At 51.6% G+C, this 144,179-nt stretch overlaps 3 protein-coding genes and 1 long non-coding RNA gene across 6 annotated transcripts; 1 reads left to right on the top strand and 3 right to left on the bottom strand.

Moving 5' to 3' along the window:
- Positions 1 to 24,806: 24,806 nt before the first annotated feature.
- TMEM127 (transmembrane protein 127) lies at positions 24,807 to 49,607 on the bottom strand. Of its 2 annotated transcripts, none has more exons than XM_076057552.1 (5): positions 47,277 to 49,607; positions 40,753 to 41,088; positions 37,251 to 37,421; positions 34,131 to 34,225; positions 24,807 to 25,996 (listed from the first exon to the last, which is right to left on the bottom strand). In XM_076057552.1, exons 2-5 carry the CDS (start codon positions 41,021 to 41,023, stop codon positions 25,760 to 25,762), a joined length of 774 nt encoding a protein of 257 aa, XP_075913667.1. In that variant the 5' UTR covers positions 41,024 to 41,088; positions 47,277 to 49,607; the 3' UTR covers positions 24,807 to 25,759. The 2 variants fall into 2 exon arrangements, with proteins under 2 accessions (XP_075913667.1, XP_032800849.2); XM_032944958.2 differs by having other exon boundaries at positions 47,281 to 48,061.
- A 127-nt stretch (positions 49,608 to 49,734) lies between these two features.
- TMEM165 (transmembrane protein 165) lies at positions 49,735 to 85,353 on the bottom strand. Its single transcript, XM_032944952.2, has 6 exons — positions 84,540 to 85,353; positions 75,532 to 75,865; positions 70,658 to 70,833; positions 68,818 to 69,051; positions 64,841 to 64,946; positions 49,735 to 52,722 (listed from the first exon to the last, which is right to left on the bottom strand). The coding sequence occupies exons 1-6, from the start codon at positions 84,651 to 84,653 to the stop codon at positions 52,646 to 52,648; spliced, it is 1,041 nt and encodes a 346-aa protein (XP_032800843.1). The 5' UTR covers positions 84,654 to 85,353; the 3' UTR covers positions 49,735 to 52,645.
- Positions 85,354 to 88,764: 3,411 nt separating this feature from the next.
- On the bottom strand, positions 88,765 to 101,275 carry SNRNP27 (small nuclear ribonucleoprotein U4/U6.U5 subunit 27). 2 transcript variants are annotated; one of them, XM_076057553.1, is made up of 7 exons: positions 101,002 to 101,275; positions 99,411 to 99,567; positions 96,674 to 96,780; positions 94,407 to 94,489; positions 91,559 to 91,623; positions 90,704 to 90,795; positions 88,765 to 89,066 (listed from the first exon to the last, which is right to left on the bottom strand). In XM_076057553.1, the coding sequence occupies exons 1-6, from the start codon at positions 101,039 to 101,041 to the stop codon at positions 90,741 to 90,743; spliced, it is 507 nt and encodes a 168-aa protein (XP_075913668.1). In that variant the 5' UTR covers positions 101,042 to 101,275; the 3' UTR covers positions 88,765 to 89,066; positions 90,704 to 90,740. The 2 variants fall into 2 exon arrangements, with proteins under 2 accessions (XP_075913668.1, XP_032800844.1); XM_032944953.2 differs by having other exon boundaries at positions 88,765 to 89,024; positions 101,002 to 101,274.
- Positions 101,276 to 114,992: 13,717 nt separating this feature from the next.
- On the top strand, positions 114,993 to 141,985 carry LOC116937843 (uncharacterized). Its single transcript, XR_004402063.2, has 6 exons — positions 114,993 to 115,219; positions 121,467 to 121,573; positions 135,638 to 135,763; positions 138,373 to 138,407; positions 139,812 to 139,847; positions 141,247 to 141,985. It is a non-coding gene; the product is annotated as an uncharacterized LOC116937843 (long non-coding RNA).
- The last annotated feature ends 2,194 nt before the right edge of the window (positions 141,986 to 144,179 follow it).

Here is a 144,179-nt window from a genome sequence, read left to right as displayed (position 1 = left end):
CACTCTATCGTACTACACTATATAGTATTATGTAGTACTACACTATAGTAGTACTACATAGTACTATATAGTGGGTGAGTGAGTGGGTACTACACTATATAGTACTATATAGTATTACACTATATAGTACTATATATTTACACTATATAGTACTACGCTGACTGCTGTGCCAGGCTAGGTGCACCACCACCTGTGCACCTCGACTGTGCCAATTTGCTGCGTTTTATATGCCCGGCGCTCCGCTCGTTGTTGTGAGCGTCGCTCCTCTGCCCTCCGCTGTTGTTTGACGGTGGCTGCCTCCAACTGCCCAGCAGCGGCAACGTCCTTGACGAGCCTCCTCCACAGAGGCCGATCTTGACACTCACTCACCCACTCACTCACCCACTCACTCACCCACTCATTCACCCACTCACTCACCCACCCACTCACTCACCCACTCACTCACCCACCCACTCACTCACCCACTCACTCACCCACCCACTCACTCACTGACCCACTCACTCACTCACCCACCCACTCACTCATTCACCCACTCACTCACCCACTCACTCACCCACTCACCTACTCACCCATCCACTCACTCATCCACTCACTCACCCACTCACTCACCCACCCACTCACTCACCCACCCACTCACCCACCCACTCACCCACTCAGTCATCCACTCACCCACTCACTCACTCACCCACTCACTCACTCACCCATCCACTCACTCATCCACTCACCCACCCACTCACTCATTCACTCACTCACTCACCCACTCACTAACCCACCCACTCACTCACCCACTCACTCACCCACTCACTCACTCAATCACCCACTCACCCACCCACCCACCCACTCACCCACTCACTCACCCACTCACTCACCCACTCACTCACTCACCCACTCACTCACTCACCCACTCACTCATTCACCCACCCACCCACTCACTCACCCACTCACCCACCCACTCACTCACTCACCCACTCACTCACTCACTCACCCACTCACTCACTCACCCACTCACTCACTCACCCACTCACTCACCCACTCACCCACCCACCCACTCACTCACCCACTCACCCACCCACTTACCCACTCACTCACCCACTCACTCACTCACCCACTCACTCACCCACCCACTCACTCACCCACTCACTCAATCATTCACTCACCCACTCACCCAGTCACTCATTCACCCACTCACTCAACCATTCATTCACCCACTCACTCAGTCACCCACTCATTCACCCACTCACTCATCCACTCATTCACCCACTCACTCAATCATTCACTAACCCACTCACTCACCCAGTCACTCACCCACTCACTCACCCACCCACTCACTCACCCACTCATTCACCCACTCACTCAATCACTCACTCACTCACCCACTCACTCACCCACTCACCCACTCATTCATCTGCAGTGTTTTCAAAAATTATTCACACCGACACGCTGTAACAAGTCACCTGCTGACACTTTATTCACCTATTCTTGAACCAGTTGTAGGCACTCCTATAACTATCTGTACAGTCAATTATGTCTAACTCCTCCCCACACGTATCTACTTGGCACCTCGCGTATCCTGCACTCAGCAGCTTCGCACGCAGCGACTCCACACTCAGCGTCTTCACACACAGCGTCTCCACACACAGCGTCTTCACACACAGCAACTCCACACTCAGCGTCTCCACACACGGCGTCTCCACACTCAGCGTCTGCACACACAGCGACTCCACACTCAGCGTCTCCACACTCAGCGTCTTCACACTCAGCGTCTTCACACTCAGCGACTCCACACACAGCGTCTTCACACACAGTGTCTACACACACAGCGTCTCCACACTCAGCAACTCCACACTCAGTGTCTTCACACTCAGTGTCTACACACTCAGCGTCTTCACACTCAGTGTCTACACACTCAGCGTCTCCACACACAGTGTCTACACACTCAGCGTCTTCACACTCAGCGTCTTCACACTCAGCATCTTCACACTCAGCGTCTTCACACTCAGCGTCTTCACACTCAGCGTCTTCACACACAGCATCTACACACTCAGCGTCTACACACTCAGCGTCTACACACTCACTGTCTTCACACTCAGCGTCTACACACACAGCGTCTTCACACACAGCGTCTCCACACTCAGCGACTCCACACTCAGCGTCTTCACACACAGTGTCTTCACACTCAGCGACTCCACACTCAGCGACTCCACACTCAGCGTCTTCACACTCAGCGACTCCACACTCAGCGTCTTCACACTCAGCGTCTTCACACTCAGCGTCTTCACACTCAGTGTCTTCACACTCAGCGTCTTCACACACAGCGTCTGCACACTCAGTGTCTTCACACTCAACGTCTCCACACTCAGCGTCTACACACTCAGCGTCTGCACACTCAACGTCTCCACACTCAGCGTCTTCACACTCAGCGTCTTCAAACTCAGAGTCTTCACACTCAACGTCTTCACACTCAGCGTCTTCACACTCAGTGTCTTCACACTCAGTATCTTCACACTCAGCGTCTTCAAACTCAGAGTCTTCACACTCAACGTCTTCACACTCAGCGTCTTCACACTCAGTGTCTTCACACTCAGTGTCTTCACACTCAGCGTCTGCACACTCAACGTGTCCACACTCAGCGTCTTCACACTCAGCGTCTTCAAACTCAGCGTCTTCACACTCAACGTCTTCACACTCAGCGTCTTCACACTCAGTGTCTTCACACTCAGTGTCTTCACACACAGCGTCTTCACACTCAACGTGTCCACACTCAGCGTCTTCACACACAGCGTCTTCAAACTCAGCGTCTTCACACTCAGCGTCTCCACACACAGCGTCTACACACTCAGCGTCTCCACACTCAGCGTCTTCACACTCAGCGTCTTCACACTCAGCGTCTACACACTCAGTGACTCCACACTCAGCGTCTACACACTCAGCGTCTTCACACTCAGTGTCTTCACACTCAGCGTATTCACACACAGCGTCTCCACACTCAGCGTCTACACACTCAGCATCTTCACACTCAGCGTCTCCACACTCAGCGTCTACACACACAGCGTCTCCACACTCAGCGTCTACACACTCAACGTCTTCACACTCAGTGTCTCCACACTCAGCGTCTACACACACAGCGTCTACACACTCAGCGACTCCACACTCAGCGACTCCACACTCAGCGTCTCCACACTCAGCGTCTACACACTCAGCGTCTTCACACTCAGTGTCTACACACTCAGTGTCTTCACACTCAGTGTCTACACACACAGCGTCTCCACACTCAGCGTCTACACACACAGCGTCTCCACACTCAGTGTCTTCACACACAGCGTCTTCACACTCAGCGTCTTCACACTCAACGTCTTCACACTCAGCGTCTTCACACTCAGTGTCTTCACACACAGCGTCTTCACACTCAACGTCTCCACACTCAGCGTCTTCACACTCAGCGTCTTCACACACAGCGTCTTCACACTCAGCGTCTTCACACTCAACGTCTACACACTCAGCGTCTTCACACTCAACGTCTCCACACTCAGCGTCTACACACTCAGCGTCTTCAAACTCAGCGTCTACACACTCAGCGTCTCCACACTCAGCGTCTACACACTCAGCGTCTTCACACTCAACGTCTACACACTCAGCGTCTTCACACTCAGCGTCTTCAAACTCAGCGTCTACACACTCAGCGTCTCCACACTCAGCGTCTACACACTCAACGTCTTCACACTCAGTGTCTCTACACTCAGCGTCTCCACACTCAGCGTCTACACACTCAGCGTCTTCACACTCAGTGTCTACACACACAGCGTCTCCACACACAGCGTCTCCACACACAGCGTCTTCACACTCAGCGTCTTCACACTCAGCGTCTTCACACTCAGCGTCTCCACACTCAGCGTCTTCACACTCAGCGTCTTCACACTCAGCGTCTTCACACACAGCGTCTACACATTCAGCGTCTCCACACTCAGCGTCTTCACACACAGCGTCTTCACACTCAGCGTCTCCACACTCAGCGTCTTCACACTCAACGTCTCCACACTCAGCGTCTACACACTCAACGTCTTCACACTCAGCGTCTCCACACTCAGCGTCTTCACACTCAGCGTCTCCATACTCAGCGTCTCCACACTCAACGTCTACACACACAGCGTCTCCACACTCAGTGTCTTCACACTCAGCGTCTTCACACTCAGCGTCTACACACACAGCGTCTTCACACACAGCGTCTCCACACACAGCGTCTCCACACTCAGTGTCTTCACACTCAGTGTCTTCACACTCAGTGTCTACACACACAGCGTCTCCACACTCAGTGTCTTCACACTCAGTGTCTACACACTCAGTGTCTACACACTCAGTGTCTTCACACTCAGTGTCTACACACACAGCGTCTCCACACTCAGCGTCTACACACACAGCGTCTCCACACACAGCGACTACACACACAGCGTCTCCACACTCAGCGTCTTCACACACAGCGACTACACACACAGCGTCTCCACACTCAGTGTCTTCACACTCAGCGTCTCCACACACAGCGTCTCCACACTCAGCGTCTTCACACACAGCGACTACACACACAGCGTCTTCACACTCAGCGTCTTCACACACAGCGTCTTCACACACAGCGACTACACACACAGCGTCTTCACACTCAGCGTCTTCACACACAGAGACTACACACACAGCGTCTACACACTCAGCATCTCCACACACAGCGTCTCCACACTCAGCGTCTCCACACTCAGCGACTTCACACTCAGCGTCTTCACACACAGCGTCTTCACACTCAACGTCTACACACTCAGCATCTCCACACACAGCGTCTCCACACTCAGCGTCTCCACACTCAGCGTCTACACACTCAGCGTCTCCACACTCAGCGTCTCCACACACAGCGTCTTCACACTCAACGTCTCCACACTCAGCGTTTTCACACTCAGCGTCTTCACACTCAGCGTCTCCACACTCAGCGTCTTCACACTCAGCGTCTTCACACTCAGCGTCTTCACACTCAGCGTCTCCACACTCAGCGTCTTCACACTCAGCGTCTCCACACTCAGTGTCTCCACACTCAGCGTCTCCACACTCAGCGTCTTCACACTCAGCGTCTCCACACTCAGCGTCTCCACACTCAGTGTCTTCACACTCAGCGTCTCCACACTCAGCGTCTCCACACTCAGTGTCTCCACACTCAGCGTCTCCACACTCAGCGTCTACACACTCAGCGTCTACACACTCAGCGTCTCCACACACAGCGTCTTCACACACAGCGTCTTCACATACAGCGTCTACACACACAGCGTCTTCACACTCAGCGTCTACACACACAGCGTCTTCACACTCAGCGTCTTCACACTCAGCGTCTTTACACTCAGCGTCTTCACACACAGCGTCTTCACACACAGCGTCTTCACACTCAGCGTCTTCACACTCAGTGTCTTCTCACTCAGCGTCTCCACACTCAGTGTCTTCTCACTCAGCGTCTTCACATACAGCGTCTTCACACTCAGTGTCTTCACACTCAGCGTCTTCACACTCAGTGTCTTCTCACACAGCGTCTTCACACTCAGCGTCTTCACACTCAGCGTCTCCACACTCAGCGTCTTCACACTCAGCGTCTACACACTCAACGTCTTCACACTCAGCGTCTACACACTCAGCGTCTCCACACTCAGCGTCTTCACACTCAGCGTCTTCACACTCAGCGTTTTCACACTCAGCGTGTTCACACTCAGCGTCTACACACTCAGCGACTCCACACTCAGCGTCTACACACTCAGCGTCTTCACACTCAGCGTCTCCACACACAGCGTCTCCACACTCAGCGTCTTCACACACAGCGTCTTCACACACAGCGTCTTCACACTCAGCGTCTACACACTCAGCGTCTTCACACACAGCGTCTCCGCACTCAGCGTCTTCACACTCAGTGTCTTCACACACAGTGTCTTCACACACAGTGTCTTCACACTCAGCGTCTACACACTCAGCGTCTTCACACACAGCGTCTCCGCACTCAGCGTCTTCACACTCAGTGTCTTCACACACAGTGTCTTCACACACAGCGTCTTCACACACAGCGTCTCCGCACTCAGCGTCTTCACACTCAGTGTCTTCACACTCAGTGTCTTCACACACAGTGTCTTCACACACAGTGTCTTCACACACAGCGTCTTCACACACAGTGTCTTCACACTCAGTGTCTTCACACTCAGTGTCTCCACACTCAGCGTCTCCACACTCAGCGTCTTCACACACAGCTTCTTCACACTCAGCGTCTTCACACACAGCGTCTCCACACACAGCGTCTTCACACACAGCGTCTTTACACACAGCGTCTTCACACACGGCGTCTTCACACTCAGTGTCTTCACACTCAGCGTCTCCACACACAGCGTCTCCACACACAGCGTCTGCACACACAGCGTCTCCACACACAGCATCTCCACACACAGCGTCTTCACACACAGCGTCTTCACACTCACTCAGCGTCTACACACTCAGCGTCTTCACACTCAGCGTCTTCACACTCAGCAACTCCACACTCAGCGTCTCCACACTCAGCGTCTCCACACACGGCGTCTTCACACTCACTCAGCGTCTTCACACACAGCGTCTTCACACACAGCGTCTTCACACACAGTGTCTTCACACTCAGTGTCTTCACACACAGTGTCTTCACACACAGCGTCTTCACACACAGCGTCTCCGCACTCAGCGTCTTCACACTCAGTGTCTTCACACTCAGTGTCTTCACACACAGTGTCTTCACACACAGTGTCTTCACACACAGCGTCTTCACACACAGTGTCTTCACACTCAGTGTCTTCACACTCAGTGTCTCCACACTCAGCGTCTCCACACTCAGCGTCTTCACACACAGCTTCTTCACACTCAGCGTCTTCACACACAGCGTCTCCACACACAGCGTCTTCACACACAGCGTCTTCACACACAGCGTCTTTACACACAGCGTCTTCACACACGGCGTCTTCACACTCAGTGTCTTCACACTCAGCGTCTCCACACACAGCGTCTCCACACACAGCGTCTGCACACACAGCGTCTCCACACACAGCATCTCCACACACAGCGTCTTCACACACAGCGTCTTCACACTCACTCAGCGTCTACACACTCAGCGTCTTCACACTCAGCGTCTTCACACTCAGCAACTCCACACTCAGCGTCTCCACACTCAGCGTCTCCACACACGGCGTCTTCACACTCACTCAGCGTCTTCACACACAGCGTCTTCACACACAGCGTCTTCACACACAGTGTCTTCACACACAGCGTCTCCACACTCAGCGTCTCCACACTCAGCGTCTTCACACTCAGCGTCTCCACACTCAGCGTCTCCACACTCAGCGTCTTCACACTCAGCGTCTACACACTCAGCGTCTCCACACTCAGCGTCTCCACACTCAGCGTCTCCACACTCAGCGTCTCCACACTCAGCGTCTCCACACTCAGCGTCTTCACACTCAGCGTCTCCACACTCAGCGTCTTCACACTCAGCGTCTCCACACACAGCGTCTTCACACTCAACGTCTACACACTCAGCGTCTTCACACTCAGCGTCTTCAAACTCAGCGTCTACACACTCAGCGTCTCCACACTCAGCGTCTACACAATCAACGTCTTCACACAGCGTCTCCGCACTCAGCGTCTTCACACTCAGTGTCTTCACACACAGTGTCTTCACACACAGTGTCTTCACACTCAGCGTCTACACACTCAGCGTCTTCACACACAGCGTCTCCGCACTCAGCGTCTTCACACTCAGTGTCTTCACACACAGTGTCTTCACACACAGCGTCTTCACACACAGCGTCTCCGCACTCAGCGTCTTCACACTCAGCGTCTCCACACTCAGCGTCTCCACACACAGCGTCTTCACACACAGCGTCTTTACACACAGCGTCTTCACACACGGCGTCTTCACACTCAGTGTCTTCACACTCAGCGTCTCCACACACAGCGTCTCCACACACAGCGTCTGCACACACAGCGTCTCCACACACAGCATCTCCACACACAGCGTCTTCACACACAGCGTCTTCACACTCACTCAGCGTCTACACACTCAGCGTCTTCACACTCAGCGTCTTCACACTCAGCAACTCCACACTCAGCGTCTCCACACTCAGCGTCTCCACACACGGCGTCTTCACACTCACTCAGCGTCTTCACACACAGCGTCTTCACACACAGCGTCTTCACACACAGTGTCTTCACACACAGCGTCTCCACACTCAGCGTCTCCACACTCAGCGTCTTCACACTCAGCGTCTACACACTCAGCGTCTCCACACTCAGCGTCTCCACACTCAGCGTCTCCACACTCAGCGTCTTCACACTCAGCGTCTACACACTCAGCGTCTCCACACTCAGCGTCTCCACACTCAGCGTCTCCACACTCAGCGTCTCCACACTCAGCGTCTTCACACTCAGCGTCTCCACACTCAGCGTCTTCACACTCAGCGTCTCCACACACAGCGTCTTCACACTCAACGTCTACACACTCAGCGTCTTCACACTCAGCGTCTTCAAACTCAGCGTCTACACACTCAGCGTCTCCACACTCAGCGTCTACACACTCAGCGTCTTCACACTCAGTGTCTACACACACAGCGTCTCCACACACAGCGTCTCCACACACAGCGTCTTCACACTCAGCGTCTTCACACTCAGCGTCTTCACACTCAGCGTCTCCACACTCAGCGTCTTCACACTCAGCGTCTTCACACTCAGCGTCTTCACACACAGCGTCTACACATTCAGCGTCTCCACACTCAGCGTCTTCACACACAGCGTCTTCACACTCAGCGTCTCCACACTCAGCGTCTTCACACTCAACGTCTCCACACTCAGCGTCTACACACTCAACGTCTTCACACTCAGCGTCTCCACACTCAGCGTCTTCACACTCAGCGTCTCCATACTCAGCGTCTCCACACTCAACGTCTACACACACAGCGTCTCCACACTCAGTGTCTTCACACTCAGCGTCTTCACACTCAGCGTCTACACACACAGCGTCTTCACACACAGCGTCTCCACACACAGCGTCTCCACACTCAGTGTCTTCACACTCAGTGTCTTCACACTCAGTGTCTACACACACAGCGTCTCCACACTCAGTGTCTTCACACTCAGTGTCTACACACTCAGTGTCTACACACTCAGTGTCTTCACACTCAGTGTCTACACACACAGCGTCTCCACACTCAGCGTCTACACACACAGCGTCTCCACACACAGCGACTACACACACAGCGTCTCCACACTCAGCGTCTTCACACTCAGCGTCTTCACACACAGCGTCTCCGCACTCAGCGTCTTCACACTCAGTGTCTTCACACACAGTGTCTTCACACACAGCGTCTTCACACACAGCGTCTCCGCACTCAGCGTCTTCACACTCAGCGTCTCCACACTCAGCGTCTCCACACACAGCGTCTTCACACACAGCGTCTTTACACACAGCGTCTTCACACACGGCGTCTTCACACTCAGTGTCTTCACACTCAGCGTCTCCACACACAGCGTCTCCACACACAGCGTCTGCACACACAGCGTCTCCACACACAGCATCTCCACACACAGCGTCTTCACACACAGCGTCTTCACACTCACTCAGCGTCTACACACTCAGCGTCTTCACACTCAGCGTCTTCACACTCAGCAACTCCACACTCAGCGTCTCCACACTCAGCGTCTCCACACACGGCGTCTTCACACTCACTCAGCGTCTTCACACACAGCGTCTTCACACACAGCGTCTTCACACACAGTGTCTTCACACACAGCGTCTCCACACTCAGCGTCTCCACACTCAGCGTCTTCACACTCAGCGTCTACACACTCAGCGTCTCCACACTCAGCGTCTCCACACTCAGCGTCTCCACACTCAGCGTCTTCACACTCAGCGTCTACACACTCAGCGTCTCCACACTCAGCGTCTCCACACTCAGCGTCTCCACACTCAGCGTCTCCACACTCAGCGTCTTCACACTCAGCGTCTCCACACTCAGCGTCTTCACACTCAGCGTCTCCACACACAGCGTCTTCACACTCAACGTCTACACACTCAGCGTCTTCACACTCAGCGTCTTCAAACTCAGCGTCTACACACTCAGCGTCTCCACACTCAGCGTCTACACACTCAGCGTCTTCACACTCAGTGTCTACACACACAGCGTCTCCACACACAGCGTCTCCACACACAGCGTCTTCACACTCAGCGTCTTCACACTCAGCGTCTTCACACTCAGCGTCTCCACACTCAGCGTCTTCACACTCAGCGTCTTCACACTCAGCGTCTTCACACACAGCGTCTACACATTCAGCGTCTCCACACTCAGCGTCTTCACACACAGCGTCTTCACACTCAGCGTCTCCACACTCAGCGTCTTCACACTCAACGTCTCCACACTCAGCGTCTACACACTCAACGTCTTCACACTCAGCGTCTCCACACTCAGCGTCTTCACACTCAGCGTCTCCATACTCAGCGTCTCCACACTCAACGTCTACACACACAGCGTCTCCACACTCAGTGTCTTCACACTCAGCGTCTTCACACTCAGCGTCTACACACACAGCGTCTTCACACACAGCGTCTCCACACACAGCGTCTCCACACTCAGTGTCTTCACACTCAGTGTCTTCACACTCAGTGTCTACACACACAGCGTCTCCACACTCAGTGTCTTCACACTCAGTGTCTACACACTCAGTGTCTACACACTCAGTGTCTTCACACTCAGTGTCTACACACACAGCGTCTCCACACTCAGCGTCTACACACACAGCGTCTCCACACACAGCGACTACACACACAGCGTCTCCACACTCAGCGTCTTCACACACAGCGACTACACACACAGCGTCTCCACACTCAGTGTCTTCACACTCAGTGTCTACACACACAGCGTCTCCACACTCAGCGTCTACACACACAGCGTCTCCACACACAGCGACTACACACACAGCGTCTCCACACTCAGCGTCTTCACACACAGCGACTACACACACAGCGTCTCCACACACAGCGTCTCCACACTCAGCGTCTTCACACACAGCGACTACACACACAGCGTCTTCACACTCAGTGTCTACACACTCAGTGTCTACACACTCAGTGTCTTCACACTCAGTGTCTACACACACAGCGTCTCCACACTCAGCGTCTACACACACAGCGTCTCCACACACAGCGACTACACACACAGCGTCTCCACACTCAGCGTCTTCACACACAGCGACTACACACACAGCGTCTCCACACACAGCGTCTCCACACTCAGCGTCTTCACACACAGCGACTACACACACAGCGTCTTCACACTCAGCGTCTTCACACACAGCGTCTTCACACACAGCGACTACACACACAGCGTCTTCACACTCAGCGTCTTCACACACAGAGACTACACACACAGCGTCTACACACTCAGCATCTCCACACACAGCGTCTCCACACTCAGCGTCTCCACACTCAGCGACTTCACACTCAGCGTCTTCACACACAGCGTCTTCACACTCAACGTCTACACACTCAGCATCTCCACACACAGCGTCTCCACACTCAGCGTCTCCACACTCAGCGTCTACACACTCAGCGTCTCCACACTCAGCGTCTCCACACACAGCGTCTTCACACTCAACGTCTCCACACTCAGCGTCTTCACACTCAGCGTCTTCACACTCAGCGTCTCCACACTCAGCGTCTTCACGCTCAGCGTCTTCACACTCAGCGTCTTCACACTCAGCGTCTCCACACTCAGCGTCTTCACACTCAGTGTCTCCACACTCAGTGTCTCCACACTCAGCGTCTCCACACTCAGCGTCTTCACACTCAGCGTCTCCACACTCAGCGTCTCCACACTCAGTGTCTTCACACTCAGCGTCTCCACACTCAGCGTCTCCACACTCAGTGTCTCCACACTCAGCGTCTCCACACTCAGCGTCTACACACTCAGCGTCTACACACTCAGCGTCTCCACACACAGCGTCTTCACACACAGCGTCTTCACATACAGCGTCTACACACACAGCGTCTTCACACTCAGCGTCTTCACACTCAGCGTCTTCACACTCAGCGTCTTCACACACAGCGTCTTCACACACAGCGTCTTCACACTCAGCGTCTTCACACTCAGTGTCTTCTCACTCAGCGTCTCCACACTCAGTGTCTTCTCACTCAGCGTCTTCACATACAGCGTCTTCACACACAGCGTCTTCACACTCAGCGTCTTCACACACAGAGACTACACACACAGCGTCTACACACTCAGCATCTCCACACACAGCGTCTCCACACTCAGCGTCTCCACACTCAGCGACTTCACACTCAGCGTCTTCACACACAGCGTCTTCACACTCAACGTCTACACACTCAGCATCTCCACACACAGCGTCTCCACACTCAGCGTCTCCACACTCAGCGTCTACACACTCAGCGTCTCCACACTCAGCGTCTCCACACACAGCGTCTTCACACTCAACGTCTCCACACTCAGCGTCTTCACACTCAGCGTCTTCACACTCAGCGTCTCCACACTCAGCGTCTTCACGCTCAGCGTCTTCACACTCAGCGTCTTCACACTCAGCGTCTCCACACTCAGCGTCTTCACACTCAGCATCTCCACACTCAGTGTCTCCACACTCAGCGTCTCCACACTCAGCGTCTTCACACTCAGCGTCTCCACACTCAGCGTCTCCACACTCAGTGTCTTCACACTCAGCGTCTCCACACTCAGCGTCTCCACACTCAGTGTCTCCACACTCAGCGTCTCCACACTCAGCGTCTACACACTCAGCGTCTACACACTCAGCGTCTCCACACACAGCGTCTTCACACACAGCGTCTTCACATACAGCGTCTACACACACAGCGTCTTCACACTCAGCGTCTTCACACTCAGCGTCTTCACACTCAGCGTCTTCACACACAGCGTCTTCACACACAGCGTCTTCACACTCAGCGTCTTCACACTCAGTGTCTTCTCACTCAGCGTCTCCACACTCAGTGTCTTCTCACTCAGCGTCTTCACATACAGCGTCTTCACACTCAGTGTCTTCACACTCAGCGTCTTCACACTCAGTGTCTTCTCACACAGCGTCTTCACACTCAGCGTCTTCACACTCAGCGTCTCCACACTCAGCGTCTTCACACTCAGCGTCTACACACTCAACGTCTTCACACTCAGCGTCTCCACACTCAGTGTCTTCTCACTCAGCGTCTTCACATACAGCGTCTTCACACACAGCGTCTTCACACTCAGCGTCTTCACACACAGAGACTACACACACAGCGTCTACACACTCAGCATCTCCACACACAGCGTCTCCACACTCAGCGTCTCCACACTCAGCGACTTCACACTCAGCGTCTTCACACACAGCGTCTTCACACTCAACGTCTACACACTCAGCATCTCCACACACAGCGTCTCCACACTCAGCGTCTCCACACTCAGCGTCTACACACTCAGCGTCTCCACACTCAGCGTCTCCACACACAGCGTCTTCACACTCAACGTCTCCACACTCAGCGTCTTCACACTCAGCGTCTTCACACTCAGCGTCTCCACACTCAGCGTCTTCACGCTCAGCGTCTTCACACTCAGCGTCTTCACACTCAGCGTCTCCACACTCAGCGTCTTCACACTCAGCGTCTCCACACTCAGTGTCTCCACACTCAGCGTCTCCACACTCAGCGTCTTCACACTCAGCGTCTCCACACTCAGCGTCTCCACACTCAGTGTCTTCACACTCAGCGTCTCCACACTCAGCGTCTCCACACTCAGTGTCTCCACACTCAGCGTCTCCACACTCAGCGTCTACACACTCAGCGTCTACACACTCAGCGTCTCCACACACAGCGTCTTCACACACAGCGTCTTCACATACAGCGTCTACACACACAGCGTCTTCACACTCAGCGTCTTCACACTCAGCGTCTTCACACTCAGCGTCTTCACACACAGCGTCTTCACACACAGCGTCTTCACACTCAGCGTCTTCACACTCAGTGTCTTCTCACTCAGCGTCTCCACACTCAGTGTCTTCTCACTCAGCGTCTTCACATACAGCGTCTTCACACTCAGTGTCTTCACACTCAGCGTCTTCACACTCAGTGTCTTCTCACACAGCGTCTTCACACTCAGCGTCTTCACACTCAGCGTCTCCACACTCAGCGTCTTCACACTTAGCGTCTACACACTCAACGTCTTCACACTCAGCGTCTACACACTCAGCGTCTCCACACTCAGCGTCTTCACACTCAGCGTCTTCACACTCAGCGTCTTCACACTCAGCGTCTTCACACTCAGCGTCTACACACTCAGCGACTCCACACTCAGCGTCTACACACTCAGCGTCTTCACACTCAGCGTCTCCACACACAGCGTCTCCACACTCAGCGTCTTCACACACAGCGTCTTCACACACAGCGTCTTCACACTCAGCGTCTTCACACTCAGCGAGTCCACACTCAGCGTCTCCACACACAGCGTCTTCACACTCAGCGACTCTGCACACACAGCGTCTTCACACTCAGCGTCTTCACACTCAGCGTCTACACACTCAGCGTCTTCACACACAGCGTCTCCGCACTCAGCGTCTTCACACTCAGTGTCTTCACACACAGTGTCTTCACACACAGCGTCTTCACACTCAGCGTCTCCATACTCAGCGTCTTCACACTCAGCGTCTCCACACTCAGCATCTTCTCACTCAGCGTCTCCACACTCAGCGTCTCCACACACGGCGTCTTCACAAACTTTGTCTACATACTCAGCGTCTCCAAACACAGCGTCTTCACACTCAGCATCTTCTCACTCAGTGTCTACATACTCAGCGTTTTCACACTCAGCGTCTCCACACACGGCGTCTTCACACACAGTGTCTACATACTCAGCGTCTTCACACTCAGCGTCTTCACACTCAGCGTCTCCACACTCAGCGTCTTCACACTCAGCGTCTTCTCACTCAGCGTCTCCACACTCAGCGTCTCCACACACGGCGTCTTCACACACAGTGTCTACATACTCAGCGTCTCCACACACAGCGTCTTCACACACAGTGTCTAAATACTCAGCGTCTACACACTCAGCGTCTTCACACTCAGCGTCTTCACACACAGTGTCTACACACTCAGCGTCTCCACACACAGCGTCTCCTCACTCAGTGTCTTCACACACAGTGTCTACATACTCAGCGTCTTCACACTCAGCATCTTCACACTCAGCGACTCCACACTCAGCATCTTCACACTCAGCATCTTCACACTCAGCGTCTTCACACTCAGCGTCTTCACACACAGCGTCTTCACACTCAGTGTCTTCACACACAGCGTCTCCACACTCAGCGTCTCCACACTCAGCGTCTTCACACTCAGCGTCTCCACACACAGCGTCTTCACACACAGCGTCTCCACACACAGCGTCTTCACACACAGCGTCTCCACACTCAGCGTCTCCACACTCAGCGACTCCACACACAGCGTCTTCACACTCAGCGTCTTCACACACAGCGTCTTCACACTCAGTGTCTTCACACTCAGTGTTTCCACACTCAGCGTCTACACACACGTCTTCATACTCAGCGTCTTCACACACAGCGTCTCAACACTCAGCGTCTCCGCTCTCAGCGTCTCCACACTCAGCGTCTTCACACTCAGCGTCTCCGCTCTCAGCGTCTTCACACACAGCGTCTCCACACTCAGCGTCTCCACACTCAACGTCTTCACACTCAGTGTCTTCACACTCAGTGTCTCCACACTCAGCGTCTACACACACAACGTCTTCACACTCACTCAGTGTCTTCACACTCAGCGTCTCCACACTCAGCGTCTTCACACTCAGTGTCTCCACACTCAGCGTCTCCACACTCAGCGTCTTCACACTCAGCGTCTACACACACAGCGTCTCCACACTCAGCGTCTACACACACAGCGTCTCCACACTCAGTGTCTTCACACTCAGCGTCTCCACACACAGCGTATTCACACTCAGCGTCTCCACACTCAGCGTCTCCACACTCAGCGTCTCCACACTTAGCGTCTTCACACTCAGTGTCTCCACACTCAGCGTCTCCACACTCAGCGTCTTCACACTCAACGTCTCCACGCACAGCGTCTTCACACTCAGCGTCTCCACACACACAGCGTCTTCACACTCAGTGTCTTCACACTCAGTGTCTCCACACTCAGCGTCTACACACACAACGTCTTCACACTCACTCAGTGTCTTCACACTCAGCGTCTCCACACTCAGCGTCTTCACACTCAGTGTCTCCACACTCAGCGTCTCCACACTCAGCGTCTTCACACTCAGCGTCTACACACACAGCGTCTCCACACTCAGCGTCTACACACACAGCGTCTCCACACTCAGTGTCTTCACACTCAGCGTCTCCACACACAGCGTCTTCACACTCAGCGTCTCCACACTCAGCGTCTCCACACTCAGCGTCTCCACACTTAGCGTCTTCACACTCAGTGTCTCCACACTCAGCGTCTCCACACTCAGCGTCTTCACACTCAACGTCTCCACGCACAGCGTCTTCACACTCAGCGTCTCCACACACACAGCGTCTTCACACTCAGCGACTCCACACTCAGCGACTCCACACTCAGCGTCTCCACCCTCAGCGTCTCCACACACAGCGTCTTCTCACTCAGCGTCTTCACACACAGCGTCTCCACACACAGCGTCTTCACACACAGCGTCTTCACACTCACACAGTGTCTTCACACTCAGCGTCTTCACACACAGCGTCTTCACACTCAGCGTCTTCACACTCAGCGTCTACACACACAGCGTCTTCACACTCAGCGTCTTCACACACAGTGTCTTCACACACAGTCTTCACACTCGGCGTCTCCACACTCAGCGTCTCCACACTCAGCGTCTTCACACTCAGCGTCTTCACACTCAGCGTCTCCACACTCAGCGTCTTTGCACACAGAAACTTTGCATCTCCACCGCTGCCCTCACCTACGCTCCCTCAGACTCACTCACCCGTCTGTCCCAGGCGGGGGGTTCAGCCAACACCCGCCCGGCGACGGCGTGATGGTTGAGGTCCCGTTGACGGCCGGAGCGGCAGCGGCGAGACGTCTTCACGCTTGGCTCCCGGCAACAACAACCCTCGTTCACAGACACCCCCCGCTTATATCACCTTGCTCATCCCGAGTCCTCACGTGTTTCAATTTAAGCTGCCGCCAGGCCGGCGCCAGTTGTCCCATTGATCTCTTATCATCCCCCCCCCCCCATCTCCCATCTCCTAGGCGCCAGCCTCTGGTCACAGCGTGGCACGTGTTCGACCTCGGTTGTACCCGCTTCTGCCCTTGCTACTGTCGGTTTGTCGGTGCAAACCTCATGTTGCAACGCGCACACACCTGTTTGCCCTCCGCTGTACCCGCTTAACTGTGCGCACTGCATATTTCTCTCTTCTACACAGCCACTCGTTCACCCACTAAATCAACCACTCATTACCCACTCGCTCATCCACTCATTCGTCCTGTCGGCCAGGGTGGCGTTTGTGCACAGACTGCCCTATATGACATCGTAACAACAGCCTGGACCACTGGAAGGGTTTCGCAGGATTGGAAGGATGCCCTGGTGGTCCCCCTCTTTAAGAAGGGGGGCCGCACAGACTGTAACAACTACAGGGGCATCTCACTCCTCAGTGTGCCGGGAAAGGTCCTGGCAAGGATTATTCAACATCGCCTTTCCAGGCACGCTGATGAGAGGCTTGCGGAGCCCCAATGCGGTTTCAGGAAAGGGCGGTCCTGCACAGATGCCATATTTTCCGTTCGTCTGCTACAGCAGAGGTGTAGGGGATTCCAATAGGACCTACATCTCTGCTTTATTGACCTGGTCAAGGCATATGATACCATCAGTAGGCCTGCGCTCTGGGTTGTTCATCGTGCTTTCGGAGTCTATCTGTTCACGATCTTCATGATGGTGGGCAGGCCCAGGTAAAACGTGGCCAGGAGTCAAAGCCATTCCCTGTTTACCTTAAAGTGTGACAAGGATGTCCTCTGGCTCCCACATTGTTTCACATATTTTTTGACCACGTAATTCGTGATGCCTTCTATGGGTGTACTGGAGGAATCTCCATCTGGTACAGATACAATGGGAGGCTGATCGATGCCCGGGTGCGGTTAAGGGATGACTTCCGATTGGTCAACCATGTTATGTATGCCGATGATCTGATGATTGCTGCTAACTCAGAGGAGTTGGGGGCGCTGCTGCTGAGCCTAAGGCTTGCGACTAAGAGGTGGGGCCTTACAATCAGTCCCACCAAAACTAAGCACCTGCCTGGGTATTTTGTGCCATCAAACACTCCAACCCGTCAACTCCCCATTGGTGATGGGGCAGTTGTAGAGAGAGTGGAGAGTTTCCCATACCTGGGCAGTGTGCTCATGACCAACAGAGGTCTCACTCCGAATCAGTCTAGCGGCATTATCTTTTCATCGGTTGCATAGCACTGTGTGGAAGCTACCTGGTCTGTCGCCACGGTCATGCCCTCCCTTCTCTACGCTTGTGAAACGTGGACCCCTCTAATGGAACATCTTCGCTGGTTAGGAAAAATCGGGCTGGCCTGCCTACGATCCATCCTGGGTTTAACCAGGCTGGATTGTGTGAGCTCACAAATCCTTGAAAGATCTGGACAAAGTTCCATCGGTGAGCTCCTCCGGCAGGCAAGGCTGTGTTGGCTGGGCCAGGTAGCCCGCATGCCCAGCCACCACATGCCTAAACAGCTTTTGTTCGGCCGGATAGAGGGGGCTAAACCGGTGCAGCACGGGCTAGAGAAGAGATGGAGTGATGTGGTACAGGAGGACGTGGAGCTGAGTGGACTTGCCGATGACTGGTACCAGCAGTGTCAAGATCGGCCTCTGTGGCTCGTGAAGGACTCTGCTACTGGGCAGTTGGAGGCAGTCGCCCTCCAACAACAACGGAGGGCAGAGGAGCGATGCTCACAACAACGAGCGGAGCGCCTGGTGGCTAAAACACAGCAGGTTGGCACAGTAGGGGGCACAGGTGGTGTATCAGCCAGTCATCTCAGTCAGTCGACCCGTGGCACCTGCTGGGTCTGTCCCGTGACCTCCTGCCGAAGGGCGTTCGACACTTCACGTGGCCTCAACGTGCACACAGCCCTGTTGCTGTTGTTGGAGAGTCATCCTGTTTTTGGGGGCGACTTTGCAAGGCATGCACATCAGCTCGGTGACAACAAGAAGGAAATGAAGGAGGCTGCTCAACCTTCTCTGCCAGAGGCTCCATTGTCTTTTAATTACCAATCAAACAAACCAACCAACCAACCAACACGCACGCTGTTGTTATCATCTCGTGGAGAAGGGGAAAAACGGAGAGTGTACGAACAAAGACAACGATTGGCCGTGCTGTTAGGAGAGCACCTATGAAGGCCGGCACTGTGGCCACACGAGGGGGTGGGTGGTCAGCACCACGCCCGGCCACCTTTGTCTCCCCAGTGGCGATGTTCACTACACACGGCACCAGGTACTGATTGTGGCTGAGTCGACCTAGGGGAGGCCCAGGACCGGCTCGGGTAATCGTCAACGGTGTTGGTGGCCGTGAGCGGGGTCGCCGGGTTCGTTGCGCAGTGTAGCGCTAACCACTGCACTACCGCTCCCCAAGTATACACACACACCCACGCACACACACACGTATACACATGTAAACACACGTACACACATGTAAACACATGTACAACAACAACCGCCATTCGCCACTAAGTGGCGGTGACGTCACCACGACGCTTGTGCCAGGCCATGTGCACCTTGAGGCCATGTGAAGTGTCGAATACCCGCTCGCAGGAGGTCACGGGGCAGACCCAGGTGCCACGGGTCGACCGACATGAGATGACTGAGATGACTGGCTGATGCACCACCTGTGCCCCCTACTGTGCCAACCTGCCGTGCCCTAGCCATCCGGCACTCCGCTCGTTGTTGTGAGCGTCGCTCCTCCGCCCTCCGTTGTTGTTGGAGGGCGACTACCTCCAACTGCCCAGTAGCGTCCTTCACGAGCCTCCTCCACAGAGGCCGATCTTGACACCGCTGGTACCAGTCATCGGCAAGTCCATTCAGCTCCACGTCCTCCTGTACCACATCACTCCATCTCCTCTGTAGCCCGTGCCGCGCCCGTTTAGCCCCCTCGAACCGGCCGAACAAAAGCTGTTTCGGCATGCGGTGGCTGGGCATGCGGGCTACATGACCCAGCCATCGCAGCCTTGCCCACCGGAGGAGCTCACCGATGGGACCTTGCCCAGGTCTTTCAAGGATCTATGAGCTCCTCACACAATCCAGCCTGGTTAAACCCAGGATGGATCATAGGCAGGCCAGCCTAAATGTTTCTAACCGGCGAAGGTGTTCCATTAGGGGGGTCCACGTTTCGCAAGCGTAGAGAAGGGAGGGAATAACCGTGGCCGAGAAGACCTGAGGCTTAGTGCGGAGCGACAGACCAGGTAGCTTCCACACAGCGTTACACAACCGATGAAAAGATATTGCCGCTCGACTGATTCGGAGTGAGACCTCTGCTGTTAAACTGGAGCCGTTCATAAGCACACTGCCCAGGTATGGGAAACTCTCCACTCTCTGCACAACTGCACCATCACCGATTGGGAGTTGTGGGGGTGGAGTGTCCGATGGTACAAAATACCCAGGCAGGTACTTAGTTTTGGTGGGGCTGATGGTAAGGCCCCACCGCTTAGTGGCACGCTCCAGTCTCAGCAGCAGCGTCTCCAACTCCTCCTGGCATCGATCAGCCTCCCATTATATCTGTAACATATGGAGATTCCCCCGGTACAGCTATTGAAGGCTTCACGAACTACGTGGTCAAAATAGATGTTAAATAATGTGGGAGCCAGAGGACATCCCTTTCGCACACCAAGGTGTACAGGGAATGGCTCGGACTCTCGGCCACGTAGTTTTACCCGGGCCCGCTCACCATCATGAAGGTCCTTAATGATAGTGAGCAGAGGGTCAGGTACTCCAAAAGCATGAAGAACAACCCAGAGCCCAGGCCTACTGATGGTATCATAGGCCTTGACCAGGTCAATAAAGCAGAGATGTAGGTCTTGCTGGAATTTCCTACACCTCTGCTGTAGCAGACGGACAGAAAATATGGCATCTGTGCAGGACCGCCCTTTCCTGAAACCGCACTGGGGCTCCGCAAGCCTCTCTACAGCGTGCCTGGCAAGGCGATGTTGAATAATCCTTGCCAGGACCTTTCCCGGCACACTGAGGAGTGAGATGTCCCTGTAGTTACAGTCTGTGCGGTCCCCCTTCTTAAAGAGGGGGACCACCAGGGCATCCTTCCAATCCTGCGGAACCCGTCCAGTGGTCCAGACTGTTGTTATGATGTCATATAGGGCAGTCTGTGCACAAACGCCACCCTCCCCCAGCATTTCGCTTGGGAGATCATCTCTGCCCGCTGCCTTTCCTGGTCTCAGACTCCGGATCGCCTTCAGTACTTCCTCAACAGATGGCACCTCAGCCAGCCACTCACAGGGGGTGACTTCTTCCAATATTTGAGGCACCGCAGCCTCAGCAGAGTCATCCTCACTTTGTGCCACGATGTTTTCATGGTTGAGGGATTTTCCCTCCCCCAGGACCTCACAGAAATGCTCAGCAAATCTGCAAACCTGTTCCTGGGGGTCGGAGATTGGATCACCGTTTTTTCCCCTAATGATGGTAATAGGTGTGGTGCTGAAGGTTACTTTTTTGATGGAGTTAAATAGAGATTTGTGATCGTGGGCCACTGAGGCAGACTCCATCTCCTCAGCAACTCGCAACCACCACCCATCCTTGCAGCGCCTCACGGCTCTCCGAACCTCTGAGCGAAGGCTGCGGTAAGCCTCCTCATTCTCTGACGTGGGATTCTGTAGCCGATGACAGTGGGCCTGTCGCTTTTTCTCAACCATCCTGAACACCTCCTCTGTCAACCAGGGTCTCTGGGGAGGTCTGGACCACGTACCCAAAGCAGCCATTGCAGCTGCATGAGTCACAATCCTAAACCTCGCCCATTTACCCTTAACATCAGGAGGAGTGGGGGACGATGCCAACCCCAGCCGCAGGTGATGATGAAATTCTCGCTTGCAACTTTCATCAGATAACTGAGACCAGGCCACTTTAGGTTGGAATGGGGTCCTGGGTGTACACCCACCACCGGAGTGGAAGAATAGAAGGTGCATCTTACAGATGACTAGTCGATGGTCAGAGGGCAGATCAGCTCCACGGAAGGTCCTGGTGTCAAGGAAATGGGCTCGCATCCGCTGGTCCGTCACTATGTAGTCCAGCAGATGTTCTTGCTTGGACCCGGCATTCATCCATGAAATTGTGTGAATGCGCCGATGCCGGAACAGCGTGTTGGTAATTACAAGCCCATGGGCTGCACAAAAATCTAGCAGCCTCCTACCGTTGTTATTGAGCTGATCTGGCCCATGCCCTCCAATCACTCCAGACCAGGTGCCAGCCTCATGACCAACTCGGGCATTGAAGTCACCAAACATGAGGTGCCACTTCAGCCAGCACCTGTGACAGGAGGTCAAAGAAGGCATCTGACTCATCGGCTTTGCCTGCATCCCTCCACGGATGTTCGTCTTCGGTGGGGGCTTAAGTAACCACGACCACCACTCCTCGCCTCCGGTTGATGGGAAGGCGAGCCCCAAAGTAGCCTGGGGCTTACAGCTTCCCACACCTCACCGCCACGCTCCCACGCCCCCTTCATTCTTTTGTTCAAAAGAAGAGCCACACCCTGTTGTTTGGCAGTCTGCTGCCCCGAGTAGAGGACTGTCCACCCCTCATGGTGGCAGGAGCCAGAACCGGTCCACTGGACCTCCTGCATGCCACAGAGATCCAGGCGGTACCGGTCCAGCTCCCGACAGAGGAGTGGCAGCCTCTCCTCCGCAGTGAGCGTTTGAACATTCCACGTGGCCATCCGTAGTGGCTTTTCGTTGTTTCTGGAAACACACACGTACACACACATGTACACACACACACGTACACACACACGTACACACACACATAGTGAGGGAATAAAGTATTTGATCCCCTGCTGATTTTGTACATTTGCCCACTGACAAAGAAATGATCAGTCTATAATTTTAATGGTAGGTTTATTTGAACAGTGAGAGACAGAATAACAACAAAAAAATCCAGAAAAACGCATGTCAAAAATGTTATCAATTGATTTGCATTTTAATGAGGGAAATAAGTATTTGACCCCCTCTCAATCAGAAAGATTTCTGGCTCCCAGGTGTCTTTTATACAGGTAACGAGCTGAGATTAGGAGCACACTCTTAAAGGGAGTGCTCCTATTCTCAGCTTGTTACCTGTATAAAAGACACCTGTCCACAGAAGCAATCAATCAATCAGATTCCAAACTCTCCACCATGGCCAAGACCAAAGAGCTCTCCAAGGATGTCAGAGACAAGATTGTAGACCTACACAAGGCTGGAATGGGCTACAAGACCATTGCCAAGCAGCTTGGTGAGAAGGTGACAACAGTTGGTGCGATTATTCGCAAATGGAAGAAACACAAAAGAACTGTCAATCTCCCTCGGCCTGGGGCTCCATGCAAGATCTCACCTCGTGGAGTTGCAATGATCATGAGAACGGTAAGGAATCAGCCCAGAACTACACGGGAGGATCTTGTCAATGATCTCAAGGCAGCTGGGACCATAGTCACCAAGAAAACAATTGGTAACACACTACGCTGTGAAGGACTGAAATCCTGCAGCGCCCGCAAGGTACCCCTGCTCAAGAAAGCACATATACATGCCCGTCTGAAGTTTGCCAATGAACATCTGAATGATTCAGAGGACAACTGGGTGAAAGTGTTGTGGTCAGATGAGACCAAAATGTAGCTCTTTGGCATCAACTCAACTCGCAGTGTTTGGAGGAGGAATGCTGCCTATGACCCCAAGAACACCATCCCCACCGTCAAACATGGAGGTGGAAACATTATGCTTTGGGGGTGTTTTTCTGCTAAGGGGACAGGACAACTTCACCGCATCAAACGGACGATGGACGTGCCATGTACCGTCAAATCTTGGGTGAGAACCTCCTTCCCACAGCAAGGGCATTGAAAATGGGTCGTGGATGGGTATTCCAGCATGACAATGACCCAAAACACACGGCCAAGGCAACAAAGGAGTGGCTCAAGAAGAAGCACATTAAGGTCCTGGAGTGGCCTAGCCAGTCTCCAGACCTTAATCCCATGGAAAATCTGTGGAGGGAGCTGAAGGTTCGAGTTGCCAAATGTCAGCCTCGAAACCTTAATGACTTGGAGAAGATCTGCAAAGAGGAGTGGGACAAAATCCCTCTTGAGATGTGTGCAAACCTGGTGGCCAACTACAAGAAACGTCTGACCTCTGTGATTGCCAACAAGGGTTTTGCCACCAAGTACTAAGTCATGTTTTGCAGAGGGGTCAAATACTTATTTCCCTCATTAAAATTAAAATAAATTTATAACATTTTTGACATGCGTTTTTCTGGATTGTTTTGTTGTTATTCTGTCTCTCACTGTTCAAATAAACCTACCATTAAAATTATAGACTGATCATTTCTTAGTCAGTGGGCAAACGTACAAGATCAGAAGGGGATCAAATACTTTTTTTCACTCACTGTACACACACACACGTACACACACGTACACACACATGTACACACGTACACACATGTACACACACACACGTACACACACATGTACACACACACACACACGTGCCGTGGTGTGTGTGTTAACAATGCAGCGTAAAAAAAGGACTGAAGAGAAACGCAAACATATATTTAAAATGAAGCACAGCTAATGGGGGAGGGAGGAGAGGATGTCTACAGCCTACGGACATCCTCCGTGTCTCCCTGTGTGTCTCCGTGTGTCTCCGTGTGTCTCCGTGTGTCTCTCTGTGTCTCCGTGTCTCTCTGTGTGTCTCTGTGTGTCTCGTGTCTCTCCGTGTGTCTCCGTGTCTCTCTGTGTGTCTCTGTGTCTCTCTGTGTGTCTCTGTGTGTCTCCGTTTGTCTCCGTGTCTCTCTCTGTGTCTCCGTGTTTCTGTGTCTGTGTGTGTGAGGGTCTCCCTGTGTGTCTCTCTCCGTGTGTCTCTCTCTGTGTCTCCGTGTGTCTTTGTCTCTGTGTGTGTGAGTGTCTCTCTCCATGTGTCTCTCTCTGTGTCTCTCTCTGTGTCTCTCTCCGTGTGTCTCTCTCCGTGTGTCTCTCTCCGTGTGTCTCTCTCCGTGTCTCTCTCCGTGTGTCTCTGTGTCTCTCTCCGTGTGTCTCTCTCTGTGTCTCTCTCCGTGTATCTCTCTCTGTGTCTCTCTCCGTGTGTCTCTCTCCATGTGTCTCTCTCTGTGTCTCTCTCCGTGTGTCTCTCTCTGTGTCTCTCTCTGTGTCTCTCTCCGTGTGTCTCTCTGTGTCTCTCTCCGTGTGTCTCTCTCTGTGTCTCTCTCCGTGTGTTTCTCTCTGTGTCTCTCTCTGTGTCTCTCTCCGTGTGTCTCTCTGTGTCTCTCTCCGTGTGTCTCTCTCTGTGTCTCTCTCCGTGCGTCTCTCTCCGTGCGTCTCTCTCCGTGCGTCTCTCTCCGTGCGTCTCTCTCCGTGCGTCTCTCTCCGTGCGTCTCTCTCCGTGCGTCTCTCTCCGTGCGTCTCTCTCCGTGCGTCTCTCTCTCCGTGCGTCTCTCTCTCCGTGCGTCTCTCTCTCCGTGCGTCTCTCTCCGTGCGTCTCTCCACTAGGGGCTGTAGGCGGGTGGCGGTGGCCTGGTCACCGTGAGCCCGGCCACTCCGTCTCCCGCCGGCCCCGTCAGGAAGTCCGTGGGCTGTGCTTCCTCCATGTGCTGCAGCAGCTGCAGCGCCTGCTCCTCCTCGGGGCTGGGGTACGAACGGAGGAGGTTGACGGCCGTGGCCACGATCGACGCGGCGCCGGCGCCGGCCAGGAGGTAGAAGCTAATGTCGAACCTCACCCACACCTAAACAGACACGCGGGGAGATAAGACACAGAGACATAGAGAGACACAGAGACAATAGATATAGACACGGAGACAGAGAGAGAGGGAGAGAGAGGCAGGATGCAGAAGCTCACGTCAAACAACAACAACAACCGCCATTCGCCACGACGCTTGTGCCAGGCTATGTGCACCCTGAGGCCACGTAAGAGTGTCGAACGCCCGCTGGCAGGAGGTCACGGGGCAGACCCAGGTGCCACGGGTCGACTGACTGAGATGACTGGCTGATGCACCACCTGTGCCCCCTACAGTGCCAACCTGCTGTGCTTTAGCCACCCGGCGCTCCGCTCATTGTTGTGAGCGTCGCTCCTCCGCCCTCCGTTGTTATTGGAGGGCGACTACCTCCAACTGCCCAGTAGCAGCGTCCTTCACGAGCCTCGTCCACAGAGGCCGATCTTGACAACGCTGGTACCAGTCATCGGCAAGTCCACTCAGCTCCACGTCCTCCTGTGTCACATCACTCCATCTCTTCTCTAGCCCGTGCCGTGCCCGTTTAGCCCCCTCTATCCGGCCGAACAAAAGCTGTTTGGGCATGCGGTGGCTGGGCATGCGGGCTACGTGACCCAGCCAACGCAGCCTTGCCTGCCGGAGGAGCTCACCAATGGGATTTTTTCAGATCTATCAAGGATTTGTGAGCTCCTCACACAATCCAGCCTGGTTAAACCCAGGATGGATGCTAGGCAGGCCAGCCTAAATGTTTCTAACCGACGAAGATGTTCCATTAGGGGGGTCCACGTTTCGCAAGCGTAGAGAATGGAGGGAATGACCGTGGCCGAGAAGACCTGAAGCTTAGTGCGGAGCGACAGACCAGGTAGCTTCCACACAGCGTTACGCAACTGATGAAAATATAATGCTGCTCGACTGATTTGGAGTGAGACCTCTGCTGTCAAACCGAGCCGGTCATAAACATACTGCCCAGGTATGAGAATTCTCCACTCTCTCCAAAACTGCCCCATCACCAATTGGGAATTGTGGGGGTGGAGTGTCCGATGGTACAAAATACCCAGGCAGGTGCTTAGTTTTGGTGGGGCTGATGGTAAATCCCCACCTCTTAGTGGCAAGCTCCAGGTTCAGCAGCAGCGCCTCCAATCCTCCTCTGAGTGAGCAGCAATTCCCAGATCATCGGCATACGTAACATGGTTGAGCAATAGGGAGCCATCCCTTGACCACACCCGGGCATCGATCAGCCTCCCATTGTATCTGTACCAGATGGAAATTCCTCCGGTACAGCTATTGAAGGCATCACGAACTACATGCTCGAAATAGATGTTAAATAACGTGGGAGCCAGAGGACATCCTTGTCGCACCCCAAGGTGAACAGGGAATGGCTCCGACTCCCGGCCACATAGTATTACCTGGGCCTGCTCACCATCATGAAGGTCCTTAATGATTGTGAGCAGAGGGTCAGGGACTCTGAAAGCACGAAGAACAACCCAGAGCCCAGGCCTACTGATGGTATCATAGACCTTGACCAGGTCAATAAAGCAGAGGTGTAGGTCTTATTGGAATTCTCTGCTATAGCAGACGGACAGAAAATATGGCATCTGTGCAGGACCGCCCTTTCCTGAAACCACATTGCGGCTCCGCAAGCCTCTCCTCAGCGTGCCTGGCAAGGCGATGTTGAATAATCCTTGCCAGGACCTTTCCCGGCACACTGAGGAGTGAGATGCCGCTGTAGTAGTTACAGTCTGTGCGGTCCCCCTTCTTAAAAAGGGGGACCACCAGGGCATCCTTCCAATCCCGCGGAACTCGTCCAGTGGTCCAGACTGCTGTTATTATGTCATGTAGGGCAGTCTGTGCACAAACGCCACCCTCCCTCAGCATTTCACTTGGGAGATCATCTCTACCCGGTGCCTTTCATGGTCTCAGACTCCGGATCGCCTTTAGTACTTCCTCAATAGATGGCACCTCAGTCAGCCACTCACAGGGTGTGACTTCTTCCAATATTTGAGGCACCGCAGCCTCAGCTGGGTCATCCCCACTTTGCCCCAGGCTGAGGGATTTCCCCTCCCCTAGGACTTCAAAGAAATGCTCAGCAAATCTGCAAACCTGTTCCTGCAAGTTACTTTTTCATGGAATTAAAGAGCGATTTGTGATTGCGGGCCACTGAGGCAGATTCCATCTCCTCAGCAACCCGCGACCACCACCCATCCTTGCAGCGCCTCACGGCTCTCCGAACCTCCGAGCGAAGGCTGCGGTAAGCCTCCTCATTCTCTGACGTGGGATGCTGTAGACGATGAGAGTGGACCTGTCGCTTTTTCTCATCCTCCTCTGTCAGCCAAGGTCTCTGAGGAGGTCTGGACCATGTGTATAAAGCAACAATTGCAGCTGCATGAGCCACAGTCCTAAACCTCGCCCATTTCCCCTCGACATCAGGAGGAGTGGGGGATGATGCCAACCCCAGCCGCAAGCGATGATTACATTCTCACTTTCAACTTTCATCAGCTAGCTAAGGCCAGGCCACTATGGGTTTTAATGGGGTCCTGGGTGTGCACCCATCACCGGAGTGGACAAATGGCAGGTGCATCTTACAGATGACTAGTCGATGGTCAGTGTGCTCCTGGTGTCAAGGACATGGTCCCGCATCCGCTGTTCCGTCACTATGTAGTCCAGCAGATGTTCTTGCTTGGACCCAGCATGCATCCATGATCTTGTGTCGATGCGCCGATGCCGGAACAGCGTGTTGGTAATTACAAGCCCATGGGCTGCACAAAAATCAAGCAGCCTTCTACCGTTGTTATTGAGCTCATCTGGCCCATGCCTTCCAATCACCCCAGACCAGGTGCCAGCATCATGACCAACTCGGGCATTGAAGTCACCCAACAAGATGACTCTATCCCGAGGGGCCACTTTAGCCAGCACCAGTGACAGGAAGTCATAGAAGGCATCTGACTCATCGGCCTTGCCTGCATCCCTCCACGGATGTTCATCTTCAGTGGGGGCATAAGTAACCACGACCACCATTCCTCGCCTCTTGTTGATAGGAAGGCGAGCCCAAAGTAGCCTGGGGCTTACAGCTTCCCACACCTCAACGCCACGCTCCCACGTCCCCTTCATTCTTTTGTTCAGAAGAAGAGCCACACCCTGTTGTTTGGCAGTCTCGAGTAGAGGACTGTCCACCCCTCATGGTGGCAGGAGCCAGAGCCGGTCAACCGGATCTCCTGAACACCACAGAGATCCAGGCGGTACCGATCCAGCTCCCGACAGAGGAGTGGCAGCCTCTCCTCCGTAGTGAGCGTTCAAAAAATCCTATGTGGCCACCCGCAGTTTGTTTTTGCTGTTTCTGGAGGAGCCCCGAGGGTAAAGATTCAATCTCCTGGCTCCGCCAATTGGGGTTTGGCCAGGAGACGTCACGGACGCCTGTCCCCCCCGGGCCTTCGGCATAAGCTTAAACAGATTTTTATTTTGTGGTTTTGTGGTACTGGACTTGAAGGTGGAGGGGTAACCGGCCCCTTGTAACCGGCCAGAGCCCCCTCTGGCCGCTGTGGTGGCTGCAAACGCCACGAGGGGAATGGCCAACTGAAATTTCCACAACCCCCATGGCACTGCTGCTCACCACAGTGTTACCGTCTGGCACCAACGGGGAGAGAGACACGGGGAGAGAGACACGGGGAGAGAGACACGGGGAGAGGGACACGGGGAGATACAGGGAGAGAGACACGGGGAGAGAGAGACACGAGGAGAGAAACACGGGGAGAGAGACACGGGGAGAGAGACACGGGGAGAGAGACGGGGAGAGAAACACGGGGAGATACAGGGAGAGAGACACGGGGAGAGAGAGACACGAGGAGAGAGACACGGGGAGAGACACGGGGAGAGAGAGACACGGGGAGAGGGACACGGGGAGAGAGACACGGGGAGAGAGACACGGGGAGATACAGGGAGAGAGACACGGGGAGAGAGAGACACGAGGAGAGAAACACGGGGAAAGAAACACGGGGAGAGAGACACGGGGAGAGAGACACGGATAGAGAGACACAGGGAGAGAGACACAGGGAGAGAGAGACACGGGGAGAGAGACACGGATAGAGAGACACGGGGAGATACGGGGAGAGAGACACTGGGGGAGAGACACGGGGAGAGAGACACGGGGAGAGAGACACAGGGAGAGAGACACGGGGAGAGAGACACAGGGAGAGAGACACGGGGAGAGACACGGGGAGAGAGACACAGGGAGAGAGACACAGGGAGAGAGACACGGGGAGAGAGACGGGGAGAGAGACACGGGGAGGGACACGGGGAGAGAGACACGGGGAGAGAGACACGGGGAGAGAGACGGGGAGAGAGACACGGGGAGAGAGACACGGGGAGAGAGACACGGGGAGAGAGACACGGGGAGAGAGACATGGGGAGAGACACGGTGAGAGACACGGGGAGAGAGACACGGGGAGAGAGACATGGTGAGAGACACGGGGAGAGAGACACGGGGAGAGAGACACGGGGAGAGAGACACGGGGAGAGAGACAGGGAGACACGGGAAGAGAGACACGGGGAGACACGGGGAGAGAGACACGGGGAGAGAGACACGGGGAGAGACACGGTGAGAGACACGGGGAGAGAGAGACACGGGGAGAGAAACACGGGGAGAGAGACACGGGGAGAGAGACAGGGAGAGAGACACGGGGAGAGAGACGGGGAGAGAGACACGGGGAGAGAGACACGGGGAGAGAGACACGGGGAGATACAGGGAGAGAGACACGGGGAGAGAGAGACACGAGGAGAGAGACACGGGGAGAGAGACACGGGGAGAGAGACACGGATAGAGAGACACAGGGAGATACAGGGAGAGAGACACGGGGAGAGAGAGACACGAGGAGAGAGACACGGGGAGAGAGACACGGGGAGAGAGACACGGGGAGAGAGACACAGATAGAGAGACACAGGGAGAGAGACACGGGGAGAGAGAGACAGGGGAAGAGGGACACGGGGAGAGAGACACGGGGAAAGAGACACGGGGATAGAGACACGGGGAGAGAGACGGGGAGAGAGACACGGGGAGAGAGACACGGGGAGAGAGACACGGGGAGAGAGACACGGGGAGAGAGACATGGGGAGAGACACGGTGAGAGACACGGGGAGAGAGACACGGGGAGAGAGACATGGTGAGAGACACGGGGAGAGAGACACGGGGAGAGAGACACGGGGAGAGAGACACGGGGAGAGAGACAGGGAGACACGGGAAGAGAGACACGGGGAGACACGGGGAGAGAGACACGGGGAGAGAGACACGGGGAGAGACACGGTGAGAGACACGGGGAGAGAGAGACACGGGGAGAGAAACACGGGGAGAGAGACACGGGGAGAGAGACAGGGAGAGAGACACGGGGAGAGAGACGGGGAGAGAGACACGGGGAGAGAGACACGGGGAGAGAGACACGGGGAGATACAGGGAGAGAGACACGGGGAGAGAGAGACACGAGGAGAGAGACACGGGGAGAGAGACACGGGGAGAGAGACATGGATAGAGAGACACAGGGAGATACAGGGAGAGAGACACGGGGAGAGAGAGACACGAGGAGAGAGACACGGGGAGAGAGACACGGGGAGAGAGACACGGGGAGAGAGACACAGATAGAGAGACACAGGGAGAGAGACACGGGGAGAGAGAGACAGGGGAAGAGGGACACGGGGAGAGAGACACGGGGAAAGAGACACGGGGATAGAGACACGGGGAGAGAGAGACACGGGGAGAGAGACACGGATAGAGAGACACGGGGAGATACGGGGAGAGAGACACGGGGGGAGAGACACGGGGAGAGAGACACGGGGAGAGAGACACGGGGAGAGAGACACGGGGAGAGAGACACGGGGAGAGAGACACGGGGAGAGGGACACGGGGAGAGAGAAACGGATAGAGAGACACGGGGAGAGAGAGACACGGGGAGAGAGAGACATGGGGAGAGAGAGACACGGGAAGAGGGACACGGGGAGAGAGACACGGGGAGAGAGACACGGGGAGAGAGAGACGGGGAGAGACACACGGGGAGAGACACGGGGAGAGACACGGGGAGAGAGACACGGGGAGAGAGACACGGGGAGAGAGACACGGATAGAGAGACACGGGGAGAGAGACACGGGGAGAGAGACACGGTGAGAGAGACACGGGGAGAGAGACACGGGGAGACAGACACGGAGAGAGAGAGACGGGGAGAGGGACACGGGGAGAGGGACAGGGAGAGAGGCACGGGGAGAGAGACATGGGGAGAGAGGGACACGGGGAGACACGGGAAGAGAGACACGGGGAGAGAGACACGGGGAGAGAGACACAGGGAGAGACACGGAGAGAGACACGGAGAGAGAGATACGGCGAGAGAGACACGGGGAGAGAGACACGGGGAGAGAGACACGGGGAGAGCGACACGGGGAGAGAGACACGGAGAGAGAGATGGGGAGAGGGACACGGGGAGAGGGACACGGAGAGAGGCACGGGGAGAGTGACATGGCGAGAGAGAGACACAGGGAAAGAGAGAGACACGGGGAGAGAGAGACACGGGGAGAGACACGGGGAGAGGGACACGGGGAGAGGGACACGGGGAGAGAGATGTGGGGAGAGAGACACGGGGAGAGAGAGACACGGCGAGAGAGAGACACGGGGAGAGAGACACGGGGAGAGAGACACGGGGAGAGGGACACGGGGAGAGAGACACGGATAGAGAGACACGGGGAGAGAGAGACACGGGGAGAGAGAGACACGGGGAGAGAGAGACATGGGGAGAGAGAGACACGGGAAGAGGGACACGGGGAGAGAGACACGGGGAGAGAGACACGGGGAGAGAGACACGGGGAGAGAGACACGGGGAGAGAGACACGGGGAGAGACACACGGGGAGAGACACACGGGGAGAGACACGGGGAGAGACACGGGGAGAGGAACACGGGTAGAGAGACACGGGGAGAGAGAGACGGGGAGAGAGAGACGGGGAGAGAGACACGGGGAGAGAGACACGGGGAGAGAGACACGGGGAGAGAGACACGGGGAGAGGGACACGGGGAGAGGGACACGGGGAGAGGGACACGGGGAGAGAGACACAGGGAGAGAGACACGGGGAGAGAGACACGAAGAGAGAGACACGGGGAGAGAGACACGGGGAGAGAGAGACACGGGGAGAGAGACACGGGGAGAGAGACACGGGGAGAGAGACACGGGGAGAGAGACACGGGGAGAGAGACACGGGGAGAGAGACACGGGGAGAGGGACACGGTGAGAGAGACACGGGGAGAGACACGGGGAGAGAGACGGGGAGAGAGAGACATGGGGTGAGAGACACGGGGAGAGAGACACGAGGAGAGAGATGTGGGGAGAGAGACACGGGGAGAGAGACACGGGGAGAGACACGGGGGAGGGACACGGGGAGAGAGACACGGGGAGAGAGACACGGGGAGAGGGACACAGAGAGAGAGAGACACGGGGAGAGACACGGGGAGAGAGACGGGGAGAGAGAGACACGGGGAGAGGGACATGGGGAGAGAGACACGGGGAGAGGGACATGGGGAGAGAGACACGGGTAGAGAGACACGGCGAGAGAGAGACACAGGGAAAGAGAGAGACACAGGGAAAGAGAGAGACACGGGGAGAGAGAGACACGGGGAGAGGAACACGGGGAGAGAGACGCGGGGAGAGGGACACGTGGAGAGCCACAGGGAGAGAGACACGGGGAGAGAGACACGGGGAGAGAGACGCGGGGAGAGGGACACGGGGAGAGACACAGGGAGAGAGACATGGGGAGAGAGACATGGGGAGAGAGACACGGAGAGAGAGAGAGAGACAGGTAGAGAGACACGGAGAGAGAGAGACGGGGAGAGAGAGACGGGGAGAGAGACACGGGGAGAGAGACACGGGTAGAGAGACACGGGGAGAGGGACACGGGGAGAGAGACACGGGTAGAGAGACACGGGGAGAGGGACACGGGGAGAGAGACACGGGGGGAGGGACACGGGGAGAGAGACACGGGGAGAGGGACAGGGGTCGATGGTGATGATGGTAGAGATGGCGGTGGTGATGGTGGTGGTTTAGATAGTGATGGTAGAGATGCTAGTGATGCTGGTGATGTTGTTGATGTTGTTGTTGATGTTGTTGTTGATGTTGTTGATGTTGTCACCTGGCTCCCGTGGTGGAGTTTGTGGCTGAGCTGGAGGTCAAAGAGCAACTCGGAGGCCCAGTAGGAGAAGCCCACAGCAGTGGCACAGTGAAGCACTGTGCCACACACACAGAGAGACACACACAGTGACACACACACACACAGTGAGACACACAGTGAGACACAGACAGTGAGACACACACAGTGAGACACACACAGTGAGACACACACACACAGAGACACACACAGTGACACACACACACACACAGTGAGACACACACTGTGCCACACACACAGAGAGACACACACAGTGACACACACACACAGTGAGACACACACACAGTGAGACACACACACACAGTGACACACACACACACAGTGAGACACACAGTGAGACACAGACAGTGAGACACACACAGTGAGACACACACAGTGAGACACACACACACACAGAGACACACACAGTGACACACACACAAACACAGTGAGACACACACAGTGAGACACACACAGTGAGACACACACAGTGACACACACACACAGTGACACACACACAGTGAGACACACACAGTGAGACACACACAGTGACACACACACAGTGAGACACACACAGTGAGACACAGTGACACACACACACACAGTGAGACACACACAGTGAGAGACACACACAGTGACACACACACAGTGAGACACACACACAGTGAGACACACAGTGAGACACACACAGTGAGAGACACACACAGTGACACACACACACACAGTGAGACACACACACAGTGAGACACACACACAGTGACACACACACACAGTGAGACACACACAGTGACACACACACAGTGAGACACACACAGTGAGACACAGTGACACACACACAGTGAGACACACACAGTGAGAGACACACAGTGAGACACAAACAGTGAGACACACACAGTGAGACACACACAGTGATACACACACAGTGAGACACACACAGTGAGACACACAGTGAGACACACACACACAGTGATACACACACAGTGAGACACACAAACACAGTGAGACACAAACAGTGAGACACACACAGTGAGACACACACAGTGATACACACACAGTGAGACACAAACAGTGAGACACACACACACACAGTGATACACACACAGTGAGACACACACACACAGTGAGACACAAACAGTGAGACACACACACACAGTGAGACACACACAGTGATACACACGCGGTGTGGCCGTGGTGAGGGTGACGGTGGTGAGGGTGGCGGTGGTGAGCGTGGCGATGGTGAGGGTAGTGGTGGTGATGGTAGTGGTGACGATGGTAGTGGTGGTGAGGGTGGCGGTGGTGAGCGTGGCGTTGATGATGGTAGTGGTGGTGAGCGTGGCGGTGATCATGGTAGTGGTGATGATGGTAGTGGTGGTGAGCGTGGCGGTGATGATGGTAGTGGTGATGATGGTAGTGGTGGTAAGCGTGGCGGTGCGTGATGGTAGTGGTGGTGAGGGTGGCGGTGGTGAGCGTGGCGTTGATGATGGTAGTGGTGGTGAGCGTGGCGGTGGTGATGGCAGTGGTGGTGAGGGTGGCGGTGCGTGATGGTAGTGGTGGTGAGGGTGGCGTTGATGATGGTAGTGGTGGTGATGATGGTAGTGGTGGTGATGATGGTAGTGGTGGTGATGATGGTAGTGGTGGTGAGCTTGGCGGTGATGATGGTAGTGGTGATGATGGTAGTGGTGGTGATGGTAGTGGCGGTGGTGATGGTGGCGGTGGTGAGGGTAGTGGTGGTGAGGGTGGCGGTGGTGAGCGTGGCGGTGCGTGATGGTAGTGGTGATGATGGTAGTGGTGGTGACCGTGGCGGTGGTGATGGTAGTGGTGGTGAGGGTGGCGGTGGTGAGCGTGGCGGTGGTGATGGTAGTGGTGGTGAGGGTGGCGGTGGTGATGGTAGTGGTGGTGATGATGGTAGTGGTGGTGATGATGGTAGTGGTGGTGATGATGGTAGTGGTGGTGATGATGGTAGTGGTGGTGATGATGGTAGTGGTGGTGATGATGGTAGTGGTGGTGATGATGGTAGTGGTGGTGATGATGGTAGTGGTGGTGAGCGTGGCGGTGATGATGGTAGTGGTGATGATGGTAGTGGTGGTGAGCGTGGCGGTGATGATGGTAGTGGTGATGATGGTAGTGGTGGTGAGCGTGGCGGTGGTGATGGTAGTGGTGGTGAGGGTGGCGGTGGTGATGGTAGTGGTGGTGAGGGTGGCAGTGGTGATGGTAGTGGTGGTGAGGGTGGCGGTGCGTGATGGTAGTGGTGGTGATGGTAGTGGTGGTGAGCGTGGCGGTGGTGATGGTAGTGGTGGTGAGGGTGGCGGTGGTGAGCGTGGCGGTGGTGATGGTAGTGGTGGTGAGGGTGGCGGTGGTGATGGTAGTGGTGGTGATGATGGTAGTGGTGGTGATGATGGTAGTGGTGGTGATGATGGTAGTGGTGGTGATGATGGTAGTGGTGGTGAGCGTGGCGGTGATGATGGTAGTGGTGATGATGGTAGTGGTGGTGAGCGTGGCGGTGATGATGGTAGTGGTGATGATGGTAGTGGTGGTGAGCGTGGCGGTGGTGATGGTAGTGGTGGTGAGGGTGGCGGTGGTGATGGTAGTGGTGGTGATGATGGTAGTGGTGGTGATGATGGTAGTGGTGGTGATGATGGTAGTGGTGGTGATGATGGTAGTGGTGGTGAGCGTGGCGGTGATGATGGTAGTGGTGATGATGGTAGTGGTGGTGAGCGTGGCGGTGATGATGGTAGTGGTGATGATGGTAGTGGTGGTGAGCGTGGCGGTGGTGATGGTAGTGGTGGTGAGGGTGGCGGTGGTGATGGTAGTGGTGGTGAGGGTGGCAGTGGTGATGGTAGTGGTGGTGAGGGTGGCGGTGCGTGATGGTAGTGGTGGTGACCGTGGCGGTGATGATGGTAGTGGTGATGAGGGTGGCGGTGATGATGGTAGTGGTGGTGAGGGTGGCGGTGCGTGATGGTAGTGGTGGTGAGGGTGGCGGTGCGTGATGGTAGTGGTGGTGACCGTGGCGGTGGTGATGGTAGTGGTGGTGAGGGTGGCGGTGATGATGGTAGTGGTGATGATGGTAGTGGTGGTGAGGGTGGCGGTGGTGAGCGGTCTCCTCACCGGTGAGGATGTGCAGGAAGGCGTATCTGCGCGTGAGTCGGAGCGCCGGCTGCGTCGATCCCAGCACGTCCAGGAGGAACGCGCCCAGACTGCAGGCGACGCCCAGCAGCAGGAAGGCGGCGACCACCCTCAGCAGCAGGGAGATCTGAGGACTCAGACACGCGGAGAGCGCTGCGCAGACAGAGACACGGGGGGCGGGAGAGAGACGCAGAGAGACACCGTCACAACCACCACCCACTTCTCACCACCACCACGCTCACCCCTACCACACTGACCCCTACCACACTGACCCCTACCACACTCACCACTACCACACTCACCCCTACCACACTGACCCCTACTACACTCACCCCTACCACGCTCACCACTACCACGCTCACCACTACCACGCTCAGCACTACCACGCTCACCCCTACCATGCTCACCCCTACCACACTCACCCCTACCACACTCACCACTACCACACTCAACCCTACCACACTCACCCCTAATACACTCACCCCTACCACACTCACCCCTACCACACTCACCACTACCACACTCACCACTACCACACTCACCCCTAATACACTCACCACTACCACACTCACCCCTAATACACTCACCCCTACCACACTCACCCCTAATACACTCACCCCTACCACACTCACCCCTAATACACTCACCCCTACCACACTCACCCCTACCACACTCACCACTACCACACTCACCACTACCACACTCACCCCTAATACACTCACCACTACCACACTCACCCCTAATACACTCACCCCTACCACACTCACCCCTAATACACTCACCCCTACCACACTCACCCCTAATACACTCACCCCTACCCCACTCACCCCTACCACACTCACCCCTACCACACTCACCCCTACCACACTCACCCCTACCACACTCACCCCTACCACACTCACCACTACCACACTCACCACTACCACACTCACCCCTAATACACTCACCACTACCACACTCACCCCTAATACACTCACCCCTACCACACTCACCCCTAATACACTCACCCCTACCACACTCACCCCTAATACACTCACCCCTACCACACTCACCCCTACCACACTCACCACTACCACACTCACCACTACCACACTCACCCCTAATACACTCACCACTACCACACTCACCCCTAATACACTCACCCCTACCACACTCACCCCTAATACACTCACCCCTACCACACTCACCCCTAATACACTCACCCCTACCCCACTCACCCCTACCACACTCACCCCTACCACACTCACCCCTACCACACTCACCACTACCACACTCACCCCTACCACACTCACCACTACCACACTCACCCCTACCACACTCACCCCTACCACACTCACCCCTACCACACTCACCACTACTACACTCACCACTACTACACTCACCACTACTACACTCACCCCTACTACACTCACCCCTACCACACTCACCCCTACCACACTCACCACTACTACACTCACCACTACTACACTCACCACTACTACACTCACCCCTACTACACTCACCCCTACCACACTCACCACTACCACGCTCACCCCTACCCCACTCACCCCTACCACACTCACCCCTACCACACTCACCCCTACCACACTCACCACTACCACACTCACCCCTACCACACTCACCACTACCACACTCACCCCTACCACACTCACCACTACCACACTCACCCCTACCACACTCACCACTACTACACTCACCACTACTACACTCACCACTACTACACTCACCCCTACTACACTCACCCCTACCACACTCACCCCTACCACGCTCACCCCTACCACACTCACCCCTACCACACTCACCCCTACTACACTCACCCCTACCACACTCACCCCTACCACACTCACCCCTACCACACTCACCCCTACCACACTCACCCCTACCACACTCACCACTACCACACTCACCCCTACCATGCTCACCCCTACCACGCTCACCCCTATCACACTCACCCCTACCACACTCACCACTACCACACTCACCCCTACCACGCTCACCCCTACCACGCTCACCACTACCACGCTCACCCCTACCACGCTCACCCCTACCACGCTCACCACTACCACACTCACCACTAATACATTCACCTCTACCACACTCACCCCTACCACGCTCACCACTACCACACTCACCACTACCACGCTCACCCCTACCACGCTCACCCCTACCACGCTCACCCCTATCACACTCACCCCTACCACAGTCACCCCTACCACAGTCACCCCTACCACGCTCACCCCTACCACACTCACCCCTACCAAACTCACCCCTACCACACTGACCCCTACCACACTCACCCCTACCACGCTCACCCCTACCACACTCACCCCTACTACACTCACCACTACTACACCCACCCCTACCACGCTCACCCCTACCACACTCACCCCTACCACGCTCACCCCTACCACGCTCACCACTACCATGCTCACCCCTACCACACTCACCCCTACCACACTCACCTCTACCACACTCACCCCTACCATGCTCACCCCTATCACACTCACCCCTACTACACTCACCCCTACCACACTCACCACTACCACACTCACCCCTAATACACTCACCCCTATCACACTCACCCCTACTACACTCACCCCTATCACACTCACCCCTACTACACTCACCCCTACCACACTCACCCCTACTACACTCACCCCTACCACACTCACCACTACCACACTCACCCCTACCACACTCAACCCTACCACACTCACCACTACCACACTCACCACTACCACGCTCACCCCTAATACACTCACCCTTACCACGCTCACCACTACCACGCTCACCCCTACCACACTCACCCCTACCACGCTCACCCCTACCACACTCACCCTTACCACGCTCACCACTACCACACTCACTCCTACCACACTCACCCCTACCACGCTCACCCCTACCACACTCACCCTTACCACACTCACCACTACCACACTCACCACTACCACACTCACTCCTACCACACTCACCACTACCACGCTCACCCCTACCACACTCACCCCTACCACACTCACCACTACCACACTCACCACTACCACACTCACCACTACCACACTCACCCCCACACTCACCACCACCACCACTGCACTCGCCACCACACTCACCCCACTCCTCACCACCCCCACCCCCACCACCACCACACTCACCATCACACTCACCCCTACACTCCTCACCACCACCACCACCACCCTCACCACCACACTCACCCCCACACTCCTCACCACCACCACCCCCACCACCACCACCACCACCACACTCACCACCACACTCACCATCACACTCACCCCTACACTCCTCACCACCACCACCACACTCACCATCACACTCACCCCTACACTCCTCACCACCACCACCACCACACTCACCATCACACTCACCCCTACACTCCTCACCACCACCACCACACTCACCACCACACTCACCCCTACACTCCTCACCACCACCCCCACCACTCCTCACCACCACCCCCACCACTCCTCACCACTGTCCACGTGTCCCAGCGCGTCCGTGAGCCCCAGCGAGGCCCTGGGGCAGGCTCCTCCGTGGAGCCGCAGCCAGGCGGGCTCAGCGAGCGCCGTGCTGAGCGTCACCACGCTCAGCGCCCCCAGCACGGCAGAGGCGGCGCTCCTCTCGGACCGCCGCGGGATCCGCAACCTCCTCGTGCGCGGGCAGGAGGAGCGGTGGGACAGCGGTGGGGGCGGCGGCGGCGTGGCGGTGGCGGTCCCGCCAGGGTGGGGCAGTAGCCCGGGCATCGTGGCGAAGGGGTTAGGGTGGTGGTGGTGGTGGTGGCGGTTGTTGTTGTTGTTGTGTTGTCTGTCTGTGGGGGAGATGCACAGAGAGAGATACACAGAGAGATAGACAGAGATACACACAGAGAGATACACAGAGAGAGATACACACAGAGAGATATACACAGAGAAATACACAGAGAGAGATACACAGAGAGAGATACACAGAGAGAGATACACAGAGAGAGACACACACAGAGAGATACACAGAGACACACAGAGAGAGATACAGAGAGAGATACACAGAGAGAGACACAGAGAGAGATACACAGAGAGAGACACACACAGAGAGAGACACAGAGAGAGAGAGACACAGAGAGAGATACACAGAGAGAGATACACAGAGAGAGACACACAGAGAGAGACACAGATATACACACAGAGAGAGAGACAGAGAGATACACAGAGACACACAGAGAGAGATACGCAGAGAGAGATACACAGAGAGAGACACAGAGAGAGACACACAGAGAGAGATACGCAGAGAGACACACAGAGAGAGATACACAGAGAGATACACAGAGAGAGACACAGAGAGACACAGAGAGAGAGACACAGAGAGAGACACAGAGAGACACAGAGAGACACAGAGACACACAGAGAGAGATACGCAGAGAGAGATACACAGAGAGAGACACAGAGAGAGACACACAGAGAGAGACACAGATATACACACAGAGACACACAGAGAGAGATACACAGAGACACACAGAGAGAGATACGCAGAGAGAGATACACAGAGAGAGACACAGAGAGATACACAGAGAGAGACACAGAGAAATACACAGAGAGAGACACAGAGAGAGACACAGAGAGATACACAGAGAGAGACAGAGAGAGACACAGAGAGACACAGATATACACACAGAGAGAGACACAGAGAGAGAGAGATACAGAGACACACAGAGAGAGATACGCAGAGAGAGATACACAGAGACACACAGAGAGAGATACACAGAGAGATACACAGAGAGATATACAACAGGAAGCAGCAGTTCTAAAGACATCAGTCATCTACTATACACTACACTACTATACACTACACTACTGTACACTACACTACTGTACACTATACACTACTTTACACTACACTACTATACACTACTGTACACTACACTCCTGTACACTACACTACTGTACACTATACACTACTATACACTACACTACTATACACTACTGTACACTACACTACTGTACACTATACACTACTATACATAGTTTTCATAGTTCCATTTATTGTTGGTATAGCCCTGTGCGCCATTTGGCTCTTGAATCGGGTGCAACCGCAACAAACAAAAAAATGAACAAGAAAACATCTTAAAGTGACTTTGTGTTGACTGTGCAAACAGAAAATCCAGGAAAAAACATCAAAATATTCCTGAAGTAGCACCGTGCACCAACGCTATGTGCAAAAATCCCAGTGGAATGCAAGTCAAACAACAACAAGAAGAAAACTTAGATTAAGGCCATCAGTCTAACTCTGTACTACAATAAACAAAAACATGGCCAAACCAAAAAACTTTTAGAAATCACCAAAATAAAGCCATAAATGCAATGTAACAGTGATCATAGGAACTGTCACCGAATTTTTAACAATAAACGTCATAAATAACATGTAACACCAAACCCTAGAGCCACAGCTGGCTGCATGAGTCACTCCACAAACAACAGGAGCATCAGTCGGAGTATCACATTTTTCAATGCACCTTTAAGATCAGCACACTAAATCAAAATACAGATAATACTTTGCAGCGGTCATCCGGAGCGAAACATTTTATTTTATTTTAGGCCACTGAATAGCAGTGGCAGCTGGGGGTGTACAACTCCTCTAGAGCAGTTTTGAGTGAAGATCTCATAGGTAGTGATTCCAGTTGCAGTTTATTGGCAATAGCATTCCAGACTCTGGGGGCATCCATAGCAAAGGCCCTTCCTCCGGTTTTTGTACGGCAATAGGGAATGTGAAGCTGGTAAATGAGCGATGACCTGAGGTCAAATTTGTTCTTTGAAACAGAGAGGAGATCCAGCAGGTAGTCTGTGGATTTTTTTGTAAGTACATCGTGAATAAATAAGATCTGGTGTAAAAGCCGTCGAACATTAAGAGATGTTAAGTTTGACCCAATGTAGAGATCACAGTGGTGAGTCCTATATGGGCAGTTCAATGCAAATCTTAAGGCCGAGTGATAGATGGAATCAAGCTTCTTCAGTACAGTACTTGGGGCTGATTTATACACGATATCACAGTAATCAAGTAGAGGCAGTATGGTAGCTTTTATTCCAAATGGAACATAGGGGGGAAGCAGTGCTTGTGTCGATACAGAAAACCAATTTTTATTTTTGTCTTTTTACCAATATAATCAATGTGATCTTCAAAATTCAGTTTTGAATCCAGGATGACCCCAAGATACTTATAGAACTTGACTTGCTCTATTTGATCATTATTTAAGGAATGTAATTTGGGAAAAAAGAACTTCCTGCTTTAGTCCCAGTGAGAAGCATAGCACCTTGGTTTTGGAGGTATTTATGACTAGTTTAAGAGCAACTAGTTGATGTTGTAGTTTGTTGAAATCACCCTGGAGCTTAGCAATCACGTCATCCGGAGAGTGGCCAGCAGTAATCAGTATCGTGTCATCTGCAAAAAGATTTACCCTGGAATGATCCAGGTCAGTGCCCAAGTCATTGATATAAAGAGAGAACAAGAGGGGGCCGAGGATGGAACCCTGTGGAACCCCTTTTGTTATCTTAACACTGTTTGACCTCCAAACATCTGTGAATAAAGTTTGGGTGCGAGAAAAGAGGAAATTTTTTTAACCATTTTACTGCATTTTTGGAAAAACCGAGGCAACTTAGTTTACCAAGCAGGGTGTTGTGGTCTACTGTATCAAAGCTTTGGACAGGTCAAGAAAAAGACAGGCAGAGTACTGCTTATTATCAAGGCTACTGTAAATTTGATTCAGAGAGTCTAATGCAGCAGATGTGGTGCTGTATTTTTTTTGGAACCCAGATTGTTTTAGATGTAGTAGATTGTTGGTGGAAAGGAAACTGCTAATTTGGTAGTTCAATAATTTTTCAAAAATTTTCATCAATGGGGGCAAAATTGAGATAGGTCGGTAGTTATTGGGATCATCTTTAGGGCCCCCTTTGTGAAGTGGACGGACATAGGAATGTTTCCATTCTAGAGGAACTGATGCTTCTTTGATGGACAGGTTGAAAATATGGGCTATAGGTTTGTATATTAGGTGACCAACAGTTAGTAAAGCAAAGACGGGAAAACTATCTGCTCCGGTAGAGGAGGACCCTTTGAGGTAGGAGAGCTGTTTCAGAACATTACTTTCGTAGATTAGCTGGAAACTAAATTCGTTTAATGTTTGGACAGGGGTGTAGGAATTTGCATGAGCAGGGGTGACTTCCCAATACATTATCAAAAAGATTACCAGCTTCAGAAAAATGAAGGTTGAAATTGTCAACTATATTTTTGGGATCTGAAAAATATTCCCCATTTCGGTTTAGCTCAACGGGCAGATTGTCTGTTTTGAATGCCTTTTTGATACATTTGATTGTTTCCCAAAAAATCCTGGCATTTCCATGTGATTCCAGGAGAGTGGAGGAAAAGTAGGCATTTTTTGCATGCCGTATTTTTTTGACGCATCTATTCCTTAAAATCCTGTACTCTAGCCAGTCATTTACCAAATTACTTTTCTGAGCACATGCCCAAGCCTTGTCCCTAGTTTTCATGAGCTTTGTAATCAAAGGATCATACCATGGTGGGCGGTTGCCTTTCGTTTTACATCTAACCAACGGAGCATGTTTGTTAAGAATTTGGAGAAACGTGTACCTGAAAGTCTCCCAAGCCGTAGTCAGGTTGGGAATATCACAGACCTTGTCAATATCCGAGTGAAGCACATCATTAGTAAATGCCTGAGTGCTGAAGTGCCTCAAAGAGTGCTTCTCAACCAATATAGAGAGGGCTTTGGGTCTGTCTGATGATCTCACCCCATAAATGAAGAAGTGATCACTAAGGTTATTTCCCAGAACACCAGTCAGTGCGAAATTGTGAGGGGCATTTGTCAATAGGACGTCGAGCAGAGTTGACTGTCCCGGATTTTTTAGGTTGGGTCTTGTGGGGACATTTATTAATTGAAACAGATTAAATTCATCTGTAAAATTTGTGGCCACGGCCGGCGGGTTTAGCCAATTCCAATTTAGATCACCCACTAAAACTATTTCACCTTTTGGGAGGCCCTCAAAAAGCTCTCTCAGTGCAAGATGCAGCTTCAACATCCTTCCCACTAGGCGGTCTATAGCAGCACACTACCAATATCTGTTGATTATTTGGGAGAGTTATTCTGAGAGCTAAACCTTCAAAGCAACATTTTTTAAACAAGAAGTGAGCTGGTGAACATGCAATAGTATTACGAACATAGATGGCAATTCCACCTCCTTTAGATCCTCGGTCAAGCCGAAAAAGGTTGCAGTTGTCAATCGTAATCTGCAAGTCATTGACGGCAGGAGTGAGAAATGTTTCTGTTAGGCAAAAAATGTTCGGGTCAAGATTTGCCACTTCTAGTTTTAGTTAACTTAATTTAGTCACGAGCCCTCTGATGTTGACATGTAGAACACCAACACCTTTCCTGCCAGAAAAATCTACAGAATTATACGAGTTCTTTTCATTTGGGCCAGGATGAAGCTCAATACCACCCAGAAATAAGAAAAGTAGAATTAATAGTTTGCACAAGTATTTTCTGTGAAAGGATGAAGAGCGGCGAACCTTGGACGAATAGCAGCAGCTCGCAGATGGCGTTATTTTTAAGAGCAGAATGAAGTTTGGTAGGAGTGCTGGTGAAGTAATGGGACAAAGATAGGGTTTAAAAGGATACAATGATGGAGTGTAGAAGTGTCTACGAGCCGTTTCATTTGCAGGTGGAGTGGCAAATCGAGCAACAAGTATGGACGCAAAGTAACGAGGGTAGCTGTTTGTCGAGTTGGGTATGGCACCTAGATATGGCCGGGAGGCACAGCAGTAGGATACACAGCAGGAGAAATGCCATCTCTAAAATATCCGGGGTAAACACAGATTAACACACAAGCGGAAAAGAAAAAATATCTATACTTGTAGCTGCTGCTGTAGAAGTTGCTGTAGCAGCTGCTGTAGCTGGATCCGTTGCTGCGACTGTAACTGTTTCTGCTACACTACAATACACTACACTACTATACACTACACTACTATACACTACACTACTATACACTACACTACTATACACTACATTACTGTACACTACACTACTATACACTACACTATAGACTACACGAGTATACACTACACTACTATACACTACACTATACACTACTAGTAGTGAAGTGTACTAGTGATGGTACTAGTGATGGTAGTGATATTAGTGGTGGTAGTGATGGTAGTGATGGTACTAGTGATGGTAGTGATGGTACTAGTGATGGTAGTGATGGTATTGGTGGTACTAGTGATGGTAGTGGTGGTTGTGGTAGTGGGTGGTTGTTGTGGTGGGTGGTGGTGGAAGTGGGTGGTTGTTGTGGTGGGTGGTGGTAGTGGGTGGTTGTTGTTGTGGTAGTGGGTGGTTGTGGTAGTGGGTGGTTGTTGTTGTGGGTAGTGGGTGGTTGTTGTTGTGGTGGATGTGGTAGTGGGTGGTTGTTGTGGTGGGTGGTGGTAGTGGGTGGTTGTTGTGGTGGGTGGTGGTAGTGGGTGGTTGTTGTTGTGGTGGTTGTGGTAGTGGGTGGTTGTGGTAGTGGGTGGTTGTTGTTGTGGGTAGTGGGTGGTTGTTGTTGTGGTGGATGTGGTAGTGGGTGGTTGTTGTGGTGGGTGGTGGTAGTGGGTGGTTGTTGTGGTGGGTGGTGGTAGTGGGTGGTTGTTGTTGTGGTGGTTGTGGTAGTGGGTGGTTGTGGTAGTGGGTGGTTGTTGTTGTGGGTGGTGGTAGTGGGTGGTTGTTGTTGTGGATGTGGTAGGTTGTGGTAGTGGGTGGTTGTTGTGGTGGGTGGTAGTGGGTGGTTGTTGTGGTGGGTGGTGATGGTAGTGGGTTGTGGTAGTGGGTGGTTGTTGTTGTGGTGGATGTGGTAGTGGGTGGTTGTGGTAGTGGGTGGTTGTTGTGGTTGTTGTGGTGGGTTGTGGTAGTGCGTGGTTGTTGTGGTGGTTGTTGTAGTGGTTGTTGTGGTTGTTGTGGTAGTGGGTTGTTGTTGTGGTGGTGGGTACCTACTGTGGATCTTCTTTCGCACGAGTTTGTCAATCCATAGAAGATTTAAAACAACAAATCTTGGTTGTTGTTGTTGTTGGGTACGAAGAGGAGGTTGTTGTTGATGTGGTGGCTGAGGTGGTGGCGGTGGTTGTGGCTGTAGCTGTGACTGTAGTAGCTGTTGTTGTGGCTGTAGTTGTGGCTGTAGCTGTGGTTGTGGCTGTTGTTGTGGCTGTAGCTGTGGTTGTAGCTGTGGTTGTGGTTGTAGCTGTTGTGGCTGTGGTTGTGACTGTAGTTGTTGTGGCTGTTGTTGTTGTGGCTGTAGCTGTTGTGGCTGTAGTTGTGGCTGTGGTTGTAGCTGTAGTTGTTGTGGCTGTGGTTGTAGTTGTGGCTGTAGCTGTAGTAGTTGTTGTTGTGGCTGTAGTTGTTGTGGCTGTGGTTGTAGTTGTGGCTGTAGCTGTGGTTGTAGGTGTAGTTGTGGCTGTAGCTGTGGTTGTAGCTGTGGTTGTAGCTGTAGTTGTTGTGGCTGTGGTTGTAGTTGTGGCTGTGGTTGTAGCTGTAGTAGTTGTTGTTGTGGCTGTAGTTGTAGTTGTGGCTGTAGTTGTAGTTGTGGCTGTAGTTGTAGCTGTTGTTGTTTTTCTTGACAGATCTCCACCACCTCGACCGCTCGCTCCGATTTCCGCCTTGGCGATGACGCCGCTGTGGAGGGGCCGCGGCGATTTGACGGCGACGCCGCTGGGGGCGGAAGGAAATCAACCACGAGGGGGGGGGCGTCAAATCGCCGCGGTGCCTCCCTCTCTGTGTGCACCCTGAGGCTGCTGGGGTCAGTGCCAGGCTAGGTGCACCTTGAGGCTACTGGTGCCAGGCTAGGTGCACCTTGAGGTGACTGGAGTACAGTGCCAGGCTAGGTGCACCTTGAGGTGACTGGAGTACAGTGCCAGGCTAGGTGCACCTTGAGGTGACTGGGGTCAGTGCCAGGCTAGGTGCACTTTGAGGTGACTGGTGCCAGGCTAGGTGCACCCTGAGGTGACTGGGGACAGTGCCAGGCTAGGTGCACCTCGAGGTGACTGGTGCCAGGCTAGGTGCACCTTGAGGCTACCAGTGCCAGGCTAGGTGCACCTTGAGGTGACTGGTGCCAGGCTAGGTGCACCTTGAGTCTACTGGTGCCAGGCTAGGTGCACTTTGAGGTGACTGGTGCCAGGCTAGGTGTACTTTGAGGTGACTGGTGCCAGGCTAGGTGCACCTTGAGGTGACTGGTGCCAGGCTAGGTGCACCTTGAGGCTACCAGTGCCAGGCTAGGTGCACCCTGAGGCTACTGGGGACAGTGCCAGGCTAGGTGCACCTTGAGGTGACTGGTGCCAGGCTAGGTGCACCCTGAGGTGACTGGGGTCAGTGCCAGGCTAGGTGCACCTTGAGGCTACTGGTGCCAGGCTAGGTGCACCTTGAGGTGACTGGTGCCAGGCTAGGTGCACCTTGAGGCTACCGGTGCCAGGCTAGGTGCACCCTGAGGTGACTGGTGCCAGGCTAGGTGCACCTTGAGGCTACCAGTGCCAGGCTAGGTGCACCCTGAGGCTACTGGGGACAGTGCCAGGCTAGGTGCACCCTGAGGTGACTGGTGCCAGGCTAGGTGCACCTTGAGGCTACTGGTGCCAGGCTAGGTGCACCTTGAGGCTACTGGTGCCAGGCTAGGTGCACCTTGAGGTGACTGGTGCCAGGCTAGGTGCACCCTGAGGCTACTGGGGACAGTGCCAGGCTAGGTGCACATTGAGGCTACTGGTGCCAGGCTAGGTGTACCTTGAGGTGACTGGAGTACAGTGCCAGGCTAGGTGCACCTTGAGGCTACTGGTGCCAGGCTAGGTGCACCTTGAGTCTACCGGTGCCAGGCTAGGTGCACCCTGAGGCTACTGGGGTCAGTGCCAGGCTAGGTGCACCCTGAGGTGACTGGTGCCAGGCTAGGTGCACCTTGAGGCTACTGGGGACAGTGCCAGGCTAGGTGCACCTCGAGGTGACTGGTGCCAGGCTAGGTGCACCTTGAGGTGACTGGTTCCAGGCTAGGTGCACTTTGAGGCTACTGGTGCCAGGCTAGGTGCACCTTGAGGTGACTGGTGCCAGGCTAGGTGCACCTTGAGGCTACTGGTGCCAGGCTAGGTGCACCTTGAGGCTACTGGGGGTCAGTGCCAGGCTAGGTGCACCTTGAGGCTACTGGGGTCAATGCCAGGCTAGGTGCACCCTGAGGTGACTGGTGCCAGGCTAGGTGCACCTTGAGGCTACTGGGGGTCAGTGCCAGGCTAGGTGCACCTTGAGGTTACTGGTGCCAGGCTAGGTGCACCTTGAGGCTACTGGGGTCAGTGCCAGGCTAGGTGCACCCTGAGGCTACTGGTGCCAGGCTAGGTGCACCTTGAGGCTACTGGGGACAGTGCCAGGCTAGGTGCACCCTGAGGCTACTGGGGACAGTGACTGATTGAACATACGAGATGATTTCCAAGCACAGCACAAAGCCAATTTTTTTATTTTTAATTTACACGCGTGGTGGTAAGGGTGGTGGTGGTGGTGATGATGGTGAGGGTGGTGATGATGGTGTTCAATTCCCTACACCTCAGCTACAGCAGGGGGATTCCAACAAGACCTACATCTCTGCTTTATTGACCTGGCCAAGGCCTATGACACCATTAGTAGGCCTGGGCTCTGGGTTGTTCTTCGTGCTCTCAGAGTCCCTGACCCTCTGCTCACGACCATTAAGGACCTTCACGATGGTAAAATTACGTGGCCGGGAGTCGGTGCCATTCCCTGTTCACCTTGGGGTGCGACAGGGATGTCCTCTGGCTCCCACATTATTTAACATCTATTTCGACCATGTAGTTCGTGAAGCCTTCAATTGCTGTACCGGAGGAATTTCAATCTGGTACAGATACAATGGGAGGCTGATCGATGCCCGGGTGCGGTCAAGGGATGGCTCCCTATTGGTCAACCACGTTATGTATGCCGATGACTTGGTAATAGCTGCTCATTCAGAGGAGGAGTTGGAGACGCTGCTGCCGAGACTGGAGCGTGCCACTAAGAGGTGGGGCCTTACTTTCAGCCCCACCAAAACTAAGCACCTGCCTGGCTATTTTAGTACCATCGGACACTCCACCCCCACAACTCCCAATCGGTGATGGGGCAGTTGTGGAGAGAGTGGAGAGTTTCCCATACCTGGGCAGTGTGCTTATGACCGGCTCCAGTTTAACAGCAGAGGTCTAACTCCGAATCAGTCGAGCGGCAATATCTTTTCATCGGTTGCGTAACGCTGTGTGGAAGCTACCTGGTCTGTCGCTCCGCACTTAGCTTCAGGTCTTCTCGGCCACGGTCATTCCCTCCCTTCTCTACGCTTGCGAAACGTGGACCCTTCTAATGGAACATCTGCGCCGGTTAGAAACATTCAGGCTGAATTACAATCCATCCTGGGTTTAACAGGACTGGATTGTGCGAGATCTTCACAAATCCTCAAAATATCTGGACACATTCCCACTCGTGAGCTTCTCCGGCAGGCAAGACTGCATTGGCTGGGCCATGTAGCCCTAAACAGCTTTTGTTTGGCCCCATAGAGGGGGCTAAATAGGCAGGGCACGGGCTAGAGAAGAGATGGAGTGATGTGGTACTGGAGGACGTGGAGCTGAGTGGACTTGCCGATGACTGGTACCAGCGGTGTCAAGATCGACCTCTGTGGAGGAGGCTCGTGAAGGACGCTGCTACTGGGCAGTTGGAGGCAGTCGCCCTCCAACAACAACGGAGGGCGGAGGAGCGACGCTCACAACAACGAGCGGAGCGCCGGGCGGCTAAAACGCAGCAAGTTGGCACAGTAGGGGGCACAGGTGGTGGTGGATTTGCCAGTCATCTCACTCGGCCAACCCATGGCACCTGCTGGTTCTGTCCCGTGACCTCCTCATGCACCTAGCCTGGCACAGCAGTTAACCCATGGCACCTGCTGGGTCTGTCCCGTGACCTCCTCCTTATGCACCTAGCCTGGCACAGCAGTCAACCCATGGCACCTGCTGGGTCTGTCCCGTGACCTCCTCCTGCACCTAGCCTGTTACAGCAGTACAACCCATGGCACCTGCTGGGTCTGTCCCGTGACCTCGTCCTCATGCACCTAGCCTGGCACAGCAGTACAACCCATGGCACCTGCTGGGTCTGTCCCGTGACCTCGTCCTCATGCACCTAGCCTGGCACAGCAGTACAACCCATGGCACCTGCTGGGTCTGTCCCGTGACCTTCTGTCAGCAGCGAGGCTTCGACACTTCACGTGGCCTCAAAGTGCACCTAACCTGGCACAGACGCCGTGGAGACGTCACCGCCACTTAGTGGTGGTGAGTTTGGTGGTGGTGAGGATGGTTGAGGGTGGTGACTGCCCTCACCCTGAGCACCAGAGAATGCGCGGAACACACTCCAACCCTGAACAACCACCACCACCACTACTACCATAACCACCACCACTACCATAACCACCATTATAACCACTACCAAAACCACCACCACCACCACCACTACCATAATCACCACCACTACCATAACCACCACCACCACTACTACCATAACCACCACCATCACCACTACGACCATCACTACCACCACCACTACCATAACCACCACCACTACCATAACCACCACTACCATAACCACCACTACCATAACCACCACAACCATAACCACCACCACCATAACCACAACCATCACCATCACCACAACCATCACCACCACCACCACCACTACCATAACCACCACCACCACCACTACCATAACCACCACTACCATAATCACCACCACCACTACCATAACCACCATCACCACAACCACTACCACCAACACCACAACCACCACAACCACGATCACCACAATCAACACAACCACCACCACCACTACAACCATCATCACTTCCACCACCATAACCACAACCACCACCAACATCACCAACAACCACCAGCACCACAACCACCACCACGATAACCACCATCATCACCATCATCACCACAGAGTCTGAGCCACCCCTAGGTCGACTCAGACAGAAATGAAAACCGACCATGTCACCGTAACGTTAGCTAACAAAACATTTAAATAATTGAAGATCGTGATGGGAGTGGTGGTGGTCAGTGAGTGAGTGGATAGGTTGGTAAGCGAGTGGATGGGTGAGCGGGTGAGTGAGCGAGCGGTGGGTGAGCGAGTGAGCGGGTGAGTGAATTAGTGGCTGAGTGGGTCAGCGAGTGAGCGGGTGAGCGAGCGGATGAGTGAATGAGCGGCTGAGTGAGTGGGTGAGCGAGTGAGTGGGTGAGCGAGTGAGCGGGTGAGCGAGTGAGCGGGTGAGCGAGCGGTGGGTGAGCGAGGGGTGAGCGTTGCAAGGAGCCCGGTGCAGGGCTCAGGAGGCGGTCTCCGGGCTGATGAAGAGGGAGGAGACAGCGAAGAGGAGGAAGACCACGCCCCCTACCAGCGTCACTGCGCGGAGAGACACGCGGAGAGACACGGAGGTCACGCGGTGGTCACGCGGAAACAGAGAGTCATGGAGACATGGAGACACGGAGACACAGCCATCGTGAACACACACATAGAGACATGGACACATGGAGACATGGAGACACGGAGACAGCCATTGTGAACACACACACAGAGACACGGCCATTGTGAACACACACACACAGAGACATGGAGACACGGCCATCGTGAACACACACAGACATGGACACACACACACATAGAGACATGGACACATGGAGGCATGGAGACACGGAGACACAGCCATTGTGAACACACACACAGAGACACAGAGACACGGCCATTGTGAACACACGCACACAGAGACATGGAGACACGGCCATCGTGAACACACACAGACATGGACATACACACATAGAGACATGTACACATGGAGACATTGAGACACAGCCATTGTGAACACACACACACAGAGACTTGGATGCATGGAGACACAGCCATCGTGAACACACACAGACATGGATACACACACACGTAGAGACATGGAGACATGGAGACACGGCCACTGTGAACACACACACACAGAGACATGGACACACAGAGACATGGACACACAGAGACACGGCCATCGTGAACACACACACACAGAGACATGGACACACATAGACACGGCCATCGTGAACACACACACACACACAGAGACATGGACACGCACAGACACGGCCATCGTGCACACACACAGACATGGACACACGGAGACATGGACACACATAGACACGCCCATCGTGAACACACACACACAGAGACATGGACACACAGAGACACAGCCATCGTGAACACACACACACAGAGACATGGACACACAGAGACACAGCCATCGTGAACACACACACAGAGACATGGACACACAGAGACACAGCCATCGTGAACACACACACAGAGACATGGACACACAGAGACACGACCATCGTGAACACACACACACAGAGACATGGACACACAGAGACACGACCATCGTGAACACACACGGAGACATGGAGACATGGACACGCACAGACACAGCCATCGTGCACACACACACACACAGACATGGACACACAGAGACACGGTCATCGTGAACACACACACACAGACATGGACACACACAGAGACATGGACACACATAGACACGCCCATCGTGAACACACACACACACATTGAGACATGGACACATGGAGACATGGACACACATAGACACGGTCATTGTCAACACACACGGAGACATGGAGACACGGCCATCGTGCACACACACACACAGAGACATGGACACACATAGACATGGTCATCGTGAACACACACAAACAGAGACATGGAGACATGGACACACATAGACACGGTCATTGTCAACACACACACACAGACATGGACACACACACACACACAGACATGGACACACAGAGACACAGCCATCGTGAACACACACACAGACATGGACACATAGAGACACGGTCATCGTGAACACACACACACAGAGACATGGACACACATAGACACAGCCATCGTGAACACACACACACAGAGACATGGACACATAGAGACACGGCCATCGTGCACACACACACAGACATGGACACACACACAGAGACATGGACACACATAGACACGGCCATCGTGAACACACACACATAGACACATGGACACACATAGACACGGCCATCGCGAACACACACACACAGACATGGACACACACACAGAGACATGGACACACATAGACACGGCCATCGTGAACACACACACATAGAGACATGGACACACATAGACACGGTCATCGTGAACACACACACACAGAGACATGGACACACAGAGACACGACCATCGTGAACACACACACACAGAGACATGGACACACATAGACACGGCCATCGTGAACACACACACACAGACATGGACACACACACACAGAGACATGGACACACATAGACACGGCCATCGTGAACACACACAGACATGGACACACACACAGAGACATAGACACACATAGACACGGCCATCGTGAACACACACACAGAGACATGGACACACAGAGACACGCCCATCGTGAACACACACACACAGACATGGACACACACACATAGAGACATGGACACACGGAGACACGGCCATCGTGAACACACACACATAGAGACATGGACACACAGAGACACGGCCATCGTGAACACACACACAGAGACAAGGACACTTGGAGACATGGACACGCACAGACACACAGACATGGACACACACACACAGACATGGACACACATAGACACAGCCATCGTGAACACACACACATAGAGACATGGACACACAGAGACACGACCATCGTGAACACACACACAGACATGGACACACACACACAGAGACATGGACACACATAGACACGGCCATCGTGAACACACACAGACATGGACACACACACAGAGACATGGACACACATAGACATGGTCATCGTGAACACACACACAGACATGGACACACACACACACACAGACATGGACACACATAGACACGCCCATCGTGAACACACAGAGACATGGACACACATAGACATGGTCATCGTGAACACACACACACACAGACATGGACACACATAGACATGGTCATCGTGAACACACACACACAGACATGGACACACACACAGAGACATGGACACACATAGACACGGCCATCGTGAACACACACAGACATGGACACACACACACAGACATGGACACACATAGACACGGCCATCGTGAACACACACAGACATGGACACACACACACACAGACATGGACACACATAGACACGCCCATCGTGAACACACACACACAGAGACATGGACACATGGAGACACGGCCATCGTGAACACACACACACAGACATGGACACACACACACAGAGACATGGAGACATGGACACACATAGACACGGTCATTGTCAACACACACACACACAGACATGGACACACACACAGAGACATGGACACACATAGACATGGTCATCGTGAACACACACACACAGAGACATGGACACACATAGACACGCCCATCGTGAACACACACAGACATGGACACACAGAGACACGGTCATCGTGAACACACACACATAGACATGGACACACACACAGAGACATGGACACATATAAACACGGCCATTGTGAACACACACACAGAGACATGGACACACACACACAGAGACATGGACACACAGAGACATAGACACGTACAGACACGGCCATCGTGAACACACACACACAGAGACATGGACACACAGAGACACGGTCATCGTGAACACACACACAGAGACATGGACACACAGAGACATAGACACACATAGACACGGCCATCGTGAACACACACACAGAGACATGGACACACAGAGACACGCCCATCGTGAACACACACACACAGACATGGACACACACACACAGAGACATGGACACACGGAGACACGGCCATCGTGAACACACACACATAGAGACATGGACACACAGAGACACGGCCATCGTGAACACACACACAGAGACAAGGACACTTGGAGACATGGACACGCACAGACACACAGACATGGACACACACAAACAGACATGGACACACATAGACACAGCCATCGTGAACACACACACATAGAGACATGGACACACAGAGACACGACCATCGTGAACACACACACACAGACATGGACACACACACACAGAGACATGGACACGTACAGACACGGCCATCGTGAACACACACACATAGAGACATGGACACACATAGACACGGCCATCGTGAACACACACACACAGACATGGACACACACACACAGAGACATGGACACACATAGACACGGCCATCGTGAACACACACAGACATGGACACACACACAGAGACATGGACACACATAGACACGGTCATCGTGAACACACACAGACATGGACACACACACAGAGACATGGACACACATAGACATGGTCATCGTGAACACACACACAGACATGGACACACACACACAGACATGGACACACATAGACACGCCCATCGTGAACACACAGAGACATGGACACACATAGACATGGTCATCGTGAACACACACACACACAGACATGGACACACATAGACATGGTCATCGTGAACACACACACACAGACATGGACACACACACACAGAGACATGGACACACATAGACACGGCCATCGTGAACACACACAGACATGGACACACACACACAGACATGGACACACATAGACACGGCCATCGTGAACACACACAGACATGGACACACACACACACACAGACATGGACACACATAGACACGCCCATCGTGAACACACACACACACAGAGACATGGACACATGGAGACACGGCCATCGTGAACACACACACACAGACATGGACACACACACACAGAGACATGGAGACATGGACACACATAGACACGGTCATTGTCAACACACACACACACAGACATGGACACACACACAGAGACATGGACACACAGAGACACAGCCATCGTGAACACACACACATAGAGACATGGACACACATAGACATGGTCATCGTGAACACACACACACAGAGACATGGACACACATAGACACGCCCATCGTGAACACACACAGACATGGACACACAGAGACACGGTCATCGTGAACACACACACATAGACATGGACACACACACAGAGACATGGACACATATAAACACGGCCATTGTGAACACACACACAGAGACATGGACACACACACACAGAGACATGGACACACACACACAGAGACATGGACACACAGAGACATAGACACGTACAGACACGGCCATCGTGAACACACACACACAGAGACATGGACACACAGAGACACGGTCATCGTGAACACACACACAGAGACATGGACACACAGAGACATAGACACACATAGACACGGCCATCGTGAACACACACACAGAGACATGGACACACAGAGACACGCCCATCGTGAACACACACACACAGACATGGACACACACACATAGAGACATGGACACACGGAGACACGGCCATCGTGAACACACACACATAGAGACATGGACACACAGAGACACGGCCATCGTGAACACACACACAGAGACAAGGACACTTGGAGACATGGACACGCACAGACACACAGACATGGACACACACACACAGACATGGACACACATAGACACAGCCATCGTGAACACACACACATAGAGACATGGACACACAGAGACACGACCATCGTGAACACACACACAGACATGGACACACACACACAGAGACATGGACACACATAGACACGGCCATCGTGAACACACACAGACATGGACACACACACAGAGACATGGACACACATAGACATGGTCATCGTGAACACACACACAGACATGGACACACACACACACAGACATGGACACACATAGACACGCCCATCGTGAACACACAGAGACATGGACACACATAGACATGGTCATCGTGAACACACACACACACAGACATGGACACACAGAGACACGGTCATCGTGAACACACACACACAGACATGGACACACATAGACACAGCCATCGTGAACACACACACACACACAGACATGGACACACACACACACAGAGACATGGACACACATAGACACGGCCATTGTGAACACACACAGACATGGACACACAGAGACATGGACACACATAGACACGGTCATCGTGAACACACACAGACATGGACACATGGAGACATGGACACACATAGACACGGCCATCGTGAACACACACACACAGACAGACATGGACACACAGAGACACGGTCATCGTGAACACACACACAGACATGGATACACACACACACAGACATGGACACACAGAGACACGGTCATCGTGAACACACACACACACACAGACATGGACACACAGAGACACGGTCATCGTGAAGGACACATGGAGACATGGACACACATAGACACGGTCATCGTGAACACACACACAGAGACATGGACACACAGAGACACGACCATCGTGAACACACACACACACACACAGAGACACGGACACACATAGACACGGTAATTGTCAACACACACACACAGAGACATGGACACACAGAGACACGACCATCGTGAACACACACACAGAGACAGAGACATGGACACACAGAGACACGGCCATCGTGCACACACACACATGGACACAGAAACGTGTGTGTCTGTGTGTGCTTGTCTGTGTGTGTTTGTCTGTGCGTGTGTGTGTCTGTGTGTGTGTCTCTGTGTGTGTGTGTGTGTGTCTGTGTGTGTGTGTCTCTGTGTGTGTGTATCTCTGTGTGTGTGTCTGTGTGTGTCTCTGTGTGTGTGTCTGTGTGTGTGTGTGTGTCTGTGTGTGTCTGTGTGTGTCTCTGTGTGTGTCTGTGTGTGTGTGTCTGTGTGTGTGTGTCTGTGTGTGTCTCTGTGTGTGTGTATCTGTGTGTGTGTATCTGTGTGTCTCTGTGTGTGTGTCTCTGTGTGTGTGTCTCTGTGTGTGTGTGTCTGTGTGTGTGTGTCTGTGTGTCTCTGTGTGTGTGTCTGCGTGTGTGTCTCTGTGTGTGTCCTCGCGGTGCCGGACGGGCAACTCTGTCGTGGACAGTTCTGTGGGGGGAGGGCGAATTCCGATTGGTTCCTCCCCTCATAGCGTCTGTGACCACCACAGGGGCTAAACGGGGGCTCTGGACGGGTGCGAGGGGCTGGTGACCCCTCCACCTTCAAAAAATTACCACGAAACTATGACTTAAACTTAAATATGTAACAAATAAGCTTGTGCAGGAGGCCACGGGGGGACAGGCGTCTATGACGTCTCCAGGCCAAACCCCAATTGGCAGAGCCAGGAGATTGAATCTCAACCCTCGGGGCTCCTCCAGAAACAACGAAAAGCCATTATGGATGGCCACGTGGAATGTTCGAACGCTCACTGCGGAGCAGAGGCTGCCACTCCTCTGTCGGGAGCTGGACCGGTATCGCCTGGATCTCTGTGGCATTCAGGAGGTCCGGTGGACCGGTTCTGGCTCCTGCCACCATGAGGGGTGGACAATTCTCTACTCGGGGCAGGAGACTGCCAAAAAACAGGGTGTGGCTCTTCTTTTGAACAAAAGAATGAAGGGGGCGTGGGAGCGTGGCGGTGAGGTGTGGGAAGCTGTAAGCCCCAGGCTACTTTGGGCTCGCCTTCCCATCAATCGAGGACGAGGATTGGTGGTCGGGGTTACTTATGCCCCCACCGAAGACGAACATCCGTGGAGTGATGCAGGCAAAGCCGATGAGTCAGATGCCTTCTATGACCTCCTGTCACAGGTGCTGGCTAAAGTGGCCCCTCGGGATAGAGTCATCTTGTTGGGTGACTTCAATGCCCGAGTTGGTAATGATGCTGGCACCTGGCCTGGAGTGATTGGAGGGCATGGGCCGGATCAGCTTAATAACAACGGTAGGAGGCTGCTAGATTTTTGTGCAGCCCATGGACTTGTAATTACCAACATGCTGTTCTGGCATCGGCACATCCACACAACATCATGGATGCATGCCGGGTCCAAGAAAGAACATCTGCTGGACTACATAGTGACGGACCAGCGGAGCTGATCTGCCCTCTGACCATCGACTTGTCATCTGTAAGATGCGCCGCCCATTCTTCCGCTCCGGTGGTGGGTGTACACCCAGGACCCCATTCCAACCAAAAGTGGCCTGATCTCGGTTATCTGACGAAAGTTGCAAGCAAGAATTTCATCATCGCCTGCGGCTGGGGTTGGCATCGTCCCCCACTCCTCCTGATGTCGAGGGTAAATGGGCGAGGTTTAGAACTGTGACTCATGCGGCTTCAATGTCTGCTTTGGGTAGGTCAGGACCTCCCCAGAGACCCTGGCTGACAGAGGAGGTGTTCAGGATGGTTGAGAAAAAGCGACAGGCCCACTGTCATCGGCTACAGAATCCCACGTCAGAGAATGAGGAGGCTTACCGCAACCTTCGCTCGGAGGTTCGGAGAGCCATGAGGCGCTGCAAGGATGGGTGGTGGTCGCGGGTTGCTGAGGAGATGGAGTCTACCTCAGTGGCCCGCGATCACAAATCTCTATTTAACTCCATCAAAAAAGTAACCTGCAGCGCCACACCTATTACCATCATTAGGGGAAAAAACGGTGATCCAATCTCCATCCCCCAGGAACAGGTTTGTAGATTTGCTGAGCATTTCTGTGAGGTCCTGGGGGAGGGAATATCCCTCAGCCAGGAAAACATCGTGGCACAAAGTGAGGATGACCCTACTGAGGCTGCGGTGCCTCAAATATTGGAAGAAGTCACCCCCTGTGAGTGGCTGGCTGAGGTGCCATCTGTTGAGGAAGTACTTAGGGCGATCCGGAGTCTGAGACCAGGAAAGGCAGCAGGCAGAGATGATCTCCCAAGCGAAATGCTGAGGGAGGGTGGAGTTTGTGCACAGACTGCCCTATATGACATCATAACAACAGTCTGGACCACTGGACGGGTTGCGCAGGATTGGAAGGATGCCCTGGTGGTCCCCCTTTTTAAGAAGGGGGACCGCACAGACTGTAACAACTACAGGGGCATTTCACTCCTCAGTGTGCCGGGAAAGGTCCTGGCAAGGATTATTCAACATCGCCTTGCCAGGCACGCGGAGGAGAGGCTTGTGGAGCCCCAGTGCGGTTTCAGGAAAGGGCGGTCCTGCACAGATGCCATATTTTCTGTCTGTCTGCTTTATTGACCTGGTCAAGGCCTATGATACCATCAATAGGCCTGGGCTCTGGGTTGTTCTTCGTGCTTTTGGAGTACCTGACCCTCTGCTCACGATCATTAAGGACCTTCATGATGGTGAACGGGCCCGGTTAAAACTACGTGGCCGGGAGTCCGAGCATTTCCCTGTACACCTTGGGGTGCGCCAGGGATGTCCTCTGGCTCCCACATTATTTAACATCTATTTCGACCACGTACTTCGTGAAGCCTTCAATAGCTGTACCGGGGGAATCTCCATATGGTACAGATATAATGGGAGGCTGATCGATGCCCAGGTGCGGTCAAGGGATGGCTCCCTATTGCTCAACCACGTTATGTCTGCTGATGATTTGGTAATAGCTGCTCATTCAGAGGAGGAGTTGGAGACGCTGCTGCTGAGACTGGAGCGTGCCACTAAGAGATGGGGCCTTACCATCAGCCCCACCAAAACTAAGCACCTGCCTGGGTATTTTGTACCATCGGACACTCCACCCCCACAACTCCCAATAGGTGATGGGGCAGTTGTGGAGAGAGTGGAGAGTTTCCAATACCAGGGAAGTGTGCTTATGACTGGCTCCAGTTTAACAGCAGAGGTCTAACTCTGAATCAGTCGAGCGGCAATATCTTTTCATCGGTTGCGTAACGCTGTGTGGAAGCTACCTGGTCTGTCGCTCCGCAGTAAGCTTCAGGTCTTCTCGGCCACGGTCATTCCCTCCCTTCTCTACGCTTGTGAAACGTGGACCCCCCTAATGGAACATCTTCGCCGGTTAGAAACATTTAGGCTGGCCTGCCTACGATCCATCCTGGGTTTAACCAGACTGGATTGTGTGAGCTCACAAATCCTTGAAAGATCTGGGCAAGGTCCTATCAGTGAGCTCCTCTGGCGGGCAAGGCTGCGATGGCTGGGTCATGTAGCCCGCATGCCCAGCCACCGCATGCTGAAACAGCTTTTGTTCGGCCGGATCGAGGGGGCTAAGCAGGCGCGGCACGGGCTAGAGAGGAGATGGAGTGATGTGGTACAGGAGGACTTGCCGATGATTGGTACCAGCGGTGTCAAGATCGGCCTTTGTGGAGGAGGCTCGTGAAGGATGCTACTGGGCAGTTGGAGGCAGTCGCCCTCCAACAACAACGGAGGGGGGAGCAGCGACGCTCACAACAACGAGCGGAGTGCCGGGTGGCTAGGGCACAGCAGGTTGGCACAGTAGGGGGCACAGGTGGTGCATCAGCCAGTCATCTCAGTCAGTCGACCCATGGCACCTGGGTCTGCCCCGTGACCTCCTGCCAGCGGGCGTTCGACACTCCACGTGGCCTCAATGTCCTGGCACAAGCGTCATGGTGACGTCACCGCCACCTAGTGGCGAATGGCGGTTGTTGTTGTGTGTCTCTGTGTGTGTCTCTCTGTGTGTGTCTCTGTGTGTGTCTGTGTGTGTGTCTGTGTGTGTGTCTCTGTGTGTGTGTGTCTGTGTGTGTGTGTGGGGAGCGATAGTGTAGCGGTTAGCGTGCTGCGCTATGAACCTGGCGACCCGGATTCGATTCCCGCTCACGGCCAACACCAGTGACGATTATCTGAACCGGTCCCGGGCCTCCCCTAGGTCGACTCAGCCTCAAATGAGTACCTGGTGCGGTGTGTAAACATTGCCACTAGGGAGACAAAGGCGGTCGGGCGTGGTGCTGGCCACCCACCCCCTCGTGTACCGTTCCGGCCTCCATAGGTGCTCGCTAACAGCACTTGCCCCTACAGTCTGTTAAGGCTATATGGGGGATCTTTGTCTTTGTGTCTCTGTGTGTGTGTCTCTGTGTGTGTGTGTCTGTGTGTGTCTGTGTGTGTGTGTCTGTGTGTGTCTCTGTATGTGTGTGTCTCTGTGTGTGTGTGTCTGTGTGTGTGTGTCTGTGTGTGTCTGTGTGTGTGTCTGTGTGTGTCTGTGTGTGTCTCTGTATGTGTGTGTCTCTGTGTGTGTGTGTCTCTGTGTGTGTCTCAGCCTCAAATGAGTACCTGGTGCGGTGTGTAAACATTGCCACTAGGGAGACAAAGGCGGTCGGGCGTGGTGTTGGCCACCCACCCCTTCGTGTACCGTTCCGGCCTTCATAGGTGCTCGCTAACAGCACTTGCCCCTACAGTCTGTTAAGGCTATATGGGGGATCTTTGTCTTTGTGTCTCTGTGTGTGTGTCTCTGTGTGTGTGTGTGTCTGTGTGTGTCTGTGTGTGTCTCTGTGTGTGTGTGTCTGTGTGTGTCTGTGTGTGTCTGTGTGTGTGTGTGTCTGTGTGTGTCTGTGTGTGTCTGTGTGTGTGTGTCTGTGTGTGTCTGTGTGTGTGTCTGTGTGTGTCTGTGTGTGTCTGTGTGTGTCTCTGTATGTGTGTGTCTCTGTGTGTGTGTGTCTCTGTGTGTGTCTCAGCCTCAAATGAGTACCTGGTGCGGTGTGTAAACATTGCCACTAGGGAGACAAAGGCGGTCGGGCGTGGTGTTGGCCACCCACCCCTTCGTGTACCGTTCCGGCCTTCATAGGTGCTCGCTAACAGCACTTGCCCCTACAGTCTGTTAAGGCTATATGGGGGATCTTTGTCTTTGTGTCTCTGTGTGTGTGTCTCTGTGTGTGTGTGTCTGTGTGTGTCTGTGTGTGTCTCTGTGTGTGTGTGTCTGTGTGTGTCTGTGTGTGTCTCTGTATGTGTGTGTCTGTGTGTGTGTGTGTCTGTGTGTGTCTGTGTGTGTCTGTGTGTGTGTGTCTGTGTGTGTCTGTGTGTGTGTCTGTGTGTGTCTGTGTGTGTCTCTGTATGTGTGTGTCTCTGTGTGTGTGTGTCTCTGTGTGTGTCTCAGCCTCAAATGAGTACCTGGTGCGGTGTGTAAACATTGCCACTAGGGAGACAAAGGCGGTCGGGCGTGGTGTTGGCCACCCACCCCTTCGTGTACCGTTCCGGCCTTCATAGGTGCTCGCTAACAGCACTTGCCCCTACAGTCTGTTAAGGCTATATGGGGGATCTTTGTCTTTGTGTCTCTGTGTGTGTGTCTCTGTGTGTGTGTGTCTGTGTGTGTCTGTGTGTGTCTCTGTGTGTGTGTGTCTGTGTGTGTCTGTGTGTGTCTCTGTATGTGTGTGTCTGTGTGTGTGTGTGTCTGTGTGTGTCTGTGTGTGTGTGTCTGTGTGTGTCTGTGTGTGTGTCTGTGTGTGTCTGTGTGTGTCTCTGTATGTGTGTGTCTCTGTGTGTGTGTGTCTCTGTGTGTGTCTCAGCCTCAAATGAGTACCTGGTGCGGTGTGTAAACATTGCCACTAGGGAGACAAAGGCGGTCGGGCGTGGTGTTGGCCACCCACCCCTTCGTGTACCGTTCCGGCCTTCATAGGTGCTCGCTAACAGCACTTGCCCCTACAGTCTGTTAAGGCTATATGGGGGATCTTTGTCTTTATCTTTGTCTCTGTGTGTGTCTGTCTTACCGGTGCGCACGGATATCCGCTGTGCGATCATTCTCCCTCCTATCACCGCCAGGCCCGTGCACAACCCATGCCCCACACAGCCTCCCAGAGCCACACCCAGTGGGTTCTGCAGTGACACACACAGAGACACGGTGACACACACACACATATAACAACAACCGCCATTCGCCACTAAGTGGCGGTGACGTCACCACGACGCTTGTGCCAGGCTATGTGCACCTTGAGGCCACGTGAAGTGTCGAACGCCCGCTGGCAGGAGGTCACGGGGCAGACCCAGCAGGTGCCACGGGTCGACTGACTGAGATGACTGGCTGATGCACCAACTGTGCCCCCTACTGTTCCAACCTGCTGTGCTTTAGCCACCCGGCGCTCCGCTCGTTGTTGTGAGCGTCGCTCCACTGCCCAGTAGCGTCCTTCACGGGCCTCCTCCACAGAGGCCGATCTTGACACCGCTGGTACCAGTCATCGGCAAGTCCACTCAGCTCCACATCCTCCCGTACCACATCACTCCATCTCTTCTCTAGCCCGTGCCGCGCCCATTTAGCCTCCTCTCTCCGGCCGAACAAAAGCTGTTTCGGCATGCGGTGGCTGGGTATGCGGGCTATATGACCCAGCCAACGCAGCCTTGCCTGCTGGAGGAGCTCACCAATGGGATTTTTTCAGATCTATCAAGGATTTGTGAGCTCCTCACACAATCCAGCCTGGTTAAACCCAGGATTGATCGTAGGCAGGCTAGGCTAAATGTTTCTAACCAGCGAAGATGTTCCATTAAGGGGGTCCACGTTTCGCAAGCCTAGAGAAGGGAGGGAATGACCGTGGCCGAGAAGACCTGAAGCTTAGTGCGGAGCGACAGACCAGGTAGCTTCCACACAGCGTTACGCAACCAATGAAAAGATATTGCCGCTCAACTGATTTGGAATGAGACCTCTGCTGTTAAACCGGAGCCGGCCATGAGCACACCGCCCAGGTATGGGAAACTCTCTACTCTCTCCACAACTGCCCCATCACCGATTGGGAGTTGTGGGGGTCGAGTGTCCAATGGTACAAAATACCCAGGCAGGTGCTTAGTTTTGGTGGGGCTGATGGTAAGGCCCCATCTCTTAGTGGCACGCTCCAGTCTCAACAGCAGCGTCTCCAACTCCTCCTCTGAGTGAGCAGCAATTACCAAATCATCAGCATACATAACGTGATTGAGCAATAGGGAGCCATCCCTTGACCGCACCCGGGCATCGATCAGCCTCCCATTATATCTGTACCAGATGGAAATTCCTCCGGTACAGCCATCGAAGGCTTCACGAACTACGTGGTCGAAATCGGTGTTAAATAATGTGGGAGCCAGAGGACATCCCTGTCGCACCCCAAGGTGAACAGGGAATGGCTTCGTATCCCGACCACGTAGTGATAGTAGTAACAGTAGCGATAACGTGATAGTGAAAGTAGTGATAGTAGTAATAGTAGTGATAGTAGTGATAGTAATGATAGTAGTGATAGTAGTGATAGTGATAGTAGTGATAGTGATAGTAGTGATAGTGATAGTAATGATAGTAGTAATAGTAGTGACAGTAATGATAGTAGTAATAGTAGTGATAGTAGTAATAGTAGTGATAGTAGTAATAGTAGTAATAGTGATAGTAGTGATAGTAGTAATAGTAGTGATAGTAATGATAGTAGTGATAGTAGTAATAGTAGTGATAGTAGTGATAGTAATGATAGTAGTGATAGTAGTAATAGTAGTGATAGTGATAGTAGTGATAGTGATAGTAGTGATATTAGTAATAGTAGTGACAGTAATGATAGTGGTAATAGTAGTGATAGTAGTAATAGTAGTGATAGTAGTAATAGTAGTAATAGTAATAGTAGTGATAGTAGTAATAATAGTGATAGTAATGATAGTAGTGATAGTAGTAATAGTAGTGAGAGTAGTGATAGTGATAGTAGTGATAGTGATAGTAGTGATAGTGATAGTAGTGATAGTGATAGTAGTGATAGTAGTAAATGTAGTGATAGTAATGATAGTAGTAATAGTAGTGATAGTAAGAGTAGTGATAGTAGTAATAGTAGTGAAAGTAGTAATAGTGATAGTAGTAATAGTAGTGATAGTGAAAGTAGTGATAGTAGTAAAAGTAGTGATAGTAGTGAGAGTAATAGTAGTGATAGTAGTGATAATAGTAGTGATAGTAGTGATAGTGATAGTAGTGATAGTAGTGACAGTGATAGTAGTGATAATAGTGATAGTGCTGGTAGTAATAGTAGTGATAGTGATAGTAGTGATAGTGATAGTAGTGATAGTAATGATAGTGATAATAGTGATAGTAGTGATAGTGATAGTAGTGATAGTAGTATTAGTGATAATAGTGATAGTGATAGTAGTGATAGTGATAGTAGTGATAGTAGTGACAGTGATAGTAGTGATAGTAGTGATAGTGATAGTAGTAATAGTAGTGATAGTGATAGTAGTGATAGTGATAGTAGTGATAGTAATGATAGTGATAATAGTGATAGTAGTGATAGTGATAGTAGTGATAGTAGTATTAGTGATAATAGTGATAGTAGTGATAGTGATAGTAGTGATAGTAGTGATATTGATAGTAGTAATAGTAGTGATAGTGATGATAATGATAATAGTGATAGTAGTGATAGTAGTGATAGTGATAGTAGTGATAGTAGTAATAGTGATAGTAGTGATAGTGATAGTAGTGATAGTGATAGTAGTGATAGTAATGATAGTGATAGTAGTGATAGTGATAGTAGTGATAGTGATAGTAGTATTAGTGATAATAGTGATAGTGATAGTAGTGTTAGTGATAGTAGTGATAGGGATAGTAGTGATAGTGATAGTAGTGATAGTAGTGATAGTAGTAATAGTAGTGATAGTAGTGAAAGTGACAGTAGTGTTAGTGATAGTAGTGATAATGATAGTAGTGATAGTGATAGTAGTAATAGTAGTGATAGTAGTGATAGTGATAGTAGTGATAGTGATAGTAGTAATAGTAGTGATAGTAGTAATAGTAGTGATAGTAGTGATAGTGATAGTAGTGATAGTGATAATAGTGATAGTAGTGATAGTGATAGTAGTGATAGTGATAGTAGTGATTGTGATAGTAGTGATAGTAGTGATAGTAATGATAGTGATAGTAGTGATAGTGATAATAGTGATATTAGTGATAGTGATAGTAGTGATAGTGATAGTAGTGATAGTGATAGTAGTGATAGTGATAGTAGTGATATTAGTGATAGTAGTGTTAGTGATAGTAGTGATAGTGATAGTAGTGATAGTGATAGTAGTGATAGTGATAATAGTGATAGTAGTGATAGCGATAGTAGTGATAGCGATAGTAGTGATAGTAGTGATAGTGATAGTAGTGATAGTGATAGTAGTGATAGTGATAGTAGTGATAGTGACAGTAGTGTTAGTGATAGTAGTGATAATGATAGTAGTGATAGTGATAGTAGTGAGTGATAGTAGTGATAGTGATAGTAGTGATAGTAGTAATAGTGATAATAGTGATAGTAGTGATAGTGATAATAGTGATAGTGATAGTAGTGATAGTGGTGATAGTGATAGTGGTGATAGTGATAATTGTGATAGTGATAGTAGTGATAGTGATAGTAGTGATAGTAGTGATAGTGATAGTAGTGATAGTGATAGTAGTGATAGTAGTGATTGTGATTGTAGTGATAGTGACAGTAGTGATAGTGATGATAGTGATAGTAGTGATAGTGATAGTAGTGATAGTGATAATAGTGATAATGATAATAGTGATAGTAGTGATAGTGATAGTAGTGATAGTGATAGTAGTGATTGTGATAGTAGTGATAGTGATAGTAGTGATAGTGATAATAGTGATAATGATAATAGTGATAGTAGTGATAGTGATAGTAGTGATAGTGATAGTAGTGATAGTAGTGATTGTGATAGTAGTGATTGTGATAGTAGTGATAGTGATAGCGAGAGCGACAGGTCGTTGTTCCTGTACCTCCCGTGAGGCCAGGACGATGGTCGCCAACTGCGAGCGGTCTCCCCACTCGGCCACCAGAGTCAGAGTCAGCGCCTGCAGCAGCACAGGCGGGACGGCTGGCAGGGTCGCCCGGTACAGCCGGCAAAGCTGGCCACCACCGCCACCACCACAGCCACCACCGAACCACCACCACCTTCTCGAGCCGGAGCTCGCGGGCGGAGACAGAGTCCCACTCTCAACGTCACCCTCCATCTGGCGGGGGGCAGATTAGGGAAGAGGGTGGAGTAGGTGGTGGTGGTTGTGGTGGTTGTTGTGGTTGTTGTGGTGGTTGTTGTGGTGGTGGTTATTGTGGTGGTTGTGGTAAGGGTTGTGGTAATGGTCGTGGTGGTGGTTGTGGTGGTTGTGGTGGTTGTGGTCGTGGTGGTGGTCGTGGTGGTTGTGGTGGTTGTGGTGGTTGTTGTGGTGGTGGTTGTGGTGGTTGTGGTCGTGGTGGTTGTGGTGGTGGTCGTGATGGTCGTTGTGATGGTGGTGGTTGTGGTGGTGGTTGTGGTGGTGGTTGTGGTAAGGGTGGTGGTGGTTGTGGTAAGGGTTGTGGTGGTTGTGGTGGTGGTTGTGGTGGTTGTGATGGTGGTGGTTGTGGTGATGGTGGTTGTGGTGGTTGTGGTGGTGGTTGTGGTGGTGGGTGTGGTGGTGTTGGTTGTGGTAGTGGTTGTGGTAGATCTGGTTGTGGTCATAATAACACACCACTCACCCACCCACTAAGCAACCCACTCATCGGTTCAATAATCCACCCACGCCGTCACCCACTCACCCACTCACTCCACCCACTCGCTCACCCCCACCTCACCCACCCCACCCACTCACCCCAAACGCTGGCTCGCTCACTCACCCACTCGCTCGCTCGCTCACCCACTTACTCACCCACTCGCTCACTCACTCACCCACTCGCTCACTCACTCACCCACTCGCTCACTCAGCCACTCACTCACCCACTCGCTCACTCACCCACTCGCCCACCCACCCGCTCACTCACCCACTCGCTCACTCATCCACTCGCCCACTCACCCACTCGCCCACGCACCCGCTCGCCCACCCACCCACCCGCCCACCCACCCGCTCACTCACCCACTTGCTCACTCACCCACTTACTCATCCACTCACTCATCCACTCACTCACCCACTCACTCACTCGCTCACTTACCCACTCGCTTACTCACTCACCCACTCACTTGCTCACTCACCCACTCGCTTACTCACTCACTCGCCCACCCATCCACTCGCTCACCCACCCACTCACTCACCCACTCACCCACTCGCTCGCTCACTCACCCACTCGCTCACCCACTCGCTCACCCACTCGCTCATTCACCCACTCGCTCATTCAACCACTTGCCCACTCACCCACTCACTCACTCGCTCACTCACCCATTCACCCACTCACTCACTCACCCACTCGCTCACTCACCCACGTACTCACTCACTCACCCACTCACTCGCTCACTCACCCACTCACTCGCTCACTCACCCACTCACTCACCCACACACCCACTCACTCACCCACTCGCTCGCTCACTCACTCACCCACTCGCTCGCTCACTCACTCGCTCACCCACTCGCTCATTCACCCACTTGCCCACTCACCCACTCGCCAACTCACCCACTCGTTCACCCACTCACTCGCTCACTCGCCTACTCGCCCACTCGCTCACTCGCTCACTCGCCCACTCGCCCACTCGCCCACTCGCTCACTCGCCCACTCGCCCACTCGCCCACTCGCTCACTCATCCACTCGCCCACCCATCCACTCGCCCACCCATCCACTCGCCCACTCACGCCACCCACCCACTCTCCCACCCACCTCTTTGTCCCTCCGCTTGATCTGGGCCTGCACCTCCTCCAGCTCCTCCTGGCCCTCGTCAGGCCCCATGCGCAGTCCGTCACGGATCATCCTCACGCCGAAGAGGGCGAAGAGGGCGGTAGAGATGTAGTAGGTGTAGACACGCGGCACGACCGTGGTAGCAAAGCCAAATAGTACTGCAGATACACACACAGTGACACACACAGTGACAGACACACAGTGACAAACACACAGTGATAGACACACACACAGAGACACACACACAGAGACACACACAGTGACACACACACAGTGACACACACACAGTGATAGACACACACAGTGATAGACACACACACACAGTGACACACACACACACACAGTGACACACACACACACAGTGACACACACACACAGTGACACACACACAGTGACACACACACAGTGACACACACACAGTGATAGACACACACAGTGATAGACACACACACACAGTGACACACACACACAGTGACACACAACAACAACAACAACAACCGCCATTCGCCACTAAGTGGCGGTGACGTCACCACGACGCTTGTGCCAGGCTATGTGCACCCTGAGGCCATGTGAAGTGTCGAACGCCCGCTGGCAGGAGGTCACGGGGCAGACCCAGGTGCCACGGGTCGACTGACTGAGATGACTGGCTGATGCACCACCTGTGCCCCCTACTGTGCCAACCTGCTGTGCTTTAGCCACCCGGCGCTCCGCTCGCTGTTGTGAGCGTCGCTCCTCCGCCCTCCGTTGTTGTTGGAGGGCGACTGCCTCCAACTGCCCAGTAGCATCCTTCACGAGCCTCCTCCACAGAGGCCGATCTTGACACCGCTGGTACCAGTCATCGGCAAGTCCACTCAGCTCCACGTCCTCCTGTACCACATCACTCCATCTCTTCTCTAGCCCGTGCCGCGCCCGCTTAGCCCCCTCAATCCGGCCAAACAAAAGCTGTTTCGGCATGCGGTGGCTGGGCATGCGGGCTACATGACCCAGCCATCGCAGCCTTGCCTGCCGGAGGAGCTCACCGATGGGACCCTGCCCAGATCTTTCAAGGATTTGTGAGCTCCTCACACAATCCAGTCTGGTTAAACGCAGGATGGATCGTAGGCAGGTCAGCCTAAATGTTTCTAACCGGCGAAGATGTTCCATTAGGGGGGTCCACGTTTCGCAAGCGTAGAGAAGGGAGGGAATGACCGTGGCCGAGAAGACCTGAAGCTTAGTGCGGAGCGACAGACCAGGTAGCTTCCACACAGCGTTACGCAACCGATGAAAAGATATTGCCGCTCGACTGATTCGGAGTGAGACCTCTGCTGTTAAACTGGAGCCAGTCATAAGCACACTGCCCAGGTATGGGAAACTCTCCACTCTCTCCACAACTGCCCCATCACCGATTGGGAGTTGTGGGGGTGGAGTGTCCGATGGTACAAAATACCCAGGCAGGTGCTTAGTTTTGGTGGGGCTGATGGTAAGGCCCCACCTCTTAGTGGCACGCTCCAGTCTCAGCAGCAGCGTCTCCAACTCCTCCTCTGACTGAGCAGCTATTACCAAGTCATCAGCATACATAACGTGGTTGAGCAATAGGGAGCCATCCCTTGACCGCACCCGGGCATCGATTAGCCTCCCATTATATCTGTACCATATGGAGATTCCCCCGGTACAGCTATTGAAGGCTTCACGAACTACGTGGTCAAAATAGATGTTAAATAATGTGGGAGCCAGAGGACATCCCTGTCGCACCCCAAGGTGTACAGGGAATGGCTCTGACTCCCGGCCACGTGGTTTTACCCGGGCCCGCTCACCATCATGAAGGTCCTTAATGATCGTGAGCAGAGGGTCAGGTACTCCAAAAGCACGAAGAACGACCCAGAGCCCAGGCCTACTGATGGTATCATAGGCCTTGACCAGGTCAATAAAGCAGAGATGTAGGTCTTGTTGGAATTCCCTACACCTCTGCTGTAGCAGACGGACAGAAAATATGGCATCTGTGCAGGACCGCCCTTTCCTGAAACCGCATTGGGGCTCCGCAAGCCTCTCCTCAGCGTGCCTGGCAAGGCGATGCTGAATAATCCTTGCCAGGACCTTTCCCGGCACACTGAGGAGTGAGATGCCCCTGTAGTTGTTACAGTCTGTGCGGTCCCCCTTCTTAAAAAGGGGGACCACCAGGGCATCCTTCCAATCCTGCGGAACCCGTCCAGTGGTCCAGACTGTTGTTATGATGTCATATAGGGCAGTCTGTGCACAAACGCCACCCTCCCTCAGCATTTCGCTTGGGAGATCATCTCTGCCCGCTGCCTTTCCTGGTCTCAGACTCCGGATCGCCTTCAATACTTCCTCAGCAGATGGCACCTCAGCCAGCCACTCACAGGGGGTGACTTCATCCAATATTTGAGGCACCGCAGCCTCAGCAGGGTCATCCTCACTTTGTGCCACGATGTTTTCCTGGCTGAGGGATTTTCCCTCCCCCAGGACCTCACAGAAATGCTCAGCAAATCTGCGAACCTGTTCCTGGGGGTCGGAAATTGGATCACCGTTTTTTCCCCTAATGATGGTAATAGGTGTGGCGCTGCAGGTTACTTTTTTGATGGAGTTAAATAGCGATTTGTGATCACGGGCCACTGAGGCAGACTCCATCTCCTCAGCAACCCGCGACCACCACCCATCCTTGCAGCGCCTCACGGCTCTCCGAACCTCCGAGCGAAGGCTGCGGTAAGCCTCCTCATTCTCTGACGTGGGATTCTGTAGCCGATGACAGTGGGCCTGCCGCTTTTTCTCAACCATCCTGAACACCTCCTCTGTCAGCCAGGGTCTCTGGGGAGGTCTGGACCGCGTACCCAAAGCAGCCAATGCAGCTGCATGAGTGGCAGTCCTAAACCTCGCCCATTTAACCTCGACATCAGGAGGAGTGGGGGACGATGCCAACCCCAGCCGCAGGCGATGATGAAATTCTCACTTGCAACTTTCACCAGATAACTGAGACCATGCCACTAAGGGTTTGAATGGGGTCCTGGGTGTACACCCACCACTGGAGTGGAAGAATGGCAGGCGCATCTTACAGATCACAAGTCGATGGTCAGAGGGCAGATCAGCTCCACGGTAGGTCCTGGTGTCAAGGACATGGGCTCGCATCCGCTGGTCTGTCACTATGTAGTCCAGCAGATGTTCTTGCTTGGACCCGGCATGCATCCATGATGTTGTGTGGATATGCCGATGCTGGAACAGCGTGTTGTTAATTACAAGTCCATGGGCTGCACAAAAATCTAGCAGCCTCCTACCGTTGTTATTGAGCTGATCTGGCCCATGCCCTTCAATCACTCCAGGCCAGGTGCCAGCATCATGACCAACTCGGGCATTGAAGTCACCCAACAAGATGACACACACACACAGTGACAGACACACAGTGACAGACACACAGTGATAGACACACACACAGTGATAGACACACAGTGATAGACACACAGTGATAGACACAGTGATAGACACACACACACACAGTGATAGAGTCTACGGGTCTCTGTGTGGTGATGAGTCTACGGGTCTATGCGTCAATGATGAGTCTATGGGTCTCTGTGTGAGTGATGAGTCTACGGATCTCTGTGTGAGTGATGAGTCTACAGGTCTCTGTGCGAGTCATGAGTCTACGGGTCTCTCTGTTTGAGTGATGAGTCTATGGGTCTATGTGTCAGTGATGAGTCTATGTGTCTCTGTGTGGTGATGAGTCTATGGGTCTCTGTGTGGTGATGAGTCTATGGGTCTCTGTGTGAGTGATGAGTCTATGGGTCTCTGTGTGAGTGATGAGTCTATGGGTCTCTGTGTAGTAGTGAGTCTATAGGTCTCTGTGTGAGTGATGAGTCTACGGGTCTCTGTGTGTGAGTGATGAGTCTATGGGTCTATGTGTGAGTGATGAGTCTATGGGTCTATGTGTGAGTGATGAGTCTACGGTTCTCTGTGTGAGTGATGAGTCTATGGGTCTCTGTGTGAGTGATGAGTCTATGGGTCTCTGTGTGAGTGATGAGTCTATGGGTCTCTGTGTAGTAGTGAGTCTATAGGTCTCTGTGTGAGTGATGAGTCTACGGGTCTCTGTGTGTGAGTGATGAGTCTATGGGTCTATGTGTGAGTGATGAGTCTATGGGTCTATGTGTGAGTGATGAGTCTATGGGTCTATGTGTGAGTGATGAGTCTATGGGTCTCTGTGTGAGTGATGAGTCTATGGGTCTATGTATGAGTGATGAGTCTATGGGTCTATGTGTGAGTGATGAGTCTATGGGTCTCTGTGTGAGTGATGAATCTATGGGTCTCTGTATTGTGATGAGTCTATGGGTCTCTGTGTGGTGATAAGTCTATGGGTCTCTGTGTGGTGGTGATGAGTCTATGGGTCTCTGTATTGTGATGAGTCTATGGGTCTCTGTGTGAGTGATGAGTCTATGGGTCTCTGTGTGAGTGATGAGTCTATGGGTCTCTGTATTGTGATGAGTCTATGGGTCTCTGTGTGAGTGATGAGTCTACGGGTCTCTCTGTTTGAGTGATGAGTCTATGGGTCTATGTGTCAGTGATGAGTCTATGTGTCTCTGTGTGGTGGTGAGTCTATGGGTCTCTGTGTGAGTGATGAGTCTACGGGTCTCTCTGTGTGAGTGATGAGTCTATGGGTCTATGTGTCAGTGATGAGTCTATGTGTCTCTGTGTGGTGATGAGTCCATGGCTCTCTGTGTGAGTGATGAGTCTACGGGTCTCTGTGTGAGTGATGAGTCTATGGGTCTATGTGTGAGTGATGAGTCTACGGGTCTCTGTGTAGTAGTGAGTCTATAGATCTCTTTCTCTCTCTGTCTCTCTCTCTCCGTCTCTCTCTCTCTCTCCGTCTCTCTCACCAGAGAGGCAGTGCATGAAAGCCAGCGCGGCCATGGCCCCGGCGAACACCGTCATCCGGTTGTAGCGCATGGCCATGATGGCGGCGATGAAGAAGGTCTTGTCCCCCAGCTCCGACACGACGATCACCGAGAGCGAAGCGACCACGGCGTGCAGGAAGCCCACGTCGCCGCCGGCATCGACTCGGGATACGGCGGACAGCGGCTCATGCTCCTTCGCCTCTTCCGCCGGTGCAGCCCCTGCCCCGACCAACGCATCCGGCTGGGCGGCGCCGTCTAGCGGCGCCCCATTGTTGTGCAGCCTGTGGCCCGGTGACGAGGCTGCGGCTGGCCCATCCTGGAAGATGCGGAGCCGGAGGGGAGGAGAGGGACGTGATGGCAACTCCACCATCACCGCCTCAGGCCACCAGCTCCATCACCGCAACCACCGCCTACCATCATTACAGCCGCCACCACCGCCATCACTACAGCCACCACCTCCATCACCACAACCACCAGCTCCATCACTACAGCCACCACCTCCATCACCAACAACCACCAGCTCCATCACTACAGCCACCACCTCCATCACCAACAACCACCACCTCCATCACCACAACCACCATCTCCATCACCACAACCACCACCTCCATCACTACAGCCACCACCTCCATCACCACAACCACCACCACCTCCATCACTACAACCACCACCTCCATCACTACAGCCACCACCTCCATCACAAGAGCCACCGCCTCCATCACTACAACCACCTCCATTACTACAACCACCACCTCCATCACTACAACCACCACCTCCATCACTATAACCACCACCTCCATCACTACAACCACCTCCATCACTACAACCACCTCCATCACTACAACCACCACCTCCATCACTACAACCACCACCTCCATCACTACAACCACCTCCATCACCACAACCACCACCTCCATCACCACAACCACCAGCTCCATCACTACAACCACCACCTCCATCACTACAGCCACCACCTCCACCACTACAACCACCACCTCCATCACTACAGCCACCACCTCCACCACTACAGCCACCACCTCCATCACTACAGCCACCACCTCCATCACTACAACCACCACCTCCATCACTACAGCCACCACCTCCATCACTACAACCACCACCTCCATTACTACAGCCACCACCTCCATCACTACAACCACCACCTCCATCACCACAACCACCTCCATTACTACAACCACCACCTCCATCACTACAACCACCACCTCCATCACTACAACCACCACCTCCATCACTACAACCACCACCTCCATCACCACAACCACCACCACCTCCATCACTACAACCAGCACCTCCATCACTACAGCCATCACCTCCATCACTACAGCCACCGCCTCCATCACTACAACCACCTCCATTACTACAACCACCACCTCCATCACTACAACCACCACCTCCATCACTACAACCACCACCTCCATTACCACAACCACCACCTCCATCACCACAACCACCACCTCCATCACTACAACCACCACCTCCATCACCACAACCACCACCTCCATCACCACAACTACCACCTCCATCACTACAACCACCACCTCCATCACTACAACCACCAGCTCCATCACTACAACCACCACCTCCATCACTACAACCACCACCTCCATCACCACAACCACCACCTCCATCACCACAACCACCACCTCCATCACCACAGCCACCACCTCCATCCCTACAACCACCACCACCACTACAGCCACCACCTCCATCACCACAACCACCACCTCCATCACTACAGCCACCACCTCCATCACCACAACCACCACCTCCATCACTACAACCACCACCACCTCCATCACTACAACCACCACCTCCACCACTACAGCTACCACCTCCATCACCACAACCACCACCTCCATCACCACAACCACCACCACCTCCATCACTACAACCACCACCACCTCCATCACTACAACCACCACCTCCATCACCGCAACCACCACCACCTCCATCACTACAACCACCACCACCTCCATCACTACAACCACCACCTCCACCACTACAGCCACCACCTCCATCACCACAACCACCACCTCCATCACTACAGCCACCACCTCCATCACCACAACCACCACCTCCATCACTACAACCACCACCTCCATCACTACAACCACCACCACCTCCATCACTACAACCACCACCTCCACCACTACAGCCACCACCTCCATCACCACAACCACCACCTCCATCACTACAACCACCACCTCCATCACCACAACCACCACTTCCATCACTACAACCACCACCTCCACCACTACAACCACCACCTCCATCACCTCCATCACTACAACCACCACCACCTCCATCACCACAACCACCACCACCACCACCTCCATCACCACAACCACCACCACCTCCATCACTACAACCACCACCTCCATCACCACAACCACCACCTCCACTACCTCCATCACTACAACCACCACCACCTCCATCACCACAACCACCACCACCTACATCACCACAACCACCACCACCTCCATCACTACAACCACCACCTCCATCACCACAACCACCACCTCCACTACCTCCATCACTACAACCACCACCACCTCCATCACCACAACCACCACCTCCATCACCTACATCACTACAACCACCACCACCTCCATCACCACAACCACCACCTCCACCACTACAACCACCACCTCCATCGCCACAACCACCACCACCATCACTACAACCACCACCTCCATCACCACAACCACCACTTCCATCACTACAACCACCACCTCCACCACTACAACCACCACCTCCATCACCTCCATCACTACAACCACCACCACCTCCATCACCACAACCACCACCACCACCTCCATCACCACAACCACCACCACCTCCATCACTACAACCACCACCTCCACTACCTCCATCACTACAACCACCACCACCTCCATCACCACAACCACCACCACCTCCATCACCACAACCACCACCACCTCCATCACTACAACCACCACCTCCATCACCACAACCACCACCTCCACTACCTCCAGATGTTGGCCCGCGAGGTGGAGGAGAGCAGCAATTAAGATTGCAAACAGGGTGGGTGCAACGACGCAGCCCTCTTTAACCCCCCCCCCCCCCCCGCCACCCGGTTTCCACCTTCAAGGGTTCAGTTTCTGCACCACCGTTACCGATCATTGTCACCGATCATTGTCACCGATCATTGTCACCGATCATTGTCACCGATCATTGTTTCCATGCAGCAGACGCAGTGCCCGAGTGAATTTGTCATGGGCAGCCGATTTATTTTCACACGCTTTCATTTCACTCACTCTGTCTGTTGTTGCGGTTGTTGTTGTTGTTGTCGCTGTTTTATCCTCAAATCTTGTAACTAAATTTTAACCCACTTCCCAATGTGGTATCGACTGCAAACTTGGTATACTTATGTCATTACTGATGACAATACTATATTCTATCATAACAAAATATATATTTTTGTAAACATTATTTTTTTTGTTATGCTTCGGCATGGGTCTAATTGTCCACGCTCAACTCACGTTGGCTGCAAAACACCACGGTCCCTTACGCTGTGGCAAAGCTTCGGGGCCACTTCCTGGAGTCGTGGAGTTCTGCCATTACTCGTACGGTACATTTCATTAAAGCGTGTTTTTAAAAAAAACAAGTTTAAAAAAAAATTACTTATTAACAGAATCAGCCAGACGGCACGATGGCCGTCCACAGAGTCGAAGGCCTTCGTGAGGGCCTAAATTATCAAGCGGTTGCTTTTGCTCCCCGGAGTTTCTCTCGCGGTCGTCGTCGTCGACGTCGTACCACCGTCAAAATCATTTGTCTGCTTGCGCCTCTGGAATGGGCGAACTACAACCACCTCCATGTGATCCGGGGAGGATTTCTTCCGGCAGCGGTAGCAGTCGGTAAACCAGGTCAGGCGGGTAGAAGTATTTTCCCGGATGGACAGGCAGGAGATGCCTCTGTAAGTTTCCACAATCTGCCCTGTCCCGCTTTTTTAAAGACGGCAACAATCAGCAGGGGGGCATCTCTGAGTTCCGTGGGGGGGGGGGGGGGTCTCCTCCTTGTGCGAGACCTTCAGGAGAAGAGGCATTGTACGTGGGCGGCGTAAGAGCTCCGACCCGCATTCTTCTAAAGTTTCTCCCGGAATGCCATCAGCACCAGCGGCATTGCTATTTCTTATCTCCCCCATGGTGTCTTGTTACCTCCCGCATGCCGCTTGGTTCTCTCAACGTTCTCTATTGCGGATCACCGAGGGATTCGGTCGATGGCCTCCATCTCCAATGGGTCCGCACTTCGGTTGACGAGTCCTACGGAAGTATTACGGAGTTCTCTCTCCACCAGGATTTGGTAGATTCATCATCCCTCGGCGGCTTTTGCCTCTCCCACGGTGCCCGGGTTCCCCCGGGGCTGCCTTGGTGGCATCGAAGAAGCCTCTCCTCTGGTATCGGTCGGAGTCGGCCAAGCTGCCCAATCTCCGGGGGCTTTTCCCAACCCTGTGAGTCCAGGGTTGGGGCATGGGGCCACTCACAGCTGTGGTCATTTTTTCCTTTTCAAGCTTCAGACGGACGATCACGAGGGGTTCACCGACGCCCACGGGCAGTTCAGAGAGGTGGCTGATGAGTCTGCTCTTAATCAGCGGAACCCGGGTTCATCATCGGCTGGTTTAACCTTTCCAAAAGGAGATGCAACAGCCACCTGTCTCCTCCTTCAGCTGCCGGTGGGGCTTCAGAGGGCGCAGCGGAGCGACGCCATTCCGAAATCTTCGCGGTTCTCTTGCGACGATCGCGGTTTGTCTCTCAAAGTCCCGATCACCGGTTGCATCGTCCTCGTCAGGGCTCGCACGTCCCACGCTCCAAAACGTACCTTTTTTGTTTTGTTTTGTGACCGCAGAGAGGCGATTCCCCGCTTGGATGCGGCAAACCAGCCGGGAGTTACGAGGCAGCCAATTTTCAGGGCACCTTTTCCAACCCCTTCCCCTACCGGGGGTGAGCAGGGCGGGATCCTAAAAAGGGCTGCTAGGTCACGGGGTGCACAGCCTAAAACGCTTTCGCCTTACCTCTCTCCCCCAAGCAAGAAGACCGAATCAAAACGCCCACCCGCCTGCTTTTGCCACTTCCCGGGGCCAGGAGCTGCCAGACGGTCACCGCCCTGCTCCCGTGACCATTCTCCGATCGCCACGGGGCTCTGAATCCTAGGACGTGCAACAGTCTGTCCCCATTCTTAGAGGACGCCTGCTGCTCGTGACAACTTGCTCACACGTGGCGGGAGACCGACGCACGGGCAGAGGCTACCGCACGGTCCTATGGCAGAGGGGCACCTGGGTCCAGTGGCACGGAGGCCACGTCGATTGGCGACCTCTCTCTCTCTCTCTGTGTGTTGCCGTAGCAGCCCTCCGCCGCCTTCACAACCGTCGTGGCGTTGCCGTCAGCTTCCGCCCGCTCCGCCGTTGAGGTTTTTGTTGGGATCGCGCTTCGTCTGGAAACCTCGCCCCCTTCACCTTACCGCCATGGGTGACCCTACCAGGAGCTTAGGCCCACACGAGTGGCCAAGCTCCGTACGGCATCGTTCTTGGGATCTCAGGAACGCACGCGAGCTTCTTCACCACGGCCTCTTATACTTGGATCCTTGGATAAGAGGCGAGGGAGTTGACATTTACCTAGCCACCATGGTGTCAGGGTCAGGATAGAACCCACGACCTCCTGTGTACCAGGCGAGGGAGTTGACATCTACGTAGCCACCGTGGTGTCAGGGTCAGGACAGAACCCACGACCTCCTGTGTACCAGACGAGGTAGCTAACATCTACGTAGCCACCGTGGTGTCAGGGTCAGGACAGAACCCACGACCTCCTGTGTACCAGGCGAGGGAGTTGACATCTACGTAGCCACCGTGGTGCAGGTTCAGGGCACAACCCACGACCTCCTGTGTACCAGGCGAGGTAGCTAACATCTACGTAGCCACCGTGGTGTCAGGGTCAGGACAGAACCCACAACCTCCTGTATACCAGGCGAGGTAGTTAACATCTACATAGCCACCATGGTGTCAGGGTCGGGATCGAACCCGCGACCTCCTGAATACCAGGTGAGGTAGTTAATATATTTAGTCACCGTGATGATGATGATAGAGAGAGACATGCAGACTCCAAATATACAAGCGTCAGGGTCAGGATCCAACCCATTACCTCCTCTACACCAGGCGAGGTAGTTAACATCTACATAGCCACCGTGGTGTCAGGGTCGGTATCGAACCCAGACAATCCCCACCCCCAATCACGCAGGGCATGGTGGCAGAGTCCACATACACACAGAGAAAAGCCATTCACACCCCTACAAACCCTATCATTACACTCCCACGGGGCTCTGTGTTAATCACTGAGACTCGCAGAGCCAGACTAAGGCTCCCACAGGGTACAGTATTAATCACTGAGACTCACAGAGCCAGACAAAGGCTCCCATAGGGTACAGTATTAATCACTGAGACTCGCAGAGCCAGAGTAGGGCTCCCACAGAGTGCAGTGTTAATCACTGAGCTCCCACAGGGTTCAGTGTTAATCACAGAGACTCACAGAGCCAGACTAAGGCTGCCATATGGTTCAGCATTAATTACCGAGACTCAGAGCCAGACTAAGGCTCCCCATAGGGTTGAATGTTAATCATTGAGGCTCAGAGCCAGACTAAGGCTCCCCATAGGGTTGAATGTTAATCATTGAGGCTCAGAGCCAGACTAAGGCTTCCCATAGAGTTCAATGTTAATTATTGAGCTCCCATAGGGCTCAGTGTTAATCACTGAGACTCACAGAGCCAGACTAAGACTCCCACAGGGTTCAAGGTTAATCACTGAGACTTGCAGAGCCAGACTAAAGCTCCCACAGGGTTCAGTGTCAATTACTGAGACTCACAGATCCAGACTAAGACTCCCACAGGGTTCAGTGTTAATCACTGAGACTCACAGAGCCAGACTAAGGCTCCCACAGGGTTCAGTGTCAATTACTGAGACTCACAGAGCCAGACAAAGGTTCCCACAGGGTTCAGTGTTAATCACTGAGACTCGCAGAGCCAGACTAAAGCTCCCACAGGGTTCAGTGCTAATCACTGAGACTCACAGAGCCAGACTAAGGCTCCCACAGGGTTCAGTGTCAATTACTGAGACTCACAGAGCCAGACTAAAGCTCCCATAGGGTTCAGTGTTAATTACTGAGACTCGCAGAGCCAGACTAAGGCTCCCACAGGGTTCAGTGTTAATTACTGAGACTCGCAGAGCCAGACTAAGGCTCCCACAGGGTTCAGTGTTAATCACTGAGACTCACAGAGCCAGACTAAGGCTCCCACAGGGTTCAGTGTTAATCACTGAGACTCACAGAGCCAGACTAAGGCTCCCACAGGGTTCAGTGTCAATTACTGAGACTCACAGAGCCAGACTAAGACTCCCACAGGGTTCAGTGTTAATCACTGAGACTCACAGAGCCAGACTAAGGCTCCCACAGGGTTCAGTGTCAATTACTGAGACTCACAGAGCCAGACTAAGGTTCCCACAGGGTTCAGTGTTAATTACTGAGACTCGCAGAGCCAGACTAAGACTCCCACAGGGTTCAGTGCTAATCACTGAGACTCACAGAGCCAGACTAAGGCTCCCACAGGGTTCAGTGTCAATTACTGAGACTCACAGAGCCAGACTAAAGCTCCCATAGGGTTCAGTGTTAATTACTGAGACTCGCAGAGCCAGACTAAGGCTCCCACAGGGTTCAGTGTTAATTACTGAGACTCGCAGAGCCAGACTAAGGCTCCCACAGGGTTCAGTGTTAATCACTGAGACTCACAGAGCCAGACTAAGGCTCCCACAGGGTTCAGTGTTAATCACTGAGACTCACAGAGCCAGACTAAGGCTCCCACAGGGTTCAGTGTTAATCACTGAGACTCACAGAGTCAGACTAAGGCTCCCACAGGGTTCAGTGTTAATCACTGAGACTCACAATAGGTTTCAGTGTTAATCACTGAGACCCGCAGAGCCAGACAAAGGCTCCCCATAGGGTCCAATGTTAATCAGTGAGGATCACAAAACCAGACTAAGGCTCCCCATAGGTCTCAGTGTTAATAACTGAGACTCAAAGAGTGAATGACAAAGTGAATCCGTGACTGAGTTACCGAGCGAATGATTGAGCAACTAAGTGAGTGACTGAACAACTGAGTGATTGATTGAGTGATTTAGTGAATTAGTGACTGAGTGATCGACAGAGTGACTGCATGAGTGACTCAGTGAATGACTGAGCAACTGAATTAATGACTGAATGAGTGACAGAGTGAGCGACTAAGTGAGTGACTTACTAAATGACTGTGAGTGACTAAATTAATCACTGAATGAGTGACTGAGTGAATGACTGTGTGAAAGTGTGACAGTGACTGACTGAGTGTCCGAGTGATTGACTGAGTGAATGAGTGAGTAACTGAGTGGCTGACTGAGTGTGTGAATGAGTACGTTAGTGACTGATTGAGTGAGTGGCTGGGTGAATGACCGAGTGACTGTATGAATGAGTGAGTTAGTGACTGATTGAGTGAATGACTGAGTGAATGACTGAGTCTGTGACTGAGTGAGTGGTTGAGTGAATGACTGAGTGAGTGACTGTGTGAATGAGTGACTGAGTGACTCAGTGACTGAGTGGCTTAGTGAATGACTGAGTGGGTGACTGTGTGAATGAGTGAGTGACTGAGTGACTATCTGATTGAGTGGCTGAGTGAATGTCTGAGTGAGTGACTGAATGAGTGACTGAGTGAATGACAGTGTGAATGACTGAATGAGTGACTGAGTGAATGACAGTGTGAATGAATGACTGAATGAGTGACTGAGTGAATGACAGTGTGAATGACTGAATGAATGACAGTGTGAATGACTGAATGAATGACTGAGTGAATGACTGAGTGAATGACTGAATGAGTGACTGAGTGAATGACAGTGTAAATGAGTGAATGAATGACTGAGTGAGGGAGCGAGTCGTTCCCACCTTAACTTCGTTCCTCGCCTCCTGCGGCACCGCTGTAGCGAATGCGACGAGGAGGAGCACGAGGAAGAGGTGGAGGAGGAGGTGAGGGGCCGAGTGGCTGCCGGACCACCGCATGGTCGCATGCGACGCGGCTACAACGTCCAGGCGACGTTCGGGTTGACGTTCGAATGTTCAAGGCGACGTTCGGGCGACGTTCGGGTTGACGTTCGGGTTGACGTTCGAAAGTTCAAGGAGACGTTCGGGCGACTTTCGTGTTGACGTTCGGGATGACGTTCGGGTTGACGTTCGAAAGTTCAAAGAGACGTTCGGGTTGACGTTCGAATGTTCAATGAGACGTTCGGGCGAGTAGCGTCAAAGCCAACGACGTCAAAGGAAAGTCAAAAAGCAACGTTCAAGCAACGTCGGAGGAATGTCCCCGCAACGTCAAAAGCGACGTCCAGGAAAGGTCAAAGGAATGTCCGGGAAACTTCAAAGGCAACGTCAAAGCAACGTCCAGGCAACGTCCAGCCAACGTCCAAGCACCGATCAACGTCCGGGAAACGTCCAGACGACGTCCAGGCGACGTCCAAGCACCGATCAACGTTCAGCCAACGTTCATGCAACGTTCAGCCAACGTTCAGCCAACGTTCATGCAACGTCCAGCCGACGTCCAAGCAGCGATCAACGTCCAGCCAGCGTCCAAGCACCGATGAACGTCCAGTCAACGTCCAGGCGACGTCTCCTTCGCTCTCGCTGCGAGTCGCCGCTAGCACGCCGGTCTACTACGGGCATCCATGTTGTCACTACCGGGGGGGAGGCGCAGGGGGATGACGACAACGGCTGAGGGGGGGGGGCGACGAGAGTCAACCAGCGGCCATCTTAAGTGGGGGGAGGTGCGTTTAAAACGATGTCAATGGGAAGCGGCCATCTTACGTAGGGGCGGGGGATTTTTTTGTTCGCTACGCGAGTCGATGTCAAGCGGCCATCTTACGTGGGTGTTCAGATTAAGAAAGTGAACGGGAAGCGGTCATTTTACGTAGGGGTGGTGGTTAACGCGAGTCGATGGCAGGCGGCCATCTTGCGTAGGGAGAATTTACGCTGGTCGATAAGAGCGGCCATCTTGGGTGAGGTGGTTTATGCCGCAAAGACGACAAGAGCGGCCATCTTAGGTCGGGGAAATGTATACCGTAAATCAATGCGGGTGGGCATCTTACGTAGGGGGAATTTACAACACAAAATCGATAGGAGCGGCCATCTTGGGTAGGGAGAGGATTGCAAAGCATCACGGTGGCGAGATGTTAACTACCTGTCCTGGTCTACAGGAGTACGTGGGTTCGACCCCGACCCTGATGAGATGTTGACTACCTCGCCTGGTATACAGGAGGTTGTGGGTTCAATCTCGACCCTGCGAGATGTTGACTACCTCGCCTGGCCTACAGGAGGTCGTGGGTTCAATCTCGACCCTGATGAGATTTTGACTACCTCGCCAGGTCTACAGGTCGTGGGTTCAATCTCGACCCTGCGAGATGTTGACTACCTCGCCTGGTATACAGGAGGGCGTGGGTTCGACCCCGACCCTGAAATGTTGACGACCTCGCCTGGTCTACAGGAGGTCGTGGGTTCGACCCCGACCCTGCGAGATGTTGACTACCTCACCTGGTACGCAGGAGGGCGTGGGTTCCATCCTGGACCGTACCTAGGGGAGGCCCAGGACCAGTTCAGATGATCGTCGCTGGTGTTGGCCAAGAGCGGGAATCGAACTCAGGTCACGAAGGGCTGCACCACTGCTCCCCACTATCATGACCACTACCTTTAACATGACCACCATCACCACAACCACCACCATCATGACCACTACCCTCCAACATGACCACCATCACCACAACCACCACCACCATCATGATCACTACCCTCCAACATGACCACCATCACCACAACCACCACCACAATCATGACCACCACCTCCAACATGACCACCATCACTATGACCACCACCTCCAACATGACCACCATCACCACAACCACCATGACCACTACCCTCCAACATGACCACCATCACCACAACCACCATCATGACCACTACCCTCCAACATGACCACCATCACCACAACCACCACAACCACCATCATGACCACTACCTTTAACATGACCACCATCACCACAACCACCACAACCACCATCATGACCACCACCTCCAACATCACCACAACCACCACCACCATGGTGGCTAGACGGTGGAGGTGTTTGTATTGTGGGGAGCGGTGGTGTAGCGCTTAGCGACCAGCGACGATTATCTGAACCGGTCCTGGGCCTCCCCTAGGTTGACTCAGACTAAAAAAATAGTTACATGGTGCAGTGGTGTGTAAACATCGCCACAGGGGAGAGACAAAGGTGGCCGAGCATGGTGCTGGCCACCCACCCCCTCTGTGTTCGCCAGTGGCTGGCCTTAGTAGGTCGCTCGCTAACAGCACTTGCCCCGAACAGCCCTGTTAGAGGCTATGCGGGGGGTCTTTGTCTTACGAGCGTATTGAGGGGAGCGGTGGTGCAGCGGTTAGCACCCTGTGCTGCGCAACGAACCCGCCTCTCACCAGAGTTGGATTCCCACTCAAGGCCACCAACACCCAGTGAGTGGGATTATCTGAACGGGTTCTGGGCCTCCTCTAGGCACGGTCTGGGATCCAACCCACGTCCTCCTGCGTACCAGGCGAGGTAGTCAACATCTCGTCAGGGTCGGGAATCGAGCCCACGTCCTCCTGCGTACCGGGCGAGGTAGTCAACATCTCGTTAGGGTCCAGGATCGAATCCAAGATCGCCTGTGTACTAGGCGATGTAGTCAACATCTCATTAGGGTCAGGATCGAACCCACGTCCTGTGTACCAGGTGAGGTAGTCAACATCTCATTAGGGTCAGGATCGAACCCACGTCCTCTTGTGTACTAACTAGGTGAGGTAGTCAACATCTCATTAGGGTCAGGATCGAACCCACATCCTCCTGTGTACCAGGTGAGGTAGTCAACATCTCGTTAGGGTCCAGGATCGAATCCAAGATCGCCTGTGTACTAGGCAAGGTAGTCAACATCTCATTAGGGTCAGGATCGAACCCACGTCCTCTTGTGTACTAACTAGGTGAGGTAGTCAACATCTCATTAGGGTCAGGATCGAACCCACGTCCTCCTGTGTACCAGGCGAGGTAGTCAACATCTCATTAGGGTCAGGATCGAACCCACATCCTGTGTACCAGGTGAGGTAGTCAACATCTCATTAGGGTCAGGATCGAAGCCACGTCCTCCTGTGTACCAGGCGAGGTAGTCAACATCTCATTAGGGTCAGGATCGAACCCACATCCTGTGTACCAGGCGAGGTAGTCAACATCTCATTAGGGTCAGGATCGAACCCACGATCTCCTGCGTACCAGGTGAGGTAGTCAACATCTCGTTAGGGTTCAGGATCGAATCCAAGATCGCCTGCGTACTAGGTGAGTTAGTCAACATATCACAAGGTTCAGGCATTGCACCCACTACTTACTGTGTACCAGGCGAGGTAGTCAACATCTACATAGCCACCGTGGTGTCAGGGTCGGGATCAAACCCAGACAATCCCCACCCCCAATCACGCAGGGCATGGTGGCAGTCCACATACACACAGAGAGAAGCCATTCACTCGAGCCCATGTCCTCCTGCGTACCAGGCGAGGTAGTTAATATCTCACAGGGTCTAGGATCGAACCCACAACCTCCTACCTACCAGGCAAGGTAGTTAACATATCACAGGGTTCAGGCATCACACCCACTACTTACTGCGTACCAGGTGAGGTAGTTAACATCTAAAAGGGTTCCGCGATCAAACCCGCGACCTCCTGCGTACCAGGTGAGGTAGTTAATATCTTACGGGGTCTAGAATCGAACCCACAACCCCCTGCGTACCAGGCAAGGTAGTTAACATCTCATCAGGGACGAGATCGAACCCACAATCTCCTGCGTAACCAGATGAGATAGTCAACATCTCACAGAATTCCGAGATCGAATCCATGACCTCCTGCGTACCAGGCGAGGTAGTTAACATCTCATCAGGGATGAGATCTAACCCACAATCTCCTGCGTACAAGGTGAGGTAGTCAACATCTCATCAGGGTCGGGATCGAACCCACGACCTGTGTACCTGGCGAGGTAGTCAACATATCGCAGGATTCAGGCATCGCACCCACGACCTCCTGCGTACCGGGCGAGGTAGTCAACATCTCACAGGACGTCCGAGCCATCTATTTATTTAATAAAATAACAACAACACAACAGAACCGCCCACACCACCACCGTCACACAAATAACCACTTTACATAGCCCACGCTGAACAACCGGCGTCCTGTATTTAACCACGTTCTGTATGTAACCACGTCCTGTATTTAACCACGTCCTGTATTTAACCATTGAGATTGGCCATCCCTTGATGTTTGGTGCTCTCCCTCCCTTCGGATTGCTTTCTCAAAGTCGCTTCTCGACATTCGTGGATCCCTGCAAAGAGAACAGTGGGAGGGTGCATGAGTGGGTGGTTGACTGAGTGGTTGAGTGGGTGAATGAGTGGGTGGGCGAGTGGGTGGGCGAGTGGGTGGGCAAGTGGGTGGGCGAGTGGGTGGGCGAGTGGGTGGGTGAGTGGGTGCGTGGGTGGACGAGTGGGTGGGCGAGTGAGCGAGTATTTAAGTGAGTGGGTGAATGAGCGGTGAGTGTTTGAGTGAGTGGGTGGGAGTCAGTGGATGAGTGGGTGAATGAGTGGGTGGGTTGACCGAGTGGTTGAGTGAGTATTTTAGTGAGTGCTTGAATGAGGCGTTTTGTGAGTAGTTGAGTGTTGTGGTGAACAGTTTGGTGAATGCGTGAGTATGAGTGAGTGAGAGTATGAGTGAGTGTGTGAGTGAGCGGGTGATTGGTTGAATGATTGAGTGGGCGAGTGGGTTGGTGAGTGGTTGAATGGGTGAGTGAGTGTGCGAGTGGGTTGGTGAGTGGTTGAATGAGAGAGTGTGTGAGTGGGTTGGTGAGTGGTTGAATGGGTGAGTGAGTGTGCGAGTGGGTTGGTGAGTGGTTGAATGGGTGAGTGTGAGAGTGGGTTGGTGAGTGGTTGAATGATTGAGTGTGCGAGTGGGTTGGTGAGTGGTTGAATGGGTGAGTGAGTGTGAGAGTGGGTTGGTGAGTGGTTGAATGATTGAGTGTGCGAGTGGGTTGGTGAATGGTTGAATAGGTGAGTGTGTGAGTGGGTTGGTGAGTGGTTGAATGGTTGAGTGTGCGAGTGGGTTGGTGAGTGGTTGAATGGGTGAGTGGGTTGGTGAGTGGTTGAATGGGTGAGTGAGTGAGCGAGTGGGTTAGTGATTGGTTGAATGAGTGAGTGTGCGAGTGGGTTGGTGAGTGGTTGAATGGGTGAGTGAGTGTGAGAGTGGGTTGGTGAGTGGTTGAATGATTGAGTGTGCGAGTGGGTTGGTGAATGGTTGAATGGGTGAGTGTGTGAGTGGGTTGGTGAGTGGTTGAATGGGTGAGTGTGCGAGTGGGTTGGTGAGTGGTTGAATGGGTGAGTGGGTTGGTGAGTGGTTGAATGGGTGAGTGAGTGAGCGAGTGGGTTAGTGATTGGTTGAATGAGTGAGTGTGCGAGTGGGTTGGTGAGTGGTTGAATGGGTGAGTGAGTGTGAGAGTGGGTTGGTGAGTGGTTGAATGATTGAGTGTGCGAGTGGGTTGGTGAATGGTTGAATGGGTGAGTGTGTGAGTGGGTTGGTGAGTGGTTGAATGGGTGAGTGTGCGAGTGGGTTGGTGAGTGGTTGAATGGGTGAGTGGGTTGGTGAGTGGTTGAATGGGTGAGTGAGTGAGCGAGTGGGTTAGTGATTGGTTGAATGAGTGAGTGTGCGAGTGGGTTGGTGAGTGGTTGAATGAGTGAGTGTGCGAGTGGGTTGGTGAGTGAGTGTGTGAGTGGGTTGGTGAGTGGTTGAATGAGTGAGTAAGTGTGCGAGTGGGTTGGTGAGTGGTTGAATGGGTGAGTGGGTTTGTGAGTGGTTGAATGGGTGAGTGAGTGTGCGAGTGGGTTGGTGAGTGGTTGAATGGGTGAGTGGGTGGTGAGTGGTTGAATGAGTGAGTATGCGAGTGGGTTGGTGAGTGGTTGAATGGGTGAGTGAGCAGGTGAGTGAGTGGGGAGAGTCTAACTCAGGATGTCTCACCTGGCGTGGTATCTCTCCCCCTCTCTCTGTGATCAACTCAGGCGATGAAGTCCAGGGGCCGGTTGAAGCCTCCCTTACGGTTCATGTATTGCCTGCAGGCACGGGAAAAGACAGAACTTAGAGACGGTGGGTGAGTGGGTAGGTGGGTGGGTGAGTGGGTAGGTGGGTGGGTAGGTGAGTGGGTGAGTGGGTAGGTGGGTGGGTAGGTGGGTGAGTGGGTGGAAAGGTGAGTGCGTGGGTGGGTGAGTGTGTGAGTGGGTGGGTGAGTGGGTGGGTGAGCGAGTGGGTGGGTTAGTGGGTGAGCGGGTGAGTGGGTGGATGATTAGGTGGGTGGGTGAGTGGGTGAGTGAGTGGGTGAGTGAGTGAGTGAGCGAGCAAATGAATGAGTGACTGGTTGGGTGGGTGAGTAAGTGAGTGGGTGAGTAAGTGAGTGGGTGACTAAGTGAGTGGGTGAGCCAGCGAGTGGGTGGGAAGGAAGGTGAGTGCGTGGATGGGTGAGTGTGTGAGTGGGTGATTAGGTGAGTAAGTGGGTGGGTGAGTGGGTGGGTTAGTGGGTGGGTTAGTGGGTGGGTGAGCGAGTGGGTGGGTTAGTGGGTGAGTGGGTGAGTGGGTGGATGATTAGGTGGGTGGGTGAGTGGGTGAGTGAATGGGTGAGTGAATGGGTGAGTGAGTAAGTGAGTGGGTGAGCCAGCGAGTGGGTGAGCCAGTGAGTGGGTGGGTGAGTGGACGAGTGGGTGGGTGAGTGGACGAGTGAGTGGGTGAGTAAGTGAGTGGGTGAGCCAGCGAGTGGGTGGGTGAGTGGACGAGTGAGTGCCGAGTGATTGGTGAGGGAGTGGTGAGCGAGTGGAGAGTCACCGGTATTTCCGCTTGAGTGAGATGTTGACTGCGTGGGCATTGCTGGCTCCGGCCATGTGCTTCCCCTGTCACCACAACGTCACCACAAAGTTAACACAGCGTCACCACAACGTCACCACAACGTTAACACAGCGTCACCACAACGTTAACACAGCGATACCACAACGTCACGGCAAAGTTAACACAGCGTCACCACAACGTCACCACAACGTCACCACAACGTCACCACAAAGTTAACACAGCGTCACCACAATGTCACCACAAAGTTAACACAGCGTCACCACAACGTCACGGCAAAGTTAACACAACGTCACCACAACATCACCACAACGTCACCACAACGTCACCACAACGTCACCACAGCGTCACCACAACATCACCACAACGTCACCACAGCGTCACAGCAAAGTTAACACAACGTCACCACAACGTCACCACAGCGTCACGGCAAAGTTAACACAACGTCACCACAGCGTCACCACGTCACCACAAAGTTAACACAGCGTCACCACAACGTCACCGCAAAGTTAACACAGCGTCACCACAACGTCACCACAACGTCACCGCAACGTTAACACGTCACAATGTCACAACAAAGTTAACACAACGTTAACCCAAAGTCACCACAAAGTTAACACAACGTCACCACAACATCACGACAACGTTAACACAGCGTCACTACATCGTCACCACAAAGTTAACACAGCGTCACCACAGCGTCACCACAACGTTAACACAACGTCACCACAGCGTCACCACGTCACCACAAAGTTAACACAACGTCACCACAACGTCACCACAAAGTTAACACAGCGTCACCACGTCACCACAACGTTAACACAGCGTCACCACGTCACCACAAAGTTAACACGGCATCACCACAACGTCACGACAAAGTTAACACAGCGTCACCACAACGTTAACACAGCGTCACCACGTCACCACAAAGTTAACACAGCGTCACCACAACATCACGACAACGTTAACACAGCGTCACCACAACGTCACGGCAAAGTTAACACAGCGTCACCACAACGTCACAACGTCACCGCAACGTCACCAGAACGTCACAACATCACCACAACGTTAACACAGCATCACCACAACGTCACCACAACGTCACCACAAAGTTAACACGTCACCACAACGTCACGACAAAGTTAACACAACGTCACCACAACATCACCACAAAGTTAACACAGCGTCACCACAACGTCACCACAAAGTTAACACAGCGTCACCACAACGTCACCACAAAGTTAACACAGCGTCACCACAGCATCACGGCAAAGTTAATACAGCGTCACCACAACGTCACGGCAAAGTTAACACAGCGTCACATCGTCACCACAAAGTTAACACAGCGTCACTACAACGTTAACATAACGTCACCACAGCGTCACCACAGCGTCACCACAACGTCACCACAAAGTTAACACAGCGTCACCACAAAGTTAACACAGCGTCACCACGTCACCACAGCGTCACCACGTCACCACAACGTCACCACAATGTTAACACAGCATCACCACGTCACCACAACGTTAACACAACGTCACAACAAAGTTAACACAACGTCACCACAACGTCACCACAACGGTAACACAGCGTCACCACAGAATCACGGCAAAGTTAACACAGCGTCATCACGTCACCACAAAGTTAACACAGCGTCACCACAACATCACCACAACGTTAACACAGCGTCACCACAACGTCACCACAACGTCACCACAACGTTAACACAGCATCACCACAGCATCACGGCAAAGTTAACACAACGTCACCACAACATCACGACAATGTTAACACAGCGTCAACACGTCACCACAACATCACCACAACGTCACCACAACATCACGACAAAGTTAACACAGCGTCACCACAACGTCACCACAAAGTTAACACAGCGTCACCACAACGTCACCACAAAGTTAACACAGCGTCACCACAACATCACCACAACGTCACCACAACGTCACCACAACGTTAACACAGCGTCACCACAGCGTCACGACAAAGATAACACAGCGTCACCACAGCATCACGGCAAAGTTAACACAGCGTCACCACAACGTCACGGCAAAGTTAACACGTCACCACAGCATCACGGCAAAGTTAACACAGCGTCACCACAACGTCACCACAGCGTCACCACATCGTCACCACAACGTTAACACAGCATCACCACAACGTCACCACAACGTCACCGCAACGTTACATTACCACATGATGGTGACTGTGATGAGGATGGCTGTGATGATGGTGATTGTGGTGATGATGGTGACTGTGTTGATGATGATTGTGACTGTGATGATGGTGACGGTGATAATGATAATTGTGTTGATGAGGATGGCTGTGATGATGATTGTGTTGATGATGGTGACTGTGTTGATGATGATGGTGACTGTGATGATGGTGACTGTGATGAGGATGGCTGTGATGATGATTGTGATGATGATTTGATGACGGTGATAATTGTGATGGTGACTGTGATGATGACTGTGATGATGATGACTGTGATGATTGTGATGATGGTGGTGATGACTGTGATGATTGTGATGATGGTGATGATGACTGTTATGATTATGATGACTGTGATGATTGTGATGACTGTGATGATGACTGATGATGGTGATGATGACTGTGATGATGATGAATGTGATGATGATTTGATGACTGTGATGATTGTGATGATGACTGTGATGATTGTGATGATGACTGTGATGATTGTGATGATGACTGTAATACTTTTGATGATGGTGACTGTGATGATGATGAATGTGATGATTGTGATGATGGTGATGATGGTGATGATGAATGTGATGTTTGATTGCCATCACTCAACCTTGCTTGTCTCGAAGTTGCTGAATCCCATGGTAGCCATCATCTCCATCTCGTCCGGAGTCTGATCGCTCTCCACCTCGACCTCTGTGGGTTCACGATGGTCGTGTCACACACTGGAGATATTGACTACCTCGCATGGTACACAGGAGGACGTGGGTTCGATCCTGACCCTAATGAGATGTTGACTACCTCACCTGGTACAGGGGAGGATGTGGGTTCGATCCTGACCCTAATGAGATGTTGACTACCTCGCCTGGTACACAGGAGGACGTGGGTTCGATCCCAACCCTAATGAGATATTGACTACCTCACTTGGTACACAGGAGGACGTGGGTTCGATCCTGACCCTAATGAGATGTTGACTACCTCGCCTGGTACACAGGAGGACGTGGGTTCGATCCTGACCCTAATGAGATGTTGACTACCTCGCCTGGTACACAGGAGGACGTGGGTTCGATCCCAACCCTAATGAGATGTTGACTACCTCGCCTGGTACACAGGAGGACGTGGGTTCGATCCTGACCCTAATGAGATCTTGACTACCTCACCTGGTACAGGGGAGGATGTGGGTTCGATCCTGACCCTAATGAGATGTTGACTACCTCACCTGGTACACAGGACGTGGGTTCAATCCCAACCCTAATGAGATGTTGACTACCTCGCCTGGTACACAGGAGGACGTGGGTTCGATCCCAACCCTAATGAGATGTTGACTACCTCACCTGGTACACAGGAGGATGTGGGTTCGATCCTGACCCTAATGAGATGTTGACTACCTCACCTGGTACACAGGAGGATGTGGGTTCGATCCTGACCATAATGAGATGTTGACTACCTCACCTGGTACACAGGAGGACGTGGGTTCGATCCTGACCCTAATGAGATGTTGACTACCTCGCCTGGTACACAGGAGGATGTGGGTTCGATCCTGACCCTAATGAGATGTTGACTACCTCACCTGGTACACAGGAGGACGTGGGTTCGATCCTGACCCTAATGAGATGTTGACTACCTCACCTGGTACACAGGAGGATGTGGGTTCGATCCCTACCCTAATGAGATGTTGACTACCTCACCTGGTACGCAGGAGGACGTGGGTTCGATCCTGACCCTAATGAGATGTTGACTACCTCACCTGGTACAGGGGAGGATGTGGGTTCGATCCTGACCCTAATGAGATGTTGACTACCTCACCTGGTACACAGGAGGACGTGGGTTCGATCCCGACCCTAATGAAATGTTGACTACCTCACCTGGTACACAGGAGGACGTGGGTTCGATCCTGACCCTAATGAGATGTTGACTACCTCACCTGGTACACAGGAGGACGTGGGTTCGATCCCAACCCTAATGAGACAGACTCCAAATATATGCTGTATATTTGGAGTCTGTCTCTCTCTCTCATCATCATCACAGTGGCTAGGAGATGTTAACTACCTCGCCTGGCACGCAAGAGGTCATGGGTTCGATCCCTGACCCTGACGATGCCTGTTGCTCTACATTTGGAATTTGCAGTGTCTCTCTATCGCTATGAGTCTCTATGGGTCTCCATGGTTCTTTATGGGTCTCTATGGGTCTCTATGGGCCTCTATAGGCCTCTTATGTATCTCTATTTATCTCTATGGGTCTCTATCTATCTCTATTTATCTCTATGGGTCTCTATATGTCTTTATGGGTCTCTATGTGTCTCTGTGGGTTTGTATGTGTCTCTGTGTGTCTCTATGCGTCTCTATGCATTCAGATTACTATACATTTCCACGTGGTGATGATGATATCGGCCAGGTCGCTTCTGAACAAAGAGCTATATAGCTCAGAGAGGCCTTACACCTGCTAAGATGAACGTAGTTTCAATATTTTAAGAGAAAAATAGCTGGTAGCTTATAGAAAGTTCCCACGTGTAGCCTCTAACATACCCTAGGGGCAAGTTGGTGTTAATAGCAACAAGCAGCAGCGCCTATGAAGGCCGGCACTGTGGGTGAGTGAGTCAATGTGTGAGTGGGTGAGTGAGTGGGTGGGTGAGTGAGTGGCTGAGTGAGTGAGTCGCTGAGTGAGTCACTGAGTGAGTGAGCCAGCGAGTGAGTGAGACAGTGAGTGAGTGAGACAGTGAGTGAGTGAGACAGTGAGTGAGTGAGACAGTGAGTGAGTCACTGAGTGAGTCACTGAGTGAGTGAGTCACTGAGTGAGTGAGTCACTGAGTGAGTGAGTCACTGAGTGAGTGAGTCACTGAGTGAGTGAGTCACTGAGTGAGCCAGCGAGTGAGCCACAAACCCTTGGGCTTGACCTTGCGCTGGGACACGGGAGGGGGCGATGAGAGAATGGGCTCAGAGGTGTGACGCGTCGGAGACACGGAGACGGAGCGTGGACGACGTGGAGATCTGGGGACAGAAAGCAGACAGAGAGACCGAGAGAGAGACAGACACAGAGAGAGACAAAGAAAGAGACAAGGAGAGAGAGAGACAGAGATAGAGACAGAGAGAGAAACAGAGAGAGACATAGAGAAAGACAGCGAGAGAGAGACAAAGAGACAGTGAGATATCAGAGTCACACAGATAAAGTACGAGTGTGATGAGTTATTCGATGAGTGGATGAGTGGGTGATTGAGTGAGCGGGTGAGTGCGCGGGTGAGTGAGCGTGTGAGTGAGCGAGTGGGTGAGTGACCGGGTGAGTGAGTGTGTGAGAGTGAGTGAGTGAGCGGGTGAGTGAGTGTGTGGGCGAGTGAGTGGGTGGGTGAGCGGGTGGGTGGGTGAGTGTGTCAGTGGGTGGGTTAGTGAGCTGGGTGGGCGGGTAAAGGGATAGGTGAGTGGGTGTGTAAGTGGGTAGGTGAGTGGGTGGGTGAGTTTAGGAGTGAGTAGATGAGTGAGTCAGTGAGCAGAAGATGAGTGAGTGGCAGATTCTGAGTGAATGAGTTTATGAGTGAGTGCGTGTATGAGTAAGAGGATGAGCACGTCTGTGAGTGAGTGGGTGACTGAGTGAGCAAGTGAGTGACTGACTGAGTGGACGAGTGAGTGAGCGAGTGGATGACTGAGTGACTGACTGAGTGAGCAGGTTAGTGAGTAAGCGATTGGGTGAGCGAGTGAGTAGGTGGCTGAGTGAGCGAGCGGATGACCGACTGACTGACTGAGCAGGCGAGTGAGCGAGCGATTGGGTGAGTGAGTGGATGAGTCAGTGAGTGACTGAGTGAGTGAGCGGGTGATTGGGTGAGCGAGTGGATCACTGACTGAGTGGGTGAGTGATTGGGTGAGTGAGTGGATGAGTCAGTGAGTGACTGAGTGAGTGAGCGGGTGATTGGGTGAGCGAGCGATTGGATGAGCGAGCGATTGGATGAGCGAGCGAATGACTGACTGAGTGAGTGAGCGAGTGGATCACTGATTGACTGAGCCGGTGTGCGATTGGGTGAGTGAGCGATTGGGTGAGTAAATGGGTGAGGGTGCGATTGGATGAGCGAGCAAGTGACTGAGTGAGTGAGCGGATCATTGATTGACTGAGCGGGTGAGCGATTGGCAGAGTGAGTGACTTAGTGAGCGATTGGGTGAACGAGCAAGTGGATGACTGACTGAGTGAGTGTGTGAGCGATTGGGTGAGTTAAGTGATTCAGTGAGCGACTGGCAGAGTGAGCGAGCGGATGGATGACCGACCCACTGACTGAGCGATTGGGTGAGTGGGTGAACGAGTGGGTGAGTGGGTGAGTGGATGACTGATAACTGAGTGGGTGAGCAATTGGGTGAGTAAGTGAGCGATTGGGTGAGCGAGCGAGTGAGTGGGTGATTGAGTGGATGAGCGAGTGTATGACTGAGTGAGTGGGTGAGGAATTGGGTGAGTGAGCGAGCGATTGGGTGAGTGAGCGAGTGAGTGGGTGATTGAGTGGGTGAGCGAGTGGATGACTGAGTGGGTGAGTGAGCGAGTGAGTGGGTGAGCGAGCGAGTGGGTGATTGAGTGGGTGAGCGAGTGGATGACTGAGTGGGTGAGGAATTGGGTGAGTGAGCGAGCGATTGGGTGAGTGAGCGAGTGAGTGAGTGATTGAGTGGGTGAGCGAGTGGATGACTGAGTGAGTGGGTGAGCGATTGGGTGAGTGAGCGAGCGATTGGGCGAGTGAGCGAGTGGGTGGGTGAGCGAGTGGATGACTGACTGATTGAGTGGGTGAGCGAGTGGATGACTGAGTGAGTGGGTGAGCGAGTGAGTGAGCGAGTGAGTGGGTGAGCGAGTGGATGACTGACTGAGTGGGTGAGCGAGTGGATAACTGACTGAGTGAGTGGGTGAGCGATTGGGTGAGTGAGCGAGTGAGTGATTGAGTGGGTGAGCGAGTGGATGACTGACTGAGTGGGTAAGTGAGTGGATGACTGAGTGAGTGGGTGAGCGAGTGGATGACTGACTGAGTGGGTGAGTGAGTGGATGACTGAGTGAGTGGGTGAGCGAGTGGATGACTGACTGAGTGAGTGGGTGAGCGAGTGGATGACTGAGTGAGTGGGTGAGCGATTGGGTGAGTGAGCGAGTGAGCGAGTGGATGACTGAGTGAGTGGGTGAGCGAGTGAGTGAGTGGGTAAGCGAGTGGATGACTGACTGAGTGAGTGGGTGAGCGAGTGGATGACTGACTGAGTGAGTGGGTGAGCAATTGGGTGAGTGAACCAGTGAGTGATTGAGTGGGTGAGCGAGTGGATGACTGACTGAGTGGGTGAGTGAGTGGATGACTGAGTGAGTGGGTGAGCGAGTGGATGACTGACTGAGTGGGTGAGTGAGTGGATGACTGAGTGAGTGGGTGAGCGAGTGGATGACTGACCGAGTGAGTGGGTGAGCGAGTGGATGACTGAGTGGGTGAGCGATTGGGTGAGTGAGCGAGTGGATGACTGAGTGAGTGGGTGAGCGAGTGAGTGAGTGGGTGAGCGAGTGGATGACTGACTGAGTGAGTGGGTGAGCGAGTGGATGACTGACTGAGTGAGTGGGTGAGCGATTGGGTGAGTGAGCGAGTGAGTGGGGGAGCAATTGGGTGAGCGAGCGAGCGACTTCTCACCGCGACCGTCGCCGGTATGGCGACCGCGATGAGCGTGAGGGCGACCGCCTCCGCTCTCTCTTGGCTGGCTCCCTCTTGGCTGGCTCCCGAGGATCGCGAGCCTCACGGGGATCGCGAGCCTCACGAGCCTGCCTCTTACGAGGCTCCCGAGAGCCTCCTGGATTCGGGAAGAGGGAGACACGGGGAGAAGGGAGACACGGGGAGGGAGACACGGGGAGGGGGAGGGAGACACGGGGAGGGAGACACGGGGAGGAGGGAGACACGGGGAGGGAGAGGGAGACACGGGGAGGAGGGAGACACGGGGAGGAGGGAGACACGGGGAGGGAGACACGGGGAGGAGACGGGGGGAGGAGACACGGGGAGGAGGAGGGAGACACGGGGAGAAGGGATACACGGGGAGACACGAGGAAGAGGGAGACACGAGGAAGAGGGAGACACGGGGAGAAGGGAGACACGGGGAGGGAGACACGGGGAGGGGGAGGGAGACACGGGGAGGGGGAGGGAGACACGGGGAGGGGGGAGACACGGGGAGGAGACACGGGGAGACACGGGGAGGGAGACACGGGGAGAAGGGAGACACGGGGAGGGAGACACGGGGAGGGGGGAGACACGGGGAGGAGACACGGGGAGGAGGGAGACACGGGGAGAAGGGAGACACGGGGAGACACGGGGAGGAGACACGGGGGGGAGGGAGACACGGGGAGGAGACACGGGGGGGAGGAGGGAGACACGGGGAGAAGGGAGACACGGGGAGACACGGGGAGGTGGAGACACGGGGAAGAGGGAGACACGGGGAGAAGGGAGACACGGGGAGGAGGGAGACACGGGGAGGGATAGGGAGACACGGGGAGGAGGGAGACACGGGGAGGAGGGAGACACGGGGAGAAGGGAGACAGGGGGAGGAGGGAGACACGGGGAGAGGGGAGACACGGGGAGGAGACACGGGATGGAGGAGGGAGACAGAAGGGAGACACGGGGAGAAGGGAGACACGGGGAGGGAGACACGGGGAGGAGGGAGACACGGGGGGGAGGAGACACGGGGAGGAGACACGGGGAGGAGACACGGGGAGGAGGAGGGAGACACGGGGAGGAGACACGGGGAGGGAGAGGGAGACATGGGGAGGGAGAGACGGGGAGGGGGGAGGAGGGAGACACAGGGAGAAGGGAGACACGGGGGGGAGAAGGGAGACACGGGGGGGAGGAGGGAGACACGGGGAGAAGGGATACACGGGGAGACACGAGGAAGACACGGGGAGAAGGGAGACACGGGGAGGGAGACACGAGGAAGAGGGAGACACGGGGAGAAGGGAGACACGGGGAGGAGACACGGGGAGGAGGAGGGAGACACGGGGAGGGGGAGGGAGACACGGGGAGGGGGACACGGGGAGATGTTAGCGCTCTCGTCAGTCGAGTGTTGTAGTTCGTAGATCGTCGTAATAGTAACGTGTAGTGTGTCGTAATTATTAGTAGTAATAATTATTAGTTAGTAATAGTAATAATTAGTAATAACGAGTAGTAGTTTGTAATCTGTAAATGTTTGTGGAGGTTTTGGCGACTCCGTAGGCCGCTTAGGCCCCAGCGAGGCGCTCACCTCGCCTAGCCGAGGGCGAACGGCTGCGGCTTCGGCCCATCTCCCGACTCGGCGATCGGAAAACAAACAAATAAACAACAACAAACAAATAAACAACAACAAACAAATAAACAACAACAAAGCGGAACGATTTAGCGCTGATTCGACGCAAACAATTTTTTTAATCAGCCGACTTATGGGGAGGCCGATCTTGAACGCTCACGAACACGAAATGGATAAACAACCAGAGCCGTGACGTCACTCGGCAAGGTTGCGATGACGTCACGTCGCCCGCCGCACACTTGCTCTGAATGACGTCGTCAGACAAGGTTGGGACGACGTCACTTGCACACGCGGGGCCCTTAATCGCGTCACTGGCAATGTTTCGGAGACGTCACGGCACCCGCCACACGCCAAGCCCTGAGTGACGTAATTCGGACAGGTTGCGAAGACGTCACGTCCCCCACACACGTTCGCGTCGAGTGACGTCGCTCGGCAAGGTTGCGATGACGTCACGTCACCCCCCACACGTTCGCGCCGAGTGACGTCTCTCGGCAAGGTTGCGATGGCGTCACGTCACCCAATACCAACAACCGCTAAGTGGCGGTGACGTCACCACGGCGCCTGTGCCAGGCTATGTGCACCTTGAGGCCACGTGAAGTGTTGAAGGCTCGCTGCTGACAGGAGGTCACGTGACAGACCCAGCAGGTGCCATGGGTTTGACATCTGTGCCAGGCTAGGTGCATGAGGAGGTCACGGGACAGACCCAGCAGGTGCCATGGGTTTGACATCTGTGCCAGGCTAGGTGCATGAGGAGGTCACGGCACAGACCCTGGAGGTGCCATGGGTTGACTGCTGTGCCAGGCTAGGTGCATGAGGAGGAGGTCACGGGACGGACCCAGCAGGTGCCATGGGTTGACTGCTGTGCCAGGCTAGGTGCATGAGGTCACGGGACAGACCCAGCAGGTGCCATGGGTTGACTGCTGTGCCAGGCTAGGTGCATGAGGAGGATGTCACGGGACAGACCCAGCAGGTGGCATGGGTTTGACTGCTGTGCCAGGCTAGGTGCATGAGGAGGATGTCACGGGACAGACCCTGCAGGTGCCATGGATTGACCAATTGAGATGACTGGCTGATGCACCACCTGTGCCCCCTACTGTGCCAACCTGCTGTGCTTTAGTCACCCGGCGCTCCGCTCGTTGTTGTGAGCGTCGCTCCTCCGCCCTCCGTTGTTGTTGGAGGGCGACTGCCTCCAACTGCCCAGTAGCGTCCTTCACGAGCCTCCTCCACAGAGGCCGATCTTGACACCGCTGGTACCAGTCATCGGCAAGTCCACTCAGCTCCACGTCCTCCTGTACCACATCACTCCATCTCTTCTCTAGCCCGTGCCGCGCCCGTTTAGCCCCCTCGATCCGGCCGAACAAAAGCTGTTTCGGCATGCGGTGGCTGGGCATGCGGGCTACATGACCCTGCCAACGCAGCCTTGCCTGCGGGAGGAGCTCACCGATTTTACTGTGTCCAGATCGCTCAAGGATTTGTGAGCTCCTCACGCAATCCAGCCCCGCAGATTAAACCCAGGATGTTTCTAACCAGCGCAAATGTTCCATTAGAGGGGTCCGCGTTTCACAAGCGTAGAGAAGGGAGGGCTTGACTGTGGCCGAGAAGACCAGAAGCTTCGTGTGGAGCGACAGACCAGGTAGCTTCCACACAGCGTTATGAAAAGATATTGCCGCCCAACTGCTATGGAGATCTCTGCTGTCAAACCGGAGCTGATCATACACTGCCCAGGAATGGGAAACTCTCCATTCTCTCCACAACTGCTCCATCACCAATGGTGAGCTGAGGGGGTGGAGTGCGATGGCACAAAATGCCCAGGCAGGTGCTTCGTTTTGGTGGGGCTGATTGTAAGGCCCCACCTCTTAGTGGCACACTCCAGATTAAGCAGCAGCGCCTCCAACTCCTCCTCTGAGTGAGCAGCAATCACCAGATCATCAGCATGCAAGGCATGGTTGACCGATAGGGAGCCATCCCTCGACCGCACCCGGACATTGATCAGCCTCCCATTGTATCTGTACCAGATGGACATTCCTCCGGTACAGCCATGGAAAGCTTCTCGATTTACGTGGTCAAAGATTATGTTAAATAATGTGGGAGCCAGAGGACATCCCTGTCGCACCCCAAGGTGAACAGGGAATGGCTCTGACTCCTGGCCACGTAGTTTTACCCGGGCCTGCCCACCATCATGAAGGCCCTTAATGATTGTGAGGAGAGAGTCAGGGACTCCGAAAGCACGAACAACAACCCAGAGCCCAGGGCTTTTGATGGTATTGTAGCTAGGCCGTAGCCATGGAATCACCATTGGGGGGGACCAAATCTTCCAGGGTGTCTGGGGGTCCCAAACCAGAAAAAATATCTAAATTTGAAAACTAGTTTCCTGCCTAAAATATTTAAAAATTCACTAACACATGAGATGGTCTTTTCATTTATTTTTTACAATAATGTCTAATAGTGTATTGTATTCCATCGCTCTGTTTTTACTTTTTTTATCACCATTTCTTGTCTCATTGTATGTAATGGCAGAGATTAGGGATTAATAAAGTACGACCATAAGCACAATCGTATAAACAGAAATTATGCATTGATTTATATGAAGACAAGTCCAGATGTTGTGGCAAAGGTTGAGCAAATAGTTTTTTTTTAAATTTACATAGCATACCAATTAATTATTTTTATAGCAAGATATTGGGGGGGGGAAATTTTGAGCATATTTGTCCGTTCCAATATACAGAGTAAAACCTTGGATTGAGAGTAACTTGGTCTGCGAGTGTTTTGCAAGACGAGCAGAATTTTTAAATAAATAATAATTTGATAAACGAGCGATGTCTTGCAATACGAGCAGTACGTACACAGTATACGCTTTGTCTGCCGAGCGTCACGTGATCACAACTGAATCAATGGTTCTTCTCTCTCTCTCGCTACGGGATTGTGGGTAATCGTCTCCCATGCTCGGTCTCAGTCGGCGTGCCTCACTCGTAGAGTCAACATCCGTGCGAGCGTATACTGTTTACTACAGTACTATAGTGTTGTGACCACGTGTATACTGTTTACTACAGTACTATAGTGTTGTGACCACGTGTATACTGTTTACTGCAGTACTATAGTGTTGTGACCACGTGTATACTGTTTACTATAGTACTATAGTGTTGTGACCACGTGTATACTGTTTACTACAGTACTATAGTGTTGTGACCACGTGTATACTGTTTACTACAGTACTATAGTGTTGTGACCACGTGTATACTGTTTACTACAGTACTATAGTGTTGTGACCACGTGTATACTGTTTACTACAGTACTATAGTGTTGTGACCACGTGTATACTGTTTACTATAGTACTATAGTGTTGTGACCACGTGTATACTGTTTACTGCAGTACTATAGTGTTGTGACCACGTGTATACTGTTTACTATAGTACTATAGTGTTGTGACCACGTGTATACTGTTTACTACAGTACTATAGTGTTGTGACCACGTGTATACTGTTTACTACAGTACTATAGTGTTGTGACCACGTGTATACTGTTTACTACAGTACTATAGTGTTGTGACCACGTGTATACTGTTTACTACAGTACTATAGTGTTGTGACCACGTGTATACTGTTTACTATAGTACTATAGTGTTGTGACCACGTGTATACTGTTTACTACAGTACTATAGTGTTGTGACCACGTGTATACTGTTTACTATAGTACTATAGTGTTGTGACCACGTGTATACTGTTTACTATAGTACTATAATGTTATAACCACGTGTATACTGTTTACTACAGTACTATAGTGTTGTGACCACGTGTATACTGTTTACTATAGTACTATAGTGTTGTGACCACGTGTATACTGTTTACTATAGTACTATAATGTTGTAACCACGTGTATACTGTTTACTACAGTACTATAGTGTTGTGACCACGTGTATACTGTTTACTACAGTACTATAGTGTTGTGACCACGTGTATACTGTTTACTACAGTACTATAGTGTTGTGACCACGTGTATACTGTTTACTATAGTACTATAGTGTTGTGACCACGTGTATACTGTTTACTACAGTACTATAGTGTTGTGACCACGTGTATACTGTTTACTATAGTACTATAGTGTTGTGACCACGTGTATACTGTTTACTATAGTACTATAATGTTATAACCACGTGTATACTGTTTACTACAGTACTATAGTGTTGTGACCACGTGTATACTGTTTACTATAGTACTATAGTGTTGTGACCACGTGTATACTGTTTACTATAGTACTATAATGTTGTAACCACGTGTATACTGTTTACTACAGTACTATAGTGTTGTGACCACGTGTATACTGTTTACTACAGTACTATAGTGTTGTGACCACGTGTATACTGTTTACTACAGTACTATAGTGTTGTGACCACGTGTATACTGTTTACTATAGTACTATAGTGTTGTGACCACGTGTATACTGTTTACTACAGTACTATAGTGTTGTGACCACGTGTATACTGTTTACTATAGTACTATAGTGTTGTGACCACGTGTATACTGTTTACTATAGTACTATAATGTTATAACCACGTGTATACTGTTTACTACAGTACTATAGTGTTGTGACCACGTGTATACTGTTTACTATAGTACTATAGTGTTGTGACCACGTGTATACTGTTTACTATAGTACTATAATGTTGTAACCACGTGTATACTGTTTACTACAGTACTATAGTGTTGTGACCACGTGTATACTGTTTACTATAGTACTATAATGTTGTAACCACGTGTATACTGTTTACTATAGTACTATAGTGTTGTGACCACGTGTATACTGTTTACTACAGTACTATAATGTTGTGACCACGTGTATACTGTTTACTATAGTACTATAGTGTTGTGACTACGTGTATACTGTTTACTACAGTACTAGTGTTGTGACCACGTGTATACTGTTTACTACAGTATAGTGTTGTGACCACGTGTATACTGTTTACTATAGTACTATAGTATTGTGACCACGTGTATACTGTTTATCTATAGTACTATAGTGTTGTGACCACGTGTATACTGTTTACTATAGTACTATAGTGTTGTGACCACGTGTATACTGTTTACTACAGTACTATAGTGTTGTGACCACGTGTATACTGTTTACTACAGTACTATAGTGTTGTGACCACGTGTATACTGTTTACTATAGTGTTGTGACCACGTGTATACTGTTTACTACAGTACTATAGTGTTGTGACCACGTGTATACTGTTTACTATAGTACTATAATGTTGTAACCACGTGTATACTGTTTACTATAGTACTATAGTGTTGTGACCACGTGTATACTGTTTACTACAGTACTATAATGTTGTGACCACGTGTATACTGTTTACTATAGTACTATAGTGTTGTGACTACGTGTATACTGTTTACTACAGTACTAGTGTTGTGACCACGTGTATACTGTTTACTACAGTATAGTGTTGTGACCACGTGTATACTGTTTACTATAGTACTATAGTGTTGTGACCACGTGTATACTGTTTATCTATAGTACTATAGTGTTGTGACCACGTGTATACTGTTTACTATAGTACTATAGTGTTGTGACCACGTGTATACTGTTTACTACAGTACTATAGTGTTGTGACCACGTGTATACTGTTTACTATAGTACTATAGTGTTGTGACCGCGTGTATACTGTTTACTACAGTACTATAGTGTTGTGACCACGTGTATACTGTTTACTATAGTACTATAGTGTTGTGACCACGTGCATACTGTTTACTACAGTACTATAGTGTTGTGACCACGTGTATACTGTTTACTACAGTACTATAGTGTTGTGACCACGTGTATACTGTTTACTATAGTACTATAGTGTTGTGACCACGTGTATACTGTTTACTATAGTACTATAGTGTTGTGACCACGTGTATACTGTTTACTACAGTGCTATATACAACAACGACGACGACATGTCGTCTCTACAGATCGCCAGGAACATCCAAGTCAACCTGGACCTCCGCGACGAGCCAGCGGTGGTGGGCGCGCAGCCGCTGCTGATGAGCGCTGCCGCGTCCGAGAGCGCGGTGGCGGTGGGCGAGGCGCCGCCGATTGCAGCGGCGGCCGGGGTGCCACCCGCGGGCACGCTGCGTCGTCCCGCGGTGTATGGAGGTGGCACGCAGCGGACGTGCTACGAGTGCGGACGGAGAGGACATCTCGCCCGCGACTGCTGGCGGCGCAAGGGGGTGGCCTTCCAAGGGCGCCGACCAGCTACAACCGAGGGTTCCCCCAGGACCGGGGATTCCGGGTGAGTCGCGATGCATTCAATACACGGTCGCTCTTTCCACATCACCCATCTGCGTCATCTCACCCGTTCACATCTCATTCGTATGTTGCGCAAGGTCAGGACGTGTGGGGCGCGTTGGTGCATCGTGTTTTGGGAGCTGCGCCGGGGTCGTCGGATGTGATGGCACTTATTCAAGGGGTGATGGCCAGGGTTATTGTTGATACGGGGGCTTCTGCGACCCTTATCTCGTTACAAACTTTTCGCTCGTTGCCAACTTCGCCCCAGGCCCTAGAACCGCTTGACGGGCCGTGCATAGCAGCAAATGGTGGCAGCCTCGGTATTATGGGACGTATGGTCGCGACGATTCAAATTGGGGAAGTGAGCGTTACGGGGAATGTTTTGGTTTCCACGGCCTTGGCGGTACCGTGTTTGCTGAGCATGGATTTTTTTGCAAAGGATGCCGCTTAAAATTTCGATAGAGAAGGGGTGTTTGGAATTGCCATCGGGGAAATGTCTGAAATTTTTGTAAACGCCTTCTAAGTTCGCGGTTGCGAATGCCGTGGTACAGGCCGTGGTGAGCCGCACCGTTCGCGTTCCGCCTGCCACGCAGATGCTTGTGCCGCTGCGCTTTAAAAAACAGTTGCCTTTCGATGAGCAACAGGAGGGTATATTGCTGACGCCCTCAAATGCTGTATCACGGATGCCCACTTTGGTAGGGGCTTTGACTATTGTACCGGCAAATTGCGACCCTTTCATACAAATTGTAAACGCGGGACACGAACCGGGTCGTCATTCAGGAGGGTACCACGTTAGCGCATGCAACTGCAGCGCCGGGTCTGGAAGGGGAGGCGTGTTTGGCAACGGGACAGAGTGAGATGTTGCCGGGTGATGGAGATGTTCCGGACTGGTTGCGAGATCTTTATATGCAAAACCCCGAACTAGCGCCTGTGCAACAGTCGCGTCTCCATGGGTTGCCCGTGGAATTTAAAGATGTGTTCAGTTCAGGTAAATATGACGTGGGTCGTGTACGTCATTGTTGCGGCATCACATCGACACTGGGAATGCACCCCCAATCAGATTGAATTCCCATCGTGTAAGTCCGCTGGAGAAAGATTGTATTCGGCGAGCCGTTGATGAGATGTTGGAGCAGGAGATCATTTCTCCTTCATCCAGCCCGTGGGGAGCTCCTATTGTACTCGTTAAAAAGCGCGATGGGGCCATGCGATTTTGTGTTGACTACCGAAAACTAAATAAGGTTTCTGTGGTGGAAGCGTATCCGCTCCCGCGAATTGATGATTCACTAGACGCCCTGTCCGGCGCGAACATTTTTTCGACCCTCGATCTGTTGTCGGGCTTTTGGCAATTGCCCCTGGATGAGGAGTCTAAACCCAAGACCACTTTTCGGACATCACAAGGGTTGTTCCAATTCAATGTACTCCCGATGAGGCTCCACTCCGCGCCGGCCACCTTCCAACGATTAATGGGACTCGTGTTGTCAGGAATGCAGTGGGAGTCGTGCTTAATATATCTGGACGACATAATTGTTTTCAGTGAGGATTTTGACGAACATTTGCAACGGTTGCGTGCCGTTTTTGGCCGAGTGCGGTGCGCTGGATCGAAATTTAAACCCCAAAAGTGCCATTTGTTAAGGACGTCGGTTAAATATTTAGGGCACGTTGTTAGCGCATCTGGGGTGGCCACTGATCCAGAGAAGACGAGTTGCGTGCGAACGTGGCCGGTACCGAAAACGGTAGCGGAGGTGCGTAGCTTCGTGGGCTTCGCGTCGTATTACCGACGATTTGTTAAGGATTTTGCCACGATTGCGAGGCCGTTGCACAGGCTCACTGGTAAGGGTATGAAATTTCAGTGGGGAGATGTAGAACAACGGTCGTTAAAGGCGCTGTGGGCCGCGTTGGCGGACGCACCACCGCTTGGATACACCCTGATTTTACGAAAACCTTTATTCTTGACACAGATGCCAGTGATACGGGCATAGGCGCGGTTTTGTCGCAAATGGTGGATGGTGTTGAAAAAGTTGTGGCGTATGGCAGCCGGGTGTTGTCCCCGGCTGAACAGAAGTATTGTGTAACGCGCAGGGAGTTGCTGGCCATCGTGCACTTTGTTCGACTGTACCGACCGTATTTGTACGGCAGAGATTTTTTGATCCGCACTGATCACGCGGCACTACAGTACCCGTTGCGAGTTGACCAGCCGTCGGGACAGATGGCCCGTTGGCTCGAGACCCTCCAGGAGTACTCTTTCACGATCCAGCATAGGAAGGGGACGCGTCATGTCAACGCTGACGCCTTGTCGAGATTGCCGCAACCGACTGGCTCGTGTCAGTGTCCGCCGCTGCAGGGCGTTCCGGCAATGGTCGCTGCAGCGGATTCAATTCGGCCAGAAGCGATTCCCGCTGTGGGATCGGGTTTGTTGGGGTTGACGTTAGGTCAGTGGAAATGCTTACAGGCGGATGACTCCTCCCTGACCAGGATGAGGCTTCGTGCCTCTTGGTCAAGGGGATCGGAAGATCGCCCCCTTTCTAAAAGTCGTCGATGGTCTCCTCGTTCGCTGGGATGTTGAAGCACAAAAGTTCTGTATTGTTGTTCCGATTGCGTTTCGCGGGAAGCTCATTAGTGATACCCATGACAAATTGATGCATTTAGGGGAGAAAAAGACCGCGCTGACCTTGGGGAAAGAATTCTACTGGCTGGGGATGTATAACGATGTTCAGCGAGTTGTAAAAGCATGCCACGAATGTGCGCGGCCGAAGGCGCTGGCGCGACCCTATCGTGTACCGTTGCAATCGATACGGGTTTCGCGTGTCAACGAAATTGTCGCCCTAGATATATTGGGTCCGTTTCCCGTCACCCCCCGGGGGCATGGGTATCTGCTCGTCGGGGTGGAGTACCTTACTCGCTGGCCTATGGCATGGCCCACTGGTGGACCAATCTGCGGCGTCGATCGCAGAGGCTTTCTTGCAGGGATATGTGTTTCGATAAGGGTGCCCCAGAGCACTTGCTCACTGATCAGGGCAAAAATTTTTCGTCACGATTGCTTAAGGAGGTGTGTGATTCGTTGGGGACCAAAAAGATTCGAACGTCCCCGTACCACCCGCAAACCGACGGGATGGCCGAGCGCCTGCATAGGACGCTGACGTCTACGCTTTGCCACCAGGTTTGTGCCTCGCAGGATGATTGGGACCTGCATGTTGCGGCGACGCTGGCCGCTTATAGACTGGCCCCGCATGCCTCGACGGTGTACTCGCCGTTTTATTTGATGTATGGGCGCGAACCAGAAGCGCCGGCTTTGGACAAATTGGGTGTACAGAAACAGGGGAAGTCATCGACGGTGCCTGCTCCCATGCAGGTGGCATTGGACCGTCTGAGAGTGGCTCGGGAGGCCTCGTTGGGTAACACGGCGCGACGACAAGCCGCCAATGAACGGTTGCATGGTACGCAGCGGCCTCGAGAGCCGTGGTGTGTTGGGGACAAAACGTGGTTGCATTGCCCCATGGTACCGGTGGGAACGTCTCCAAAGTTCCATCGGGCCTGGCAGGGGCCCGTTGAGGTCGTTGAGGTTCTCCGGGACCAAAGTGTACGGATTCGATTCGGTCGTCGGATATGGTATAATTCACCCGTCGCGCCTTAAGAAGTTTGCATTGCCGTATGACGCGTCACCTCCCACCCCAGAGCGGCCTGTATTGGATGCGTCCGACGAGCCTGTGAGGAGGTCGCATGTGTACGCGTCTCAGAAATCTGCCTCCCGTGTGCCTGCAGGACCATCCCTATTGACTCGACGAGGGTGGCGGTTCTGGCAGGTTTGCTGGCCGGACGCCGGTTGACCGGCCGCAACCTCGAGATGCTGTCCGGCCCGCGCAGGGACGAGGGACGGTCCCCGCCGGCAGATGGTCGCTGGGACAGGGACTGGTGTGCGTCGAGGACCAGGAGCAGCCCTCACTTAACGGAGGAGCGTGGCCCGCCCTTGCCCAACGGTGTCCCGTGTAGGGGAAATGGGCCGGCAGCTGGAACTCGCTCCCGAGGACGGATCTTCCATTGACTCTGCGTGTTGTTATGTTGTGTTCATTGTTATGTCCAAGGTACTCCACTACCCAGAGGTCGAAGTGTCGTCGTAGCCGGGACGGCTAGATTTTTTTTAGATCACGGGGGGGGGGGGGGGGGTGATGTAGTGGAGTAGGAAGGTGCGTAGTACAAACAGCGTAGCAACAGTAGTGTCAGCAGCTGTAGCAACAGCAGTATCAGCTGCTGTAGCAACAGTAGTATCAGCTGCTGTAGCAACAGTAGTGTCAGCAGCTGTAGCGACAGTAGTATCAGCTGCTGTAGCAACAGTAGTATCAGCTGCTGTAGCAACAGTAGTATCAGCAGATGTAGCAACAGTAGTATCAGCTGTTGTAGACACAGTAGTATCAACTGCTGAAGCAACAGTAGTGTCAGCAAGCTGTAGCAACAGTAGTATCAGCTGCTGAAGCAACAGTAGTGTCAGCTGCTGTAGCAACAGTAGTATCAGCTGCTGTAGCAACAGTAGTATCAGCTGCTATAGCAACAGTAGTATCAGCTGCTGTAGCAACAGTAGTATCAGCTGCTGTAGCAACAGTAGTGTCAACTGCTGTAGCAACAGTAGTATCAGCAGCTGTAGCAACAGCAGTATCAGCTGCTGTAGCAACAGTAGTATCAGCTGATGTAGCAACAGTAGTGTCAGCAGCTGTAGCAACAGTAGTATCAGCTGTTGTAGCAACAGTAGTATCAGCTGCTGTAGCAACAGTAGTATCAGCAGATGTAGCAACAGTAGTATCACCTGTTGTAGCAACAGTAGTGTCAGCAGATGTAGCAACAGTAGTATCAGCTGTTGTAGCAAGAGTAGTATCAGCTGCTGTAGCAACAGTAGTATCAGCTGCGGAAGCAACAATAGTATCAGCTGCTGTAGCAACAGTAGTATCAGCTGTTGTAGCAACAGTAGTATCAGCTGCTAAATTATCAGTAGTGTCAGTTGCTGTAGCAACAGTAGTACCAGCTGCTGTAGCAACAGTAGTGTCAGCTACTGTAGCAACAGTAGTATCAGCTGCTGTAGCAACAGTAGTATCAGCTGCTGTAGCAACAGTAGTATCAGCAGCTGTAGCAACAGTAGTATCAGCTGCTGTAGCAACAGTAGTATCAGCTGATGTAGCAACAGTAGTGTCAGCAGCTGTAGCAACAGTAGTATCAGCTGTTGTAGCAACAGTAGTATCAGCTGCTGTAGCAACAGTAGTATCAGCAGATGTACCAACAGTAGTATCAGCTGTTGTAGACACAGTAGTATCAACTGCTGAAGCAACAGTAGTGTCAGCAAGCTGTAGCAACAGTAGTATCAGCTGCTGAAGCAACAGTAGTGTCAGCTGCTGTAGCAACAGTAGTATCAGCTGCTGTAGCAACAGTAGTATCAGCTGCTGTAGCAACAGTAGTATCAGCTGCTGTAGCAACAGTAGTATCAGCTGCTGTAGCAACAGTAGTGTGAGCTGCTGTAGCAACAGTAGTATCTGCAGCTGTAGCAACAGCAGTATCAGCTGCTGTAGCAACAGTAGTATCAGCTGATCTAGCAACAGTAGTGTCAGCAGCTGTAGCAACAGTAGTATCAGCTGTTGTAGCAACAGTAGTATCAGCTGCTGTAGCAACAGTAGTATCAGCAGATGTAGCAACAGTAGTATCACCTGTTGTAGCAACAGTAATGTCAGCAGATGTAGCAACAGTAGTATCAGCTGTTGTAGCAACAGTAGTATCAGCTGCTGTAGCAACAGTAGTATCAGCTGCTGAAGCAACAGTAGTATCAGCTGCTGTAGCAACAGTAGTATCAGCTGTTGTAGCAACAGTAGTGTCAGCTGCTATAGCAACAGTGATGGTCAGCTGTTGTAGCAACTGTAGTATCAGCTGCTGTAGCAACAGCAGTATCAGCTGATGTAGCAACAGTAGTATCAGCTGCTGTAGCAACAGTAGTATCAGCTGATGTAGCAACAGTAGTATCAGCTGATGTAGCAACAGTAGTATCAGCTGTTGTAGCAACAGTAGTGTCAGCTGTTGTAGCAACAATAGTGTCAGCTGCTGTAGCAACAGTAGTATCAGCTGCTGTAGCAACAGTAGTATCAGCAGCTGTAGCAACAGTAGTATCAGCTGTTGTAGCAACAGTAGTATCAGCTGCTGTAGCAACAGTAGTATCAGCTGTTGTAGCAACAGTAGTGTCAGCAGATGTAGCAACAGTAGTATCAGCTGTTGTAGCAACAGTAATATCAGCTGCTGTAGCAACAGTAGTATCAGCTGCTGAAGCAACAGTAGTATCAGCTGCTGTAGCAACAGTAGTGTCAGCTACTGTAGCAACAGTAGTATCAGCTGCTGTAGCAACAGTAGTATCAGCTGCTGTAGCAACAGTAGTATCAGCTGCTATAGCAACAGTAGTATCAGCAGCTGTAGCAACAGTAGTATCAGCTGCTGTAGCAACAGTAGTATCAGCAGCTGTAGCAACAGTAGTATCAGCTGCTGTAGCAACAGTAGTATCAGCTGTTGTAGCAATAGTAGTATCAGCTGCTGTAGCAACAGTAGTATCAGCTGCTGTAGCAACAGTAGTATCAGCTGTTGTAGCAACAGTAGTATCAGCTGCTGTAGCAACAGTAGTATCAGCTGCTGTAGCAACAGTAGTATCAGCTGCTGTAGCAACAGTAGTATCAGCTGATGTAGCAACAGTAGAATCACCTGATGTAGCAACAGTATTATCAGCTGCTGTAGCAACAGTAGTGTCACCTGATGTAGCAACAGTAGTATCAGCAGCTGCAGCAACAGTAGTATCAGCTGCTGTAGCAACAGAAGTGTCAGCTGCTGTAGCAACAGTAGTATCAGCAGCTGTAGCAACAGTAGTATCAGCTGCTGTAGCAACAGTAGTGTCAGCAGCTACAGCAACAGTAGTATCAGCTGCTTTAGCAACAGCAGTTTCACCTGATGTAGCAACAGTAGTGTCAGCAGCTGTAGCAACAGTAGTATCAGCAGCTGTAGCAATAGTAGTATCAGCAGCTGTAGCAACAGTAGTATCAGCTGCTGTAGCAACAGCAGTATCAGCAGCTGTAGCAACAGCAGTGTCACCTGATGTAGTAACAGTAGTATCAGCAGCTGTAGCAACAGTAGTGTCACCTGATGTAGCAACAGTAGTATCAGCTGCTGTAGCAACAGTAGTATCAGCTGATGTAGCAACAGTAGTGTCAGCTGCTGTAGCAACAGTAGTATCAGCAGCTGTAGCAACAATAGTGTCAGCTGCTGTAGCAACAGTAGTATCAGCTGCTGTAGCAACAGTAGTATCAGCTGCTGTAGCAACAGTAGTGTCAGCTGATGTAGCAACAGTAGTATCAGCTGCTGTAGCAACAGTAGTATCAGCTGTTGTAGCAACAGTAGTATCAGCTGCTGTAGCAACAGTAGTATCAGCTGATGTAGCAACAGTAGTATCAGCTGCTGTAGCAACAGTAGTATCAGCTGTTGTAGCAACAGTAGTATCAGCTGCTGTAGCAACAGTAGTATCAGCTGCTGTAGCAACAGTAGTATCAGCTGTTGACGCAACAGTAGTATCAGCTGCTGTAGCAACAGTAGTATCAGCTGCTGTAGCAGCAGTAGTATCAGCTGCTGTAGCAACAGTAGTATCAGCAGCTGTAGCAACAGTAGTATCAGCTGCTGTAGCAACAGCAGTATCAGCTGCTGTAGCAACAGTAGTATCAGCTGTTGTAGCAACAGTAGTGTCAGCTGATGTCTACAGGCGGATTTCCGATAAACGCCGTCACAGACACGCGAGGGGATGGGGTAATTCGTGACGCGGTGCCAGAGGTGGTACCCTGGGTCCTGAAGCAGCTCTTGGGTAGGTGGGGGAGGGGGAGATGCAGCGGAGATCGTGAAGAGAGAGGTGAGGGTCTGAGAGAGAGAGGAAATTGTGTGCGAGTGAGAGACTTTTGACTTTGAAAGTCACCAGCAACGCACGTGAAAAATAAACGCTTCAAATCCACGCGCCGCGGCGCTAAAACAGCACCGCTGCACAACGCGAAAGAAAAGTCGCGTGTTGGTGGTGGTGGTTGTGGTGGTGGTTGTGGTGGTGGTCGTGGTGGTGGTTGTGGTCATTCGCGCACGCCACGGTGACGAGCGAGCGCTTCAGAAGGTGAACATGAGGACGGGGGGGTGGTGCCGTCCAGGCTAGTACAGAGAGGGGCTTGTCCGGCTCCCCCAGCGTTCGAAGAAGACGCGCTGCACATCACCGACACGTGTGTGTGTGTGGTACGTGGGCGTGCTCCAGCCGGAGCTGCGCGTTAAGCAAGCCCCTGAACACTGGAAGCAGCACGGAGCCGCCGTCAGTGTCACCTTGCAGCGTCTTCTTTCTCGTTCTATAACACCGCCAACTTCGCCTGAGCACAGGCGAAGTTGGCGAGGTCATGGCGCTTGTTAGCCAGGTAAGGCACCACCACCCCCCATATACGAAGCTGCTGTTGTAGAAGGGTACCCCCAGTTTCCTGAAGATGTCCCCCAAAAGGCGGAACATTGAGTTTGAGCCTCTGGCAGTGTAAGTACCGGTGGGGCAGAGAGAGAGAGGAAGTGAAAGAGGAGAGTGTGAGAGAGATTCGAGAGAGCCAGAGATCGTGAACAGAAAGGCGAGGGAGATCGAGGGAGGTGAGTGTGTGAGTGGGAGAGAGAGGGGAGAGAGAGAGAGGTGAGGGTCTGAGAGAGAGCAGAGGCAGAGATCGTCAAACGAGTGAAGAAAGGGATAGAGGGAGGGGGGGCACGGCACATAAAGCAAAGCATTGAAAAAAACAACAACGAAATTAATGAACGAGACCAAGTGCAGACTACACCGAGCATCTTTTTGCTTCCTCTGATCATTAAAAAAGAGGGGTGAGAGCGTGAGAGAGAGAGAGAGAGCGGAAGAGGCGAGAGAAGTGAGTCTAAGAGAGTTTCAAGTTTCATTTATTAGGTATAGCCCTGTGAGCCATGCGGCTCTTAAGTCGGCTGCAACCACAACAAACAAAGTATTAACACAGAACATCCTGGAATAAACCAGCAAATATTCCACACACAAAATAAAAACTTATTAAAACGCTGTGTGAAAAAAAATCACAATGTGGTGCAAGCCAACAACAACAACCATAAGACAATTTAGATTAACCATATGTTTTCGAATCACCAAAATAAAGCTATCAAAACAATGTAACAACAGTAATCATAGGAGAGAGAGAGAGAGAGCGGAAGAGGTGAGAGAGAGAGCGAGGGGACGCGCTTAGTTTGAGCTCCACCTGTGTTAACTTGATAAATCTAACAACGCCACTTTTATTTATTTTATTTCTTTCAAGGTTTTACTCAGCAAGAGTTAAGTATTCAACCTCTTGCAGACACACACAGGTCGTACTATTTGCGTGTTTCTTTATTTTTCTTCATCCTTTTGAAACACAGCGGTGTTTCCTAGGCACTGTGCTCAATCCTATAGTGAATTAAAGCATCGCTTTCATACTTTACAAGGTTTTTTTTTTCTAACTTTGATTATTGTTGATTTATTATTCTGCTTATGTTGTTGCTCTCAGTTTACGAATCTCAAACTATTTGAGATTTGTTATAACTTATTTCTTGCGTGAGCCAGGTGTAGGCATCTGTCGCTGTAGCACAGAGATTTAAGGCCACACAAGCAATTGGAACACAATTGTTGACTTTGAGGCTAAAGCAACCTATTAGTTAATGATTCCTTCACACACTGCAGTTTTTTTTTTCCCCGGGCCCCTCCACGTGTGTGCAAGGCCTCTAGTCTAAGTTGTATTTATTTAACGATGAGTGAATGTATTTCATAAACAAATTTGTCTAAAAAGTAGATTTGTTTGCAAAATACATTTATTTATTTAACACGTACATTTTTAATTAGATCTCAAAATGTATTTATTTTCTTAGTTTTTTCGGTAAAGTCACGTTGAAGGGAAACAACAAAATAATAAAATATATTCCCTTCAACGTGACTTTACCGAAAAAACTAAGAATATGAATTACTGCAGTCACGAAAGCTTTAAATCAAAATGTATTTATTTATCGCTTCATATATTTAATATAAATAAGTTAATTTATTCAACAAATAGAAGATTTGTTTATTCAATAAATAAATGCATTTCTTTCTTTCATTTCGTTTTTATTTCATTATTTTCTTAGACGAGGAATATTTAGTGATCCTCCGTTTACACTCTCTCGAGGGGAGCTCTGTATAGAAGCGCAACACCACAGTCAGGCAGAGTTTGAAGGTAGGAGGAACAAAATGGCCACCTACGCACAGCTTGCAGCTGCCAATCTGCCTGGGGTCACGAGGCCCCCCACTCGGGCCTCTGCTCCAAGGCCAACCCCCCCCCCCCCCCCCCCCAAGCGACCACTGCCGCTGCGCCACAACGGCATCCGCTGCTACGCCTCAAGCTCCGTCACGATCGAGGCGTACGTCGCGGCCCCGGCCGCCATCGTCCCGCCAGCCACCGTCGCCCACGCCTCGCAGATCAGCGGGAAAGCCGTCTTCTACCCGACGACGAAGAAGGTGGATGGTGCGGCCGTCGAGAAGGGGGGTGACCGTGGCGGGGACTCCACGTCCAGCTGGAACCCGTCGCCTCGGTGGCGGCGCGAATCGTCGTTTCGAACGTGCCGCCCTACGTCCCCGACGAGGCCGTGTTGGGGCACGTGTCCAAGCTGGGCACGGGCGTGTCGCCAGCACGTGCCCTGCCACTGGGGTGCCGAGACCCTTGCACTAAAACACATTTTATCTTTCAGGAGGCAGGTGCACGTCCTGGTGACTCCCGGACAGCAGGAGGACGGCTCTTTTGTGATTGTCTATGGAAGGCATTGCCCATGCAATCTTTGCAAAGAAGAGGGGCACTTCCGAAGGGATTGCCCTAAACCGGCGACGGTCGGAGAAAAGAGCGGGGAGGAGGGAGGCAGAGCAAAGGAGGCAAAGCAGCAAGAACCCCCATTGCAACAAGGCCCCCAACAGCCCACACCGGACCCGCCAGGCAAGGCAGCCTCCTACACCTGAGGTCGCGGCCCCAACATTGTGACAAATCGCAAGAGGAAAAATACAGAAGGACCCGGATCGCAAGGGTCAAATTCAGAGGAGGAACCCCTCCCGGACCTCGAACCGGAAGAAGCGGTGAAACCCCCCGCACCAGGGGAGGGAGAAGAACAGCTACCAGACGCCGAAGACGCGTGTTTTGCCATCCCGGACGCCACGCCGAGTGACGTGCAGGCGGCGAGGAATAAACCCGCCAAGAGGAAGAAGCAGCGCGCGTCAGCAGAAGGGTTTCCACAGCAGGAGACCGTGGACGATCAAGGCGACATCGCCACGGAGATCGACCCGTCTACTGTGGTCATAGAGGCTCACTCCCCACCGGCTATGCATTAAGCGAGGACAAGTACAATTTGCTCCGCCCTCGACCAAGAGGAGGAGGGGGAAGGCGGTGGAGAGACATCGAGCACACTCACCAAGGGCGAGGACGAAATGGATGGGAACGAGGAGGAAGGTCCCCGTCCCACTGCTGACTCAAAACCAGTGGACGAGACACCGGGGCCATCCAGCTGAAGAGCCTGAGCAGGAGCCATCCCAGGCCATCCCTGACGCTGGGGGAGAGGACGCCGCTGGGCCATGCGCCAGCCCAACCGCTGCAGCTCTTCCAGCTGTGCCGGATGGCGGGGAAATCGACTCAGATCGGGACGACTGCTTCAGCATGGGGAGCGAGTGCAGCCAGGGGTCTACACTTCTTGACCCTCAGACTTCCCTGGTCTCCGCGGATGATCTCTGGCACTTCCTCAACGAGACCAACGTGAGGAAGGACAGGGCGGACATTGCCTTGGCTCGATGGAAGGACAGCAAGGCAATAAAGGCCTCTGTGACTCAAGCAGAGAGACTCTTCGCCATGCAGGGACTCGAGTCCCGGGGCAAGGAGAGGGCAAAGCTGAGATATTTCCGCAAACAAATTACAAGGTGGGAGGCCACGGAGGCAAGGAACAAGCAATGCCTATGTACATCGGCTCCCTGAACGTGAACGGGTGTAGGGAGGCAGTGTGGAGGTTTTCTGCAATGTCTCTTGCGAGGAAACACGCTGCCTCTGTCTTCTTCATTCAGGAGACGCATCTCACGGTGGAGGACGAGGATGACTGGAGGAAGGAGTGGGGAGGGGACTCTTTCTACAGCCACCTTGACAACACCTCCTGTGCCCACTGCTTCAAGGAGCAGTGGGCACTGGAGGAGGCCGTGTGCTCGGTGGCAGATGACGGAGAGCTCTGCATGCAGATATGAGCTACCCGTCGGAAGCCGTTGGACTGCGAGAAGGGCAGTGTACAGATGCAGCACTTGTCGTAGTTAAAAAAAGAGAGCGGGAGAGAGAGGGAGAGAGCGACATGGAGTAGGAAGAGAGGGGGTAGAGAGAGGGAGGGGGGGAGCAGAGAGGGCGATAGAGAGAGAGGTAAGGGGTAAGGAGAGCAGAGCGAGAAATCTTTTGTTAAATCTATCATTTAAAAAGGGGGAGGGGGGGGGGTTACATAGAGCAAAGCATTAAAAAAAACGAAATTATGAACGAAGCAAAGTGCCGACTACACCGAGCATCTTCTTGTTTCCTCTGATCGTGAAAAAAAATTAAGAGAGGTAAGTCTGAGAGAGGGGGAGAGTCTGAAAGTGAGTGTGAGAGAGGGGAGAGAGAGATCGAGAGGGAGGGAGAGATCCAGGGTGGGAGAGACAGGTGAGAATCTGAGAGTGAGATTGAGATAGAGACGCGTTCACACAGCTCTTGGCCTTTTCAAACTTTATTTCTTCCACAATTCCTTCACCTTTTTTCGTGGGGAATTCCCTTCACCAACAGTGAGTGTTTTGCTTTACGCGCATCTTCATCATTCGTTTGTTTTCCACAGCAGTTTGGTTTTTTTGGGGGGGTTAGATCGTAAATGTTGTGTCGTTAAACCCGCCACCACCCGACACGGCCAATTAGTAAGGTTTGTGTCACGTAAACAAAACGTGTGGCCAACGCGTTACTAGTATAACACCGAGCGGTTGTGTTGGAGAGTGGTGTGTAGTAGTGCATAGTGTAGTGTATAGTGTAGTGTATAGTGTATAGTGGAGTGTATAGTGTAGTGTATAGTGTAGTGTATAGTGGAGTTTATGGCGTAGTGTGTAGTGTATGGTGTAGTGTATAGTGTAGTGTATAGTGTAGTGTATGGTGTAGTGTATGGTAGTGTATAGTGTAGTGTATAGTGTAGTCTAGAGTGTAGTGTATGGTGTAGTGTATGGTGTAGTGTATGGTGTAGTGTAGTGTGTAGTGTATGGTGGAGTGTATGGTGTAGTGTATAGTGTAGTGTATAGTGTAGTGTATAGTGTAGTATACTAGTACAGCACTAATCGGTTGTGTGTTGGAGAGTAAACCTACTAAGATATTGGCAATTATAGTGTAGTGTGTGTAATGTAATATGTAGTGTATAGTGTAGTGTATAGTGGAGTGTATGGTGTAGTGTAGAGTGTAGTGTATAGTGTAGTGTATAATGTAGTGTAGATTGTAGTGTATAATGTAGTGTAGAGTGTAGTGTATGGTGTAGTGTATAGTGTAGTGTATAGTTGTAGTGTATGGTGTAGTGTATAGTGGTGTAGTGTATAGTGGAGTGTATGGTGTAGTGCATAGTGTAGTGTAAAGATCCCCAAGTAGCCTCTAGAAGGGCTGTAGGGGCAAGTGCTGTTACTAGCGAGTAGCAGCAGCATCAGCTAGCAGCAGCATCAGCAGTAGCAGCAGTATCAGCTATCAGCAGCATCAGCTAGTAGCAGCAGCATCAGCTATCAGCAGTATCAGCTAGCAGCAGCAGCATCAGCTGGCAGCAGCATCAGCTATCAGTAGCATCAGCTATCAGCAGCAACATCAGCAGCATCAGCATTATCAGCTATCAGCAGTATCAGCTAGCAGCAGCAGCATCAGCTATCAGCAGCAGCATCAGCAGCATCAGCTGATGTCTGCACGTCGATTTCCATGAAACGCCGTCACGGACACGGCAGGGGAGGGGGGAGGGTCGGGGGTGGGGGAGGGGTGGGGGAGGGGCAGGGGAGCGGGGGAATTCGTGACGTGTCGATAGTAAACCGAGACAATGTTTCCCCCTTTGTAATATCGTTGTGCCAGGCTAGGTGCACTTTACGGCCACGTAAAGTGTCGAACGCCCGCTGGCAGGAGGATATGGGACATAGCAAGGTGCCACGGGCCGACTGACCGAGATGACGCACGCTCAGGTATGCGCACACACACACACAAAGATCCCCCGTGTAGCCTTAACAGACTGTAGGGGCAAGTGCTGTTAGCGAGCAGCACCTATGAAGGCCGGCACGGCACACGAGGGGGTGGGTGGCCAGCACCACGCCCGACCGCCTTTGTCTCCCCAGTGGCGATGCTTACACACCGCACCAGGTACTCATTTGAGGCTGAGTCGACCTAGGGGAGGCCCAGGACCGGTTCAGATAATCGTCACTGGTGTTGGTCGTGAGCGGGAATCGAACCCGGGTCGTCAGGTTCATAGCGCAGCGCGCTAACTACTACACCACCGCTCCCCACACACACACACACACAGATACACACACATACAAGGGTACGCACGCAGACAGACACACGTGTACACACACGCGGACACACGTACACACACGGACACACGTGTGGACACACACGTGGACACTCGTCTACACACACACATGGACACAAGTGTTGGAGAGTAAACCTACTAAGACATTGACAACTATAATGTAGTGTATAGTGTAGTGTATGGTGTAGTGTATGGTGGAGTGTATAGTAGTATATGTTGTAGTGTATAGTGTAGTGTATGGTGTAGTGTAGAGTGTATGGTGTAGTGTATGGTGTAGTGTATAGTAGTGTATGGTGTAGTGTATAGTGTAGTATTTGGTGTAGTGTATAGTGTAGTGTATAGTAGTGTATAGTGCAGTGTATAGTGTAGTGTATAGTGTAGTGTATGGTGTAGTGTAGAGTGTAGTGTATAGTGTAGTGTATGGTGTAGTGTATGGTGTAGTGTATAGTAGTGTATGGTGTAGTGTATAGTGTAGTGTTTGGTGTAGTGTGTAGTGTATAGCAGTGTATAGTGCAGTGTATAGTGTAGTGTATGGTGTAGTGTATAGTGTAGTGTATAGTGTAGTGTATAGTGTAGTGTATAGTGTAGTGTATAGTGTAGTGTATAGTAGTGTATAGTGCAGTGTATAGTGTAGTGGATAGTGTAGTGTATGGTGTAGTGTATAGTGTAGTGTATAGTGTAGTGTATAGTGTAGTGTATAGTGTAGTGTATAGTGTAGTGTATAGTGCAGTGTATAGTGCAGTGTATAGTGTAGTGTATGGTGTAGTGTAAAGACCAAAAACAACAGACCCATTTACCTGAGGCGGTCCACGTGCAAACGGACAGGAATTGTGTCAAGGCCTCTTGATTGATGTAGGGAGGCCTCAAGGAGGATTGATCCGGGCCAGAGCATTGAAACTGATGTGGAGGACAACTTCAACGGTAAAAGGTGGAAAACGAGGGTGGACTGTCGGGGTTAAGGGTTGCCAACCGTTGGAGATGGGGCTGAGAGAATCTTCGAGAAAAGGGGGGGGGGGGGGTGGGGCCTCGAGGGATGTTAAAGAGGGGAGAGCACGAGGTTGGGAAGGGGGCGGCTTTTGAGAAAGAAGACGAAGTTCGGGGCATCGAGAACCGAAGCCCCGGGCCTAGGGAACAGCGTTGGGTGCCTGCGGCGAAGTCCCCCTCGGCGAAGCGAGGCCGCCAGTCGCCGTCGCTACGCCTGTACAGGCCACGGGCCGAGAAGAATCCCAAGTTTGCGCGTGTCGCACGCCGGCACAGGACGAGGTCTCACCACCCACGCGCTTGTAAACCGTTCGCTGTGGGTCCGTGAGCACGCGCCGCTCACGCCCGCACGCGGCGCAGACCCTGACGAAGCTTCGGGCCAATGGGCAGCTGGAGGAGGGCTCCGTTACGGGAACGAACGGAGGAAGGGCCCATAGGCTCTTGTGCTGTGGGGCTGTATTCAAACGAAACTTGTGCAGAGCAGAGGGGCCACGTAAAAAAAGATCACTGCCGGAGGATGGCAAATGCCCAACCCAACAGCGAGGGTGACTGTGGAAAAGGTGACGAAGCAAAACACCCGACGGAAGACTCAAGAGGGAGCCGCTCACCACAGAGCTCACGCGAGATTGCAGTAGACCCCGCTCCAACTACGGCTACCGCCATGGAGAATGCCAGCCACCCAAGCTGTCATTGAAAGCTGGGCCTCTGAAGACAAAATGTATAGAAGATCCAGCATCATTATCTCCAGATTCTATTGGGGATGAGGTCGATTCGTTTAAAGATCTCTTATAGTTTGGGTCGGACATTGCACCCGCGCCTCGGGGGAGATACGGAGAGTGCTGGTGGCAAAGACGGGGATCACCGTCGTCCCTGATGCCCCTGTAGTTGTGACACGGGCAGGGAAGAAACCCCGTGCCAGAACCGAGATCAAGCACTGGACACCTGCAGAAAATCTCGAGCTTCAAATGGAAGCAGAGAAACTCGCGATGAATGAAAGGGGAACGTAAGTGAAGGGGGTCGCACTTCAGACCTGGATGCCGCACCCACTGGGGCAACTGTGGGTTCCCAAGAAACACCAACAGCCGAGGAGAGCACAGAAGAGACCAAACAGGGCCCGACTGATCAAACTGCGGAGGGTGACCAAGATGATGACAATGGATAAAGGGGCAAGCCGCATCACCCATCAAAGCACCGACAGAGGATACAACGACAACGGAAAATCCTCAAAGCCTCGGGGCTGAGGAGAGGAGCCAAGAAGAGGAGGCGGAATAAACACTCAGCGCAGTGGGGCGAGCCCCGGCATCTGCTGATCTGGCCCAAGGTGACGCCAATTTTCTCACAGGAGGAGATATGGAGCTTTTTTAAATGGAGTGCATTTCTCAGAAGAAAAGAGTAACCGCAGCTCTGTCAAGGTGGAACAACGTGGAGGTAATTATAGCCCTCGCTACTCCATATTGACCAGGGCTTCAAGAGACAGGGAAAGTCATCATTTGGAAGATCAGGTATTTCCTGACGCAAATAACTACGTGGAAAGACAACAGACCTGGCAACAACCCCACTGACACATAATGCTACGGATAGCCACAATTAATATAAATGGGTGTAGGGGTGCACTCAATAGACAATTTATGCTGTCTCTCACAAGAAAACACAAGGCCTGGGTGCGCTTTGTGCAGGACACACATCATGCAACCAGCGAGGAAGATGAATGGCAAACAGAATGGAAAGAGGATTTGTTGTTCAGTCGCCTTTCTCATACATCTTCAGGGGTGGAAACGTTATAACTCCAGGGTTTATACCCAACCATAGTTGATCAAGTTGATGTAAGTACCAGAGAGTGGCCCTCGACGTAACCATCAAACTCAATGACATTTCCATCCACCTCATTAACGTTTATGCACCCGTTTATGCACCCATCAACGACGAGTGCCTGACTATGAGAGAAGATTTTCAACTGCACGCTGGATATCCTCGACCGCAATGGCACGGAACAGTGCAAAAACGGTGTCCTGAACACCTTGCGGGAGGTGCTCCGCACGTACAGTCTGGCAGACGTGTGACGAACGCAACATCCAAAGCAGCAAGGTTTCACCTTTACAAGGACCTGAGCTGACAGGACAGCCTCGCAGTCAAAGATTGACCAATCCTATATCTCAAAAAGACCTTGAAAATATTGCAGCATCATCCAGTATTCGGGCTGCACCACTGGTGCATCATCAGCTAATACTCCTCCAAATGAAGATGCAAGGAGTCCCAAGGGGATCGGCATACTGGTATTTTAACAATGCCCTTTTAGAAGACACCTCCGTCACTAACCTCTTTGGGGTCTTCTGGGTGGAGTGGCAGGGAAAGAAATATCGTTTTTAATAACCGAGCACAATGGTGGGATATAGGGAAAGTACACATTAAAAAAAAAAAAACTGTCTGCCTGGGGAAACACAAAAAAAAACATTTACCAGAAAATGTGTGACCTTGACAGCAGATTCCATAACGTAGAGCAAAGGTGGAAGATTACGGACGATCCAGGCCTACTACAGGAATATGTGTAGACCTTGGAATGTCTAAAAGGTTTGCAGAAAAAAGAAGGGAAAACGGGAAATGTATTCGCTCTCGTTTTAAATACACCCTGGATATGGACTCAAGTATTAACAATGTTCTTTCCATACTCTTTGATTCTTTCGGTAAAAGTCACGTAGGTATAAAATAAAATAAATCACGACGTTTCGGGCACAACACAAGCGTCCATCATCAGGTGGGAAAGCATGATGGTCTGCTGCTGAGGCAGACTCTTTTAAAAGGTTTGAAATGGGTTTAAACCACCCACACGGATTCCTATCTAAACCCTGACTCCAACCACCATCCGGCCCAGAAGAACTCCCTCATCAAAACACTACACCATACGTAAGGCCCGCTGCATCTCTGACCAGCGCCACCTAGCCAGTGAACTGGAGCATGTACACCAAGCCCTCAAGATTAATGGATACTCAGACCGCACAATCCGCAAAGCTGGAGCCCCAACTATGGGGAGAAAACCATCTGAGGACCCAATCAAAACCATCACCTTGCCATACTTAGCAGGTGTTACCAAAACGATTTCCAAAATTTTAAACAAACACAAGATCCAGGTCCGATTCAATACAGTACACAAAATCCGTGATTTGATCCCATCTGCGAAGGATGTTATTCCTGACATGCAACACCCTGGTGTCTACAAACTAAGTTGTGTCTGCAGCAGCAGTTACATTGGGGAAACGAAACGACATGTCTCGGACCGTGTTCGCGAACACAAGGCAGATTTTAAACACGGCAGAACCAATACCTCTGCTGTGGCTGATCATTGTTATAACTTGCTGTGGTGCTTCCATTCTTCCCTGCCGTTAGGCTGTCATCTCCGACTCTCTGAGTTGCATTGCCCTGTTAGGTGCCTCTGCATTAACGAGCTGGGGTCTCACTAACATGGCCACCTCTGCTCCTTTAGCCTCGATGTATAGATGGTTCTGGCTGTGTGATGGGCTGTGTGTCTCACTGACGCGACCACCGTTGCGGTGGTTCCCTTGCGTAGACGCGTTTGCCTCACAGCGCAGATGGCAACGCCGCAGCTTGTGTTACACATAGACATGACATTAACTTACCCCTAATCTCCCTCATCAACATATCATCAACATATTGCTAATCTCCCATTAACACTGCTGTTGTGCGCATATGCGGGGATTATACTCTTATGCGGTGATGGACGCTCATTTCATGCTAATCTCTCTCTCCCTAATCTTTCTCTCCCTAATCTTCCCCATTAACACAACTGACGTGCTTGTGTTCGGGGATGGAATTCCTTTCCAGCTCAGACCCCGCTTGCTTGCCCATCACTACATAAATAACCTCTTGTTGCAACAGCTCTCTCGCTGGTTCAGCAGTTCCAATGTTGGATTTTTTTTCCGCCTGAGAACGACCGCTTGTGTTGCGATCAAAACGTCGTGATTTATTATTTTTGTTTTATTTTTCTACCTACGTGACTTTACCGAAAGAACCAAAGAGTATGGATTCCTGAAGTCACGAAACTTCAAATCAAGATTGTATGTATGGGTCTTTGCATCTCTCAGTGTATGTATGGGTGTCTCCATCTCTACGTGTATGTATGGGTCTTTGCATCTCTAAGTGTATGTATGGGTCTCTCCATCTCTAAGTGTATGTATGGGTCTTTCCATCTCTAAGTTTATGTATGGGTCTCTCCATCTCTAAGTGTGTGTATGGGTCTCTCCATCTCTACGTGTATGTATGGGTCTTTGCATCTCTAAGTGTATGTATGGGTCTCTCCATCTCTAAGTGTGTGTATGGGTCTCTCCATCTCTAAGTGTGTGTATGGGTCTCTCCATCTCTACGTGTATGTATGGGTATTTGCATCTCTAAGTGTATGTATGGGTCTCTCCATCTCTAAGTGTGTGTATGGGTCTCTCCATCTCTAGTGTATGTATGGGTCTCTCCATCTCTAAGTGTGTGTATGGGTCTCTGCATTTCTAAGTGTGTGTATGGGTCTCTCCATCTCTCAGTGTGTGTATGGGTCTCTACATCTCTAAGTCTATGTATGGGTCTCTCCATCTCTAAGTGTATGTATGGGTCTCTCCATCTCCAAGTGTACGTATGGGTCTCTCCATCTCTAAGCGCATGTGTAGTGGGTCCAAGAAGACTGGAGACGGATCGCTTGAAGCAACACGTTTATTTAATACACCTGCGTGATACACGGGTCCCTCACACAGAGGGGTAGTGGCCCCTCTACCCGTGATCTGGGGAGGTATAGCCTCCGGACTAGCGTGTCCTATCACTGGGGCTAGTACTCTCAACCCTCCGGCTAAGGGGACCTAAGGAGAGGCTATCTGACCCGACCCAGCCAAGGTCAACGGGTCCCAACCACTGGCCCATTCGGTCCCGGCCCTTAGATGGACGTCGGATCTGGGGGTTCTGTTGTATATGTAGGCCTTTTTTCCAAAATTGATATTAAGAATAATTATGCCAATATTAAAAAAAAAATCGCTTGGGGCAAAACGGGGTGATGCGATCTCCCCCTCCCCTCACACCGCAGCTGCCCTTCACACTCGTGACCAGGCAGCCGGATAGACGCCATAAAAGATAATAAAAACCCAAAGCGAAAGAGAAGAGGGGGGGGGATTGCTAATGAGATTCTGGGGAAAATCTACATGACTTCAAAGGCTCCCTCAAAAGAGTACAGACAAGCAGGCGCCGCGAAGAAACAGGCAACTTTTAAATATTTTTTTTCGTTTCTCTTAAGACAACGGTTAAAGTTCAGAACTTACGACAAGAATAAGTCGACATCGTAGTTTACACACACTCGCCCAGTGAAAGAACCAGACTGCAGTCACATTGGTGGCCTTGGCTTATTAATTACCTGATTTTACTCTCATCCACCTCGCATGTTGTTTCTATTATATATTGCCGTCTACGTGACTTTACAAAAAAAAAACAAGAAATAGGAATTCCAGCAGCCAAGAAGCTTAACTGCAAACTTAGTTACGCCTATAACTTCAGGACATCAAAATACAACTCGAATATAACAGCACGGATCCCTGGATACAGACGGGGGAACGAAGGTTAATAAAACCCTAGGAACATACGTGGTAATAACAATGCTAAATCACGAATCTTAGGAAACATAAACCAAATAAGTGTTAAGCCGGGGGTCATCCAGAAGACATGAGGCGAAATAGGGCAATCACATGACCAAGATAAAATGTATTCCATAGAGAAAGCCTCCCAGCCGCCTTTGTCTTCCAGAAGCATGTGGTAGCAATAAAACCACAAAGGGAGAGACTGCGGCCCTCATTGAGAGAGACAAATGTAACACCCGACCGCGAAGGAAGGAGCCAGGCCTTGAGGAATCAACTTATCACTCCAATAAAAGTAGAACAAACACACACAGTACCCAAAACAGCGGGGACACAAATCTCCCCCAGACGAGGGATGACGAAACAGGCAACGGCTTTTTTTTTGGTTGACTGTTTTTATGGTTTCTTCTAACAACGGTAACAGTAAAAAAATAACTTAGCGACAAGAACACGTGAACATCATAGACCCACACACTCCGATTAAAAAGCAGGCTACAATCTACATTAGTGGGTTATTATTTCTCATGTATTATTTTAATACTAAAATTATTCACCTTAATTTCTATTATTTATTGCTATCTAAGGTACGTGACTTTACCATGCACCAAAGAATTAATTCTGGAAAGTCAGGGATGTTTTAAGCTGAAACTTCGTTACATCTCCAACCTCGGGATAGCAAATAAAAAATAACAATAATAACTCGAGAATAAACAGCACAAATCCCTGGATACAGACGGGAGAACGAAGGTTAATCCAACCCTAGGAATATACGTGGTAATAACAATGCTAAATCACAAATCTTGGATAAACAGAAACCAAATAATTATTATGAAGTATTGGACCGAGGGTCATCCAGACGAATAAAAAAAGGCGAAATAGGTCAATCACGTGACCAAGATCAAATGTATCCCAAAGAGAGAGGGCCTCCCAACCACCTTTGTCTCCCAGCAGCACGTGATAGCAAGAAATTTGCATACGCATGCAGAGGGCATCTCCCCTTAAAAAAAAAATCAATCACCATGAAGGAACTCCAAACCACGATGGAAGTACTGTAAAAAAAACTGCTACAAACATACCTTGAGTCACTTACAGAATCAGAACAACAAGTGGTACGGGATCAAGCTATAGGAGGTAAAATAATATTTTTTAACTTCCAAACGGTACAACAGAATACAACTTCAAAAGTCGCAACACCCCCCTGTGTGAGAGGCAAAAGAATGTAACATCGGGAAGGAAGAGGGGAGGGGGAATGCCACCGGATAGGGAGAACCCCCTCCAGAGAGTTTATTACAAAATAATAAATCGGAGTTGTAGCAATTTGGGGCATCTATTGTTCCACGGATGAAAAGATGGCTTGAGGAGGGGGACAAGAATCAAGCCAGGGTGAGACTTAACAGATGGCTTAATAAATCAGAACACACACACCCGGACACACATACAACTTCCCTCCACAGCAAAGAGCGAAATAAAAGGAAGTTCCGGTCCTTTGTGAGAAGGCGAGCCGAGGGGAGAGAATTTCACGTAAAAACTGAGACACGACCCATACATACATCGATACTACGACCAGCGACAGAAGACAACCGCCAGCTACAGAAGAGTACTGCAACGGGCAAACTCCGGGACATGACCTCGAGATCAACAATGGGTGTGGTGTCTCGCAGAGAAGAGGGGCGAGGTGATCCTCGGCGCTGAGTTCGGCATGGACCGACAGAGTATCGCTGAAAGTTTCATTCTACATTCATAGTGAGTACCAGCTCCCACGAGCAGCTGCAGCTCGAGTTGAACTGACGGGCAACGTCAAGCAATCAACGTCGAGAAAGGGCGGAAAGCGCCAGGCATCGACCACGCCAGCATCGCAGAGGACCAGCTGCACACGCAATCGTGCACCGCCAGAGAGCACGGAGCCGGAGAGAGCTCGCAGCCGCCGCCACCAGCGCCACCCGAACAAGAGGTGTCAGCCGCCAGCGGACCAGTGGCGAGCGCCACGAGCACCTTCAAAGACAAGCGTCGTACCGACTCAGCTCATCCAGCAGAGGAAAGAGCCTGACAAGCCGTCCGCGATAAAGAGGGAGAGCGAGGACGCTGTCCGTATGACACGCCCACACTCACACACCTACAACGCAACGCCCGGCGTCTGCTTGATGGAAAGAATTGATCAAGGAGACAAAACCACCACCACCACACACATAAACACATACCCGGACTAATAATAAGAAGACTAATGATGAAGTGCGTTAACTACTAGCTGATAACGAAGCACACTGCTGCCCATTGAGTTACGTGGATACGGTCGTTTAGAATTATTTTAGTCGTTATTTTTCTATTTAATTGCATAAATATTACAAATGAATTCATTGATGAAAACTAAACGTTTAGAAACCTACGTTACGAATCTACACACTCACAGGGAGAATATTGTGTTGAAATCTTTCTTTTGAACACAGAATATTGCCCGCAAATTATTGAAGCCCGAGCCAATTGATACGCATTTGCTGAAGCAGGCACACTGCCATACACCATTGTTCCAAGACATTTCGTTAATTACATAATCTTACCGATGAATTCATTGACGTATACTTTTGCCTTTGGGACATGTTTCTTTATTGCCATTTGTATGAATATCGTCGCATGTATTTTTAAGGACTTTTTCCTATCGCCGTATATGCTCGCGTTACTCTGAGGATTTAATCGATTGTTCTGTCACCCAGTTTAACAACATGATCATTGAGGGTTAAATGTACGGATCAATGAGGAGAACATCTCCAGGAGTACTGTGTTTACAATTCCAAGCATAAGAGTTCGCATATTAGGGTGTTATGTTTTTCTTCTTTGGTTCTTTCGGTAAAGTCACGTAGAATGAGAATAAAATAATAAATTGATAAAATAAAATAACACAATAATATTCTCACAACGTTTCGGCCACAACACAAGCGGCCTTCATCAGGTGAAGGGACGAGACTGTCTGGTAGGACAGCGCTGTTTTTGTTTAGAAATTAAAGTTGCTTAACACAGAAGTGTCTGAGTGGTGCCTTCCTAAGTTCATGCATAATAATCTTAATTATAAGAACTGTATCCTGCGGTGAGATTTGAATTTGGAGACCTGACATAAAAACACTAAGACATAATCAGTAAATGTTAAAGCGAGAATAATTGTATTATCCTGATTGATAATACGACCCTAGAAAACGAAGCCGAGCTTAATCAGCATACTTACATCACACTTGCATAACTTCATACCATTCATTGTATTATCCCGATTGATAATATGACCCTAGACAACGAGGCAGAGCATAAGTATCATAACTGCATGCATCAGCATAATCACTTAAATTTACACAACTTAACATAATTACACCTCCCTAATTAGCATATATTTTGTGCATAATTTAATACATTAATTAAGTTTTTTAAATTTTCAATAAATTTTTATTATTTGTATAATTTTTTGAAGACCAGGCATATACAAAAGTTCCCGGGGTCCTGGCCTAGCTGGTCTTCTTTCTTCAGCTTGAAGAAGACTTCCGGGCTCGTCCAGAGGTGCTGCTTTTATACCCGTGGCCGGGTCTCTCCGCCCCTGTCCACGCCCCCCTTCTGTAACTCTCTAGGGGGCTCTGGAATATCCCCCCCTCCCCAACCCCTCTCTTTGTGCTGGGGGAACCTAGTGTCGCAATGGCCCGACTCATCCTACCCATCCTGAGTTACCACCCCCTGTGGACACATGTCTGCTACTGCAGGTGAGTATACACGATGCCTAACAATGACGTTATATCAGTGGTTCTTAACCTGGGTTCGATCGAACCCCAGGGGTTCGGTGAGTCGATCTCAGGGGTTCGGCAGAGCCCCCGCCACGGAGGTCCGGACACACTTGAATTATTGTGTAAATTTGTGATGACACACACGGCCCGCTTGGCCATCACTGGCTGCAGATGATCATGCTACACTGCTTGGCCAATCAGTGCTGCGGGGAATTTAGTGCGTACTCAGTAGTCAATGTGTGACTGTTGTTGTCGTACGTCGTGTGATTTCTTTAATATTTTATCCATACTAACTATGTCGGGCAAAAGAAGAAAGTGGTCGGACGAATATGTACAACATGGATTCTCATGTATCACGGAACGTGATGGGAGTGAGCGTCCTATCTGCATGATTTGCAACGCCAAGTTGAGCAACTCTAGTCTTGCACCGGCAAAACTAAAGGAACACTTCTTGAAGCTGCATGGAGACGGGGAATACAAGAACACAACACTTGCTGAATTCAGGGTGAAGAGAGCCAGATTCGATGAAAGGGCCACTCTGCCTGCTCTTGGATTTGTACCTGTTAACAAACCGATCCTGACAGCATCGTACGAAGTTGCTTACCTGATCGCAAAGCAGGGCAAGCCACACACCATTGGTGAAACACTTGTGAAACCAGCTGCATTAAAGATGGCGAATCTGATACTCGGAACAGCGGCCGAAGGTAAATTATCCCAAATTCCCCTTTCAAATGACACCGTCAGTGACAGAATAGAAGACATGAGTAAAGACATCTTGGCTCAAGTAGTCGCGGATCTGATTTCAAGCCCGGCAAAATTCAGCCTTCAACTCGACGAAACCACAGACGTTTCTGATCTAAGCCAGCTTGCTGTTTTTGTACGCTATGTGAAAGATGACATGATAAAAGAAGAGTTTTTATTTTGTAAGCCTCTTACAACAACAACGAAGGCAGCCGATGTGAAGAAGCTTGTGGATGACTTCTTCAGAGACAACAATCTTTCATGGGATATGGTTTCTGCAGTTTGTATGGACGGAGCTCCAGTCATGCTGGGAAGAAAGTCTGGTTTTGGTGCGCTAGTAAAGGCCGATGCACCACACATCATTGTGACGCATTGTATTCTGCACAGGCATGCGTTGGCAACAAAAACCTTACCTCCAAAAATGACAGAAGTATTAAAAACTGTGGTGGAATGTGTGAACTATGTGCGAAAAAGTGCTCTGAGGCACCGCATATTCAGTGAGCTGTGTAAAGAAATGGGCTCTGAATTTGAGGTACTTCTGCTCCATTCTAATATTCGGTGGTTATCCCGGGGACAGGTGCTGAATCGTGTTTTTGCCATGCGTGTGGAATTAGCCCTGTTTTTGCAAGAGCACCAACACTGCCATGCAGATTGCTTCAAAAATCCTGAGTTCATTCTCATTTTAGCGTACATGGCTGATATATTCGCAGCTCTCAATCATCTCAATCAGCAGATGCAGGGTGGTGGAGTCAATATCATGGAAGCGGAAGAACACCTGAAGGCTTTTCAAAAAAAGCTACCGTTATGGAAACGACGAACAGAGAACAATAACTTCGCAAACTTCCCGCTTCTGGACGACAGTGCAAGTAAGATCGAAGATGTGTCTGGAATCGGAGATATTTCTGTATCCACGGAACTGAAGCAAACAATTGCCACGCACTTAGATGAGCTTGCAAAGTCTCTCGACGGATATTTCCCTACAAGAGAGTCATATCCAGCATGGGTGAGACAGCCGTTCACGTTTGCTGTTGAAACAGCAGATGTCAATGATGAATTCCTCGACGAAATCATTGAAATTCAGCAGAGCCAGGTTCAACAGCAACTCTTCAGAACAACAACGCTCTCAACGTTTTGGTGTCGACAAATGAACAAGTATCCAGTTATTGCTAAGAAAGCCCTGGATTTTTTTTATACCATTTGTTACAACATATCTTTGTGAGCAATCCTTTTCGAGGATGCTGGACATAAAAACGAAGAAAAGGAACAGACTTTGCTGTGAAAATGACATGAGAGTGGCACTTGCCAAGGTGAAGCCACGCATATCTGAACTGATCTCTCAAAGGCAACAGCAGAAGTCACATTGATTTCCAGGTATGTAATTTGTTGTGAGTTTATGCATTGTGTTGGTTTTATTCTTTGAACAAGGTAATGTTCATGCACGGCTCATTTTGTGTACCAGTAAAAAACATATCTATGTCTTGAATTTGAAAAAAATCACATTTTATTTTTCACTAAAGAGGGGTTCGGTGAATGCGCATATGAAACTGGTGGGGTTCGGTACCTCCAACAAGGTTAAGAACCACTGCGTTATATAGAATGCTTGTCAATGACGCTACATATGTATGGGTCTCGCCATCTCTAAGTGTGTGTATGGGTCTCTACATCTCTAAGTGTGTGTATGAGTCTCTCCATCTCTAAGTGTGTGTATGGGTCTCTACATCTCTAAGTGTGTGTATGAGTCTCTCCATCTCTAAGTGTGTGTATGGGTCTCTAAATCTCTAAGTGTGTGTATGGGTCTCTCCATCTCTAAGTGTGTGTATGGGTCTCTCCATCTCTAACTGTATGTATGGGTCTCTCCATCTCTAAGTGTATGTATGGGTCTCTCCATCTCTAACTGTATGTATGGGTATCTCCATCTCTAAGTGTGTGTATGGATCTCTCCATCTCTAAGTGTGTGTATGGGTCTCTCCATCTCTAAGTGTGTGTATGGGTCTCTCCATCTCTAAGTGTGTGTATGAGTCTCTCCATCTCTAAGTGTGTGTATGGGTCTCTCCATCTCTAAGTGTGTGTATGGGTCTCTACATCTCTTAAGTGTGTGTATGGATCTCTCCATCTCTAAGTGTGTGTATGAGTCTCTCCATCTCTAAGTGTGTGTATGGATCTCTCCATCTCTAAGTGTGTGTATGGGTCTCTCCATCTCTAAGTGTGTGTATGGGTCTCTCCATCTCTAAGTGTGTGTATGAGTCTCTATGAATCCAGCGGCCCGAGTTCGATTCCCGCTCATGGCCAACACCAGTGGCGATTTTATGAACCAGTCCTAGGTCGACTCAGCCTCAAATGAGTACCTGGTGTGGTGTGTAAACATCGCCACCCACCCCCTCGTGAGTGGTGTGGTGCTGACCACCCACCCCCTCGTGTGTTGTTCCGGCCTTTCACAGGTGCTCGTGAACAGCATGTGCTCCTATACGGGGGGCCTTTGTCTTTGTGAGTGTGTCAGTAAGTGGGTGTAGGTGAGTGGTGAATGTGTGTTTGTGTGTGCGAGTGGTTAATGAGTTGGTGACTATTTGCCCCCAAAGTCTGTTAAGAGGCTGCACGTGGGAATTTTTGTCTTTGTGTGGTACTATGCAGGTTGCAGCTGCTGTCATTTTCATTGGCTCCCCATAACTACTGCATGAACTATGACGTCACAATGGATGGCCACTCTCGTCATGGCCGCCATCTTAGGCATTTCACTAGTGCCTGTTGTGGCTAAAAGTGAGTACAGCACGTGTGTGTGTTTGTGTACACACATGTGTGTACACATGTATGTACACGTGTGTGTACACGTGTGTGTACACGTGTGTGTTTACACATGTGTGTATGTGTACACGTGTGTGTACACGTGTATGTACACGTGTGTATGTGTGTACACGTGCATGTGTGTACATGTGTATGTACACGTGTGTGTGTGTACACGTGTATGTGTGTACATTTGTATGTACACGTGTATCTGTGTACATGTGTATGTACACGTGTATGTACACACGTGTATGTGTGTACACGTGCATGTGTGTACATGTGTATGTACACGTGTGTGTGTGTACACGTGTATGTGTGTACATTTGTATGTACACGTGTATGTGTGTACATGTGTAAGTACACGTGTGTATGTACACGTGTGTGTACACGTGTGTGTGTGTGTCATGAGCGGTGGCACAGTTGCTAGCGCTCTGCGCTACGAACCCGTCTTACTCGAATTGCAAATGTTGTTGTCATCATGTTGGTTTAACTCTCTAACACGCACACGACCGGTTAGTGCTAAAGTGTTTGCCAATTGGCTACGTTTTGTTACATCCAGGAGTTGTAAAGGTGTTCAAACTTGTGCATGTATAGTAGTGTAGTGTAGCATATACCATTGTAGTGTATAGCAGTGTAAAGTGTAGTGTACGTTGAACATCTTCTTTGGTTCTTTCGGTAAAGTCACGTAGAATGAGAATAAAATAATAAATTGATAAAATAAAATAACACAATAATATTCTCACGACGTTTCGGCCACAACACAAGCGACCTTCATCAGGTGAAGGGACGAGACTGTCTGGTAGGACAGCGCTGGAGTGAACATCTTTCACACCACTGTACATAGCCATCCAAATTAATCGGAGTTGCGGGGGAATGCAAACAAATTAAACACAACAACAACAAGCAGTTCTAAAGACATGCGTTCTCATTGTAGTATTGTGGTGTAGTGTAGCATATTGTAGTGTACTGTATACTAATGAAGAGGAGTCGAGAATGGTTTGAAGAACTTCTTTAATTCACCAATGCACAGCAACACTCGTTACACAACCAACCCCCAACACCCATCCCACAGCGTCCCTTTAACCCAACTCCAATACACATTCCCGTCTGGCACCCCTTGGTCCGGGTGACGTCACTGCCCTTTGACCCCTGACTCCTGTCACGCGCATTGCAGCGCGTGCAATTGGTGCGTGTCGTCGTGAATGCGGAGACGTCGTGTTTGCAGATCCCCTACATCAATGTGGTGTCTAGTATAGTGTACCGTATAGTAGTGTGTATTAGTGTAGTGTATTGTAGTGTATAGTAGTGTGTATTAGTGTGTGGTAATGTACATTTGTGTATATCAGTCTGCAGTATTGTGTAGTAGTGTGTGGTAGTGTATTGTAGTGTATAGTGTGATGGTGTGGTTGAGGTTACATGAGGTAAGGGGGTTAGGGGGGAGAATCCATCAACAACTCCCCACCACCTTCTGGCAAGCAACAGTGGCGCCACTCACTCTGGGCTTCACTTGGGGTGGGATGTAAATTAGCCAGTCAGGACAGGCCACGTGGCATGGGGTGAAGGTGGCAGTCGATGGGGCTATGCCGTGATTGGTGGCAGGTGTTGCCAACAAAAATTCAGGTTTAATACAGTATAGTATAGGAGTGTATAGTAGTGTAGTGTAAGTGTAGTGTATAGTAGTGTGTAGTAGTGTCGTGTATATAGTAGTGTATAGTAGTGTAGTGTATAGTGTATAGTAGTGTATAGGAGTGTAGTGTATAGTAGTGTAGTGTATAGTGTAGTATATAGTAGTGTAGTGTATAGTAGTGTAGTGTATAGTAGTGTAGTGTATAGTAATGTAGTGTATAGTGTAGTGTATAGTAGTGTGCCTCTCAAAAAATCAACCCCTCGTCCACATCGTGGGAGGTGGTAACAGACGAGGTGAAGTTTGGCTGAGCGGTTCGATCGCCCGGGCCGCTTCGGTAACCATGAAGGCCTCTCTGGACCCAACTGGAAGCGTGCTGACCAACGGGGCTTCGGTAAGCCACTTAGGCTAAGGGGAGTAAACCCTGGACAAAATCCCAGGGTGTATACCAATTGGCCAACCGCCCACCCTGGTGGGGCAGATGAGCTGCGGTCCAGATGGCCAATGGCACATGGTGGAGGAGCCACTGGGTGTCTCGTTCTTTAAGACAAACCTTCCAATCGTCTTCGTTTCCTGCCTTGCCATTGGACCCAGGCTTGGCTCCTGGCTAAGCTCTGTGCAGTAGCCTGGTGTTTGTAGAAGTATATTGTGTAGCAGTGTATAGTAGTGTAGTATATAGTCGTATAGTGTGTAGTGACGTGTCGTGTATAGCAGTGTAGTGTGTGGTAGTGTATAGTGTAGTGTATAGTAGTGTAGTATATTGTCGTGAAGTGTAGTGTGTGGTAGAATACAGTTGTCTAGTGTGTAGTGTGTTGTAGTGTGTAATAGTCTCGTAGTAGAATATAGTAGTGTAGTGTCTAGTAGTATATAGTAGTGTAGTAGTGTGTAGTAGTATATAGTGTATACTGTGTATATATGCGAGTGTATAGAACTAACTGCTCTGTGCAACTCCCCCACACAGAGAAGGAGTCGACTAACTGGTGGAATTTCGGCGAGGTAAATGATGACATCACCACGCCTCCACGTGATCGCTTGTGTGGTGACGCTGTGATGACTCTGCTTGATCGTGATGCTGTGTGATGGTGATGTTGTGTGATAGTGTATGATAATGGTACTATAGTGTACAGAGTAGTGTGGTGTGTAGTAGTGTACTTTTTAGTAGTGTAATATATAGTAGTGTAGTGTATACAGTAATGTATAGTAGTGTACAGTGTAGTATATAGTTGTGTAGTGGTGTATAGTAGTGGAGTGGTGTAGTAGATAGTAGTGGAGAAGTATATAGTAGTGTAGTGTGTTGTAGTATATAGTAATGTAGTAGTATAAAATCAGTGTAGTTTGTCATAATAGTGTATAGTGTAGTGTATGTGTAACGACTCTCAGGACGATGTAATGAGAGACACTTTATTGGGACACAGCCACAAAGAGTGACCCGAGGCTCCGTGCTTTCGTCTTCAGTTTGTAACTTCCTCCGAACGTCCCCACTCCTCGTGCTGTCCCCTTTTATACTCCTCGAGCCCCCTTCCTGGAACCTTCTTGTCCTTGGTTTTCTCTGAGTCAATCCCTCTCCTTACCCTCTAACTGATCCTCTCTTTTTTCCCCAGGTCGATCCTCATTCAAAACCTTCCTCCTATCCCTTCCACGTGATTGCTTCTGTGGTGACGCTGCTATGACGCTGCTTGATGGTTATGCTGTCTAATGGTGATGGTGTGTGATGGTGATGCAGTAGTGTGTAGTGTAGTGTGTAGTACTGTATAGTGTAGTATATAGTGTAGTGTATGGTAGTGTAGTGTGAATAATGTAGTGTGTGGTGCAGTGTATAGTAGTCGAGTGTGTTGTAGTGTTGTAGTGTATAGTAGTGTAGTATATAGTGTAGTAGTCTATTGTATAGTGTAGTATCTAGTAGTGGATAGTAGTGTAGTATACATTCTAGTAGTGGAGGATATGTTAGTTTAGTTTGTAGAAGTATATTGTGTAGCAGTGTATAGTAGTGTAGTATATAGTCGTATAGTGTGTAGTGATGTGTCGTGTATAGCAGTGTAGTGTGTAGTAGTGTATAGTGTAGTGTATAGTAGTGTAGTATATTGTCGTGTAGTGTAGTGTGTAGTAGAATACAGTTAAATTTTGATTTAAAGCTTTCGTGACTGCAGTAATTCATATTCTTAGCTCTTTCGGTAAAGTCACGTTGAAGGGAAACAACGTGACTTTACCGAAAGAGCTAAGAATTGAATACAGTTGTCTAGTGTGTAGTGTGTTGTAGTGTATAGTAGTCTCGTAGTAGAATATAGTAGTGTAGTGTCTAGTAGTATATAGTAGTGTAGTAGTGTGTAGTAGTATATAGTGTATACTGTGTATATATGCGAGTGTATAGAACTAACCGCTCTGTGCAACTCCCCCACACAGAGAAGGAGTCGACTAACTGGTGGAATTTCGGTGCAGGTAAATGATGACATCACCACGCCTCCACGTGATCGCTTGTGTGGTGACGCTGTGATGACTCTGCTTGATCGTGATGCTGTGTGATGGTGATGTTGTGTGATAGTGTATGATAATGGTACTGTAGTGTATAGAGTAGTGTGGTGTGTAGTAGTGTACTTTTTAGTAGTGTAATATATAGTAGTGTAGTGTATACAGTAGTGTATAGTAGTGTACAGTGTAGTATATAGTTGTGTAGTGGTGTATAGTAGTGGAGTGGTGTAGTAGATAGTAGTGGAGTAGTATATAGTAGTGTAGTGTGTTGTAGTATATAGTAATGTAGTAGTATAAAATCAGTGTAGTTTGTCATAATAGTGTATAGTGTAGTGTATGTGTAACGACTCTCAGGGCGATGTGATGAGAGACACTTTATTGGGACACAGCCACAAAGAGTGACCCGAGGCTCCGTGCTTTCGTCTTCAGTTTGTCACTTCATCCGAACGTCCCCACTCCTCGTGCTGTCCCCTTTTATACTCCTCGAGCCCCCTTTCTGGAACCTTCTTGTCCTTGGTTTTCTCTGAGTCAATCCCTCTCCTTACCCTCTAACTGATCCTCTCTTTTTTCCCCAGGTCGATCCTCATTCAAAACCTTCCTCCTATCCCTTCCACGTGATTGCTTCTGTGGTGACGCTGCTATGACGCTGCTTGATGGTTATGCTGTCTAATGGTGATGGTGTGTGATGGTGATGCAGTAGTGTGTAGTGTAGTGTGTAGTACTGTATAGTGTAGTATATAGCAGTGTAGTGTATGGTAGTGTAGTGTGACTAATGTAGTGTGTAGTGCAGTGTATAGTAGTGGAGTGTGTTGTAGTGTATAGTAGTGTAGTATATAGTGTAGTAGTCTATTGTATAGTGTAGTATCTAGTAGTGGATAGTAGTGTAGTATACATTCTAGTAGTGGAGGATATGTTAGTTTAGTTTGTAGAAGTATATTGTGTAGCAGTGTATAGTAGTGTAGTATATAGTCGTATAGTGTGTAGTGATGTGTCGTGTATAGCAGTATAGTGTGTGGTAGTGTATAGTGTAGTGTATAGTAGTGTAGTATATTGTCGTGTAGTGTAGTGTGTAGTAGAATCCAGTTAAATTTTGATTTAAAACTTTCGTGACTGCAGTAATTCATATTCTTAGCTCTTTCGGTAAAGTCACGTTGAAGGGAAACAACGTGACTTTACCGAAAGAGCTAAGAATAGAATACAGTTGTCTAGTGTGTAGTGTGTTGTAGTGTGTAGTAGTCTCGTAGTAGAATATAGTAGTGTAGTGTCTAGTAGTATATAGTAGTGTAGTAGTGTGTAGCAGTATATAGTGTATACTGTGTATATATGCGAGTGTATAGAACTAACCGCTCTGTGCAACTCCCCCACACAGAGAAGGAGTCGACCAACTGGTGGAATTTCGGCGCAGGTAAATGATGACATCACCACGCCTCCACGTGATCGCTTGTGTGGTGACGCTGCGATAACGCTGCTTGATCGTGATGCTGTGTGATGGTGATGTTGTGTGATAGTGTATGATAATGGTACTGTAGTGTATAGAGTAGGGTAGTGTGTAGTAGTGTACTTTTTAGTAGTGTAATATATAGTAGTGTAGTGTATACAGTAGTGTATAGTAGTGTACAGTGTAGTATATAGTTGTGTAGTGGTGTATAGTAGTGGAGTGGTATAGTAAATAGTAGTGGAGTAGTGTATAGTAGTGTAGTGTGTTGTAGTATATAGTAATGTAGTAGTATATAGTAGTTTAGCGTGTTATAATCGTGTATAGTGTAGTATATATGTGTAGTGACATGGGTCACTCTGTAGCATAGTGCTGATTGCTGCCAGAGAAGGGGTATCTGCAGTTGCAGCAGCCCTGTCTGTCAGCAGGTCACGTGTTTAGCCAGAGATAGGTGTGCCCAGGAACCCACTATTAGGTTCTAGAAGTGGGCGTGGCTGGGGCGGACCGAGGCCACGCTGGGAGGATAAAACGGGACCCCGAGTGAAGGCTCAGGGTTGTTGTGCGGCTGGAGTCTTCGTCGCCATCTATGTCTTCTCCTTCTCGGCATCATCAGTCAGGCAGTCTGCCAGCTGTCCTGACTGTGTGAACTGTGAAGGCTGATAATAAATATAGTACCTCCTACTCCTAGTGTTTCTGAGTCTGTCACTGCATTTGGAGTCGGAAGTGTTAAAGACATTTTTATTTTATATAGAATTGTTTTTAACATGTCTAAGTCGACCAAGAAGAAGACTCCTATTATTGTGTCCTTTGGGCGAAGAGGATGACGGAGAAGTGATTTTGTGGGGGCAGACGCCCCCCTCCTCCTCTCCCCCCTCCTCCTTGGCCACTTCTCGCTGGGCTGCCGCGGATCGTGTGATAGCCCCCCCCCCCCCCCGCACCAGCGTCCTCTCTGAGGGACATGGCTAAGTGGCTGGCTCACCACCGCTTGGAGTTATCCCAAACCCTCCCCACGTACACCACCACTAATTCGGAAGTGGCTGCGTGCTCACGCATGCCTGGCATAGGCGCACCTTCGCTCACCTTGGCTCGCGCTAAAAATAGCCGTATGAATATGCACGCGCCCCTCCGTCCCTCCTGTGGGTCGGCCTTAATCCGCTCTGCAACACGCATGCGAGCGCGAGCATGCGGGCACAACGACGGCCGTATTGATGGCAATATACGTGTGCTAAATGCCATCGTTGCTACGTGAACACACGTCATAAAACGCGCTGTGTAATCACGCACGCGAATGGGTTTTAACTCACCCCTCCCTCGCCCTATTAATCACGCGGCTGCATGCACGCGGGAGCCGGTAATGAATTACTACTCGCGCTGCCTCACACACACACACACGCTCGAATTACACACTACGCCGACACTTTTCTCACACCCACAGAAATCACACCAAAATGGATCCTCTGTGCTAATTTTTTTTAATGGCGCACCTGAATAAAAAAAAAACCCCTACATGGCCTGAAGCAAAATTCTCAGCGAGCAGCGCCTAGCCTATCCCAATTCAATCCCTGAGTGTACCCTTACTCTACTTCTCACCTCGTGGATGTACTCACGGCGTAGCATGGACGCGATGGGAGTCTGAGAGACGAGGGTATGAGAGGTCTCTGTCTGGGGTCGAGTCGTAGCAGCACTCCCCAGCATCCCTCGGACGCTCCCAGCGGCTGGGAGTCCGAGCGGGCAGCTCAACAGCTGGAAGAGAACTGCCCCCCGTTTTCCCCTCCCTCCTCTCATGCCCTCGGAATCCAAAAATCCAGGGTCACATGGTGTTATCCTGCGTGGCCAATCGGGCGCCTACCTTTTGAATTTAAACCGATGCCCCGCCCCTACCTGGAGCGTTGCTTCCCATTACGCCTTGATCCATTGTCTACCCGCCCTATCCTCCCCACCCCGGACTCAACTGCAATGATTGGGGCGGCCGTCCCGCGGATACACAGCTTCAGTCGGTCCAGGCATTTCCCTCCCACCTCCTCTTATGCGCTTGCTCGCTGGGTGTTTGCTCCCGAGACATTTTCTCTCTCTGCTGTGAGTGTTCTCATCGCGGTTTGCTCGGTGAGCTTCGTCGTGCCCATACAATTTTAAGCTAGTTCACAGGGGCCGCAATGCAATTCGGCCTGGGGGTGGGGGGGGGGGGGGGTGGGGTTGGCCAATCTCCTGGCACTGTGAAACCGTGGGACATCCCCGCTTGGGGCCCCTCGGGTAAGAACTCATGGTACCAGGTGACCCCCCCCCCCCCATGAGGGGATAGCAGCGCCGGCGGAGTGGCTTCGCTGTTGTGGCACCACATAGTCCCCCATGGTGCCCGTCCCCATCCCGGGTTGACTGGAGCACCTCGCCTGGGCCGCTCCCACCAGGTAGCGCCGCGGCATCCTCGGGACTCGCCCGGCCCTCGTTGCTGGGCTCCTGCAGCGGTCTCCTTCTCCACTCCAAAGGCTCCTCCGGCATCCGTGGGCTGGGGAACAAACTCAGGGGCAGAGGGGATTAGGGGGTGCCGCCCCGCCACCTCCTGGCCAGGCCGGGGCCCCCTGGGGGCTGGGGTCCTGCGGGGCCCATATACGGTTCAAAGCCCTCGGGTATTGGGGGGCACGGGGATCCCGGGGTTTCGGGGTACTCGAACGGCGGGGGTTTCTCTTGCCAGGGCTGCCTTCCATGGTTTTAATCGGCGGACGTTGACCACCGTCTCTCGGCCCTCTCCCCACCCTGGATCAGCACCGTCCAGGGGGAGATCTGCCGAACCACTGTCCAGGGTCCGCGCTAGTAGGTGGTCAGCTTCCCCACCTGTCCAGCTTCTACGCACGGAGTGTGCAGCCATACCT

The sequence above is a fragment of the Petromyzon marinus genome, chromosome 83 (assembly GCF_048934315.1).
Source record: "Petromyzon marinus isolate PM22_M1 ecotype Great Lakes invasive population chromosome 83, UKy_Petmar_22M1.pri1.0, whole genome shotgun sequence".
NCBI classification, from domain to species: domain Eukaryota; kingdom Metazoa; phylum Chordata; class Hyperoartia; order Petromyzontiformes; family Petromyzontidae; genus Petromyzon; species Petromyzon marinus.
Note: the sequence above shows the minus strand (reverse complement) of the source record. Positions and strands in the feature narration are given on the sequence as shown.

What these genes read in the sequence shown, in the direction of transcription:
- TMEM127 (XM_076057552.1), bottom strand. Translation starts at nt 41,023, where the DNA reads ATGCCCGGGCTACTGCCCCACCCTGGCGGGACCGCCACCGCCACGCCG. An exon ending in GCTGGGACACGTGGACAGTG is followed by an intron (nt 37,422 to 40,752) that starts GTGAGGAGTGGT and finishes CTGTCTGCGCAG; the next exon opens with CGCTCTCCGCGTGTCTGAGT. An exon ending in AACTCCACCACGGGAGCCAG is followed by an intron (nt 25,997 to 34,130) that starts GTGACAACATCA and finishes GTGTCTGTTTAG; the next exon opens with GTGTGGGTGAGGTTCGACAT.
- TMEM165 (XM_032944952.2), bottom strand. Translation starts at nt 84,653, where the DNA reads ATGCGGTGGTCCGGCAGCCACTCGGCCCCTCACCTCCTCCTCCACCTC. An exon ending in TCAAGCGGAGGGACAAAGAG is followed by an intron (nt 69,052 to 70,657) that starts GTGGGTGGGAGA and finishes GCCCCCCGCCAG; the next exon opens with ATGGAGGGTGACGTTGAGAG. An exon ending in TCGTCCTGGCCTCACGGGAG is followed by an intron (nt 64,947 to 68,817) that starts GTACAGGAACAA and finishes GTGTCACTGCAG; the next exon opens with AACCCACTGGGTGTGGCTCT.
- SNRNP27 (XM_076057553.1), bottom strand. Translation starts at nt 101,041, where the DNA reads ATGGGCCGAAGCCGCAGCCGTTCGCCCTCGGCTAGGCGAG. An exon ending in GCGCAAGGTCAAGCCCAAGG is followed by an intron (nt 94,490 to 96,673) that starts GTTTGTGGCTCA and finishes GTGAACCCACAG; the next exon opens with AGGTCGAGGTGGAGAGCGAT. An exon ending in TCACTCAAGCGGAAATACCG is followed by an intron (nt 90,796 to 91,558) that starts GTGACTCTCCAC and finishes CCGTGCCTGCAG; the next exon opens with GCAATACATGAACCGTAAGG.